A 144,179-nucleotide genomic window follows, 5' to 3' on the forward strand; every position below is an offset into this window, starting at 1 on the left:
TTTCTTTTTTTCCATCTACTGCATCTCTATGCACACCAGAGGTCCACCTAATTTGGGCAAAAAAAAAAAAAAAATTGTCAAGCTCTGGTCAAACCAAAATTATGGAATTCATGCAGCAATGTTTTTTTAATTTTCTTCTTTTTTTTTTGGCTGGTTTTTTTTTTTGTATAGACACGGTGAATACTACTTTTTGTGCGTTACGGACGGGCTGCAAATTATTCAAAATTTCAAAAGTAACTACTCCATAACAAAACATGGGCAATTTGTTTCATTCGACTTCTCATTCACAGGTGAATAACTTGTCACTGCTAGAAAAACTAGCATTTAAAAACAAAATCCACATGTACATGTCTTTTTTGGGGGGTGAACTTCAGAAAAATAGCATGGGGCAACAGGAACTTCAAAATGATCAATGAAAGACCTTACTCACATGATGTGGATTGGCAAGATTTTTTTTTTCTCTTTAGCAGATTTGAATAATCTTCGGAGGCAAAAAACAAAATCTTGTTCAGATCGCAACATCAGGCCGTCAGAAGTTCTTGGAGTTGAATATGTTAGGTCAATCCAGTCAGAAAGCAGTTTGCAGTAGTTGTATTCACTATTAAAGGCATAGTCCATCATTTGTAATTTGTGCATTTTGTAAGTTTGAAGCAATAAAAGTGCTCAAAATCTAAAGAAGGGCACTGAACAACTAACCTGATGAAGTTTCAGCTCAGCTTCAGCTGTATATTCCGAGAAAAACAGCATTCTATGATCTCAATTTCAAATCAAAAGTTGCTGAATCATGTTTTGAATTGGGCCTGAATTTCAGCGTCCGAGACACGTTCTCACTAAGACGATTGCAGCTACGCGATGTCGGGCACCGATCTGACGAATTACAGCAACTGCGCGCGCGTGTGCGTTGTGTCAACGCTTGCGCGTGCTTCGCTGAATAAAAAAACGAAATACTAACGGAAATTTCCAATGGTGCTTCTTAAGACGCACCATTGGAAAGGCCCTCATTTGTTGATTTCTTCAAAATGACAGCTTGCCAGAAAGAATAATTTCACAGGGAGTTTAGTCCCCTTAGTATCTTCCAACCAAGTATGTTTTTCAACAATAATTACGCCAGTCATTTTTTGGAAAGCTGCAAATGATGGACTCTAACTTTAAATGAGATAAACGTTGTCATCCCTTTCATCTGCCATGTTATTATTGACCTCATCTAACTCCCCTGTCATGCCTGTACTCTGTTCCTTGTTCACGTTGAACTCCGTTTCCACAGCCCTCTTCAGCAGCTTCCAGAACTCATCGGTCTGCCCTTGATGACTGATTCCGGTCGGCCACGGGATGAACGAGACGGTATCCAGAAGATTCCGCATGCTGTGGCACAGCTCCTCATTGCGGATGTCACCGAACATCAGCGGGATGATGAAGTTAGTCTGGTTCCGCAGCATCTCGTCCACGGCGCACAAGAACTCGAAGTAGCACCACTCGCTGGCCATGAAGTCCGGGGACAAGACCAGGAGCGTCTTGCGGCAGCTGCCGACGGCAGCCGTGATGTTGTCAACAATTTCTGAAAATGAACACACAAAATTTTTGCTTACATTGTGACCAAACCTCATCAAAATGAGTCTTAGCGCAGTTTCTTTTGTGTGAAGCAAAATTAATTTTTCAAAATCTTAAGGTGAAGGAATGTGGAGGCCCGGTGTGGCACATATGGCCCCCACAAATTCCCATTCCCCCCTCCCCCCAGGTGCATAATACCCCCACAAAAAAAGGAAATTTGCATCGCGGTCATGCTTGGGTGGACTCGATACTCCTTCAACGAAACCAGTGTTTGCTGCCCGTTTCAATAACTTTCAAGAGTGTGAGTGACATGCACAAGAGGGAGTTATACCAACTCAAAAATGGCTGGTCACTAGAATAGCCTATTGAGGAATATCATGTCATGACAGATCAGTGGCCATATTGGACATACACATGTACAGTTGCAGACTAGTAAATAAACTGCCTTACACCCCGGTGATACACCCCGGTGACTTCCAAAATTCTGAGATAAAATACTCACAACTCTCCAAGGTCATATTAAAACTTATTTCATTATCTTTCATTATTCTGTTCAATGTTTGGGGGTTAACCAATGACTTTCGCGAGAAAGATATTGACCATGACAAATACCGTGGAACATGCACATTGGGTATATGCACTGTACGATCGATTGAGCACACTAGACGTCCAAAAATGGCGGATCTTGCACCGTTCACGTGATAATGTCACGTGGATGCAAAGCCTCAATTCCTCTGCGAATCATGAGTGTAAGACTTAATCCAACATGGCTGTCTTTTGTTGGCTTCAGCTTGGGCTTTTGACATTGATATTTTACAGTTAAAGGTATAGTCCATCATTTGTAATTTGTGCATTTTGTTCGTTTGAAGCAACAAAAGTGCTCAAGGTCTAGACAAGGGTGCTTAACAACTAACCTGATGAAGTTTCAGCTCAGCTTTAGCTGTATATTTCGAGAAAAACAACATTCGAGGATCTCGATTTCAAATCAAAAGTTGCTGAATCATGTTTTGAATTGGGCCTGAATTCAGCATCCGAGACACGTTCTCACTGAGCCGATTGCAGCTACGCAATGTCGCGCACCAATCCGACGAATTATAGCAACCGCGCATGCGTGTGCGTCGTGCCAATGCTTGCGCGCGCTTTGCCGAATAACAAAACGAACTATACTAATTTGAATTTCCTACGGTGGGTATACTAATTTGAATTTCCTACGGTGCTTCTTAAGAAGCACCGTTGGAAAGGCCTTCTTTTGTTGATTTCTTCAAAATGACAGCTTGCCAGAACGAATAATTTCACAGGGAGTTTAATCCCCTTACTATCTTTCAACCAAGTATGTTTTTCAACAATAATTACGGCAGTTACTTTTTGGATAGCTGCAAATGATGGACTCTGGCTTTAATAGTCGAAGCCATAGTCAGAAATGCCATAGCTATAGTCAGACTGCTGCCTTACCTCTCCCGGGTAGGAAGTTCTGATAATGCACACAGACATCACAGCCCCATTCCTTGAGCTTGGGTACCAGACAATGGATCACAAACTCTTCCTCGTCTCCACCGCCTTTGTAGGCCACAAAGACGTCATGTGACTTGCCCTCTGTTCAGTGAAGACAATTAAAAGTCAGACAATTTATGATTTTATATAGTAGGGGTTTTGTTATCAAAGTGCACTTCAATAAAGCACATGCAATGAACTAAAAGTATGCATTTTAACTGAATTGAGGTTTGCAGTGTCAACTACTCCCCGCCCCCCTTCTTTTTTGACTCTCTGATGGGCAAATATTATGGTGACATTACTGTCCATCAGCAATTTTCCTGAAAAAAAAAATTAATCTGACAAAATAGTGCAGACCACATTTCACTGACGATTTAGGGACATGCTTTCTTTGTAAATTGAAGGAAATGAAAGGGGCATATATGTACATGTATTTAGGGACATGCTTTCTTTGTAAATTGAAGGAAATGAAAGGGGCATATATGTACATGTAGGAGGGGGATGCTACCCTGTCACTTTACAAACAGTTTTGAAAAAAAGTACAAAATGAATACCTATGGCAATGACTGAAATGGAATTTACTTTTTCCCATTTTCTCGTACCTGTGGATAAAGCAGTATAAATATATGACTTGAATTTGCTCCTTTTTATTTTATTATTTGTTTTTTTTTTACCTTGATTTGATTTCTTTTTGTTCTTAAAGAAGAGGTCCTGTATCTTGCCGCGGTGTCTGTAGATGAGTATGGGCATGACTACCATGAGAATAGCAAGGACTGACAGGGCTGATATCATGATGACCCAGGGAACCTCCACGTCATCATCAGGGTCATCTGTAATGCAGAGAATGGCTATCATTCACTTTTGAATGAGATAACAAACAAACAAATGAAATTGGTCTATGTTTAGCATTTTTGTTTAGTCACGGAATATTTACATGTACTTCATCACAACAGCAAATCAGCTGACACAGGGTAGACTGGTTCCCACCCCCTATTGTGATTTTAAAATGTAGGGACCGGGAGCCAGTCGACTTTTTTTCAGAGAGTTGCAGATGGCCACGATAAAAACATTAAAATGTTTATTAAAGGGAATATACATCATTGGCTTTTGCTGTATTTTTCAGAAATGGACTATTTGAGGGGTTAGTATAATAGATCAAATATTGTTACACTGACATGTTTGAAGTTTTGTGCTCGAAAATGCTGGAAAAACCAAGAAAAACAAAACTGTTCAAGTAGTCTGGTTCCCTGACTCCACTAAATATAAAATGGATCAATTTACAGATGCCGGAAAATTGTAAGGTAAGGGTACCAGTCTAGCTGGCCTGCACCCGTTCATGAACATGTTACCAAAAGCAAACAAAATTTGGACTAAATTAATGGTAAATTTGGAGCAGTAGTTGAAAAATAGTTAGGTTTTTCCAACGGTGGTCGGCCGACCACCGCTGGAAATTTTTACAAAAATACCATTGTCTTAAAAAATGACTTCACACCAGGTGCCATAATTTTACAGGATGCTTTAGACTGTCATTTACCAACATCCTATTAAGGTATTTCGTAAAAACTTGGTAGTTTTATTTTTCGATGTTTGCAAATGTTGTATATTCCCTTTAAAATGAAACATCAATGTGGAGAATTTGTCTCAAGAAAAACAAAAAGAGGACAGCAGTGCATCTTTACAGTCAAGTTGTATATTTTATATTTCCTGCCTGCCACCTTTTGACAATAAACTAGAGAGGGCGCTGTGCATACCAAAGACTTTGATGACTGCTTTGCTGTTGTTGGTGCCATACTCATTTGTCGCAGAGCAGGTGAGGGTGGCCATGTTGTGATCTGGATCTAGAGCTGGTACTCTCACTGACCTAGGACCAAAGCAGCAAAGGTATGAAAAATAGGAGGAATATAAAACCTATCCGAAATTTCTTCTCATCAAATAAACTACGAACAAAACTGACTAGCTGTATAGCTATTAGTGAAATTGAGTGAAGCGGGGTTTGAACCTGCAACCTCTAAAACAAAGCACTGGTTCCAGTGCCATGTCTCTGTTCAAGGGGCGCTAGTTAGATGCCATAAATTTCCAGTATATGCCAAGTATAGCCAGGAATCATGCAAACCAGCAGAAACTGTACCTGTAAGTCTGTTTTTCACCACAGTCTATGTTCCTCATATTTACTAGTATGTAAACTGGATGCCAGATATCCCCCCCCCCCCCAAGAAAAAAAAATCTGAGCCAGACTGGTATTCATGGATCTATCAAACATACATGTAAGTGGAGAATCTTAATAAGTTTAGCTTAGTTTGGTGACCTCATTTTGAGGTCCTTCAACCAAATAAGCTACAAAAATGCTTGAAACACCTCGACTTTAAGAATGAGTGCAATATGTAGTGATAGCTTCTTAATTTGTTCACCAGATAAATAGCAGACAATATTGTGCTTTCGGGGAGTGTACATGTACATGTATTTTACGGGCAAATAGCTGATTAGCTTCTTATGTGATATATTTTTGAAATCACAATGCTGTTTTTAGGCACAACTAAAACTGTCTGGGATCTGATTTCACGTAACTTTACGCAATGGCATACTTAACTCCATTTGCTCCACAATTTACCAGTTTCACAACATTTTACACTGCGAAACATTTCAGTTACCGGTATGACACAATTCACAAAAGTTTGAGAATGCACAAGTCCACGAATTACACAGCAAATTATTGTGTAGTAGTAACTTACACAATCAAATTAGGCGGCGTAAGTTATGGCATAACGACTGAAAATAAATTATTTTCCCTGGCAAATTGTAATCGTAGTGGAACCTGTCATTGCTGAACTCATCAAGATTGCTATAAGACACTCACAGTTTTGTGTTTGTATTGAATGAATTTTCCTTGTTTACCTGTGACAGAATTTGAGTGTTCACGATTCCGAAGTCGGTCAAAATTGTTTTCAAAATGATGGGCGGAGGTGATTCAATGACTGTTTACTGACCGAATAGAAATTAAATACAAACAGCTGCCGTAAATGCTATTATTATCCTCATCCAAGATGATTAAACTATTTAAAATGTTGCGCATCAGCTACGCCAAGTTTCCTGCAATTGATCGTAAGTACATTGCGCAGCTGCCCAACAAATTTGTTGCTTAAATCCTGAGCACGGCGTACGTTACGCACTGTTTCGTGAAAACGCGGCTGCTGGACAAGCGAGAGATTTGAAGTGAAAGTAAACTTACATCCCAGTGGACCGCTGGATGACCTTGCCGTTCTTCTGTTGCAGGGTCCAGTTGTAGCTGGTGACCGGCGGTTTGGCCGGCGCCCAGCATGTGAACAGGGGCTTCTCGTCATGCTGAATGGTCTTCTCACGTGGGGAAACGGACACCTTGGGAACATCTAAGGATGTGCAAATAAAATTAAGACATCATTAAAATAAATATTTTGGCTTAATGAACCCATTGTATGGCAATCTTTGCTGTTATGGTTTCATTGCACTCGCTATGGGCTCCGTGATAGACATGATCATGAGACTTCTTCAAAATGGCGGTGCAGGTTTTGATGTCAATCAAATGATTTTCCACGGCCACGTCTATTCATTTGGCCATTTTTCCCGCACTCTGACTGGCTACACAATGAAATAAGATGATACAGATGTGTACATGACGTCACACAGGTCAACTGCGATTGATTCCCGCCTGGTTGGAACACATACCGTTGTGGCACAGAAATTGAAATGTTTTTAATCTTGCATGTTTGTTTTTTAGCAACAACTGATGCCGATTGTACAATATCACTGCAGTTACACTTAGGTTGCAAAAAATTAAAGACTGATATACATGTTCCCGACGGTCGTAGCTCAGGCGTTGCTTGATCCTGAAAAGTCTAGGTCGCTGACTGATCTGTGTCATTGCAAGGTTCATCTGAGTGCGGCCTAAGAATAGCTAGCTATAGTCAGACTAGTTTTGGCACAAGATGTCAGTGATCAAGAGTGATATTACCAATATTCTGTGGCGCCCATGTATAATTGTTTTTTTACATTCTCTCACTAACGTCTTGGTCATTTTTCGAACAATGGGGGCGTGGCCATTTTATGTAAATTTGGACAAAACGAAGTCATGGCTTCGTGCCCAGTATCACTGCGTCGTGAATGTTTACAACCGTCAGGCAAGCCATCAAACCATTTCTCGTAATGATTGGTTCCCTAGGAAAACGATATGATGCTGAGTCAACATCACCGGACGTACATGTATAAAGCCCGAAGACCTGATATAGAAAGCGCTCGCTGATTGGTCAAAATTTAGAGGTCAAGATGCGGTTGTCTGGCATAATTAATCAGCGAATCTGTTCAAATGTAACAGACCATGGCTTTTGCCTCGGCACTGAGTCTATTTCATAGACTAAGTGCAAGTATAGGCCCGCTGGTCTAATTGTTGTGCTATTAGAGGGCGCACCATGCACCATCTACTATGGATCACTAGCGTCTTGAGCCAAGACTATTGCCAGACCGGTTAAGCCAGCCAGCTAATGAGTGCTTACATGACACATTGAGGATGACATCGGGGCTTGTGACTATCCCTAAGGAGGCCACATCAGAAACACATGATATGGTCTTCCCATCATCCTGCCAGATTGGGGCAAAAATGAGGTCGCTTTCAACATCAAAGGACACACCATTAGGTGAAGTTCTGCAGCACAAATATGGAGATACAAAACAATTGTTTACAGGTAAGGCCAAATAAAAAAAAAAACATGTTTCTCGTCCGTGTTCTTGAAAAAAAGGAGGAAGAGGGTTTTTTTTGTTTTCTTTTTTCAAGATGGCCGCCATTATAAAATTTCCTGCAACCGTTTGTGTTTCCACTGTTCAAAGACACTTTTAAAATGAAAGACAAGTTGAGAAGAGAACTGAACATATTTACAGTGTCATTTAGAGTTGTATTGGTCTACAATGAACAGTTTTAGATGCATTTCCTTTAACCCTGGACTTTTTCGGTGCTTTTTTATTGCATTTTTCAAAAATAAAAAATAATTAAACAAATCCAGGTGGCCTCCAAAAAGGAAGCGGGCGGGGACAAGAAACATGTTTTTTTGTTTTACTTCGCCTAAACAAACTGAGTTTGTGCAAAAAATTCTGATGCAACACCTGAATAAATCCTGGTCATACATTTACACATGTAGGTACCGGCATGGCCCAGTCCATCGCAAAATTTAAAGTTTCGTTCAACAGTAAAAACGGTATAAGTTCCACTGCAAAGTCACATTATTGGAGGTGCATAATGCGGAATTTTCAGGTGTAATACAAAACAATGAATGTTGAATGGAAAGAATAATTATTTTTGTCCAGTGCCAGATGGAACAGTCACCTCTGAAATTCTTCTTACAAGCCCAGGACCTGTTCTGTCAAAAGCAGACGCTTCTGGGCAGAGGTTGAAATTAAGATAGAGCCAAAAAACGCTGTGGGGGTGATTTTTTTTCCATTTTCTAATTTTTGCATATTTGTAATCCTGAGCATGTCTACAATATACTATAAAAGTTTGAAACCCTAAGTTGATATCTAATTATAGTATATTTGATGATTTGTTAAGGTATATCAGTTAAAGAAATGTCTGTTTTGTGACATTCGTGTCCATTTTCTCTGTTTTTTACTTTTCGACCCAATGAACTTCAAAATAGCATAACTCTGCCCAGGAATGACCGGTTTCAAAAATTAAACCACCTATTAAAAGGAAACAGAACATATTTTAACAATATGCAAAAATCTCATTTTTGACCTTATGCCCAGAAAAGTCTGATTTTGACAGAACAGGTCATTAATGAACGCCAATAAACTAGATTACGGTCCCTGCAGCTCATTTGTCTTCAGTTAAAGCAAGCAGTTTTTTACAAGACCTGTGCCAAAATGACTAACACACATGAATTGATGAAGAGCTAGTAGCTAATTTTTGTTCAGAAAACAAGGAAATATTTTGAACAAGACCTGAGTACCACAATGACACCCACAAGAAAATTAAAAATTGAAAAGAAAAACAAAGAAAAAAAAGAAAGAAAAACACTGTGGACGGAAAACATTCAAATCAAGCGAAACTGAAACCTTCTACTTAATAGGAAACAAAAACTGCAATAAAGTAAACATACAAGTCAGTTTATAAAATGAATGTTGGACTTCAAATGAAGTCCATCTCATCTGGCATTCTATCCAGTGAAAAGCTGGCATTTTATCCAGTGAGAAATTAAACTGCGCCAGGAGTGTCACTATGTGACAGACATGGCGCATTGCAAGTCTCCATTATTATTATTATTTCTTTTGCACAAAAGACATCGCAAATTATACTCTCTCACTAATGAAAGTACTCATTTGAACACCTGGATGGAGTGAGACATGAAAGGGTAAAGTGGATTGCCCAGGAGGACAAAATATACTGCAAGCAGCTTAAAGCTATAGTCCATCATTTGCAGCCATCCGAAAAAGTAACTGGCGTATTATTGTTGAAAAACATACTTGGTTGAAAGATAGAAAGTGGACTAAACTCCCTATGAAATTAACCTTTCTGGCAAGCTATCATTTTGAAGTAATCAATGAAAGAAGGCATTTCCAACGGTGCGTCTTAAGACGCACTGTAGGAAAATTTAAATTAGTAGTTCGTTTTGTTATTCGGCGCAGCGCGCGCAAGCATTGGCACGATGCACAGGCGCGCGGTTGCTATAATTCGTCGGATCAGTGCGCGACATCGCGTATAGCTGCAATTCAAAACAATTCAAAACATGATTCAGCAACTTTTGATAACTTGAAATTGAGATCCTAGAATGCTGCTTTTCTCAGAATATACAGCTGAAGCCGAGCTGAAACTTAATCAGGTTTAGTTGTTCAGTATCCTTCATTAGATTTTGAACACTTTTGTTGCTTCAAACGAACAAAATGCACAAATTACAAATGATGGACTATATCTTTAAGTTGAACCCCTGACCCTCTGAACATGATTCACAAACCTAAACAATTACTAAGCCATACTACTTTAAGCTAAATAAACAAAAGCTTTCAATGTTTAATGGAACTGTTACTGATGCCATTCATACCTGGACCGCAGTCTGGCTTTTGCCGTGAAATCCTCATGTCCAACAAGCCATACCAAGCGTGGCTCTGGGTAAGCCTCTCGCACCGCGCACGTTAGGTTGAGCAGCTGACCTTCACGCAAACTCACAACGCTCCCTGATAGATCGGTTCCTGATGTCCAGTCTGCAACAAAAGGCTCTGATCCCGGGCCTGTGAAAATGTACAGAGAGAAGTACGTGTCCATCACAAGTCTGGGCAAGAGAAAACCTGAAGCCATTTCACATGTCCAGTCACAAACTTACCAGTTGATGAACAACAACAAAGGAATATATGTACCAGGTACTTTGGTCACATCATTCATTTGAGTACTTAATTGTGACAAGGATTTGTGATGGACTTGTGGTGGGCTTTACCACTTTAATTTCACAGAGGTATGGTACTTTTTGCAATGGGCCCAATTTCATAGAGCTGCTTAAGCAGTAAATTTGCTTAAGCACGAAAAAAAATTGCTTAGTAAAATTAGGTTACCGGCCAAAACTCCATGTGATGTACATTGCTTGTGACTGGTATTTAGCTGATGTTTACTTAGCATAACAATCGCATGGAGTTTTGGCCGGTAACCTGATTTTATTAAGCAAGACGTTTTTGTGCTTAAGCAAATTTTGTGCTTAAGCAGCTCTATGAAATTGACCCCAGCTGCTTATTTATGACCTCATGCACACTACTGGCAAATTTCTGACAATAAGGAATCTTGGGTAATTGGCATTATAGATACAAGTCATACAATTCATGCATACATGTACATACAGTTTATCGTTATAGCTTGCCTTTACCTTTTTCAAAAGCATTATTTAGCATAAATGATTAGTATGTAGGCTATAAATATAACACCTTGTAAAAGCAATCTCTAAAGCTTTTCAACAATTATGAAATAAACCGTAAATCTCTGTAAAGCTGCCTGAAACGTGCTCAACATGGACTACCGGTACTACTAAAAATAATATTAAAAGTGGCTTCTTATAATAGTGACTTCTCTAAACTTGAAAGAGCAGGAAAAGAAAAAACAGTGATTGGGTGTGACAGCTTTTGAAGCTCATTCTGATTGGTTGAGGAGGAAAGTATACATGTAGCTCTTCCAGTTCCAGGGGGACAGTTGGAAGCTGTAATTGGTATTCAAAAAGGGATTCTCCTTAATTTAACTCTAACAAAAAATTTTTTACTTTGAACTGTGAGCACTGCATCTGCCACAGCGTCGTCATTTCCCCCTTCGTGGCCCACAATGCATCTGTATCTCCCCGCATCCTCAAATCTCACGCTCTCAATGACAATCGAAACAGTCTGGTTCCTCTGCCTGACCACCAGCGACTGGCCTCTAGTCTGGTTCCCCTCTCCATCAGATGGCCACTGGTTAATGGTCTGGTTCCTCACCACCAAGGTCAGGGTACCAGCCTCGGGTTTGGTTCTGCAACGGAACTCCACGCTGTGTCCAAGGAGCACAGATTTGTTGCTAGGTGCTTCCAGGAAAGGATCGGGAATATCTGTGGAAGATTTAAATTATTCTATTACAAAAAAATAATGAGAAATCACTCAGCTACAGTACACCTTGCATGACATGTACCGGTACATACCGGTATATGTACAGGGTGGTTAAAAAAAAAAGGACACCCACATTTGACAGTAATTTTCACCTATTTTAAAAATAATTTTAACTGTCGATTAGTAGCTATTAAAGTACTGGCCTTTAAGCAAATGTGACCCAAAAAAATCGTTGCATTTGCACATTTTGTCGTTGAGCTATGCTAATTTGAACATTTCATGTGCGAAACCTGTTTGTCCACGGAGGTATACATTTCTTTCGCTTGACTGAGCTCAGCTATTGGAGCTTTATTTGAAAGGGCATGGCATTTGATAGTTATGTTACCGGTAGGTCATGTTATGGAGTGCAATGAACTTATTTTTAAGCCGACAGCTCATTGAGTAGATGATCTTAACACTGACATGAATAATTGGACAGCTTCAATAAAAGTTACCAGGGCAAAATATATTTTGGTGGGAAGGTTTTTTAATTTTTATGAACTACGAAAACGTCCAATTTACATAGAATAACCCGTGGACAAGACTGATTTTGGTGACTTGTATTCAAATTATCATAATATCACTATTTTTGCGACTTTTCATGCTTTTACTAAGCTTGTTTCACCATGCATGGTCAAAGGCCTATACCGGTACTTTACTACTATGTGAAAAAATATTTAAAATAAGTGCATTATTAGTAGGTGAAAATTGCTGTCAAAGTGGGTGTCCTTTTTTTTTAACCACCCTGTATGTTATTTCAAACTAATATGCAGTTTGCTGCAAAAAAATTAGTTCATCAACGTTTGTACATTTTCTGCCCCATATACATGTACATGTACTGGTACCTAATTTTTTAAAACCATCTGAACTCGATCTGCACCTGTGCACAGGAGGTATGACAATCATCAATGACTTGTTTGACAGATTTGTAGTGAAGTTGTTAAAGGGAATGTACAACATTTGCTTTTGCTGTAATTTTCAGAAATAAATGGATTTGGAGGATTAGTATGTTCAGATGTTAAAGCAAATATTGTTACATGTACCCTGACTTGTTTTACGTTTTGGGTTCTTGTGTAGTCAGTTCCCTGACCCCACTTAAGATGAAACAAAGCAATTTATAGACGTTGGGGAATTATAAGGTCAGAGAATCAGTCTAGCTGGCTTGTTTGTACATCTTCACAGGTGTGTAATCAATTGCAAAGAAAATGCGGAATGACTAAATATTAAAAATTAGGAGCAGTTTTTGAAAAAAAAATTGGAAATTGATACAAAAATACCACTTTACTTAAAAATGTCAGCACACCAGGAGCCATCATTGTGTGAGATGCTTTAGACTGTCATTCCCTAACAGTCTAGTAAAGAATTTTGTGGTAATTTTATCATTTTTATTTCGATGTTTGCAAATGTTGTATCTTCCCTTTAAGTCAGCATACACTCAAGGATTATATTGCCGAAACTGAAAAGAGAAATATTCCCCACATTACCGGTACAAGAGCAAATTCAGTATGGTTTTGTTTGAAGCAAAATTTACTACGGTAAGTCCCAAGAACAAAAGAGTTGAGCAACACTGTAACTTAAAAACTTCACAGCACAGCATGACTTACTTGTTACAATAACTGTCACATTTTTGCTGTACAACCTGTTGTTGTCCACGACACGGCATGTGTAGACGCCGTTAACTTCTGGGCCTGTGGCTGTGACATTTGTATCCAGATGAAACGGCCTACAAATAAATGAGAAACAAATCGTCATAATTTGGGGATTTCCTTTTTTGGGGGGACAATTTGACAGTAAGCCGAGAACCATCAAAAGTAAGATCTTATACAGTCCAGACGTCGCTGGTTCAAACTCCGCTCAAAACAGCTCCAGTCAATTTCTTTGTTCAACTTTAAAATTATTAACCCTTTTCTTACCATGGGCGACTTTGTTGACCAGAAGTACCCCCCTGCTGATTCCCATGGGTGACTTTAGTCGACCAGGAAACCACACACAGAACACCCTCAACACAGATATATTCACTACTTTTCAGAAAGGCGGCATGTTGATATGTTTGACAAGTCCCTCCCCCCCCCCCATATCATATCGTTTGTTCCCCCCCCCCCCACTTTTTTCGTCCCCGAATAAAATTGTAGCCCATATTTGATTAGATCTGTAGCTCAGAATAGCTGATTCAATGACTCCAAACTCAAAAATGATGTTGAAATGATTATCTTTTGCTAAAAAAAATTGGTAAGAGTGGTAAAAAATTGCCTCAGATCGCACCACAGAGCATCTAGAATTCAATTTTTGGGGGGCCCTTAAGCACCTGAGAGTGAAGCCAAGCGATTTCAATTTGAGGCCAAAGACTAGACTGGAACATGTCCAACCATGGTCCAACTGTTTGAAAAGACTGACCTCTAGTCCAGCAGTCTGGTGGCAATTAGACTGTGGAGAAATGTGTAGAAATAGAGACCAATTTCAGACACAGTTGATTAAAGCAGTGTACATTGGTCTGGTTGTTTTATGTCAGCATGTGCCAGTCTGTTTCTTGCCTTGACCTATTGTACCAGTACATGTATAGCTTTTTGTCTGGTCCAACAGAGCAAGCATTTACCAATTTCCAGGGGATTCCCCAGACTATTACCTATAGCATTAAAGGGACACTGGGTCCTGGAACAGCCCAAAACGCGCTTTGAACGAGATGATGTTAAACTGAAAGAACATTTAAAAGTAGGATATATCATCCACACAACTATCCTTTAAAAAGTGGGTGTTTTTTTGTGCATTATGCGTGCGAAAAAAGGAATTTCAGGGTCCACTTTTGCGACCCCATTGAATTCGAGCTGTTTTATCCCTAAAGGGGCCGGGGGGTGGGGGGCGGAATCCGCCCCCCCCCCCCTCAACATTTTCCGTGATAGCCTATAAAAAAATTTTTTCGCGACCCGAGCTGTAATGACTTTTTAACCTCGAGCTTTGCGCATCTTTAGATACCAAAAACATAAAAATCGGACCACGGGTTGCCGCGTAGCGAAAAATTTTCCGGCGCTACGCACCGTGAAAACTGAATTTTCGCATATACACAGAGCAGAATTGCCATTCGTACGTATGAATAATTAATTAGCCATAATTCTGAAACCCTTTGACCTATAGTCATGAAATTTCTTGGGTATGTTTAGGAAGAGTTGCTCTATGCATGTGCCGAGTTTCAAAATTTTTCGTCACTCGATGGCCGAGATCTTAGGGGGGGCAGAATCCCCCCCCCCCCCCCCAGCTGAGAGATGGTCAAAATATACCGGCCCCTTTAGGGTTAATGCTAGTTGTGATTTCAATCGTAAAGTGTTCGCCTTTTGCGGACGTTTGCGACCATTTTTTTTTTTGCATTAGTAATTGGTCACTGCTGTTCCTGAGACACACAACGTGTATATCGTCACATGTGCATGAGAACGACACAAAAACGTATTCGTACTCAACCGGTTTTTTTTTTTTTCGTCTTTCCCGGGAACGGTAAGACATAAGATTGGTTTCCTTTCAACCAGATGTTTGAAATAGGCTAAGTAATTAATCCTAAACATGACATTTTCAGGGATTTCAGGACCAAGTGCCCCTTTAATTGGTACCGGTACGTGATGACTATTACCTCAATTGGGTGATGAAAGCGGGTATGTACTATAAATGTGTATGTAAACTGTGAAGTATGGAAAGCCAAATGTACCAATTTACAATGTTACCGGAAGGTTTTCTTTCATATTGTTAAGCTGTAAAATGTAATCAATGAATTGTTTGATGTTTACCTGACTATGTGATACCTACCGCTACATGTACCACTGGTACGGTATGTGCAATGAATGTGATGTCCTCAGTTCATAATTATTATAGTCATTCTTATTATTTGCTTTATTAAATCACAAAGTTGGAAGCCTATAATGTGCTGATGAGACCAGCTTCCAATATGTTTCAAATTATACATGAAAGAGAATTTGTTAACAAAGTATATTAAAACCATGGATTAAACATTATGTGATGCCCTCAGTTCATTATGTGACGTCCTCAGATCATTATGTGATGTCCTCAATTCATTACGTGACTCTTCAGTTCATTGTGATACCAGTATGTTGTAAATGTATTATGTTATGTCCTTATTTCCTTAAATTCATCATCACATGTTGAAAATTCCATCAGGGGATGTTCTAAGGTCAGTATTATCTGATGTCCTTAGTTCATTATGTGATATCCTTACAGTAGTTCAATACATATGTGTGATGTCCTCTGTTGACAATGTGATGCCCTCACTTCATTATGTGCCCAGTTCATTGTGATGCTGTAAATGTATTATGTGATGTCTATGGTTCATTAAATTAATTATCACATGTTGACAATCCAGAACGGGATCGATGTCCTAAGTTCATTATGTGATGTCCTCTGTTTACAATGTGATGTCCTCAGTTCATTAAGTGATGTCCTCAGTTCATTGTGATGTTGTAAATGTATTATGTGATATCTTTGGTTCATTAAATTCATTATCACATGTTGACAATCCAGAACGGGATCGATGTCCTAAGTTCATTATGTGATGTCCTCTGTTGATAATGTGATGTCCTCAGTTTATTATGTGATGTCCTCAGTTCATATGTGATGTCCTTAGTTCATTATGTGATGTCCTCATCTAATTGTGATGATGTTATGTTATTATGTGATGGATTGTCGACGTGTGGTTCATTAAATTTATTATCACAATCCATAATGGTATCCCATTATTTGATGTCCTCAGTTTATTAAATGATGTTGTTAATTCATTTTTGGATTTTGAGAATCCATTGTGTGCTGTTGGCAATCCATTTATGTGATATGTCTTCGATTATTGTCAATCATATTGGCCATCTGTCTGTTTGTCAATCAATCCCAAGGTGTAACCAATGGAGTGCAGACTGCAACAGGCTACCGATTTTCAAAGCAAAATTGGGATGCTGCAGAGCAAACTCGGGACGGCAAAAATGGATTATAAATTATGCAAAATTGGGCTTGTAGCTTCCCCGAGTTGTTTTTCTCGGCTAAATTCTCCTGCTCTGCAAAATATTGTGGCCGTCGGCAAACGTGCTTGCAATGATTAGCATCACCTAGGTATTGTCAAATAGCCTCCATGATTATATCAGCTTTTTTCCTTTGGCAGGCAAAAAATATCCGAAGGCTCTGCCGGCAAATTTGCTGGGGCAAAAATTATATTTTGCAATGGGCAAACAAAACCCTGGTTATGCGACTGAATCAGTCAATCATGGTGGCCTCAGCCGAGGTCTTTCTGGGTGGCAGATCTTCCGTGTCGTAATCTCTGATGTGATCGGCCACACCCATATCCCTCCTCAGGGTGTTGACAACACATATATTTGTAATTCATTGACGACAATAAGCCATTTCGGAGTTACAAAAATGTACCACTGTGCATGTGCACATCCCATGACAACGATTAGGGTCGGGGGATAAACAGTTCGCCACACGCATGCAAAGTCATAGCGGGGTACCAACGAAATTAAAGAAAAGTTCTTATTTTGAAGTAGATGCAAAATGTTGATTGTTTTCAACGGCACCATGGTTTACGTTGTTTTGTGTGCTCCAACTTTTGTGCGAACAAAAATTTCCATCTTCTGTTTTTAATACTAGAACAAAATTGCAAAATGTGGATTCGATTACCACGTCCCCCACAGACTTGTGTGCATTTATCTGCTTTGTTTATCTTCCGTTAAATCGTTGAATCTGATGTGCGTACGTGCAGTAGTACATTTTTGTAACTCCGAAATGGCTTATTCACACAGAAAGGCTTTTCGATGTTATTAAATAGCATTCATACATATACATCCACATCACAAAGTGATACAAGCGTACGGGGTAACAAAATGGGGCTGCATTCCACTGGTGGAATGCAAGCACCCTGGGGGACTTGGAAAAATACAAATGGCCACAAAGACTTCTTCCCTGAGCAATTGTACATTTTTGCATGCATGAACAGCTCGGTATTTTTCTTTTTCGGTGGGAACTTTCCTCAATAGGCCATACCAGTGCTGGTACGTGCCAAATAACAGCGTTGAGCTGTACAAGCGATTGTGTGTCCTTGAACACAAATATTGTAGTCCGGGCATAGACTGCAGTTGTACTTGAACTTTCAGGCATTTAGTTAGATGCAATAGTGTTTGGGAAAGTGACATAGGGACAGTCCCAACTATTCTAAATATCCTCAACAATGTTTACCTTGTCACTTTCTTATGCTGAAAAAAATTGGAACATGAATACATTTTGGAAAAAAAAAGGAGTGCTTTGAACAAGAAAAGAGAGAAAACAAAAGTAAAAGTAAATTTAAGTCTATCATGAGCAAATACACATGTTCTATGGCCCTTCCGGCTGGCGTTTATCTTCAGTTTCCTTGCATGAAACGACTGAGAATATCTATTTCCCTCTGGATAGGATGCCGGTCCATCGCAAGTTACTCCCCAGCAACTTGGAGCAACTTGGAGTGAAGTGGCTTGCCAAAGGACACAACATATGGCCAGCAGCTGGATTTGAACCGTGTTACAATCCTCATAAAAGATTGTTCAAATCTAAAATTGTCGGTCAAGTGGAAGCAAAGATCATACAAAGTGCAATTAAAGATGCCTTATTTTGGATGAGTTTTTAAAACGTCCTGCGCATGCCATTTATTTTTCACATCTACGGTAAGTTGCTAAGCTGTTATCTGACAAGTATGTGTTACTATCATTATTTTGTTTGGCTGCATGGTTGGGAAATTTGCCCACAATATCACCACACTTTCCAAGTGTGTTGTTTTTGTCAACAAGGATGTAAAAATTAAATGTTATCCAAACAGTGGAGCGAATGGAATTGGTTTCAATATCATAATTTTCAATTTCAAATGAATGTTATCAAAAAGACTTAGCCTGCAACATGTACCGGTATCGTAGAAAAAGAATTTATGAAACCTTCTTGTACATGTAATGTTGGAGTTATGTACCAAGATATCTAAAGCCTAAAACTCTGTTATTTTGTTCCATCACTGATAGTGATTCTGATACGTGTGAAGTTGAAAAGGGTATTAAATTTTCAACAAAGGGTCATTTGTTTGTTTTTCACATCATAAGCATGTAACCGGCTTATGCATTATTGTTATATCCTTATCCGGCCAAGTCTTTTTTCTATAGACAATTTCCTGAACCCACATCCGGCACAACGCTGCAAAATAAACAACAGACTCTTCTACCAGTTCATGTACTATTTGAGAAATTTGGGTTCCCAGCAATTTATGAGAACAAAATTCACTGAGTTTTCTTGATGTTTCCCTGAGCAATTCCCAAAATTCCATGAGAAATATTTTCGCTTTAACACAAAGACTCTTCTACATGTACCACTATTTGAGAAATTTGGGTTCCCAGCAATTTATGAAAACAAAATTCATTGACTTTTTCTTGATATTTCCCTGAGCAATTCCCAAAATTCCATGAGAAATATTTTCGCTTTAGGTTGTTGGAAAAACAAGAAGTAGTGTACGTAGCACAGCTACATGTAATTGTTATTGTCTGGTGTGTAACATTCACACTGCATAACCACGCAGTCGCGTTTTACTATACTCTCGAGGACAATGCTTTGTCTTTTCCTTTGTCTCCAATAGAGTAAGCACAACGCATGACCGAGGACCGATTTCAACAAAAGATGAACTCTCGAGGACAACAAAGAATCTGTTGTTCTCCCGTTGTCTGTCTGTCCTCGGGGTGTATATAGTTCACGTACATCCATGTACATGTTGTAGGCAGTCATGTCAATAGGACAACTTGGACAAAGCACATGATGGTTGACACGCGCCAAACTGGCCAATTCCTTCCCTTTTGGTTCACTGCCAAATTCGGTGAATTTTCCCTTATTATATCCCCCCCCCCCCCATTCCCCTCGGTTTTTCCAAAGTCCAGACTGACAAATTGGAAACTCATTTTCAAGGTGTTCCCTTGGCTGTAGCGGGAACCCTCTGCACAGACCCTGTGCAGGTTACAGGCCTGAATCTGTCAACACATGTATTAGTAAGATTTGAGGCTTTGCATGGTGGAGATACTAAATAATGAAAGGTTAGCGGAAACACCATGTGCGAATAATTTCTCAACTAAGAGAATGGTTCTGAAAAGAACCAGAGGTACATGTATAAACTCAGTTTACATGTACATGTATACCTCTGGTTCTTTTCAGAACACATGTATTATATCAACACACACTAGCTGCTAAGAAAATATTGTTTAAAAGCAACTTCCGGTATGTAAGACGTTCTGGCAACATAGACGGAATTGGGCACAGGAAGTCCTTGTATTTTGGGCAGGAAACCGCAATAAATTTAATGGGGGTGATTTTGTTTTTGAGTTTCAATTATTGATGTTTGGTACCGGTGATGACTGATGATGTCTCCATATGTACAGTACCGTACATACAGAATAAGGAAATAGTATACAAATTGAGGAATAAAAGTGTTTCTAAGGGGTCAAAAAGTCTAGTATTAAAAGGCCTTTTTTCTAATAGTTTTTACTTTTGGACATGTTGATAAATGCAAACTTTAAACAGCCATAACTTGTCAATGGAATGTCCGATTGAAGTGCAACAAACAATATGAAGGAGAACTTTATTCTCTTTTCTCAAACTCCTCATTTTGACCTCTGCTGAGTTCTGTCTCATTTTGCCCGAACGCCTCAAATATAAAGTTGTGCAAAGTTGGTTACCTTAAGTTTTTTTACTACAAACCAATTCAATTCGAGGGTTTCATTATCGATTTGTCGCAGCCCAAAGGCTGAATTGTAAAGATTTACAATAAAGTACAAATTATTTGAACTACTTCATACAAAAATATGAATCATCATAAATGAATCTAGCTATCAAATAAGAATAAATGAATAAGGTGTCATTTAGCAATATAAGGATAAAGAATACAATGTTTTTTATCTTCCAAGTAAACGATAAAGCAACATTTGTGCTGATGAAATTAGTGTTGTTAATGGGTTCAATTAAAGATACAAATTTTGATTTTATATAACAAACTATCAGCAAATCAGAAATTAATGTGGATGCAAATGTTTTCTGCACTGAGAAACTTTCTTTACGTAACAGCTAAGGGCTGTACTGTCCCAAATATATCCGAATATCCGAATGTGAATATTTGATCATCAATCGAAAATCCGATTAGCTTCTTGCCGGTTTGAATATTCAAAAACCAAAACAAATGTGCATGTTTATTGTAAGATTCCGGTGCATTATTGTCAGGTGCCACCTTTTTTTGTCGACGGTACATTTTTTGGATCAACTGCGATTCACCGTTCCTATCCTTTAAATTTAGCAGGTTTAAGCCCTTGACCATGTTGACATTTAGGCCCTATAAAATGCTTACTGCAAAACACTCTAGAGGACCATGTTGATCGCCGCACACAAAGTTTAACTGGCATGCTCTGCGTCAGCCTTGACTCCATGGGCACTTGCGTATTCCTTCACTAACCCCTGGCTGTGATTAACACGTAAACAACGTAGACCAGCTATTCAGAGCGTACTGCGCGCGCATTTCAAAGATTGCATGCCCTATACATGTAGGGCGTTCACGCGCTACGCACATCACATCACGTACAAACATTATATTTTTTTCAAAACTGCGCGATGCCTGTACGATATGGATTATGGTAGCCTCATTTTTTGCCAAAAAGAACCTGTATCTTCGGTTGTTAAAGGGACGAAAGCGGTACGTACATTTAATACAAATTCTTGCTAAATAACGCAATGTGTAAACCTTATGTTTGAAAGGATTGGTTCTTCAAAAAACCAACTTTGAACATTTCAAACATGGCGTCATGCATTAGATACATCGACTGCAGTCCTAATTTGAATGTGCCACTATTTGACACATTTCAATGAGACAATTCCAGGGGTTAAGATCGCGCAAGGCATGATGGGAAACAACATGGCGCAGCAAGATCATACCCATGGAAACGAGGTTGGCTCTGCATTTCGACCGGCACGGCTCGCAATTGCAGCTGGCAGTTACTTACATCCGAATATTCAATTTAACGCAGTTTCAAGTAATCAAGCATACGCACTTAATTATTCCAAAATAGACAGCCCTAAAACATGTCCATGAAATTTGGCTGAAGGAGTTGGGTATGGCTAAAATTGAATTACTTTTACTATTAGTCCAGTGGATATGTGACAAAATTGTGCACTGGACTATATAGGGAGGGTGAAGAAGAGTCTTTTTTTTCCTTTTTCTGTGACGTGGGAAAAACCAATTTATACAATATCATTTATTTCATGTGGGGATTTTGCTTTATACAAGCCAGGTATTTTTTCCATCATACCAGGATTTTGGACCAGGACTCATAAGCCCACTGTAGCATAATTACCTGTATCTGATTAATAAATTAAAGGCAACTTGCCAAAAAAACTACAGGCGGCCAGTCCACCCCTCTCCGGACAGGCATTTTTAACTTTGTTCCTTTCCTTTCGGATCTACTTTTGGAAAACCACAGGCAAATTCCATGCCACACATGAACATGTACAGCCCCACAATTTAGAATTTCAATGTTCAGCAAAAGGTGGTTTCATTACCGGACATACATGTACTGGGGTGCTGTGGTCCAATGGTTATGGTGTTCGACTCGTGTGCCGTGGTACATGGGTTCGAATCCTGATCGTGGGAACATGGTGCTTGCGCTCCTGAGCAAGGCGCTTTACCATTATTGCTTCGTCCTTCGGATGGGACGTGAAGCCATAGGTCCCGTGTGTTGTGTAATGCACATTAAAGAACCCAGTAACACTTATCGCTAAGAGAAGGGGTTTGCCCCGGTGTTTCTGACAGTGGCTGCTTAATGCACCGCAGCACCTTGTACTACCGGGTGCTACATAATGGTTCTCATATTTCTCATGTACTTCATTTACCTGTCTCTAATAATAGACATAATTTCCAGTGCCTTGAGTACCTAATTGTTGGTAGATACGTGCGCTATATAAGACTTCGGTATTATTATTATTATTGTTAACAAATTGACTCATATGTACGGTATAGTGTTGTTTTATTTAAAAGAGGAATTGTGACAGAAAAAGAATAATTTAAAAGTCTAAATCCGACTAACCTTGGGTGATAAGGCACATCTTCTGTGTGACTTGTTACTTCCAACTTGTGCCTATCCTGATCCCAAAACCACAGTGACGGCACCATCCCGTATGCAGCGCATGTCAGGGTTACAGACTCTCCGTAGCGCACAAATACGGTAGAAGGGCCTTCAAACACCAGCATTGGATCAACTGTGCAGAAGAACAGTGCAAAAGAGTCAAGTGCCAACTTCAAACTGCTGATTGTCGTGACTTAAAAGATATCTTGCAAATGATGAAAAAAAAATTACTTTAAGGACCGTCAATGTATCAATATAACTCGATTATTCGATTTATTTTGATATCGATATCGCTGATAACAATTTCTTAATCATATTGAAATATCGAAGTTTTCAATATTGAAGAACGATATCGAAAATATTGCCACAATAAATATCGCCACAATAAATCTACCATTTGTTGTTTTACTTTTTGTTTAACGTTTGCTGTATAATGAAATAAAACTCGCCGGCAACTCGATGTGCTTGTAACTCAAAATAAAAACATTGCGAAATGCCAAGCGGCGTCGCAAGTGGGTGAGTCTTCAGCACTGAATTAAAAACACCAAGGCTACAATGTAGCAGCATTCCTAACATTAAGTGGAAGATTATTCAAAAGGCTCAAAAGGTAAGGCTTGATCCCAAGGGTAGCCTTACCACAACCTGCAGGGTAGTTCAGAAAAATACCATCACCAGAACTGCAGATTACTCTGTATTTGGTCAGTACCCGTGCCGAAAAATGTTCGAGTTTTATCTCCTTGGTTTTTGCCTGGCCATCCCCTCGGTACAACACCCAAAAAGGATGAAGACCCCCTCTATCAAGGCTTGGCCTAGTGACAGGATGATTGATGACCTTGTGATAACAGCAGCTACAGCTACACTACACTAATAAGAATACAATATAATTACAATACTACATGTGACAATACAAATCCCATGGGAGTTGGCCTGGTTCTGATCTTTGCCTCAGATATATATATTGGGTCAAAGGTTCAACCAGGGTTATAAAGGGGCACTCACGATGCTTTTTAGCTATGTCTCAATAGGGAACTTGTGGACTATGAATTTTTTTGACGTAAACATGATGGAGTAATTAAAAATTCTTATGACAAATGTACTGACAATGTCAGCGTCGCACACCACAGAATTAATGGCTTATGGTAAAAGTATCAATAATGGTAACAGACTGCTTGAATGCCATAGGGACGAGTGTACCGGTAGCTGTCTGACTCATTCCCGGGCTTTAATTTCCAGCATTAAAATATGATTTTCTGCGCAACTGAATATCAATGACGACGACAGGTCTATAGTGAATACCCACCTTTGCTGCAGGATCTTCCCTGTAGTCCTTTTGGGCAGAGGCACTGACCAGTGAAAGGGTGGCACTCTATGCCAGGAGCGCATGAACACCGGTGGTCACAGTCCACACCGTACCTCGCATGAGGACAACCTTTCCCGGATTAAAAAGACAAATGCGAAAAGATTTTACAATCATATTTGGCGAGATGAGTGCATTGCAAATAAAACACTTTGTGAGGCCTTTACCGCTAAAAATTGGTCTAGCAGAAGGGTAATTTCCTTTTGAATACAAACACTTGAATTATTAGAAGAATTAATTATTTTACTGAGGTTCTGTTTCCCAACATCAGATTTTTGTTCCTCCTTGATGGTTCCTAGCCTGAGGTTCTGGTTCCTACACTGATTTTGTGGTTCCCACAGTGAGACTTTGGTGTCTACATTAAGGTTCTTGTTCCAGCACCAAAAGTTTTCGCTCCTTTATCAAGGTTTCTGCTTTCACGTTGAAGTTCTGGTCATAATATACCGGTATCCTGAGGTTCTAGTTTCTACACTGCAATTTTGGTTCCTTATTGTAGGTTGTAGTTTCTTTCGTTAAGGATCTGGTTCACCACGGGTTCTGATTGCTACGTGTACCTTGAGGTTCTGATTCCTACACTTTCATGTTCTTACACAGAGGTTGATATGTACATGTACATGTACTAGCCTCACTGAGGTTCTGGTTCCTTACACCGAATCACTGATTCCTACAATGAGGTTTAGTTTTGATTACAATGAGGGTTTTTTTTTTACAATGAGGTTCTAGCTCCTAAATCACTGGGGTTCTGGTTCCCACACAAATATTCTGGTTCCCACACTCAAGTTCGAGTACAAGCTTTCATCAATGTTTTAGGTTCTGGTATAGAAATTGACATTATGGTTCCTACGGTGACACTTTGGTTTCTAATTGAGGTTCCTGTTGAAACACCAAAGTGTTTGCTCGTCCATTGCCGTTTTGGTTCTAACACATGTAACAATGCAGTTCTAAATCCTGCATGTCCTACACTGAGGTTCTACACATAGTTTCAACATTGTGATTCAGGTTCCTACCTTAACGTTGACTGATGATGGTATTTAGTGTAGGAATGTTTCTAGATGTTTAAGGTTCCTACACCGAGATTGTAGTTACACTAGCCTCACTGAGGTTCTGGTTCCTATACCGAAGCAATGATTCCTTCCTACTTAAGTTTTGATTCCTACCTAAAATGAGTTTGTATTTTTTTACAATGGGTTCTAGTTCCAGTTCAGGGGTTTTGGTTCCCACACCAATATTCTGGTTCCTTATACTAAAATGTTGGTTCTAGCTTTTATTGAAAATTAGATTCTATTTTTTCTACGATGACGTTTTGCCTTCAACACTGAGTACCTAAATCAAGGATCTTTTTCCGACGCTACAATTCTGGTTTTGACACTGAGATTCTGGCGTCTACAGGCAAATGTACCTTTAAGTTCCATTGTTACTTCAGAGCTAACAAGAGGACCAGCAAGTAAACCAGTTTCTTCAGTAAACTTGATTTGGCAGTCCAACCGGAGCCGGCCCTCTGATGCAGCAATGTTATCCACTGTGAAGTTGGTTCTGATATCTGATAATATGCGCGACGGATCATCTGTCCAGGGAAAGATAAATTACAGTAAATCCTTGTATCATCAAACACTCATCACTCAACAAAAGTTTCATCATTTCTTATTAAAAGTGTGCAATGCTGAGATATACAAACAGCCTTATTAGGACTGGATAGCTTTGGACTTTGAGATGCACCTTCAGCGTGATAAGGCCAAAACTATACAAGTACATTTTGTATAACATGGTTTGAGGGTGGATAGTCGATATTAGCCCCCAAGATATTGATAGTTGACTACTGTGCTTTCCGAGGCGAAGCTTCCAATACCGATGGGAGCTAAAATCGACTACCCACCCGAAATAAACCATGTTTTATTTGTTTTAGTATATATTTCATACATTGTACATATTTAGTTGCCAAATCTCGTCCAGCTCACCAGAAGAATATTGCTCATACCCCAACAGAAGAAGAAGTTCAGTTCTTTTGCAAAACAGTAACTCGTAATTGATTCCCAACCACAGTACGGGCTTTTTTCTTTAGTACGGGCAGGCCAGGATTCGAACCTGGGCCACAGTGGTGAGAGACGAGTGCTTTACGCAAAGCCACCCATTTTGTAACCGACAAAATATGGACTAACTAAATTTGGTAATTTGGGGCCAGTATTTGGTAAACAAAAGTCAGTTTTTTCCAATGATGGTCGGCCAACCATCATTAGAAAATTGATACAAAAATTCCAATTTTCTTGGAAAAATTACAACACCAGGTGCCATGATTTCACAGGATGCGTTGGACTATGTATTTTTCAAATACAGTCTATTTCATAATAATTTGGTAGTTTTTTATGTTTGCAAATACTTGAAGCACAAATTTCACACTAATGAAGAAAAAACAAATTAGAGAGGGAGAAACAAATGAAACAATAAAAGAGTGGCATGGACGTGTACATACCCCTGGTATGTCGCCAGGACACCAAGAGGGGACTAGTAAACGGTCGGTGTCTTGAGATGTTGCCATTCATGAAGGTGCACTCAACAAACGAGCCTAGTAACATGTAGACGTCGATTGTGTAGGATACAAAGATTCTCACAGCACCTGCAAAAAGTATACATGTATTCACTTATTAGAGTTACATATTACAAGAGTACTAAGGGAATAAGATGCACTTGGCTGGTTTTAAACAAACATTTCAAACCGGCTGGGAGCCTGCATGGACGTGGATAATGGCCCGAGCAGATCATAAGGCAAGGGTCATTATCCGACCAGGCTCCTATCCAGTTTGAAACGTGCATGTACGGTACCAGCCAAGCACATACCAGTAGGCCTAATTATTCCCACTTTCAAAAAGTCAAAACACGCCAGAAATTCACGTTAGTCAAATGATTTAGTTCAAGTTAGGCCCGGCCCAGACACCACGCTACTGCCATGCCAAACTCAATTAATTTGGCGCTTTTAAACTTCAGCTCGGCGATAGCACGGTGTTTAAAACCATTTGGCTCGGCAAATTGAGTTCGGCATGGCAAACGACCTTTTGGGGCAACAGGGCTGCTGCGCTATCGCCAGCAGGGACACACGCAGGCACACGGCACTGTTCTAAAGGCTGTGCCATTGGCGTGCCGAACTGAATGCAATTCGAAGTTGGGGCAAACATTTTAGGAATGTGCATGCTCACAATAGCCTCTTTTGCTTCCGCATCACCGGGAGCGAAATTGGCACATTAATTAATATTTCTATTCCGCTGTTGCATTCAGCTTCGACTATTAAGTTTGGATTTAGAGCAACTGCAGTGCTGTGTACAAGCTATTACTGCACTTATTTCAAATAAGTTTGGGCTCGGCAGTTGCACAGCGTCTAGATCAGGCTTCATATTTTGTGAAACAACCTTTTTTTGCCACTTGCCATGTCTATGGTATGTGCCTTGCATGCTTAATGCTAAAAATCTCCTTTTTTTGGAGACTGGCGCGCATGCGGCGTGCACTGCACCATTTGGCGTAGAACGCAGCAGTGTAGGAATGAAGTGTTTAAAACCACCCAGTGTTCCTCCAGTAGTTTAAACTGACCCACGAGAAGGGCTCTGGGCCAATAGGAATGGGTAAACTGTCTCAGGTATGAATATTCTGAATGATATTTATTCACTAATGGATTCCACAACTGATTTGCCTTAACCCTTGCAACTGTGGCCTAAATGCATGTAGGCCCATATACGGGTATGTCTTTTCAATGAATATATAATTTAGTGTAAAATTGGTTTACATGATATATATGTATGTCCAGAAATGGGACTCTCAATACTGTGTTCCGAAACTTAAAGATACCCGGTACATGAACTAATTTGAATGCAATTACCGTACAAAAAAACCCAGGCTGGCACCTCAAACAGCCAGTCCAACACCCCTTTAGTACTACATGTACATCAATCAACTGTGTCAAAAGAAGCATCTGGTACACGTATACCTACATGGACACCAGCCCATGGGCTCCGTGCGCCAACAAAGAGGGCGCCCTTTTACCTAGCAACGACGTCCCATGGGTGGGACACATACAACACTGTACATTTCACTGGTTGACTAGCGGACACCATTTCTTGTGTGTGATGCACGCGCGTACACCAGGGAATTTGTACTACATGTATATGTACACGCAGTGGCCACGCTTCGCGGAAAAATATTGCAGTCAGGCAAGATCGTCGTTCGGTCACCCCCAAATGTACTTTCTTTGCCGGTGAGCGGATAGCATTTGGCTTCAAATTGAAATCAATTAGCTTCACTCTCAGGCGCAAAATGTTGAAGAAAAGTCTCCTTTAAAGGGAATATACATCATTTGCTTTTACTGTAATTTTCAGAAATGGATGGAATTGGGGGGTTGGAAATATATATAGCAAATATAGTTACACTGACTTTTTTGAGGTTGTGGGTTCGAAAATGCCATAAAAACCAAGAAAAACAATCATTTTCCTGTAGTCTGGTTCCCTGACTCCATATAAGAAGAAACAGAGCAGTTTACATACATTGGGGAATTGTAAGGTCAGGGAACCAGTCTAGCTGGCTCGTACCCGTTCATAGGTTTGTAATCGATTGCAAACAAGTGCGATGGTCAACTGGGGCCAGTATTTGGAAAAAAGCCAGTTTTTTTTCAACGCTGATCGGCCGATCAGCGTTGGAAATTGATACAAAAATACCACTTTTCTTGAAAATGACAGTATACCAGGTGCCATGATTTTACAGGATGTTTTACACTGTCATTCACTAACAGTCCAGCAAGGTATTTCAAAATGATTTGCTAGTTTTATTTTTTGATGTTTGCAAATGTTGTATTTTCCCTTTAAAACCTCAGTAAGCTTGGCTGGTGAAATACTGATGAGGACCTTGTCTTTAATACATCATGAAAGATTTTGGGGAATTTTGTCAGCTCTGCATGTTTTTCTGCACTCAAGGTCCCCGGTAGTCTGGGACTTGGGTAAGAAAGTGATTAGATCCATGCTTTTAACTCTGTAATTTACACTTGCTTTACAATGTTACCTACAATGTACTTCTACTGAACTCACATGTGCCATTGATCTTGAACTCCACATTCTGTAGCGTTACTTGGACATCACCTGCGTTAGGAAGGTGCACCTCAACATCAAATAATTTGTGGTCCTCCTATTCAAGGAAAAAATAACCTCTATCACAAATTGAGACTTAACCAGAAAGTATAAGGTCACGCGGCGAGCTTCCGGAACCCTCGCGCGGCTCAGCTGCATTGGGTAGCCAATTCTACTGATATGATTGGCAGAATGATCTCTAACTGTAACCGGCCCAAGTAACACTCATGTTTGTCTCTTCAAGTAAAATGAGGAAAAAGCACTTGGACAGAGATGGGTAATTTCGTTTACGACCTTTCACTTCCGGCATTGTCGTTCCTAAATTACGTGTAGGTCTCCTTGTTCGCGCATGTTTGTTTTAATATCTTGTACAAGTTTGCAGGACAACGAGTACATACATGATTTACCTTATTCAGATGATGGGTTCTAGATAAATCTGCCTTGACCAGATCATGGGTGCAGTCCTCTCAACAGTAAAATTTTTTCCTCCAAACACTAATGATTCCTTTAAGACAATTCACGCAATTTGAAAACCCTGAACATGTATGCTAAAAGACTTGGATTTTTTAGAAGTTTGAGATGCAACTTCAGGTTGGCGTAGCGGTAATTTCCTCACCTTCCACCGCTGTGACCCCGGTTCGAATCCCACCTGGGCCAACATGTGGTTTGGGTTTTCAGTCCCTACCTGATTCTGTGTGTTTTCCCCAGAATATTCTTCTGGGGTTTTCCTCCCACCTCTAAAACTGTAAATTCTTCTCATTGTTTCCTCTCTACAGGTTTTGCCAGGCTTGCGAGCTACAGTGATAAGGGTGCTTTTGAGGAATCCTTGGTTTTAGTACCAGAAATAAATAATCATAATATGGCTTATTCAATGACAGGACTGCTTGAAGACTAATCAAGAAAACTGACATTGTAATTTCAAAACAGCCCACTTGTTTTGGGGTTTGTTTTTGGTCTTTGTCTTGTTTACACTTTTAAATTAATTTTCCAATCATGCCAATGCTCCTAAACTGTTCTCCAAAACCATTCGATCACAATTAAAATGTCGTACATGTACACCAATTGGTCATAATCTAAATCAAAACAAAATATTTCACTCAGGAACAGAATGTAAAGATCCTGAATTTAACATGTTCTGAGACAAAAAAGGAACTGGGGACTTACAGTGCTTGAATTTGTTGGAGGTGGGGGCTTGTAACACATCATGTTTTCATCGTCGACGTTTCCATGGCAGGCTTGGCTCATAAACAGGGCGACCACAATCACAGCTAAAGCAAATCCACGTGCAGGTGTGAAGTACTGCTGCATGATGATCCAGCTGCAACAAATGAAAATTAAAAAGATGCGGCTACAAAACAATGTTAACTACAACCAACAAAACGAAAGCAACAACATTGCCAACAAGCACACAAGAGACACCGTCTAGTAAGTTTTAGTAGACTTTACTAGTAAGCCTAGTTAGCTGGTCTAACTTCCAGATCGGCATATGGGGGTCAGCATCGGATGATCGGAAGTACTTGAACAGACCATGGAGATATAATTTTATAAAAGGGATAGCTCCATGAACAGACAGTGCTGATAACCAGATAACGCCTCGGGCTGAAATCTATTAATCTGGAAAACCATAACAAACCTCCAAAAAAAGGGGTTTGCAGCAAGCACTTTCGTCTTGTTTACCGGTATTTTGCTTATGTTAATAATATTTTACTAATCATGATATCATTCAAGTGAAAATGTTTCCGGTCCGTAAAATGTTAAATGGCTTAATGGACACAGAAACAGACGCACAATGCACCGATGATCACGGCGAATGTGGCAGGCACGGACGGCCGCGGGTGCGCGGCAGACTAGACGCGATCACGAGGGTTCGCTCACGGCCGCTCACTCACGGCACATCGACCACGCCAAAACGGCCATACATATACCATGGAGGTATACTGACAACTAGCACATGTACTCGCACAAAAATACTTCCAAAAATACTACCAATGAATGCATACTTACCACGATTAATAGATCCTGACATTAGAGTCTTACTGCAAAATAGCCGTGCGTTTCCATTCGTGTCTGACGGTGAACTGAACTAACTTCGCACACGTACACATGCACTGTACTAGTACAGTACAGTGCAACCAGGAAGTTATAATCTGGAAAACTTTTATCTGGTAACCGGCAGTCATCTGCGTATTCTTAACCTGTGCCAATATCTGTAGGCACCAGCGAAAGAGTCAAACTTTTACTATGAAGCGCCTAGTAGGCCTATTCTATCATGTTTGGAGAAAACGTTTTTCTTCTTTTAAGAAAAAAACGCACACGGTTTCGCTTGTTTCCCAACTCAGACCACTCCACTTAATCTCCAGGCAGTTTCATGATCACGAATTCCCTGAGAAACGCTTCCTATTCCTGATGAAAACAGGAGAAACGGGCTCTCGAGTTGAGATGAATGATTCATTTGTGTATTTCTTTAGTGGCCGCATGGCAGCTGTGCGCAGCCAGCGCTGTGGCTAAAATGTAACAAAACTGAACCAAGCTAATTAGCTGAACCATAGGATGTTCCACTGCGCAAACCACACAAAGTAGCCACTGTGATATAAAAAAGACCTCAGTAATAAACACTATGTTACGGCAGATAGGTGATTGGATTGTGCCTTTGATGATACAAGCATGGAATTTTGCACACAGTCAGAGTATGTCATGAGAATTACATTTGGCTATATAGGCCATCCTAGATTTGTCCTTTGAAAAAATATAGGTAGAATAACCAGCAAAGGCAGCCATATTGAATTTGTTTTTTAAATTGCTTGTTATATTCTACCTTTACTTTTTCAAAGGACAAATCTGCGATGGCCCTATAACCAAATACATACTGACTGTGCCGAATTCCATGCTGTAATTGTATCATCCAAGGTACAATTCCCCCAAATAGTTTCCCAATCTGCCCCACTATAATGAAGTGTATATAATGGTAAATGCTGTAGTAGAGGAAGTCCATGTGAGAAGTCCTAGGATGAAATAATATAGTACATAAGACCATGGGAGAGGAAACCATTAACATCGGAAATGACAATAATCCAAACTCAAAACCACATACACCTATACCATGGACTATAGGAACATATTAAAGGGAAGATACAACATTTGCAAACATCAAAAAACAAAATGATCAAATTATCACGAAATTCTTTACTGGACTGTTGGGGAATGACAGTCTAAAGCATCCCGTAAAAGCATGGCTCCCGGTGTGCTGACATTTTTAAGTAAAGCAGTATTTGCGTATCTATTTCCAATGCTGGTCAGAGAAAACTGGCCTTTTTTCAAAAACTGCTGCTAAATTTTCATATTTAGTTATTTCGCATTTTCTTTGCAATTGATTACACACCTGTGAAGGGGTACAAGCCAGCTAGACCGTTCTCTGACCTAATAATCCCCAACGTCTATAAATTGCCGTTTCATCTTAAGTGGGGAATGGGAACCAGACTTCAAGAAGCATGGTTTTATTGGTCTTTCCAGCATCTATGAACCCAAAACGTGAAACAAGGCAGTGTTACAATATTTGTTATAACATGCTATTCCTCCAAATCCATTTATTTCTGAAAGTTACAGCAAAACAAAATGTTGTACATTTCCTTTAACTATAAGTGATTCAAAACTCAGGCATCCAGCTTGTCTCTTAAAATTTAAAGGGGCCATGAAGTCAATTGTTCTTAGGAACATATTTTTGCAACTTTCTGCTCCTCTTAAATAAAAGAAAAATATTTGACATCCCTTTTGGGTTAATTTTGACAAGTGGACTTCTTCAAGCATTCCAGTTTTCCTTGCAAATGAGACACTGTTCAGTTTAGGGTTTTTTTGTTCAAAGTGTGAACCCAAAAATTTGCTTATCGAAAATATTTTTGAGTACAGTTTGGCTAATTACTGCCATGTACTGACACAACAAATCGCCAAAGAAAAGAAAATTTACGACAGTGAAATATCCGAAATTCTGGCAACTTTAGCTGTAACATTCCAGTTTCTGCCTGAAATGACATCACACTTTTGCTCATGAATATGGAAATTTGCATTAGCATAAAAACCAAAAACGCACACAAATATCTTGAAAATGGCGAAACGAAATTGAAAATAGGGCAAGTAAATGGAAAACAAAGTTGCATTTCCAAGGATTGCATTACAAAAACTACACTGCATAGAAGACTGTCATTAAAGGGTTCCAAAAAATAATTGAAATTTACAATGAAATAAAAAAGAAGAAAAAAAGAAGTTGTTTGCCCCCCCCCCCCTTACTGCTTTGCAATTGACTAACTCAAAGATCACACAGACATTTCTGGTATTTTTTGTGTGTACAATGTATATCACATTTATTGTACATTATCACAAACGTCTGGGCAAAGTACATACAAATCATGTCAGAGGGTGAAATTAAACCAAAAAATGCTTGGACAAAATCAACCAGCTCAATCCATTTTGGTCTATTACAATCCGAGTATAAAATTCCTTCATTCACGCATGCACTTGCAGAACAAAGTTTGACTATAAAGCACACATCTTTTTGTCGGACCTATAATAGATAAATGATCAGATAAGTGTCCAATCGTAATTTCACCCTCTGTCATGGCAGTATTTTGACAACTGAACTGCAGTGCTTTCTTTTAATAATAAAAGCCATATTTTTGTTGGAATACGTGTAGGTGCTAAAAAATAATTATGAGGAAAATATGAATGTGACACTCTAGCCCATTCAAACAAGTTGTGAGTTTCCTCCGAGTTTTTTTAGCTAGCTTAATTTTGTTCTATCTTACTGAAAAGCTTTTACATGTTTTTCCAGTTTCAGAGGGTAGTGTGGCCTAGTGGTTAGGGTTTGTGACTCATGATCAGAGGGTCAGGGGTTCGAATCCAGCTGCTGGTCAAATGTTGTGTCCTTGGGCCAGCCACTTCACCCCCACTTGCCTCTCTCCACCCAGGAGTATAAATGGGTACTGGCATGAGCTGGGGAGTAACCTGCGATGGACTGGCATCCCATCCAGGGGGAGTAGAAATTATTCTTAGTCGTTTCATGCTACTGAAACCGGAGATAAACGCCGGCCTGATGGGCCACATTGGCTCGTGACAGACTTTACTCTCTACTTGAGTTTCAGAAAACTTGTCATCAAATCACCTTTAATACGAATTTCATTGAAAGGGTGGGACACAAAAAGATGCACACTGAATGAAAACAAAAGCAAAACAATTACCTGTCACATAACACATCTAGTAAACATCATAAATCCATGATTTTTTAACTCTTTTAATTAAAGGTAATAATTATTCATATATCGTTCGTACTTGTAAGAGCATTAAATACCAACAAAATGGGGCTTACCCATATTTTTCAAAGGACAAAGTTCTCAAAAAGTCCTCTTCTAACAACTCTTGGGCTTTTCTTGACCATGGGTCTCCAAAATTTGAAAATTCTCCATAAATAATAATTGGTTATAAACGTACTCAGGTGTTAGATTGGGGAAAGTGAAAAGTCCACGAAAAAAATCGGCTTAAGGTTTGAGCATCACCAAGAGCCCCTGATCAATGTACATGTAGGTTATATGGTATATGATTGTATTTAGCAGGGTACCTGAAGAAAACCTGATGGGGATTAGGCCAAAACAAAAAAGGCTTCGGTTTCAGGTGTGGAGCTTTTTTTTGTTCCCCTCCTTTTTTTGTCTTCAAATGTCGGCTGATGTTGCAGATGACGCTTCGATCCCCTTAAAAATCTCAAAAATATCCTTAGGGTGACCTCAGTAAGGCCATAAGGATTGAGAATTCTGCACCCACTTGCGATCTTGACTGACACAAACATTCTTCGGGAAATTTGGATAGTCAAGACAAAAATCTGAGAAAACGGTTACGTCAGACCATATAGTGACATCGACATCGTGCAAGTGCTGCCAGGCTGGTCATTAGTCTGCTCCCTTACATATTGCGCGCTAATTAAAAAATGTTTACAGGTTCTAGATACACTACCATCGCTCCCTCAGTCTGGCTTGAATCCAGACGCACAATTACAAAATTACAACACCATCTGCAAATGGTGCCCACTAAAATTCAGTGCAAAATATACGGGAGTCCAGAGAGGCCACATGAAGCTTATAATCGATCATAACCCCATCTAAAATCATGTTAAAATTGTGCAGCAGGATTCCAGTCAAACCAGTGAGTTTGGTGGTTTTGAGACATCATCTTACATTGAAAAAAAAACCCTTTTTAATATTGCTGACGCGCATGGCTATGGTGATGCGAGTGCAGACCAAAAACCAGAGACTTTTTTGGGCCTTAGGGTAAACAACATGTGACATAATTATGACTAAGAACAATAACACCATCCTCAAGTGTGTGAGCGTTGAATCCAGTGAGACTTTGGTTGCTTTCGTTGGCCCACTTACGAAGCTTTCATTTAATGTTGTGCAGTACCTGAGGGCCTGGTGATAGAAAAACACAATAAAGAAGGTATTTATGATTCACTTTTGTTGGGGTTAGTTTTGAAAATGGAAACTGAAATCAGGCAAAGTGAAGGCTCCATATGACTATGCTGAATAAACATAACCAGAGGTGACACATATTTCATGTTGGGTTTGACCTTTCACTGACATGATTTTTATACACACTTTATACTCGGTACTGCCTGAGGTCTTGCGAAACAATATTCAAGACGGCTCAAGCAGGACTCGAACCCATGACTTCCTATTGATCAGGGGCGTAGCAAGGTCATTTTGATTGGGGGGGGGTTCAAAATTTCTGGAAAAGGGCACTTGCACATCTGTGCTTAAATGTAGACACGTTTTGTTTTTCTCCGACACTTGGGGAGGGGGGGGGGCTGGTACTCATCTGTCAATGGGGGCGCTGTTTAAAACCGACAATTATGCACAATAACAGACAATTTATGGTGTTTTTCAGGGCGATACATTTCAACAAATGGCATCCGTAACGGCCGATGGCACAAAAAGGCACACCTTTTTTTTTTTAACAAAAGGGCACTTGTTCAGGAAAAAAGGGCACTTGTTAACAAAAGAAGGGCACTCTTTCACAAATATTGGGGAGGGGTGGGTAAGTACTGGTGAAAAAAAGAGCAATTTTTCAAGATATTGGGGAGGGGGGGGTTGTTAAATACACCCCCCCCCCCTCCCAGCTTCGCCTATGTTGATGTAATGACTCTGCAGTCTGCATGCTAACTAAAAAGGACTTCCAAAGGAGTGATTTGGATGTTTATCGGCAGCTGCTCACTGTTTCAGAAATACCCATCCAACAAACACTAGGCATTTTCTTAAAGGTCTTTTGCAGTTATCCAAAAAGTATCTGACAACATGTTTTTCGAAAATCTTACTTGGTTTAAATATAGTAAATGTTAATAAACTCCCTGTGAACTTATTCTTTCTGGCAAACTGTCGTTTTGAAGAAAACAACAAAAGAAGGTCATTTCCAAAGATGCGTCAAGTAACACATTTTTTGAAAATTCCGTTAGTAGTTGGTTTGTAATTCGGGAATCCATGAATGGGTGAAGGGCAAGCGTTGACACAATGTACATGCCCACAGGGTTGCTGTTATTCATCAGTTCAGTGCGTGACATCGCGTAGCTGCGATCAGCTGATTGAGAACGTGTCCCGGACGCTGATTTCAAGTGCAGTTCAAAACGTGACTCGCCAACTTTTGAAAGGAAACCGAGATCCCAGAGCATTGTTTTCTTGGTTAGTTGTTAAGTACCCGTCTTTAGATTTTGAGCCATTTTGTTGCTTCAAATGAGAAGAAAAAAAATGCACAAACCAGAAATGATCTACCCTACCTTTAAAGCTATAGTCCATCATTTGTAATTAGTGCATTTTGTTCGTTTGAAGCAACAAAAGTGTTCAAAATCTAATGAAGGATACTGAACAACTAACCTGATGAAGTTTCAGCTAAGCTTCAGCTGTATATTCCGAGAAAAGCAGCATTCTAAGATCTCAATTTCAAATCAAAAGTTACTGAATCATGTTTTGAATAGTTTTGAATTGCAGCTATACGCGGCGTCGCGCACTGATCCGACGAATTATAACAACCGCGCGCTGCGCTGAATAACAAAACGAACTACTAATTTAAATTTTCCTACGGTGCTTCTTAAGAATCACTGTTGGAAATACATTCTTTCGTTGATTACTTCAAAATGACAGCTTCCCAGAAAGAATAATTTCACAGGGAGTTTAGTTCCCTTACTATCTTTCAACCAAGTTTGTTTTTCAACAGTAATTACGCCAGTTACTTTTCGGATGGCTGCAAATGATGGACTATAGCTTTAAAGCAAACTTTGAAGTGTTATGAAGTGTCTAGTAATGCATAGCCTTTAGTCAAGGCGCACGTGCCTACCCGGACGCGTGGCGCCCCAGATTCTGGCACGAAAAAAGACCAGTCGAGTGGAGCTAATCATTATTCAATTTTTTCAAGTAATATGATCCATGCATGTATGCGGATATATATGACCTAATCACCACGAACAAGCCATTTTTGAGGTGATGACACGCACGCGCCCTCGAGCACGCGGGCCACACGCGTTCTAAAAAAACAAGACGTGTGCGCATTCACAACATGTCATGCAATATGCATAAAAATTTGTCTACTAAATCGGTAGACAAATGTAAAGAAAAGCATAAGCGCTCTCCACTAGCTCGTGCTTGTCTTTCTATGTGCTAGTTTTTTACGTGCCAGTATCCTGGGTGCGTCACATGTCCGGATAAGCGCGTGGGACTTGACTAAAGGCTAAGTAATGCAAGGATGGACAGCCATGCTTCCAGTTTGTACAAATGATGATCAAAGAAGGTATGTTATTGTGACTGTTAACTTGTGGAGTGCAACATGGGGTACTTACTTGGCCCATTCCACTTTCAGGATGAGATGATCGTACCCAAACCCTGACACACCACGGATGGCGTTCGCAGCACTATCTTTGCCGTGGAAATTGATGAAGGCGAAACCCTGTAAAAGAGGGGGTAACATTTGTGACCTACTGAGGAAAAATGAGGAATGTCCCCCAAAACCTCTTTTTGAGAAATCGACGCCTGAAGTCGGATATACTAGAAAAATCATGTCAAGATCGATATTGATTGTTTTGTATTTTTGAGTAGCCAAGGTATCCAAGATTCAAGCTATGCATTTTTGTTGCAAAAAAATACCCACAAAAGTGGAAAATCTGAAGAACGTTTTTCACTGCCGTTGGAGGCGCAATGGGTGTCTTTTTTTTTTTCAAAGCCGTTTTTCTCGAAATGAGGTTTGCGAAACTTGGCAGGACACTGCTGACGTTCCTGCGGCACATCTTTGGTATAAATTAATGTAAAAGCTACAGAAATAAATGTGGTATCAGTGGAAAGCAAATGTCGCTGTAATATGATGTAAACAACGTGAAAGGTCAAAGGTGGGGTTTATTCCTCATTATGCTATGGCAGGTCACATTTGTAGACAATTTGGAGATAATGAGTGTAAAATGATTCCTCGCATCGCAATGTTGAATTTTGTACCAATTTCAAGACACCAGACAACTACATGTTTTCAATGTATCAGTCCTGTGTTTTGTAAAGTTCTTTGATGGGAATAGTTCCAGTAAACTATCCTGAGAATGTCTTTATAAAATAAGATAATTGAAATGTCAACTGGCTTTAAAACCTTCAATACCAAAACCTGGAAAACCTTAGGGGGATCTCAATACAAAATAAAAATTTAAAACTAATTTGGAAACAAAAACCTTTTAAAAAATACACTGTAATTTTGAATAGAATTCTTTGTTGTTAGTTTCTGGCTTCCCAGCATTCTCCTAAATCTACCACTTACTGACACAAACAGTATTTACCCAAGCCCTTCATTTTTCATTGTGTGATTTACATATCTTCGCTGCAGTGTAACAAGGTCGTAACTGGATTCTGCAACAAAGTCGTATCTCGCACAAATACGCTCCCTGCCACAAACGTCGTATCTCGACGTCCATTGACATTTTGTGTAAATCCGGGTTATTTTAAAGGGAAAATACAACAGTTGCAAACATCGAAAATTAAAACTACCAAGTTGTTACGAAATACCTTACTAGGATGTTGGTAAATGACAGTCTAAAGCATCATGTAAAATGAGGGCACCTGGTGTGAAGTCATTTTCAATAAAAAAGCTACTTTTGTATGCTTTTCCAACGGTGGTCGGGCGACCACCGTTGGAAAAACCTGACTATTTTTTAACTACTGCTCCAAATTTACCATTTTTTTCAGTCCAAATATTTGTTTGCTATTGGTTCCATGTTCATGAACGGGTGCAGGCCAGATAGACTGGTTCCTTTACCTTACAATTTTCCGGCATTTTTTTTTATCCATTTCATCTTTAGTGGAGTCAGGGAACCAGACTACTTGAACTTTTTTTTTCCATGGTTTTTCCAGCATTTTCGAACACAAAACTTCAAACATGTCAGTGTAACAATATTTGATCTATTATACTAATCCCACAAATAGTTCATTCTGAAAATGACAGCAAAAGCCAATGATGTACATTCCCTTTAAGTGAGATATGACCTTTTGACATTCTAAAACTTGTGTTTCACGTAAATGCTACTTCAGGAGGTACATGTACGACCTTGATGCAATGACGCAACGATATGACAGTGTGTAACACTGTTATGAAAAATATTCAATGAGATTTCATTTTTCCGAGTTGTAGGACAAAAAGTAGGAAAAAGTAGAAACTTCAAGGGAAAAGTAGGAAAAGTACGAATACTTGAAAGCCTGAGTAAGTTTAGCTTGATCAATCAAAGCGATTGTAAGTTGGGAAGGGTTATACCTTTGACCGGCCTGTGTTTTTGTCCATGGCTAGGTAGATGCGTTGAATGGGACCAAACGAGTGGAACAGGTCTTGCAGGTCGGCTTCGCGGGTATCCTCCGAGAGATTGGTCACGCGGATCGTGGTGCCCTGGTCTGTGTCAAGATGAAGAAATGAGCCAGAAAAATAGGTTTGAAGAATGTTGTAAAATGATGAAAGAAAATAAAATTTTGGTTTGGTGCTCAATCAAGTCATCCTGCCAAGCTCAAAGTTTAACCAAACCACTGAATGACATACAAGTCTTTTTTCTTAAATCTATCTCTGATGATGAAATCAAAATGTTCTTATATAAGTACTCATTTGACCACCAACGATTTTAGAGTTAGTTGAAAAAAATAACAATAACACTAGTACACAACGATTTCAGTGTAAGATGAAAATATAACAATAACACTAGTAGTAGCACAGTGTCTTTTTAAGCATCAGTGCTGTGCATTTGTCTAATGATTAAGTGTATGATAATATAATGGTACGCAGATTTTATGAATCCCCAAGAAATTTTGGCTTTTTGCACATCCTTGCCTGTTAACTCAGGATTTTGTGCTGACAAGTAGCACAGACGGTTTGCACTAGCGCTGTACAGAGTGAGTAAAAAAACGAAAGATTTCTTTCAGTACAAGAATCATTCAAATCACTCATGCACTTTTCAAGTTACGGCATTTTACCACCGTTTTAAAGTTCTGTCCACGGATCACTAAAAGGTGAGCGTTCTTTCAGTAAAACTTAAACAATTCACACACATCCTTATGTGATTTGTTTTCGTTTCGCTGAAAGAATACTTTCATGTTGTACCTTTTTGTGATCTGTGGACAGAACTTTAAAACGGTGGTTGTGTTTAAAATTCCGTAACTTGAAATTTACATGAGTGATTTGAATGATTCTTGTACTAAAAGAAAGCTTATGAATTGGGCTTTCGTTTCCTAGATTGCTACATGCAGAACTTCACTAAAACAATGGTCCCGACATTTGGGTTTTGTTTTACTCGCCCTGTATACGGGATGGAGATCATACATGCAGAATTCCACGACTTAACAAAACTAATAAATTTGAGTGCTTGTGGGTCACTTTGGGGTCCTTGTCTGTGGTTACCTCTCTTCGAATCCATGGGAGTGACTTTTCTCTGACCCGATGCATCGCGAGCGCTGGGTGGGACGTATTTGCCTCCTCCAGCTCCGGCTGCCTTCTTAGCAGCATCTGCACCTGTGTAAATCAGGATAAATAATAACTAGTTGACTGATAATATATCAGAGCATGGGCGAGTGGTTAGGGTTTGGGACTCCTGATCAGAGAGCTGGGGGTTCTAATTCAGCTGTTGGTTATTGTCCTTAGGCAAGCCACTTTATCCCAACTTGGCTCTCCTGCCTGATGTATGTAATTAGGTACCAGCATAAGCTGTAGGACTGGCATCACATCCAGGGGGAAAACACAGATTCTAAATCATTCCATTTTAGGGAGTGAACGAGAGCAATATTTAATTCATAAGAAACTTCAACCTATCACCACTGGTAATAAATTGTATTACACTGTGCTTAGTCACTGAAGAATCAATCCAACAATCAGTTTCGGGTGCTACATTGAGTAATAGGCGGGGTGGTTTCAGGTACTAAGGAAGTCTTCTTATCGAGTCCACTTCACAACAAGCTTGACTAAAGCGTCAATCCATATCTTACATGTACATGTAACTCATAGGTGCAATGGTCCAGATTTAGCCCATTCATTGGCACGTAAAAAAAAAATTTCAAGGTTATCGCGGAAAAAGTTGAGGGGGGGGGGACGGATTCCACCCCCATCAACTTTTTCCGCGATAACCTTGAAATCCGATAACCTTGCGCATACCAAAAACATAAAAATGATACCAAAAACATAAATATCGGACCACAGGTTGCCGCACAGCGAAAAGTTTTCCGGCGCTATGCGCCGTGAAAACTGAATTTTCCCGTATACGTCGTGTACACAGAGCAGAATTGCCATTCGTACATATGAATAATTAATTTGCCATAATTCCAAAACCCTTTGACCTATAGTCATGAAATCTCTTGCGTATGTTTATGAAGAGATGCTCTATGCATGTACTGAGTTTCAAAATTTTTCGTCACTCGATGGCCGAGATCTTAGGGGGGGAGGGCAAAATCCCCCCCCCCCCTCGGCTAGTACTATCAGAAAGAACTGCCCAGCTAACAAGTGACGGGGAGTTAGACAGTCAGTCAGTGAATGAATGAAATGGGTGTGAAGAGGACACTGGGCTCACCAAACAATAACATAAAAAGATTCTTTAGCCCTAACCGCCCTGAATCCTTCAAAATCCTCTTTGCCAAAGTGGATGAATTTGGAGGATTGAGGTTACATGGCAAAAGTGCGTTACTGATTTCATAGGATGCACTTTGTCAAGGTCTTGGGCCGGACCTTTTGTTGTTTTTGCTCAGCCATGCATAAATACAGGCCTGGATTATGCTTGAAATCCTCCGTACTGCTCCAGGATGTCTCTGACCAAGCCCCAACACATTGACAGTCACTGCCGCAAGTTTTTGCAGGATTCAGGCAGTGGTTACCCCTCCACGGACCACATTCAAGAAATAATGGAGGAATTTGCAGGATTGAGGCTATATGCTATTTTTCCATGAGGCCAATTGGAGGATTGTGCAGGATTGAGGCTACATCCTAGCAAAAAGGCCTAGGGAGTTAGGGTTAACCCTAAAAGGGCGGATTCCGGCCCCCCCCCCCTCCTTCAACTTTTTCCGCGATAACCTTGAACAAAATTTTTTTCGCACCCCGAGCTGTTTTGACTTTTTAGCCTCGAGCCTTGCGCATCTTTTGATACCAAAAACATAAAAATCGGACCACAGGTTGCTGCGCAGCGAGAAATTTTCCAGCGCCACGCGCCGTGAAAACTGAATTTTCCCGTATACGTCGTGTACACAGAGCAGAATTGCCATTCGTACATGTACATATGAATAATTAATTAGCCCCCCGGCTGAGAGATGGTCAAAATAACCCGGCCCTTTTAGGGTTAATATCACAGAAGTTTTCAAAGCATGAAATCTGATGAAAAGTCAAAGTCTAGCAGGCCGCAATTATTTTTTGCAGCAACCAAGTATAGTCAATGACAATAATGCATATCCAGAGCCATGAATCAGCTTGATCAGGAAAAAAATAAAATCATTTCACCAATCATTAGGACTTGATTAAACACAATTTCAGAAGGAAAACTCAATTCGGGGGGGGGGGGGGGGATGTAAAATTTCTGGGAAATCGAACTCCAAACCTGCGGCATTTTGACCAGTGAACTTAGCTTAATAGCAGGCCACAATTCTACCATGATCTCCAACGGCAATTTAAATATATAACGTTATTTCAACGTTATATCTCATATATAATTCAATCAATCTAGGATATGTTTCACGCATGGGTATTAAGGTAAATAACTGTACTAGCCCTCAGAAGAAAAATTCGACAGCGGGCCATGTATTCTTACTTTCATCTGCCCCCTCTGCTCCATCAGCCCCGCCCCCTTGGAGGAGCTTCTCTTGCAGGGGTTCCAGCGAGTCCTTGTAAGGACACTTGGTGGTCCAGTGGTCGCCTTTGCAGACCCGGCACATGACCAGTCGCTGGCTCTGCAGTTTCTTCAGGGCGTCGTCTTCTTGCTGGTTGGTGCCGTCCTGGGTGTGAGAACGAGAAAGCAAGTCCAAAATCAGAGGCCGAACTTCTACATACTAAGTAAGTCTGGCACGAGCCAATATGGCCCATCAGGCCGGCGTTTATCCACTTCCTTAGCATGAAATGACTGAGAATATTTCTATTCCCCCTGGATGGGATGCTGGTCCTTCGCAGGTTACTCCCAAGCTAATGCCGATACCCATTTACACTCCTGGGTGGAGAGAGGCAAGTGGGGGTGAAGTGCCTTGCCTAAGGACTCAATTATGATCAACAGCTGGATTTGAACCCCTGACCCTCTGAGCATGAGTTACGAAACCAAACAAATACGGCAACACTAAAACATTAAAACACAAAACGTTCGACAACACGCTTAGCTGCCAACATTTCAAAATCCCAATTAGTAATCAACCCGCGCGGTCATTTTCAACTTCTCGTTTTATTACAAGCTTTACCAACATCGAGTACAGGTACATGGTTTACATGTACACATACATGTGCATACCCTTCTTGTTGTGAATAATAATGTACTGTAGGCCAAAAGATAATTTAAAAAAAAAAAAATTAAAAATTAAAAAAAAAAAAAAAAAAAAAAATTAAATTAATTTTGTTTTAATGTCTGTATTTGTTTGATGAAGTCAAATAAATAATAACATCAATAACATGTGCGCATATTTTTTTGGAGATGCATGCTATCGATGTTGAGTTTCGAGTTCGTATCATGGTTTTACACACAATGATCTATGGCCACCGTATGCAATAGAAATATCCCGCCAACATACCTTGCAAACGCATGCTGATTTATCTTTTCTGTCCGTTGTGACAAACTCAAACTCTATTACCAATTATTCCAACCATACTCTTATTAAATTCCATGATTAAAATCTCGAACTGATGGGTCTCATCCCGGCAATAAGTGACCAAATGTGCTCACGATCGTCACTGAAAAGTACTCACATACAGTACACACAACCACACATCCATGAGATGCACACAAATGACACACCATTGAAAAACAGTTTTAGTCTGGTCCTCAAGTACTCCACTGCGCACACTGCATTGATGTCTATCAGGTGCTTGACTGCATTCTTATTAGACTTGTCACCAGTCCATCCATTATCGCGACATTTCGCCAGAAGTTTTCGGTAAAAAACGATACTTTCCTTCTTTTTTTTTTCGTTAGGTAGAAAATTGGAAATTCATAATGTTTTGGTGGCAAATCGTATTTTCGTAATTTAACAAACAATTCGTAATAATTACGAAAAAATCGTACTAGTTGGCAGCTATGAACACGGTGCAAAATGAGGCATGGGCAGAAGTAAATCACAAGTCAAATCATAAGTCCGGTCACAAGTAACAGGGATTAAACATCAGCAAAGGAATGCATCATTCAGTCCAGCAGCTTGTGTTTACACAAGATTTGGTATCTTGTAATTGGCTTGTGACTACTTGTGAGGACTTGTGACGATTGACTTGTGACTACTTGTGAGGACTCGTGAGGACTTGTATTGAGCTTGCGACTACTTGTGAGGACTTGTTGAGGGCTTGTGATGACTTGTGATGGGATAGTGACTACTTGTGAGGACTTGTGATGGACTTGTGACAACTTGTGATGGGCTTGTGACAACTTGTGATGGGCTTGTGACGACTTGTGATGGGCTTGTGACGACTTGTGATGGGCTTGTGACTACTTGTGAAGACTTTTGATGGGCTTGTGAGGACTCGTGGGGACTTGTGATGGGCTTGCGCCTACTTGTGAGGACCTAACCACTTGTGAGGACTTGTGATGGGCTTGTGACTACTTGTGAAGACCTGTGATGGGCTTGTGAGGACTCGTGGGGACTTGTGATGGGCTTGCGCCTACTTGTGAGAACCTGACCACTTGTGAGGACTTTTGATGGGCTTGTGACTACTTGTGAAGACTTGCGATGGGCTTGTGAGGACTCGTGGGACTTGTGATGGGCTTGCGCCTACTTGTGAGGACCTGACCACTTGTGAGGACTTGTGATGGGCTTGTGACTACTTGTGAAGACTTGTGATGGGCTTGTGAGGACTCGTGGGGACTTGTGATGGTCTTGCTCCTACTTGTGAGGACCTGACCACTTGTGAGGACTTTTGATGGGCTTGTGACTACTTGTGAAGACTTGCGATGGGCTTGTGAGGACTCGTGGGGACTTGTGATGGGCTTGCGCCTACTTGTGAGGACCTGACCACTTGTGAGGACTTGTGATGGGCTTGTGACTACTTGTGAAGACTTGCGATGGGCTTGTGAGGACTTGTGATGGGCTTGCGCCTACTTGTGAGGACCTGACCACTTGTGAGGACTAGTGATGGGCTTGTCAGGACTTGTGGGGACTTGTAATGGGCTTTAACTACTTGGGATGGGCTTGTGAGGACTTGTGAGGGCTTGGGAGGACTTGTTGGGACTTGTTTGGACTTGAGATTGTTTCTATTTGTGAGGAACTGTGATGGGCTTGACTACAACACTCCAGGAGAATGCTGAGTGTGGAGTGGATTTTGCAGTGCATCCACAATCTTGTTGAAGGTAAATTTTTGTCAATTTCATCCCCTTCCAAACCACTGGATTTTATTCTGGACTTCATTGTTTGGAAGTTTAAAGGAGACTTACATCCTTGGCAGAGACGAACTGCATGAAGACGTCGTCGGCTATGCCTGTGGTTGTGACGCTTGGACCATCACCGTCTTCTGAAGCCTGGCCAAATTTTGTCCAGGACTGAAAGTGAACAAGAAAAGCAGGAAAAGTTTAGTCAAGACCTTTTTGATTCAGTTAACCCTAACCCTGCCAGAGGCAACACAGTTAAAAGTAAAGTCCGTCACAAAACAATGCGGCCCATCAGGCCGGCGTTTATCTCCAGTTTGAGCAGCATGAAACGACCAAGAATTTTTGTCTATTCCCCCTGGATGGGATACTAGTCCACCACAGGTTACTCTATAGCTAATGCCTGTGCCCATTTTGTCACCGGTTTCAAGAAGGGACGGGCATGTGGATTTTGAAGAAAAACCGTTTTGGAGATAATCGCAACAGAAGTTTCTCCGTCTTTAAAACTGCAAAAACTACTAATTTGCAACAACTTTATGCAATAAGAAAACCATAACGTAATTCTTTGATAGGTAAACTTTAATTTGAACCCATTAATTATGATTAATAGAGTGGCTAATAAGCCAAAATTAATTAGTAAAGATGCCCGTCCCTTCGTGAAATCGAAAATCTCACTGTTCCACATTTACGCCCTTCTTGTTTAATGTGCTTTTCCATAGGGAAGGGCACGCGTGTTCGATTACGCGCGCGCATCTGAGAATGTAACAAAGATGCCCGTCCCTTTGTGAAATCGAAAATCTCCTGTTGACCTACTTTTACGCCTCTCCGTGCAATACGTTTTGTACGTGTTCAAGGGGCAGGCATGTTCGCGTCTCTTCGTGAAATCGCAAAATGCAATTATTGAGATGCCTACCCCTGGCGTCATTAATGTTATTCAGGAATTAATGATGTTTTGCTTACGGAAACATGTCAGAATGCTTGAGTACCATGTTTTAAAGCAAAATAGTAAAAAAAATTCGAAATCGAAAAAATTGTCAATTTTGACATGCCCGTCCCTTCGTGAAACCGGTGACAATTTATGGGTGAGTTCAAGTAGCTTACCCGGATCCACCCGGGTTAGCCCCGTGCCGTTCGATTAGCTCTGACGGCAACAGCAGACTAAGAGTGTCCATAGGGAAGGGATAGCAATTTTCGATTCAATTTGGAGTGGTTTTTTTTTGGGGGGGGGGGGTTAAAAAAATGTCACTCTTTGCAAAAAATCCAATGGTTCACCTTTCTCAATGCTATGGTCTTGGATGTTTTTCTCTTCTCAATCTTGAAGGTTCTCACAACCTGAACGAGAAAAAAATTAAAAGACTTGCAAATTTAATACTTGCTAAACAGACCAGCTGGAGTTTTAACCAATCAGAATCCTCATTAGCCTTCAAAGTTGGCATGTTTACCGGCAGCTGCAGGTTTCAGTTGTGATTCTGCTATCCAACACATTTATCACATTTTCAAAGAACATGAAACATTTAAAGGGCATATACAACATTTGCAAACATCGAAAAATAAAACTACCAAGTTTTTACGAAATACTTTACTAGGATGTTGGTAAATGACGGTATAAAGCATCCTGTAAAATTATGGCACCTGGTGTGAAGTCATTTTCAAGAAAATAGTATTTTTGTATACATTTCCAACGGTGGTCGGCCGACCACCGTTGGAAAAACCTAACTATTTTTCATTTTTACCATTTACCATTTTTTCAGTCCAAATTTAATTTGCTATTGGATGTTCATGAACGGGTGCAGGCAGGCTAGACAGGTTCCCTTACCTTACAATTTTCCGGCATCTATAAATATTGATCTATTTCATCTTAAGTGGAGTCAGGGAACCAGACTGCTTGAACATTTTTGTTTTTCTTGGTTTTTCCGGCATTTTCGAACACAAAACTTCAAACATGTTAGTGTAACAATATTTGATCTATTACACTAATCCCTCAAATAGTTCATTTATGAAAACTACAACAAAAGCCAATGATGTACAATGTACATTCCTTTTAAGGTAAAGGTTTTTGGAACAAGTCTGATGATTCTTATGCATTTCTGGCAACTTTTACCCAGATATGAAATATGCTACTTTCAGATTACAATAATGCATTAAAAACCATAACTCTCTATAAGCATTTTTGCTAGGATGCAACCTCAATCCTGCAAAATCCTCCAACTGCCTCTGTGTAAAAATTTAATTCAGCCTCAAGCCTCCAAAATCATCCGTTATTTCTTGAATGTGTTCCTTGGAGGGGTGACCACTGCCTCAATCTTTCAAAATCCTCCTGCAATCACTGTCAATATGGTTAGGCAGAGCTAGTGACATCCTGGAGCAATGCGGAGGATTTCAAGTATAATCTAGGCCTAAATTTATGCACGGCTGAAGCCAAAAAAAATAATACATGTAGTTCTGCTTCCAGTTACCCTACCTACATGTTCCCTGCTTTGACAGCCCCATCATAAATTTTTGGGGGGCAAAATGAGGGGGAAAAAACTTGAAAACCATCAATTACTACCATTTTACCCTTGACTACACGCAGGCACCTCCATATGATCGTACACACACAAAAATTGCCCCCCCCCCAAAAAAAAATCTCTACCTGCCTACCCTATTTTCAAATGCCATGTAATCGGAAGCAGAACTTTGGGTGTTTTTTTTTTTGGCCTGAGCATAAATAACACAAGCTCCGGCCTAAGATCTTGACACAGTGCATCCTCCAAAAGCAGCCACACATTTTTCCCATATTAGCCTCAATCCTTGGAAATTCTCAACTTATGCAAGAAGGATTTTGGAGGATTTGGGAAGGTTAGGGTTAACCAGAACAGCCAAAACACAAACAACCCTGAAAATTACCAAGGAATTTCTTGCCAGATCTTCTCTCTCTAAACACATTTGTTACATTTCTGCACTTGTTAAAAAGCATACAGCTGAAGCAAATCCTGCATATCTGATGAAGAAATATATTTATTTTCAAGTCAAGTAGTAGGCCCACCTTCAGGAGTTTGCCGTCATCGTTCCTTTTGTAGTCGATGATTTTCTTGATGTTGCCATCGTGGATGACCTCTCCATCTGGAACATGGTGACCTACACGATTCAAGAAAAAAATTCTGCAGTCACTTCGGACAAACTTTCTCCAAATTTCCCATGAAAATTACAGTATCACAAGACATCTAGAGGTAGGGAATTTGAATTTGGCAATGAATGTTTGGCTGGTGGCTGTTTCCTTTTTAAATGTTATTTAAATGTTATTTTCACGGATGTGAAACAGCCGTCGCATCGCAACTCGCGCGCCTGAGCGACAAGATCGATTTGCATAAATGCGACGTCACAGCTTTGGTGTCATCGCTTCTTACATTCAAAATTGCTGCCATCAACAGACAATTTTCGTGGGCACATGAGCTCCAGAAAGATTTCTCAAAAAATTGGATATTAGGACACCTTAGCATCCTTGAGGAGAACAGCTGAGACATCATAGAATACAACCATATGTAAGAAAATCTTCGCCTTTTTTTGACAAACCCCTCAGTTGTGGGGAGAACCTGGCGTGTGGCTAGGATGAAAAGTGAAATTTCCCGTTCAATTCCGAGTGCTCCCCTCGCGATCGTGAACGTGTTAAATTTCCAACTACTGAAAACTTAGCGAGCGCCCTGCATCGATCATGATAATGAGTGGACTGGATCTCATTTGTAAACACAAGTACATTTCGAACGATGATAGGGAGTCAGGAAATAGGGCAGTTTTTTTATCAGCGGAAACCAGTTCAAGCTAGTTCCCGTTCCCAAGGCACAAACAACCCTGAAAATTACCAAGGAATTTCTTGTCAGATCTTCTCTCTTTTCGAACGATGATAGGGAGTCGGGAACTAGGGCAGTTTTTTGTTATCAGCGGAAACCAGTTCAAGCTAGTTCCTGTCTCCCTATCATCATTCGAAATGCACTTGTGTTTACAAACGAGATCCAGTCTACTCATTATCATAATCGATGCATCGCGCTCGGTAACGGAATCCCACTCGGGATAGGGGGACCATTGAATGAACCCTAGCTGGGCAACACCACATTGTTTTTTTCAAACACGAGTCGGAAATTTAACACGTTCACGATCGCGAGGGGAGCTCTCGGAATTGAACGGGAAATTTCACTTTTCATCCGAATCATAAGTAAACTTTAGTACCTCCATCTTATTCATCGATGTCTACTTGTACCTCTGGTAGCGTAGGCCCGCCCCTATCTAGTAATTTGGAGGCCGTTTTTAGGGTGAAATCTGATGTTTTTGTTGGGCAATGTTGGATTTTGGGTCAATGTGAGCATTGTGTCGCTCGGCATATATATGCGGATCGACTTGGACCCTACTAATACGCCAGACCATGTCTGAATGTTAAAAAGGCGATAAGTTGGGTCCAAGTTACTCGGACTAGCGTGTGGCCAGAGGTTCAGCGCAGCAATACCGCAGCCACAGTAGTGGGCCTACCTACACTCCATAGACTGTGCACGCCTTCCTTCACTATGAAGCAGCGCAGGAATGAAGTTGCGGTCGCTTAATCTGGCGACGTCGCTAGATTTAGGGCTGGTCCCGACCTAGACCCGTGAACGTGGCTATATACATAGCCACGCTTCAATCTATAGTAAAAACTCTCTATTGTTATCCGCGGTTACTAAGATGGAGTGACCATTCTAGTCGAATTTCGGCTACATTTGACAGAATATTTGCATACAAAAATGAGTTGTACAGAAAATCCAGCAGAATGTTTTTTTCGGCAGAATTATGAAGATGAAGGAAAATGAAAAAGATTAGAGAAATATGGCACATTTGATTCGAAAAACCTTCATTTATTGAAAGATCCCTGAAACAAATCAGTGCACAATGACAATGGACCAGCAATTATACTGGGTGATTTGGCAGACCTTCAAAGTGGATTTAGCAGAATTTTACATGGTATTACGGTCATCCTGATCCTGCTATGTAAGACAGTTAGTCGGGTACCCACTGGTGGGACTCCTACCGTTTTGCGCATGCGGAACTCGGGGTACCAGAGTTGTCATGCTTGTCTTTGATTTTCTGATCATTTTGAAAACGTTCGTTGTGACAAAGTTGTGCCATACTTTACATCAAATTTCTTGGCAATGACAGATCTAACACTCGCGTGAATTCACAGGAAGCCTAACAAGTTAAGTTCAAGTAAGTGATTTACGTATGGGCAAAATGGTAATCCTTACTTTTAGGACCCCTTTCCTATTATAAGGTTAAAAGACTCACCAAAACAGCTGACTAAATGACACTCAAAAGTGACATTCTGATATTTATTGACACATTTGAACATTTGGCAATGACACCTCTTGAATATCAGCAGGTTTAATTTTGTAGAAAGAGGGCAGGGTTTTGATTTATGAGGGGTTAAAGACGACGATGACAAACAGAAAATAAATTTAAAAAGCAAGATGGCGAACTGCAAAAAAAGGTAGGAAAGTCACATTTTCTTTGAAAGTGCTTTCTAAATTATAACTAACATGAGTTTGTCTGAAGAAAAAAGACTTCTTTAGCCTGCAAAAGTCACTTTGGTACTGGACAGTCATCTGCAAAAGTCAGTTTTGAACAGAACTCGTACAAAATAGAGGTGTCCTAAAAGTAAGGATTACCGGCAAAATTATACATGCATGTTCACGGGTCTAGTCCCGACCTGGCAATAAGGCGTGTTTCACTAGGCATCGTCTCGTTTAGACCCGTGAACGTGGCGTTGTATACAACGCCACGTTCTTGTTTCATTTCGAACCTGGCGAAATCGATCCGACATACATAATTCCGTATGGGTGTTGAGTACTCACCTAGAAATCTAAATTGGCCGTCCGATTGTTTAGGCTGTGTAATTTCGAAGAAATTTGCCCATCAGTAAAGACCCATACGAACGTGTAGAAATTAGATTTTAACCTGACCCTGACAAATAACCCCGGACGCGTCTGAGTCGCTTGGACAGATTGACGGCTGTTTCATGTCGCAACCCCGAAAAAAAAAACCCGCAGACGATTGGCTGCTCGGCTCATCTCGATCTCGTGTACAGTACGTGTGTGCACACACACGCGGGCGCACGTGCGACCGCGTGCAGTGCGGTGAGAGAGGAAAGGACTTGAAACTTGTCTAAAACGATGTCTGTTTTAGCTGCGACAGTAAACAGCCGTCGAATCATACGAAAATAAAACGCAATGCGCATGCGTCAGTTGGGAGAAAATGGCAGCTAGCAGTAGCGGACGGACTTCATGAACCGGGGCCAGAATTTTCCTCAATTTTCGTCAAATGCAAGTTTTGACGTACAAATAGAATTCAAGACAGCTTCATATGTGAGTACTTATTACATGGGCAAAATAACGTCCAGTGTGTGTAACGGAGGGAGTCAGAGGGACACGTTCGCCAGGTTCGAAAATAGACAACAGCGTGGCGTAGTTTACAAGCCACGTTCACGGGTCTACGTCTCGTTAATCACGGGGCAAAAAGAACACGCATTGTTAGACGCGGCAGAATTTTCAATGATTTTGGAATGACCGCATGATGACTTGGAAGTGCCAAAGTTTTCCCATTGACGATGTGTACACAGCAACGCGTGTAAAATTACAAGATGGCGCATATTACAGTGAAACACCTTATTTTAAATTTAATATTTTTTCACGAAAATAGTTAAATTGGTAAATCATATGCCACTCACCCTGTTCGCCAGCCTCGACTTGGTCAGCCCAACTTATCGGCTTATTTCTGTCAATTAAAACGACAAAACCGCATGTAATCAATAGATTTAAAGCTTCTCATAAACATCAAACCTAAATAATGTGGAAAAAGAAGGAAACTTACGTGTCTGCTATCGGCATATTGTAAAGATTTAGCTTCACTTTTCTCGAGCATGTCAAAAGTGCACACACATGCGCTGGCTAGACTGTGACTGAATGACGTCAATTTTTGTGTTCGGGAAAACGCGGGAAGGGGTCAGGAACCGGACTGTACAGGGTCCGATTTATGCCATAATTGATTTTTTTTGGGGGGGGGGGGGCTAGCCCGCTAGCCCACATACCATGCGCATGGCGGGTTGGCGGCAGGGATCTTGGGTCCGGGTGTGGAAATAAAGTAGTTTTAAAAGAAAATCGAAATCCAGACTGTTTTGAATCCCGGGACATTATTTCGTTTTACCGTTTTGGATTTCCTCAAAAACAAAAACAGTAAACGCACCGTTGACCGTTTTTTTGTTTTACAGTATTTTGTAAAACGGTCAAACGGTATTAGGTCACAAAAAACAATGACCTTTTTGTTGTTTTTCTTAATTGTTGAAAGCGATAAACGGTTAGTTGCTTCATTTCAGAGTGTTGTTTTAAAAGAACATGACAATGAAAAACGGTCAATAGTCCTGTCGACCATTTTTTGATTTAGGTTCGGCAATTAAGCAATGCACCTAGGAATGTTAATGCGTCCTCATGGGATCGAGTCATTGCCTGGGACCCTCACATTTCGTTCACACGACATAGTTTTCGAACTGGCTATTGAAGAGCCGCGCCGAACTCCAATTTCCTTCAAATATCTGCAACTTCTTCAAACGTATTACCATCCTGTATCCATTGTAAAAAGAAATGTCCTCCCTTGAAGTTTTCCAGCGCCATTTTTGCTTGCAACTCTTAAGCCCCACCAACTGAATCGCATGATAAGGGGGTCAGGGTCACGCCAGGAATCATCACACCACGCATTATGCCGAGGTAACACTTTTTCATGTAAAGCATGGTCCCCCTCCCATCCCCATTGCCCAGCACCGCAAAATGCACCACGGACTGTTCACTATGACACTGAAACAAAAAAACAGTCTGTATTCAATACTGACCGTTTTGCTGTTTGTCAAAGTTATTTGTGTAAAACTGTAAAACAAAAATCATTGATCGTTATGCTGTAATGAATTTTATTAAACTTATAAAACAGAGAAACCGTATTTATCTTGATACCGTTTAACCGTTTTACAAAACTGTAAAACGACAAAACGGTCAATGGTTTGTTTACTGTTTTTGTTTTGAGGAAATGCAAAACGGTAAAACGAAATAACGGTATGTCCCGGGATTGTTTTTCCACGCGATATGGGAGATACTTACCCAGCTAATAATAACCGGTAAAAACTGAATTCTTTATCTCTATATGTCTATAGTATCCTGTAATTTTCAGGCGACGTTTGCACTACTGTACAGGGTGAGTAAAAAAAACACCGAAACCCCGGAATGTCGGGACCACTATTTTAGTAAAGTTCTGCATGTAGCACTTTCAAAATCTAGGATATGAACGTTCAATTCATAAGCTTTCTTCTAGTACAAAAATCATTCAAATCACTCATGTAATGTTCAAGTTACTGAATTTTAAACACAACCACCGTTTTAAAGTTCTGTCCACGGATCACAAACAAAGTAAGTTTTCTTTGAGCAAAACGAAAACAAATCACAAAGGGATGTGTGTGAATTGTTTTCGTGTTTTGTTGCTGAAAGAATGCACACCCTTTAAAGCAAAAAAGTGTGACACCCGATCGAAATGCTCATTAGGCGCTGCCCTTTCCTATGGCATGTCAAACGTTGCAATATTCAATATTTTGCAATATATATGTTGAATATGTGTTTGTTATCTTTTACATTTATGTGCGATGTTCAATATAAGTGTGCGATGTTTTTCATTATTTGCGCGATGTTTAATATATTTGTGCGATGTTTTACAATATATGTGCGATGTTCAATATATGTGTGCGATGTTTTACATTTATATGCGATTTTCAATTTATATGTGCGATGTTTTTGATGATATATATGTGCAATGTTTTCAATATTATGTTCGATTTTTTGCATTAAATGTGCGATGTTTTTCGATACAATTGTGTGTGTTGTTTTACAATATATTTGCGATATTCTCAAATATGTGAGCAATGTTTTACACATATGTTTGACATTTCGAGCTATTTGTATTCGATGTTTCATCGGTATGTTTGCATTCGATCTTTTGCAATATGCATTTGATGTTTCCCTTTTCATTCGATGTTTCGTTAAGAGTCAAAGTCTGGTTACTAGACCGCGAAAGTCTGACTATTTTGCCTAAAGTCAGTGTATGAGACGTCAGGGGATCGCGTAAAGTGATTAGAGCCAGACCTAAACGGTAAAAACCGGAATTGTGGGTAATTCTTTAAGCATACGCAATGCGTTCATCATTGTTTGGGCAGTACCCCCAGCTGTGCCTGTACTACCCATACATCATCATTATATGCATTGAGGAGTGCATGACACATGGTCTGAGCTCCAAGGCCGATGTGCACCTTTCCCGTTTTTTACCTGATAATTTGTTAGCAAAAGCTGATGTAAAATTGGGCAAAATTAGATGTTTATGAAAAAAAAATCAAATTGTAAGGGGTTTACCTTGCATTTTTTTGTTGTTGCAAAATCGGGAAAAATCAGATGTTTCTGAAAAATTGCAGATTGTATGGGGTTAGATGTTTATGAAACATTTCAAATTGTAAGGGGTGAACATTGCATATTTTAGCAAAATTGGGCAAAATCAGATGTTTCCAAAAAAATTCAGATGTAAGGGATTAACCTTGCTTTTTTAGTGAAATTTTGCAAAGTTAGATGTTACGAAAAATTTCAAATTGAAAGGGGTTAACCTCGCATTTTTTAAAAGCGAAAATAAGGAAAAAATCAAATGTTTCTGGAAAATTGCAGATTGTAAGAGGTTAACCTTGCTTTTTGAATAAGATTGGGAAAAATTAGATGTTCATAAAAAAAATGCAAATTGTAAGGGGTTAACCTTCCTTTTTGTTTTTGCAAAATAGGACACAATCGGATGATTCTGGAAAATTGCAGATTGTTAGGGCTTAACCTTGTATTTCTAGCAAAATTGGGCAAAAAGAAATGTTTATGAAAAAAATTTAATTGTAAGAGGTGTACCTTGTATATTTAGTAAAATTTGGCAAAATCAGATTTGTATGAAAAATCTAAAATGGTAAGGGGTTAACCTTGCTTTTTTAGCAAAATTTGGAGCATATTTTACTAAAATTGGGCAAAATCAGATGCTTCTAAAAAATCCAGATGTAAAGTTTCCGCAAAAACAGCTGTTGAAAAAGAACTTTCTGAGGTCTATCGAGGGGACGATCCTTATTTCAACTCCCGGAGATTCGCTGACAGTCTCTTTTTTTTCTTTTTAAGAAAGTCGAAATAGCTGAAGAGGGAGGTGAGAATCTATATGTGCCCAGATACAAAGAGTAGAAATCTACGCGTCTGCCTTTTGAAAATACACAATTGCGGTGTTCATTGTTGCGTAATGATCCGCCTAGCACACGACTGTTTTGCACATTAGGCTGTGTTATGCAGCTTCCTAACAAACCAAACACACTGGGCTCATTATATCGACTTGTTTTTACCCATTAAGGTAAAGCAAATGGACCCAGTAATCTTCCTGGCGCGCGTTTGCTCACCTATAGAGACAACTGTTCTCAGTTTAAGAAAAATTCTAAGGTAACGAAATGGCCGAGTGGTTACGATTCGTCGTCCACGGTTAGCGGGGTCCCGGGTTCGAATCCCGCTGGTGTCTTTTTGGTTTTTAACGTATGAGTTCAATCATTTACTATAAGAGATTTAATTTCCCGTCGTAAAGTACCAACAGTACCTTAGCTTAATCGGTAAGCACTGCTGCTGGTACTGTCCGCGAGTTCCAGGTTGGCGCCTTCGTACAGGTTCAGGGCATGTGGTCCACTCGGAGGATCAGGGCTTAGGGGCCGCCCTGTTCCTCCCTTAGCTCTTTGCTTTTACATGGTGCCTTGCCTTCCGTGGTTATATGGATGGATAGGGAAGGAAGTGTGTATTGGTCGGGGACGCCGAGACCCCGGAAGAGAACTAAGGGATCGGCTGGGGCATTGTTATGGCTCAGACCGATCCCTGTAAGCTTGACTAGCACATAACTTTTTGATTTTTTTTACCCTCTATCTTTTATACTTTGGTTTAGTTTGATATCTACAGCTGCTCGGCAGGTCTACGGGTAGTATCAAAATTGAAACAAAGGTGTATGTCATAAATCAATGAATATTTCATAATTGACTATAATCAAAACGGAGTTTCGTTTGATCAATTTGACTATCATTATATAATGACGCGATTGCCAATTGACGTAAGTAACGCCATAAATTATACCGGGAAAGAATAAAGATGTACATTGTAATATAAATATTATTTATACATCTTTCAAATAACGTGTCTTTAATTGTGAGCATTCCAAACAATACAGTAATTCGCAATAGTAATATAATGGTATATGATAGCACGATCAATGCGTCTCTATTTAATTTAAAAAAATATAATTTAGGCCCCTATGTGTGAAATATTCTTTGATTGACTATGAGCATTCCATACGAATGAGTTAATTCGCAAAATATAGCAACAACAAAAGAGAAAGGAAAAAGAGAAAATTCCTTTACCCTAAAGACTGGAAAAATAATTTGTTTTAAAAAAGTCAAATGGGACACTTCATGTATTGATTTAACAGTTTGCAAGGGGTTAACCTTACATTTTAGCAAAATTGGGAAAAATCAGATGTTTCTGGAAAATTGCAGCTTGTAATTAGGGGTTAACCTTGCATTTTTAGTAAAAGTTAGATGTTTATGAAACATTTCAAATTGTAAGGGGTGAACCTTGCATTTTTTAGCGAAATTGGGCAAAATCGGATCTTTCTGGAAAATTTCAGATTGTAAGGGGTTAACCTTGCTTTTTTAGTGATATTTGGAAAAATAAGATGTGAATAAAAATGTCAGATTGTAAGGGGTTCACCTTCCACTTTTAGCAAAATTGGGAAAAATCAGATTTTGTATGAAAAATCAAAAATTGTAAGAGGTTAACCTTTGCCCAATTAGGGCAAAATCAGATGTTTCAGGAAAATTGCAGATTGAAAGGGGTTAACCTTGCATTTTAAGCAAAATTGGGCAAAATGAGATTTTTATGAAAAATCTCAAATTGTAAGGGGCGAACCTTGCATTATATTAGCAAAATTGGGCAAAATCAGATGTTTCTGAAAAAAAATTCCGATGTAAGGAATTAACCTTACTTTTTTCTTTAGTGAAATTTGTTAAAAATGAGATGTTTATGAAAAATTTCAAATTGTAAGGGGTTAAGATTGCATTTTTTTTTTTAGCAAAATAGGTCAAAATCAGATGTTTATGGAAAATTTCAAATTGTAAGGGTTAACCTTGCATTTAAGCAAAATTGGGCAAAATCAGGTGTTTATGAAAAATGTCAGATTGTAAGGGGTTCACCTTGCATTTTTAGCAAAATTGGGAAAAATCAGATTTGTATGAAAAATCAAAAATTGTAAGAGGTTAACCTTTGCCCAATTAGGGCTAAATCAGATGTTTCTGGAAAATTGCAGATATAAGATGTTAACCTTGCATTTTAAGCAAAATTGGGCAAAATGAGATTTTTATGAAAAATCTCAAATTGTAAGGGGCGAACCTTGCATTATATTAGCAAAATTGGGCAAAATCAGATTTGTCTGAAAAAAATGTAAGGAATTAACCTTACTTTTTTCTTTAGTGAAATTTGTTAAAAATGAGATGTTTATGAAAAATTTCAAATTGTAAGGGGTTAAGATTACATTTTTTTTTTAGCAAAATAGGTCAAAATCAGATGTTTATGGAAAATTTCAAATTGTAAGGGTTAACCTTGCATTTAAGCAAAATTGGGCAAAATCAGAAGTTTCTGGAAAATTTCAGATGTAAGGGATTATCCTTGCTTTTTTAGTGAAATTTGGCAAAGTTAGATGTTCATGAAAAATCTCAAATTGTAAGGGGTGAACCTTGTATTTTTAGCGAAATTGGGCAAAATCAGATCTTTCTGGAAAATTTCAGATTGTAAGGGGTTAACCTTGCTTTTTTAGTGATATTTGGCAAAATAAGATGTGAATAAAAAATGTCAGATTGTAAGGGGTTCACCTTCCACTTTTAGCAAAATTGGGAAAAATCAGATTTTGTATGAAAAATCAAAAATTGTAAGAGGTTAACCTTTGCCCAATTAGGGCAAAATCAGATGTTTCAGGAAAATTGCAGATTGAAAGGGGTTAACCTGGCATTTTTAGCAAAACTGGGCAATATCAGATTGTTATGAAAAATCTCAAATTGTAAGGGGTTCACCTTGCATTTTTAGCAAAATTGGGCAAAATCAGATGTTTCTGAAAAATTTCAGATGTAAGGGGGTTAACCTTGGTTCTTAGTAAAATTTGGAAAATTTTAATGTGCATTAAAAAGTTCAAATTTTTAGGGGTTAACCTTGCTTTTTTTAGCAAAATACGGCAAAACCAGGTGTTCATAAAAAATTTCAGATTGTAAAGGGTTCACTTTGCATTTTTTGCAAAATTGGGAAAAATCAGATTTGTATGCAAAATCAAAACATTGTAAGGGGTTAACCTTTGCCAAATTAGGGCAAAATCAGATGTTTCTGGAAAATTGCAGATTGAAAGGGGTTAACCTTGCATTTTAAGCAAAATTGGGCAAAATGAGATTTTTATGAATAATCTCAAATTGTAAGGGGTGAACCTTGCATATATTAGCAAAATTGGGCAAAATCAGATGTTTCTGAAAAAAATTCCGATGTAAGGAATTAACCTTACTTTTTTCTTTAGTGAAATTTGTTAAAAATTAGATGTTTATGAAAAATTTCAAATTGTAAGGGGTTAAGATTGCATTGTTTTTAGCAATATAGGGCAAAATCAGATGTTTATGGAAAATTTCAAATTGTAAGGGGTTAACCTTGCATTTTAGCAAAATTGGGCAAAATCAGATGTTTATGGAAAATGTCAGATGTAAGGGATTATCCTTGCTTTTTTAGTGAAATTTGGCAAAGTTAGATGTTTATGAAAAATGTCAAATTGTAAGGGGTTAACCTTGCATTTTTTAAGCGAAATTGGGGAAAAAATCTGATGTTTCTGGAAAATTGCAGACTGTAAGGGGTTAACTTTCTTTTTGAATAGGATTGGGAAAAATTAGATGTTTATGAAAAAATTCACATTGTAAGGGGTTAACCTTGCAATATCCTTTTTAGCAAAATAGGGCACAATCAGATGTTTCTAGAAAATTGCAGATTGTGAGGGTGAACCTTCTATATTTAGCAAAATTTGTCAAAATCAGATTTGTATGAAAAATCTAAAATTGTAAGGGATTAACCTTGCTTTTTTAGCAAAATTTGGTGCATATTTTACTAAAATTGGGCAAAATCAGATGCTTCTGAAAAATTCCAGATGTAAAATTGGCAAAATTAGATGTTTATGAAAAAAATCAAATTGTAAGGGGTTAACCTTGCATTTTTTTAGCAAAATCGGGAAAAATCAGATGTTTCTGGAAAATTGCAGATTGTATGGGGTTAGATGTTTATGAAACATTTCAAATTGTAAGGGGTGAACATTGCATATTTTAGCGAAATTGGGCAAAATCAGATGTTTCCGAAAATTTCAGATGTAAGGGATAAACCTTGCTTTTTTAGTGAAATTTTGCAAAGTTAGATGTAATGACAAATTTCAAATTGAAAGGGGTTATGGCCAAAAAAAAAAGTCTCCGGTTTCTGGTATGCGCGCGCGTCGCCGTAGCCGTGCGCGTCGACAAAATGAAAAAGTTTTTTTTTCAATACAAGATGATGTTTCAAAACCGCCAAACTCACTGGTTTGACTGGAATTCTGCTGCTGCACAATTTTAACGTGTTTTTAGAAGGGGTTATGATCGAGAATAAGATTTATGTGGCCTCTCTGGACTCCCATTATTTGCACTAAGTTTAGTCGGGCACCATTTGCAGTCATCAGCCGACATTTGAAGCCAAAAAAAAAAAAAAAAACAGGTAAAAAAAAATAAAAAGCCGCGTCGCCGCACCACTTTTGGGGCAAGCTCCATACCAGAAACCGGAGACTTTTTTTTTGGGCCTAACCTTACATTTTTTTAAAGCGAAAATGGGGAAAAAATCAAATGTTTCTGGAAAATTGCAGATTGTAAGGGGTTAACCTTGCTTTTTGAATAAGATTGGGAAAAATTAGATGTTCATGAAAAAAATTCAAATTGTAAGGGGTTAACCTTGTAGAATATTTTGACGGTACCGGTATAATATGAGGTCGGATGGGTTTAGGACTATTTACCGGTATGCGCCCATAGGGGGTGTTGGGGAGGGCGCTCTTTGGCACGCCCTCTCCAAAAACATGTTAAATGAATATTCTCTGGGACCATTAAACCAGAAAAGCACTGGTACGCTAGTTTTCAACAACAACAACAACAACAACCGAATGCTAAATTTTGGCAAACCTCGGGATGACCTGGGCTTTAGTGGTCAGAATTTAGAACGATGCTGTACATTGTTTACTAGGCATATGTCTACGCTGTCCTTCACAATATATTATTAAATGTCACATTGCTACTAAAGGCTTCAAATGCTTGTGTATTCGTCCGAATGTGACAAGTTATACTAAGCACAAGCGGCTCACAAACATATTTTTGTATCAAAAATACTTGTGAAAACCTCTTCACCAAATAGGTTACTTTCTGCCTCCAACTAAATCATACAATAATTCGTGCCCATAGGCCATGATTGCAGCGATCGCAAAGCCTCAAATCTCAAATCGGTGTTTTGAAGTTGCTGTCCTCGTGATTAAAACAATTTTTTTTCCTACGTACCTTCACTTTATTTATTTTATAAAACAAAAACTAATTTTTTTCCCTATCTGTTGGACGTTTACATCCTTTCGTAAAAAAGTATTTTTTTTTATCCAACTTGCACGTGCCCGGATCCTCAAAAAACACAAAAAAAACCAAAACCGGACCCTTTGAATTGCGCCCTCAATATTATGTATATATGCGGTATCTTAATGAATTTTAAAAAAATTGTGCCTTTATATGTGTCTGTAACATTTTCGAGCCCCCCCCCCCCCCCCAGTCTGAGAATAAAATTATTTATTAACAATCCATCAGCTGACATGTTCGGGCGCCTCTACCTGGGTCTGGGGGACAGGGTCTCCCACATCCCATTTTAAAGCATGTACTTGCATTTGTATGAATAAAAATGAACCAAGAGTATTTACTTGTACTTGTCAGCTTTTACTGGCTATGAACGCGGGGTTTTGGACAGCGGTGTTTACTTTTTAAAATGTTTCTTATTCCCTCTTCCTTTCCCCTTCCTTCTCCATTGTTCATTTTCTATTTTGCCGAAAGCACCATGATTTAGCCGACAAAACTGACAAGGGGGGGGGGGGGGTCCCCAGCGACACCCGTGCAGTGAAGAACACTGAAACCTGCAGTTGGGCCATAGAATATAGTGGCTCATTTAATCGTAATGAATTTATATTAATCTACAACTACAAGTTCACGTAACGGAGACATAGTAAAGGGCAAGACTGCTTTATCTCAAAATAGGTCCATGGAATGTAATGTGTTAATTGCAATTTGAAATTTTTTCATCTAATTTTGCCCAATTTTAAAAAACAAAGCAAGGTTAATCCATTACATCTGGATTTTTTCAGAAACATCTGATTTTGCCCAATTTTAGTAAAATATGCACCGAATTTTGCTAAAAAAGCGAGGTTAACCCCCTTACAATTTTAGATTTTCATACAAATCTGATTTTGCCAAATTTTGCTAAATATTCAAGGTACACCCCTTACAATTTTAATTTTTTCATAAACATTTCTTTTTGCCCAATTTTGCTAAAAAATTAATGGTTAATCCCTTACAATTTGAAATTTTTCATCAACATTAAAATTTTTCCCAACTTTGCTAAAAAAAAATGCAAGGTAAACCTCTAACAATTTGAATTTTTTCATGAACAACTAATTTTTCCCAATCTTATTCAAAAAGCAATCTGCAATTTTCTAAAAACATTTGATTTTTTTCCCCATTTTCGCTTAAAAAGGCAAGGTTAATCCCTTACATCTGAAATTTTTCAGAAGCATCTTATTTTGCCCAATCCGATTTTCTCCAATTCAGAAACATCTGATTTGCCAAATTTCGCTAAAATATGCAAGGTTCACCCCTAACAATATGAAATATTTCATAAACATCTAACCCCATACAATCTGCAATTTTCCAGAAACATCTGATTTTTCCCGATTTTGCTAAAAATGCAAGGTTAACGCCTTACAATTTGAATTTTTTCATAAACATCTAATTTTGCCCAATTTTACAAAAAAAGCAAGGTTAACCCCTTACAATCTGCAATTTTCCAGAAACATTTGATTTTTTCCCATTTTCGCTTTAAAAAATGCGAGGTTAACCCCTTTCAATTTGAAATTTTTCGTAACATCTAACTTTGCAAAATTTCACTAAAAAAGCAAGGTTAATCCCTTACATCTGAATTTTTTCGGAAACATCTGATTTTGCCTAATTTCGCTAAAATATGCAATGTTCACCCCTTACAATTTGAAATGTTTCATAAACATCTAACCCCATACAATCTTCAATTTTCCAGAAACATCTGATTTTTCCCGATTTTGCTTAAAAAAAAGGGCAAGATTAACCCCTTACAATTTGATTTTTTTCATAAACATCTAAATTTGCCCAATTTTACATCTGGAATTTTTCAGAAGCATCTGATTTTGCCCAATTTTAGTAAAATATGCACCAAATTTAGCTAAAAAAGCAAGGTTAATCCCTTACAATTTTAGATTTTTCATGCAAATCTGATTTTGACAAATTTTGCTAAATATAGAAGGTTCACCCTCACAATCTTCAATTTTCCAGAAACATCTGATTGTGCCCTATTTTGCTAAAAAGGAAAATGCAAGGTTAATCCCTTACAATTTTAGATTTTTCATACGAATCTGATTTTGACACATTTTGCTAAATATAGAAGGTTCACCCTCACAATCTGCAATTTTCCAGTAACATCTGATTGTGCCCTATATTGCTAAAAAGGAAAATGCAAGGTTAACCCCTTACAATGTGAATTTTTTCATAAACATCTAATTTTTGCCAATCTTATTCAAAAAGAAACTTAACCCCTTACAGTCTGCAATTTTCCAGAAACATCAGATTTTTCCCCCAATTTCGCTTAAAAAATGCAAGGTTAACCCCTTATCATTTGAAATTTTTCATAAACATCTAACTTTGCCAAATTTCACTAAAAAAGCAAGGATAATCCCTTACATCTGAAAAAAGTAAGGTTAATTCCTGCCCAATTTTGCTAAAAAAGCAAGGTTAACCCCTTTCAATCTGCAATTTTCCAGAAACATCTGATTTTGCCCTAATTGGGCAAAAATTAACCTCTTACAATTTTTGATTTTTCATACAAATCTAATTTTTCCCAATTTTGCTAAAAATGCAAGATGAACCCCTTACAATCTGACATTTTTCATACACCTGAATTTTGCCCTATTTTGCTAAAAAATGCAAGGTTCACCCCTTTACAATTTGACATTTTTCATAAACATTTAAATTTGCCCAATTTTACTAAAAAAGCAAGGTTAACCCCTTACAATTTGAAATTTTTCATTCACATCTTATTTTGCCAAATATCACTAAAAAAGCAAGGTTAACCCCTTACAATCTGAAATTTTCCAGAAAGATCTGATTTTGCCCAATTTCACTAAAAATACAAGGTTCGCCCCTTACAATTTGAGATTTTTCATATAAATCTGATATTGCCCAGTTATGCTAAAAATGCCAAGTTAACCCCTTGCAATCTTCAATTTACAAGAAACATCTGATTTTTCCCAATTTCGCTTAAAAAAGCAAGGTTAACCCCTATCAATCTGCAATTTTTAAGAAACATCTGATTTTGCCTTAATTTGGCAAGGTTAATCCCTTACAATTTTTGATTTTTCATACAAATCTGATTTTGTCCAATTTTGCTAAAACTGCAAAGTTAACCCCTTACCATCTGAATTTTTCCATAAACACCTGATTTTACCCTATTTTGCTAAAATGCAAGGTTAACCACTGACAATTTGAAATTTTTCATAAACATCTTATTTTGCCAAATTCTACTACAAAAGCAAGGTTAACCCCTTACAATCTGAAATTTTCCAGAAAGATCTGATTTTGCCCAATTTCGCTAAAAAGTGCAAGGTTCACCCCTTACAATTTGAAATGTTTCATAAACATCTAAATTTTACTAAAAATGCAAGGTTAACCCCTTACAAGCTGCAATTTTCCAGAAACATCTGATTTTTCCCAATTTTGCTAAAAATGTAAGGCTAACTCCTTGCAAACTGTTAAATCAATACATGAAGTGTCCCATTTGACTTTTTTAAAACAAATTATTTTTCCAGTTTTTAGGGTAAAGGATTTTTTTCTTTTTCCTTTCTCTTTTGTTGTTGCTATATTGTGCGAATTAACTCATTCGTATGGAATGCTCATAGTCAATCAAAGAATATTTCACACATAGGGGCCTAAATTATATTATTTAAATTTAATAGAGACGCAATGATCGTGCTATCATATACCATTCTATTACTATTGCGAATTACTGTATTGTTTGGAATGCTCACAATTAAAGACACGTTATTTGAAAGATGTATAAATAATATTTATATTACAATGTACATCTTTATTCTTTCCCGGTATAATTTATGGCGTTTCTTACGTCAATTGGCAATCGCGTCATTATATAATGATAGTCAAATTGATCAAACGAAACTCCGTTTTGATTATAGTCAATTATGAAATATTCATTGATTTATGACATACACCTTTGTTTCAATTTTGATACTACCCGTAGACCTGCCGAGCAGCTGTAGATATCAAACTAAACCAAAGTATAAAAGATAGAGGGTAAAAAAAAATCAAAAAGTTATGTGCTAGTCAAGCTTTCAGGGATCGGTCTGAGCCATAACAATGCCCCAGCCGATCCCTTAGTTCTCTTCCGGGGTCTCGGCGTCCCCGACCAATACACACTTCCTTCCCTATCCATCCATATAACCCCGGAGGGCCAGGCACCATGTAAAAGCAAAGAGCTAAGGGAGGAACAGGGCGGCCCCTAAGCCCTGATCCTCCGAGTGGACCACATGCCCTGAACCTGTACGAAGGCGCCAACCTGGAACTCGCGGACAGTCCCAGCAGCAGTGCTTACCGATTAAGCTAAGGTACTGTTGGTACTTTACGACGGGAAATTAAATCTCTTATAGTAAATGATTGAACTAATACGTTAAAAACCAAAAAGACACCAGCGGGATTCGAACCCGGGACCCCGCTAACCGTGGACGACGAATCGTAACCACTCGGCCATTTCGTTACCTTAGAATTTTTCTTAAACTGAGAAAAGTTGTCTTTATAGGTGAGCAAACGCGCCAGGAAGATTACTGGGTCCATTTGCTTTACCTTAATGGGTAAAAACAAGTCGATACAATGAGCCCAGTGTGTTTGGTTTGTTAGGAAGCTGCATAACACAGCCTAATGTGCAAAACAGTCGTGTGCTAGGCGGATCATTACGCAACAATGAACACCGCAATTGTGTATTTTCAAAAGACAGACGCGTAGATTTCTACTCTTTGTATCTGGGCACATATAGATTCTCACCTCCCTCTTCAGCTATTTCGACTTTCTTAAAAAGAAAAATAGAGACTGTCAGCGAATCTCCGGGAGTTGAAATAAGGATCGTCCCCTCGATAGACCTCAGACTCAGTAAAGTTCAACATTGGGCTCTTTTTCAACAGCTGTTTTTGCGGAAACTTTACATCTGGATTTTTTAGAAGCATCTGATTTTGCCCAATTTTAGTAAAATATGCTCCAAATTTTGCTAAAAAAAGGTTAACCCGTTACCATTTTAGATTTTTCATACAAATCTGATTTTGCCAAATTTTACTAAATATACAAGGTACACCTCTTACAATTTAAAAATTTTCATAAACATTTCTTTTTGCCCAATTTTGCTAGAAATACAAGGTTAAGCCCTAACAATCTGCAATTTTCCAGAATCATCTGATTGTGTCCTATTTTGCTAAAAAAAATGCAAGGTTAACCCCTTACAATTTGAATTTTTTTTCATGAACATCTAATTTTTCCCAATCTTATTCAAAAAGCAAGGTTAACCCCTTACAATCTGCAATTTTCTAGAAACATTTGATTTTTTTCCCATTTTCGCTTTAAAAAAATGCGAGGTTAACCCCTGTCAATTTGAAAATTTTCGTAACATCTAACTTTGCAAAATTTCACAAAAAAAGCAAGGTTAATCCCTTACATCTGAAATTTTTCGGAAACATCTGATTTTGCCAAATTTCGCTAAAATATGCAATGTTCACCCCTTACAATTTGAAATGTTTCATAAACATCTAACCCCATACAATCTGCAATTTTCCAGAAACATCTGATTTTCCCCGATTTTGCTAAAAAAAATGCAAGGTAAACCCCTTACAATTTGATTTTTTTTCATTAACCGGACCATTTTTCGGGGGGGGGGGACGTGAATTAAAGGGGCCTAGGTTCGCGTCATCCATCCGCGGTCCGCGCCGTCACCCTGCCTGCGTAAAAGCAAAAGTAAAAATAAAAATGGAAGGGGGGGGGTATACGTGACACCATCTGACAATATATATATATATACAAAAAAGGGACACTCTAAAAAAAAACACCATTTTTTTTAAGAGTGCCCCTTTTTTTACGGGTGCCCTATTTTTCATGACTTTTTGAACGAGTGTATTATTGTCACAAGGGCATTCGTGAAAAGGCACTCGTTACGAAATAATTATTTAATTATTTATTTAATTATTTCTCGCTGGTTTCTGTTCGGAGCAGTAAATTCCAGGCCCCCTGCGCTACTAGCTGTGCACGCGCGCGGGAAAACCCTCAACTGAGGCTAGCTAGGCTTGAATGGTTTTTATTATTAGATGTCTATGGAACGGAATAATAAGGCTGTTTGTTGTGATAACGCCCTCTCTCGTCAAGTGATGGCGTATAATTACGTATCCGAACAACATTACCATACAAACAACGTCTTGACCGTACCGAAGATAAGGTAAGACGAGAAACTCCCAACTTCAGTCATGTCGATCGTGTGTAAGTCATGTAAGTTGTTTTTAAGACCATTTTCTGCTTTGTAACTACCACATTAAGGGTCCAGAGAAAACAACAACGAAGATTATCTGTATTGTCATGATTGTTTATTAACGTAGACTCGTACTTCGTAGTGAGTGGTCGCCAACGCGGCCAAGCTCACTGAGCTTGGGCTGATCAGCTGACATTGGCTGATGACATGGATGAGGCTGTTGTCATGGTTGTGCGCTTTCTTGCAAATCACGCAATCTCATTCTTAAGTTAAGAATGAGCGCTCATTCTTAAGAACGAGCGCACATTCTTAAGAATGAGCACGCAATCTGAAGAATGAGCGCTCATTCTTAAGATTGCGTGGGAATATCACGTGCGCAATTTATGAATTTTGCGCAATCTTAACAAACATTGGCATTGCACGGCATAATTATGTTAATGAAATGTATAGCGGTTAAAGGGGGAAATAATTCATATAACGAGGAAGGAAAATGATCTATGCTTCTATACTCGTATAACTACGATAATTTGAATCAAATTAAACCTGTTATTACGGTAATGCTTTTTTCTGCCCACTATCATGGGAGGTTTTGTAATAACGGAGGAATGGGAACTAGTCTGGGAAGTGCTTTGTTTAGACAAGTAACAAGTCCCTGTATGTATCATATGCATGTCACAGAGAAAACGATGTCCAGAAGCTGCCAAAATTGCTTTTTTTTAACTAAATACAATCCAGCTCTTCGGCATGGTGGGGGTGTGAACAATATCAATTTAAGTGGCAAATAGCAGTAGCGATATGGGATGTCGCAGTATTCATTCTCATTCTTCACATTCTTCATTTTTAGGCCCCCCCCCCCCCCCCCCCCCCCCCCCGCTTTTGTTATCCCCAAAATCAGAATTATTTCCACTACACTATTATTATGTCTCTTATTTTTTCCTGGTCCCCCGAATACGTGTATACATACTTTCATATGCATATGCCCACTCTACTTTTCATCGTTAAATCTTTTCCTAGGTAAGGGACCTTGCGTTGCAACAGTATAATTGTTAAGAATCAGTGAACAAGGATGCAGCTAGACTTGCCAAGCGCAGCTGGTGCTCGGCAGTGACAAGACCGTTATCTTGCGTATTCTTAAGAATGTTCGCTCAATCTGGAAGAGGTTTTTTTTGCGAAGATTGCGCAAGGATCCGGTTGCGCAATCATAAGAATGTGCATCTCACGCAAATCACAAGAAAGCGCACAACAAGCGCAAATCACAAGAAAGCGCACAACAAGCGCAAATCACAAGAAAGCGCACAACAAGCGCAAATCACAAGAAAGCGCACAACAAGCGCAAATCACAAGAAAGCGCACAACAAGGCCATCAGATCAGACTCAGTCAGTCAGCAGCATGGTCGGCTGCATGTGCGAAATAGGTGATCTCGTGCTCAGGACGCGTACCGGACGGGACGCTGTATTTATTTAGCGGAAAATGTACTTCATCACATTCCCCGATCGGAATAGAGATTGCTCACTAACCTTCCCGGGAAAGAATGTTGCAAACTGACGCCACTTTTTTCTAAATATATCTAGGGCCTAAGCGGGCGGGTACGCTAAACATTTTTTTTTTTTTACTGCGCCTAATTAATACAGTCGTTTTCCTAGTTCCGGATTTGTCCTAGTTCCGGATAGCTTAAAATAAAAACCTACCTCTTTTGGATTAGTCTCCAATAATTTTTTTTTGACGATGTTCATTTTGAAAAGGAAAATCCTTGATACACAAAGATTTTTTTTCCGATAAAATGTTTAGAAGAGGAATTTTGGCCAGATTTCCGACTGGCATTTCAACATGTTTGGACGGTTTGTAGAAAAATCGCGGGAGCTGTGAATCGACAAATTTTCTCCTCGGTCCATCACTCGTACTGTATGATTTCGAATATTTTGTTCATACACTACAGTTGTATAAACTCTTCCATTGTCTGCTTGTTGAATCAAAATAAGTTGTAAAGTCTCTAATTTTTTTAAATTCGCCAACGAATGACCGTATGCTTTTGCCTAGTTCCGGATAGCGCGTGCACTTACGACCCAACTATACGCACGTTAATCGATTTTGTGTGACGTATTCTGTGCTGGGTCAAAGATTTTCGGTCCGTGCGTTAAGTTCGGGCTGTTGTTCTGCAGACGAAAGTTTCAAAATCATTTACGTTTTTTTCTCTTAATAAAATTTGCTGGAATTCTCTTGAATGAACTATTTTGGAAAATGAAATAATACTTGATCAGAAACTTTGCTTGATTCGGTTGGTTCTGGCTGAAAAAAAGAAGATTTTCTTGGGTGATTTTGTTTTCGCGTGAAGCAGTTTTAAACGATTCGGTACTGATTGAACCGATCCGGAATTAGGAAAAGTGACATCGGTACTTTTGACGTCATAAAATCAAAATAAAAAGAGCTTAAATATTGAAAATTATTTCCTGTTCTCTCCATCACTCAAGGTAAACTTTTTAATCAATGTCACTTGAATTTGTGGAGTATTGTAGTTTAGCCAAAAGCAGCCTGAATGATGTTAGCTATCCGGAACTAGGAAAACGACTGTAGTACTACTAGTGTGTTTCTTGACAACAATGGGGATATTTTTAGTTTCGTTGCAACAAAATTGGCAATTATTTGTTTTTCTTAATATTGCCCATCATCTGGCCCACATTTTTACATGAAAAAAAAAATTAATTAAAAGAAAAATAAGCAATTTAAATAAACAATAGTGACATTGACATACATGTACCGATAGGGCAATAATAAAATGGCACAAAATTAAGGTCCAGTAAAAGATATAAAATATATACATAAAAAAGTCTAAAATTTTAGGAGAGGAGAAGAGGACGCCCCCCAAAAAAATAATTCATAACTATTATTAGAAATAGAATAGTTGACTCATCCTTATTTAAAAAAAACCCCAACAATTAGGCCTATTATGGAAACCTTTAAATTATAACAACATTACTATTAATGCAAAATAGGTAAGTCAACCAATTTCTGACAGTGTGCTCAGAAACAAATGAGAAAAGGGAAAAATTGACCTTGTTATTAGGCAAAAAAAAAAAGAGTTGTGCTTCTGATTACATGGCGTTTGAAAATAGGGTACATGTAGACCTAAATGTAGGTAGGGAAATGTTTCTTTTTTTCATGTTTTTTTGCATTTTTGTGTGTGCGATAATTCATATGGAGGTGTCTGTGTGTAGTCCAGGGTACTAATTAATAGATGGCTTTTGGAGTTTTTTTCCCTAATTCCCCCCCCCCCCCCCTAATTAGGGTAGGGGCTGTCGAAATACATTGTAGGGTACATGTAGGTATCCGGTAGGGTAAACAGAAGCAGAACTATTGGGTTTTTTTTGCCTTATTACATGTATTAATTATAACGAGGAAAGCATTTTGGATCGTGTTCCCTGCATTTGCCACTCTAAACGGATAACTTTATGGGTGAGCCATGGGAGGTGGATTTCAAAGCAGGTCTTATGCTAATTTTTGCTTTTTAGGCATTCCTGTATTATTCGTGATTGCACTGATAAAAAAAGTACATGTGTAGGCTGATTCACTGGATATGTAGGAAATTACAAGGCCATAGATGAAATGAAGGATAAGGCTCATGTGGACGGATATTTTTGCATCAATACTATAGGCCTATATTCTTGTTATGATTAATCCAGCCCTTTTTCCATTTATATTACTTACAGTTCTGTGTAGAATTGTTATCATTCAACATTCATAAATACCTCAGACAGTTTAGCCATTCCTATTGGTCGAGAGCCCGTCACGTGGCCGGTATTAAACGGACGATAAAGACATGGCTAGCTGGTCTTAAACACTTTTCCAGTGTCACAATAAAATGTGGACTCCTAAAAATCCAGTGCCTCTTATCGTTTCATTGGTTGAACGTTCACAATCCTCACGTAGGCATGCGCAACACTACCAGGGAGTTAGAATTTTATAGTTCTAAATTCAAAACGCAACGCGCCAGGTGCGTTCTGCGCGACATCGCATAGAACATGATACGCGCGCGTCAATCTCCATAAAAGGGTTGTTTTCATCTTACTTGCCAGCTGAACACTCCATTATTTTGCAGGAGGGATGATTCAAAAAGCATAAAGTGAATTTGTTGAACAAAATCGGGATGTTTTGAACGAATTATAAGATTTTTTTTTACCGAAAAGGTATTTATGAATGGGAATAAATATGTACTCCGTCGGTATTTATCACTCTGTTTAATACCACTTAGAGTCTGGGTGCTGATAATTACCCTCGCCTCCGGCTCGGGTAATTATCAGCACCCAGACTCTAAGTGGTATTAAACAGAGTGATAAAAACCTCCGGAGCACACATTTATTCCCTTATTAAAGCAACCTATTTTTATTTATGAAATTAGGATACAACTTGATACAAAGGCCTATTCCTAATATGGACAAAAAATTGACAAATACAAATGTATCTGTCCCTGTTATGAACATGACGTCTTGAAGATGTGTACACCCTATAGTTTAAAAATACCGAGAGGTTTAACCTAAAAGATTGGCAAGTGGCAATCCCTCAATGGATAGGAACAACATTAGAAACAACATTTGGGATAATTCGTGTATTTCATTTACTGCTTCCCAACACTTAAAAATGAAATGTCTGACATGTCCATGTTAAACATACATTGTCAGCCTGGTTATTACTTGGGTCAATTTTGGTCAAGCCCTCCATTGGTTTGTACACAGTATGCCAGGAGGTGAGATACAAACATTTTGACCATTGGTGACCTCTCGCTGTATGAAAAGTGAAATTTACTGTTAATCGGCGAGGGCTCCGTCACGTTTTTTATCACGTACATGTATGTAGGTGATGAACTTGATTACGTTTTAATGTAACGTCCGTAATGTTCAACAAAAACATTGTGTACAATGTACACATGTACATGTATGTATCCAATAACATCAAAGTACCGGTAGGCCTACCTTTTTGCAAAATGCCATTGTGTGTTTGTGTTTTTGTGGAGTGATTACCGTAGCTACCATGACATACATGTAACTTTCTTAAATTCTAGCAAGAAACTTTCAGAGACTTCATCATTGCATACTGAAAATCAAAAATCTATTGTCTTAAATTCCAATGGTCGTTTACACAGCTTATAAATACTTCATTTAGCTAACATTATTAAGTAATTCAGCTAAGTTCTGCATACATACATTGACAATGTCAATGTCATGTTGTTCATTTGTGTTGTGCACACTTGTATGGAAAGAAATGCATACTATACAGGTTACTACTCAGAAGTATTTGTAGCTTTAGGGGTGGTTAGGGTGTAAGGCTCACGCTAGAGCTGTGCCAAACGTATAAATTTGCGTTAACTGCGAGTATTTTATTTTGTTGTTTCAAATTGGTTTTAGCTAAGAATGTATAATGCCTGTAATAATGGAATCCCTGCTTTGTTTTGTTTGCATACTATTGATGCAATAGGAATGCACAAGTTGTAAGAAGTACACGTACATGTATTCTTAAAGGTTAGATCTTACATAAATTGGAAATTACATGTGACACATGCACATGTACATGTATGCATGTACCAATACTATGTCTGTTCATGTACAATGTACATGTAGTTTGTGTGTTTGTGCACGGTTAATTATTAAAGCCCATCTGTCATGTCTGTGCACTAGCAAGGGGAAATATCAATTACTCACAAATTTTCCAGACATGGAGAAAATGTGCCAATTACAGTGTGCACAGTGCAGTGTGTGCAAGGTGAATAAGGTTTCAATTTGACTGTGGGACCACAGTACGCACACTGGCATGACTGGTAATCACACTAATTGGCCAATTCAATGTCAGTCTAGGACACAAACCTGCTGTGTCAACAGAACATACATAGGCCCTACTATGTACATGTACAGTTCATGCATCGATTTGAAGAGTTCTTAGGCCAAAAAAAATAATAAGTCGGTCTCTGGTCAGCGCGTGCGTCGATTTTAATCATGCGCGTCGATCTTTTTTTTCCCAAAATGTTCCGCGGTAGCTCCAACAGCGCCCTCTATTTCCGCACCTCCTCAATTTGTTTTACCAAAGAACACCAAGGAAAGGGAAATTGCACCAAGGAAAGTGATCGAAAGCACCAAGGCAAATTATGGAGGACACCAATGTACATGAGGACACCAATGTACATGAGGACACCAAAAAAGCAAAATAGTACCCCACCTTGTCTGTACAATCCAAGCTTGAAGAAGAAAAAAAAAGCCAAAAAAAAAGAAAAAAAAAGCCGCGTCGCCGCATCAATTCTGGAACTTTGGTCTGACCAGAGACCGAATATATATTTTTTTTGGCCTTGCATCTAGGCCTACCATACATATACGGTACATACATACATGTACTTACATGTACATGTAGCCAAAAAACGGCTAAATGAAACAGCTCCTGTAAAAGTCTACAATAAAGGACTATACAATGTACCGGTACACGTATGCATGTCAAATGTATTGAACCGATACCTGTACAATGTACCGGGGTACAGGCACCGGTATGTATAAACTCATACTAACACTAACGGACAACAAACATGTACATGTATGGTGCTTTTCATGCGATACATGCATGAAATTTTAAAAAAGGCACCCACAACAGCCGATGGCATAAAAAAAGGGCACCACTTCTTTCTAAAAAGGGCACCACTTCTTTTAAAAAAGGGCACTTGTTCAGAAAAAAAAGGAAGGGCACTTCTTAAAAAAAGGGCACTCTTTACAAATTATTAGGGGGGGGGGGTAAGCACTGGTGAAAAAAGGGCATTTGAAAGGAAAAGGGCAGTCGTTATAAAATATTGGGGGAGGGTAAATAATCCCCCCCCCCACCCCCACCCTACATGTACTACATGTGTACCGGTACTGGTATATTTCGAGTCTCTCACAGCACAGCTACCGACAGCAAATCTTACAATATTCTAAAAGAAAAGATAATGAACACAATCCACCACGCTTATTATAGCATCGGTGATATTAAACTATGGATCATGTTATTGTACTTGCATGAAGGATCAATGCATATTTCCATGGCAACGAGATTGGGTGGGTGACTGTTTTAATACCTTTGGAGTCTCTCACAGCACAGCTACCGACAGCAAATCTTACAATATTCTAAAAGAAAAGATAATGAACACAATCCACCACGCTTATTATAGCATCGGTGATATTAAACTATGGATCATGTTATTGTACTTACACGAAGGATCAATGCATATTTCCATGGCAACGAAATTGGGTGGGTGACTGTTTTAATACCTTTGGTAAAATGCAGTGTGAGGTGGAAGTACGTTGTTATCTACATCATACATGTGTTTGTTAAAGGGAATATACATCATTTGCTTTTGCTGTGATTTTCAGAAATGGATGGAATTGGGGGGGGTTGGAAATATATAGCAAATATAGTTACACTGACTTTTTTTTAGGTTTTGGGTTCGAAAATGCTATAAAAACCAAGAAAAACGATCATTTTCCTGTAGTCTGGTTCCCTGACTCCATATAAGAAGAAACAGAGCAGTTTACATACATTGGGGAATTGTAAGGTCAGGGAACCAGTCTAGCTGGCTCGTACCCGTTCATAGGTTTGTAATCGATTGCAAACAAGTGCGATGGTCAATTGGGGCCAGTATTTGAAAAAAAAGCCAGTTTTTTCCAACGCTGATCGGCCGATCAGCGTTGGAAATTGATACAAAAATATCACTTTTCTTGAAAATGACAGTATACCAGGTGCCATGATTTTACAGGATGTTTTACACTGTCATTCACTAACAGTCCAGCAAGGTATTTCAAAATGATTTGGTAGTTTTATTTTTTGATGTTTGCAAATGTTGTATTTTCCCTTTAAAGGGAAGATAGCATGGTCCAGGTTCAATGCCCGCATGGGAGTGCCGCAGAATATTCTTCTCCGGTTTTTATCCCGCGTCTGAAACTGTAATTTTCGTAATTGTGTCCTCTCTACAAGTTTCTACCAAGGTTCATCGTATAGGCTGAATTCCTACATGTGTAAGCGTAGCCAGGAACTACTACGGATTTTGAAGTTGAAATAAGTTTGTGTTTATTCCTTCTGTCATTTTAACAAAAACATGAAATTCTGGTCGTCAAAACAAAGAAAAGCAATTTATGTCATCGTGTTGATTAAACTTTGAGGCCTATGGAAATAAAAAAATCATATAGCTAAGGCCAAAAAAAAAAGTCTCCGGTTTCTGGTATGGAGCTTGTCCAAAAAGTGGTGCGGCGACGCGGCTTTTTTTTTTTTTTTACCTGACTTTTTTGCTTCAAATGTCGACTGATGACTGCAAATGGTGCCCGACTAAACTAAGTGCAAATATATGGGAGTCCAGAGAGGCCACATAAAGCTTATTCTCGATCATAACCCCATCTAGAAACACGTTAGAATTGTGCAGCAGCAGGATTCCAGTCAAACCAGTGAGTTTGGCGGTTTTGAGACATCATCTTTCATTAAAAAAAAACTTTTTCATTTTGCCGACGCGCATGGCTACGGCGACGCGCGCGCATACCAGAAACCGGAGACTTTTTTTTTGGGCCTAATTGGCCAATCCGATAAATGTCAGTTTAATTTAATGTAATGCACAGACATATAAACTCATGGACGGCGAGTTGTGCGCGTAAAACCGTGATTTTAAAAAGTATGGGAAAAACGCTTGACAGCGGGCGTAATCGCGTGACGCGCGTTCATTGCAGATACGCGCTTAGTACTGTACATACCGGTACATTTACATTCCGAACATTACTTTTTGAGTTAAAAAAGGCTGTTTTACTCACAATACGATTGAAAAAAGTTTTGCATGTTATTGTTTTTTAATCTACCTAAATCATATTAATTACGCAAGAGATTTTTTTTTACAATCGAAAAATAACTTCATAGAATTTTTTTAATGGAACAGTTTGGGTGTGTGTAAACTCCCTATACCGAGAGGTGAATTTGCCCATACATGTAGTTTGGATTTTAGTCGGGCGCCGCAAAATCACGGAATGTGCGTGTAGTTTTGAATAGGACCAGGCGGTCTATGCATTTAAAGGCCCTTACCGGTTGTTTTAACTTCACATAAAAAAAAAAATTTGGGAGATTTCAAATGTGAACTCTTCACATTATTAGAGCTGCATGTGGCTTGAATGGAGATTTCTTTACATGAGCCTCAGTAGCCATTCTTTGAAGTCAGTTGTACTTCCATAATGATCGTAAATGTAGGTGTGCATTATGGCATTGTTAATATGACAACAATATCGGCAGACAAGATGAACCAACTTTGGTTTCATAATACATTGTATATTGTTTTGCATTGTTACAACAAAGGAATACATTTGATTTGAGCCAGGTAATTATCTTGTAACGGAAAGTGTAGTGACTTGTAGCCAGTCTAGTGCTAATGTACCTTATTGTATTCTTATGTTATGAATGAAATGTAGTATGCGATTGGTTCTCAAAGGCGCAAAGGGTAGTACAGTGCTTTTTTTTAGTGTACATGTACAATGTATTCCCCTTGTAATCACACATGGACCACAATGTTTTGAAGCCACAGGCGATTTGAAACAGAACTGATAATCTCAACTGTCTGTCACCCAAGTGAAAGATGATGTGCATCGGTGTTCACCATGTTCACAGTACAAATTTCTGCTGTTATTTCGCAGCGTCTGGAGCAATTCATTTTACATGTAGATCCCTCTTGATATAACTTGCAACCAGTTTTTGAGTTGTGGATCTGGGTCACGTTGCCTTTAGCTCAGACTGAAATTACATCAGCGTAAAAAAACAAAACAAATTAGTTCAAGCATAGCATCAACACAACAGATGTTATAATTATAGTATAATTATAGGCCTACTTATACAAATAGTAAACATATAAAACCTTTCACTTTCACTTAATCTCTGAAGCTGAGCACTAATGAAGAATCAGCTCAGTGGATGTTACAATTTTCCAGAAAACACTGCAAATACCATCACCAAGCAGCACAACGTTTTTGATCCCAAAATACGATTTTGTCGATAGCGCTCTTGTTCCAAAAACATGAGTCAATTAATTGATCGTTGGAAATCACCTACATTTCTTGATTTCTTCTGAATGACAGAAAGCCAGACGAAATAATTTTGTCACGTAAGTACCAGTACTTACAAAAATGTACAAATGTATGATCTTTAATCCCAGTATTCTTTTTGATACTAATTAGATTACTTTTGGGATAAATGCAATTGACACTACATGCTAAATGCCCTCATCGTAAGTTAAAGTGCATTCATGGACTGATGGATGTACCACTCATCAGCTAATGGATGTTGATTGTTATTCTTACGGATAATGCATTCCACCACTGCTAAACGGCGACAATGTATGTTGACTCCAAACAAGAGCCGCGCCATTTGATATCTGGGCCGAGTTGTGCCCGGCAATTTAATTACTGTTTAATATTTTTTTTTTTTGACTGTGTGGATAGATAATACGCCTAGGGCAGGTGGCATGTAATGGATAGCACGGCACCAACCGTCACGCAGGGAGGAAGACATTCAAGACACGGGGTTTATAGACGAGGATGTTCAGTAGTTAGGGCACAGCAGCGCGCACCATGCCAGTAGAAGGATGGGCTGGAAGCGGTCACTGTTGAACGCCCACATCAGAATGGTGAGTATACTGGTACTTTACTCCTTTGTGTTACTGAAGTGAGATAATTATCAAACCATCACATTATGCAATGTGCTTTGAACCGTTGCAGGGTAGTGTAATCCTACCTGTACATTGTGTTTGTTACGTTTCATTGGGCCTCTAGATGAGCTGACGTGTACATGTATATTGCACTTCACTTTATAACCAGAGTATAGCTGTGTACGTATTTACAGCTAGGGTGGTGCAAAAAGAAGGAAACCCACTTTTGACAGCAATTTTCACATATTTGTTGAGCATATTTCAAGAATTCAATTTAATGGTAAAATATTGATCTTTAAATGCATATTTTGTCTCTGAAAAGTCTGAGACCTACATTTGGTACCAGTAGTTTAAAAATTGCATAGTGTGCCAAACCTGTTTGTCCATGGACGGCTTTATTCCATCCGCTTGACTGAGCTCGGGAGCTTGATTTGAAGACAAAAACACTACACTAGACTTACAGGTGGACAATGGTGATTTTGGTGACTTTGTAAGTAGGTTAAAATTCTTGTCAAAAGTGGGTTTCCTCGTTTTGAACCACCCTGTATACTTACATGTATGCACAGATGTTGGTACTGTGCATCTTACTTTCACTGGTCAGCTAGCATTTTATGAAAGTGTAAGTGTGTAAAAGTTTTGTGGCTTTAGTAGTTCTAAGAGTTCAGTGAAGTTTATAATGCCGAGGACATGGACGCCAGCTAGGAAAATCTCATGGCCACATAGGACGTGGCAGAGCAGAAACTTCAGTTCATTCACAGTACATGTAAGTATGTTGTGTGTGAATACCGTGTATGTTTAGGATTTACTACTTGTCTTTTGATGTACATGTGTATGAACGTACATGTAGATGTACAATGTACGGCCGGGCGTGGCAAGGGCGTCAATCGCTTCTCAAAAGTGGAGGGGGACAAACATGTACATGCACCTTGATCAGCAGTTATGCGAGCGCAAAGCCGTAACGGCGTGGGGTCCGGGGCCTATTTAAGGGCCCAACTGCCTGGGAAAATTTTGGATTCTAGACGCTCTGTGGTGCGATCTGAGACAATTTTCTTACCACTTTAACCACTTTTTGAGCAATGATTTTTAAACGAGTTTGAAGTCATTGAATCAGTTATTCTTAGCTACATTTTGTATAAATATGTGTACCGGTACATGTAGGTTACAATTTTTATTCAGGGACAATGGGGGGGGGGGGGGGGACAAACGATGTGATATTCCCCCCCCCCCCCCCACTTGAAAAAGTGGGTGGGACTTCCCCGTCCCCCGTTAACGCCCATGCGGCCGGGAATGTGTATGCACACCAGTGCAGGTGGATATTTTTCACAAGTTTTTTTTTGTATTGTAAACAAAGTGACCTGCCAGTGATTATTGAGTACACGTATAGGACTGGTCAGAGTGTTCTTTCTTACACAATGTACCGGTACATGAAAATTTACGTAAGTTACGTAAATGATATCATGAACAGGTTGCCACAGTGGTTCTTTCCTCAACTGCATTGTATTTTCCACCTTTGTGTGCAGGCTCCATTCCTGCCCTGGTCCCTGCCTGATTCCATGGGTTTTTCCCAGAATATTCTTATGGGGTATTCTTCCCTAGTGTCATTTCTTCATTGTCTTCTCTTTACAGGTTTCTTCATGGCATGTCATGCCATGCTTTTTTTCATGCTTGTGAGCAAACATGTACAGTGCCTAGGGTGTTTTGAGTGATCATCAATTGGTTTCATTACCTGAAATAAACCATAATGTACATAAAGTACCGGTACATACATGTATGTAATAATAATTAAATTGGAAAATAATTACATGTACATGTAAGCCCAATACACTACAGAATCTGTTTTGAAGTACATGTATGCAGGGCTATGAAAAAAATTATACTTCAGAATTTGTTTTCCTAAAGATTTCACGTGAGAACCATTGCGTTCTTCAACCTACCGTAATTATTTCTTACATGTACAGTACATTTCTAAACCCTAAGCTTCCCAAATGCTCAAAAATGCTTTTTGCAAAATGGAGAATTTTGCAGGATTGAGGCTTTATGGCAAAAGTGTGTGGCTGATTTCGGAGGATCCACTGTGTCACGGTCTTAGGCCGGTGTTGTTTATACTCATCCATGCATACATTTACAATGTACGGTGTAGACCTAGATTATACTTAAAAATTCCTCCGCACTGCTCCAGGATGTCACTGGCTCTGCCTCAACATATTGACAGTGATTGTCGGAGGATTTTGCAGGATTGAGGCAGTAGTCACCCGTCCAAGGACCACATTAAAAAAAATAACGGATCATTTTGCAGGATTGAGGCTGTATGCTATTTGATTACACAACTGTACATCGTAGCAAAAATGCCTAACTGTAACTTATGTAAGGGCCCAAGGGGTTAGGGTTAATACATGGAAGATGTTAACCCCTGTTTAAAATCCCTGATTTTTTTGTTGGGGAAAAAAATCATATGAAACCCTCTAGCCCGTCTGAGCAATCAAACCATCTTACAAAGGTTTAGTTGCTTAATCCTACATCCTCCGTTGCACCTGCAAATCCACTCTTCCTTTGCCACATTGATTGAACGTCTTGTAATTTTCAGCGCTGGTGTGTTAATCAGGCTCTAGCATGTCTAGTGTACAATACATGTATGCGCAATGGCAGAGTCAAAATGTGCAACTCGTTTGCCTGTGTGATGAAAATCAGCAGAGCTATCGGAGGAAGCACCTGCTGGAGCAGGGAGCGGGGGACAGGTCACTTCTCCAAAGGGGGAGATATGCTGTAAATCTAGCAGTGTGATTTAACATGCAGACACCAAAGAGAAAAGGCCATGGTTCATGTGTAAAAAAGAGCATTACATGTAGAATGAGTTAACTAGAAACACAAAAATAAAATCGCACGCTTTTACCAAAACCAATTTAGGCCAAAAAAAATAATAGTTCTGCTTCCGGTTTCCCTACCTACCCTATTCTGACAGCCCCTACCCTAATTTTTTTTATGGGAAAAATGAGAAAAAAACACCCAAAACCATCAATTTCTACCTTTTTACCATTCACTATACGCAGACACCTCCATATGATCGTACACAAAAAAACATTGGCAAAAAAAAAAATTCCCTACCTACTTACCCTATTTTCAAATGCCATGTAATCGGAACCAGAATTATTATTTTTTTTGCCTTAGTCATTTACCGTTCCATTTCAAAATTTGGTCACCCTCTTTAGTCACCGGGTCGAAGAATATTTGTCATTACAGATCAAATTCTTCTTGGCTGTTGCAGAATGGCAGCATTCAGAGATCAAATTTGTCTTTTATCAATCAATTTAAAACTTGTAAGTCTGGTGTGCTTTAAAAGAAATTTCCTTGTGTCCCCAAGCACAATTTGGCACATTTGCTCGCATGATTTTTCGGAACAAAGCAGAGTACTGAACACAAAGAAGAATTTCCAAAAAAGTAAAGATTACCGGGATAAAACAAAATACAACGTTATTTAAAATCAACAAACAGAAAGAAAATTCTTACAATGAAAAAAAAAACACCCATAAATCCCTGTGTAATTTGCCTAAAATATTGAGTCTAAATTTTAAGAAGATAAAATCAAAATAAATGACAAATTTATGAACAAATAAGGAAAGAAAGAGTTCTGGTTAGAGGCCTACATGTACATGCCTTTGAAAATATATCCCTATGAAGCATGACGAAATTTAACCAAATTATGTTTAAATTGTGTGGCATTACACAAATTTGATTTCTGAACAACATGATTCGGCGTAGACGAGACAAAATTGTATACTCCTGGTTGAAAACGAGTGCTCATTGTTTGAATTTGTTTGGACTAAATTTGAAATTGTCTGACAAAAGATGAAATTAAACATTGGAAGTGCGCTAAATCGATTTTGCTGGACAAATGTATAAGAAACAGTGAATTTGAACGAAAAATGTTTTAAAATAGCGAGGAAAACCTATACTAAGAACTGTGTTTAGCAAATAAACACAATCTTGCTATACATGTACATGTACGTGTCCAATTCCTAAACACAGTAATTTCATACTGTAATGTGTCATGCACATTGTAAATACCGTACTGTCTTTTGTTGTTTTAGAATTTCTATACACTCGAGGACAATGTTTTGTGTTTCCCTTTGTCCTTGTAATATAACACTCTCCCATAGACTAAGCACATACCGGTACATGTAAGTTTGAGGACCGTTGTCAACATGTTCAACAAAAGACCCAACGCTCGTGGACTGAAAGGATCTCTTGTTCTCCCTTTGTGTGTCTTGCCTCGATCATAAAGCCATACAAGAGCAAGGCAACCTTTAGAAAAATACATCACTTTTGAAACATCACTTTGATGATTTGGATAAATTTGTCTCAGTTCAAACATTCCAAAATGAATATTCTCTGATTTGTTTTGCAGGGGCGATACAGCGTGAAGGTGAAGACACTCATCGTGCTATGGATGCTGTGCTTCTTCGGGGCTTGGGTGATGTACTTCAGCTACAACGGCAGCCCCGATATATGCAGGCCAGAGAGCGCCAAGGAATTCATAGTGAGTTACCCTGACTACCGCCGTAGCGAACCTTTGCAATTCTTTTTCAAGCGCTGAGCAGCTGAGGGTTTCAACTATCAGTAGGTGTCATATTCCTGTCATATGAGAAATTCATACAAAGCAAGAAATGAATCAATGATTATAATTTTTTCAGTTGTGACTCTGTGTACATGTACTAGTGTGTACATTTGCGCTGCAGGTAATGAAAGAAGGCTGGCTACTACATTTACCGGTACATGTAGGCCCAGATATGTTGTAGGTTTTGGGGATCGTTTTGGGCAGATGTCATTGCACTGTCCAATGAAGGTTATTCGCATTTTCAGTACACAACACTTTTTTTACAAGAGCTGTAGGATTATTATGATGAGATACAGGCATTCACACATATCTGCAAATTTGTACCAGTACATGTACATATGTACGTACACATCGGCGTAGCCAGCGGGGGGTAAGGGGGGTATGTATCCCCCCCCCCCAAATATTTTGTAAAGGCTGCCCTTTTCTATTCAAATGTCCTTTTTTTTACCAGCGCTTACCCCCCCCCCCCCCCAATATTTTGTAAAGAGTGCCCTTTTTAGTTTAACAAGTGCCCTTTTTTTCTGAACAAGTGCCCTTTTTAAAAGTATGTGGTGGCCTTTTTGGTGCCATCAGCCGTTGCGGGTGCCTTTTTTTGTTAATTTTGCGCATGTATCTCCGTTAGAAGTACCATTTTGTCCGTTAGTGTGCATTATCGTCGGTTTTGAACAGCTCCCCCATCGACAGATGGTACCAGCCCCTCCCCCCCCCCCCCCAACTATTTGATTTTATGGAGGCCAAGTGTCCGGGGAAAAAAACGTGTCTACATTTCAGCATGGATGTGCAAGTGCCCTTTTCAAAGAAAATTTACCCCCCCCCCCCCAATAAAAATGACCGTAATATGCCACTGCAACATGTACATGTTGTTCCACACTAGATCCTCCTACCCTGTCCCCCTCCCTCTCTCAGCCCTACTACACAGATGCCAGTACTAGTGGTTTATGGCAGCAATGGAAAAAGCTGCACTTTTCATAAGATTGAATTTTGCGTCGGGGGGGGGGGGGGGGGGGGGGAATGTAAATCAATATTAGGTTTTCCTTTCACCGACGTATAGTGTGTTACCTCCCGAGTGAAAATTGGAAAAAATCACTCGGGTGGGACTCGAACCCACAACCTCCTGCTTTCTAGTGCAGATGTCTTACCATTCGACCAGCGAGCTTGTGGGATCGGTTGGCTGGTTCGAATCTGATGTACAATGTACATGTAGTGCGGGTACCGCAATTAAACTATTCATAAGATGGAATTTTGCATCGTTTTGCATTGGGGGGGGGGGGGATGTACTTGTAAGCTGCACTTTATTGATTATCCTGTCCATAAAATGAAACATGTACATGTAGGCTAGGAGCTTGTACATGTACACGTACATTGTAAAGTCTTTAAAAAAACAGTCGCCTGGCGACTGATTTTGACTGAAAGGACAACTTTACATAGAGTGAGTGTATGTTTGCATGCATAGGAGGGTTAATTAAACAAATTGCACTTGGAAGTAATTATACCTGCAAAAAAAACAATATTGATATTTATAATTCTTAAAAGACTTGTAGTTTTGTTCTACATACAGACATAGTACATTTGTCAATATCCAATTTAATGATAATTTTCTATCCCAATATGACACTCACTACATCTACAAAAAAAATTGACTCAATGGGTGTCATGAAGACACAGAACTAAATGCAAGTTATTTTACTGAGCAAATTCGACGGTCCAAGAAAGTGCTGCTGACTCACAACTCCGCCGGACCTGCACCGTAAATTATGAAACGTGTAATAAGCGCGTCCAACTCCTCGCCAGATGATGCGCCTTATCGAGGCGTGAAGAATGCAACACCGACCCCCATTAATAATGTATGTGTGTTTCACACTCAATTAGCTTCTCTCGTCACGGACCGGCGTCTCAGCCCTAGGTGTCATCAAGGACTTTACACGTTAAGGGAAAAAAATCCTGAGAATTATCAAGAAAGGTGCCTGTTCCTCACTCCTAGCTTCCCCCTAGTCAAGTTCCATCAGCTGAAACGTGTTGGTTTCTCAAAGTTCTCACTTCTGTGCCTGCTGTAATTGAAAATATCTTCATCTGTAACGTGTATACTTTCACTGGCAGTTTGAAGCAGTATTCAGACCGTGATGTGTTTATTATGACTGGGACATGTGTAGGCACTTTAAGCTTAAATGATGCATGCACTAATGACTACAAAATGAACTCTGAAACACTCACAAGAGCCATTAGGGCATTAATAATTAATTGCTTTGGCCCCGTTTTTTTTCTCAGGCCCTGGTTTTTATTGAAGCTCAGTGCGCATTGCAGATTAGTGCATATTTATGGACTTAAGTGCATCCGTGCACTCTTGCGAAAGAGCTAATGCGGTTTCTTGGTCAAACAGGGGCATGGGAGGGGGCTATCTAAAATTGTACGCCATAATTTATAATTTGAGTGTAAGTGGACGGAGGTGTGCCCATCCTGGCCTTGTTCATTCCCTACGGCATTCACATGCATGCTATTTTATGATGTGTGTTTCTACTTAAGCCATTCCAAATCGTCGCAGCCGAAATTTGTTGTCATGTGCATGAACCCCCACTCTCTGGCTGGCAATTTCAACAAGGCCAGCCCAGCAGTCAAAATAAATAAAGTGACTGTTTTTAACAGTTGAGTGCTCCCTGCCTTCATGAAGCAGAATTGACTGGCTGTGATTGTTATGAAATGTGATATATGTACATGTACTAATGTTGCTTTCCTTTGACTAAGGAGATTGATAAGCCAGTTGTGCCTACACACGTGTTCCAGTCACCTGGTTAAAGGGACACTGCGTCCTGGAGCAGCCCAATTGGGCTACAAAACGCGCTTTGAACAAAGTGATGTTAATCGGAAAGAACATTTATAAGTAGGATATAAACATTCACACAACTATCCTAAAAAAAACTGGGCGATTTTGTGTTATTCCTGTATTATGCGTGCGAGAACGACTTTCGGGGTCCACTTTTGCGACCCCAAAAAGTTGAGCTATTTGGGTGCTAGTTGTGATTTCATCCGTAAAGTTTTCGCCATTTGCAGACGTGCAAGAAAACACATTTTGTGCATTGGCGATTGGTCACTGCTGTTCGCGAGCACAGTGCAGGTATAGACAAACACAATGTGTACTGGTACACTGTACATGTATATCGTACATTAGAGAGGTTTCGCATGCAAACGGATACGTTTGCGACGGATACGTCATCAGTTATGACGTCATACGCCACCCACTTTCCGCTAAACGTGCAGACGACACGCATATCTCGCTCGCTACACGTAAGTAAAAAACGGATACGGATAGCTAAACGTAAGTGTAAGCGTATCCGTTCGCTTGCAAAACCTCCCTATTGACTGAAAACGACAGGCAAAATGCATTCGTACTCCGTCATGTCCGATGTAAACAACTGGTTTATTTTTTGTCTTTTCTCGGGAACGGTAACACATTAGGTTGGTTTCCTTTCAACTAGATGTTTGAAATAGGATAAGTAAACAATCCCAAACATGAAATTTTCGGGGATTTCAGGACCTAGTGCCCCTTTAACTGTTTATTGATGGAACTTGACAGGTCACAGTGCCGACCAGAAATATGATCTGACTGTTGTTGACTAGCATGTGTAAAAGGCATGGCAGGGGAAAAAAATTGAGTTTTTAACTGTCTATGGTTGATCAAACAAAAGGAGGGTTAGGCCAAAAAAATATATATTCGGTCTCTGGTCAGACCAAAGTTACGGAATTGACGTGGGGACCCTTTTTTTTTTTTTTTTTCCCTTCCTTTTTTTCTTTTTCTTCAAGCTTGGATTGTACAGACAAGGTGGGATATTATTTCGCTTTTTTTGGTGTCCTCATGTACATTGGTGTCCTCCATAATTTGCCTTGGTGCTTTCGATCATTTGCCTTGGTGCAATTTCTCATTCCTTGGTGCTCTTTGGTAAAAAAAATTGAGGAGGTGCGGCAATAGAGGCTGTTGGAGCTACTGCGGAACATTTTGGGGAAAAAAAACGATTGATGTGCATGATTAAAATTGATGTGCGCGCTGGTCACCAGAGACCGACTTATTTTTTTTTTTGGCCTTAACTGAATATTTGAATTTTCAGGCATTGCAACTTTTCCTTGGATCCTCTGATTTCCTCATTTTTATCAGGAATTGAAAAATACTGTACAAAGTATTGTGTGGTCTGGAGTTGCCTCAATTCCCGGTTGCATATGCTCAAATATTAAATCACCAAACAAATATCCAAATATAAATTTTTTGTTTTCAATTCAAATATTCAAAAAATGTGAACGGCCTCCAGCAGTGTCAGCAGATGATGAAACACTAAATAATATTTATAAGTTGTGGGATTTTATTGATCTTTTTCAAATGCCACACCTTTGTTGTTGGCCATTATCACACACAATTTGAGTGCTTCCATGGGGAATATGAGCTCAGATTTCTATGTTAAAATCAGTCAAACAAATCAACCACTGCCACCTGTTTATATTATTTGAATGAGCTCTTTGTCAGTTTGTGACAAGCGCAGGTGCACGCAAATCCAGATCGGCAGCCAGTTTAGACTGGCGCATGTTTAACATAATCAGTGAATATCGAAATTTTATATTTGGAAATTTGATCAAGTCCAAGTTTGATTTAATCAAATGCAAAATAATTTGAAATTGCACAGCCCTATAATTTGTTGTCATGGTTATCGTGCATTCATGTGCTTTATCCAAGGACTACCAGTAGGGTAAGAGTAACTGATGTCATTAAATTACTATTTTGCAAAATATTACATGTACGTATAGATGAGACATCACAAAACAAAACTGTGACAACGTGAATGCATGCAGTCGTACTTCATGCACAGTTTTATGCAGACAGCATAAAAGCCCTGTCCCCTCTTAATAATTAAAAAGTATAATTTTGACTCGTAGATACCATGTAAATTCATAGGATTTTTCTCCATCTATAGTATCATGCATGCTTTGCAAGTCTCAGCTGTAATAGGTTCGTAATTATTCAATTATTAAAAATTGTCCCAAGTGGAATTGCATGTGCAACCCTGCTTCTGAATTATAAATTAAAATTTCCTGAGGAGTAATACTACCGTGTACATGTGTGGGTAGGCCTACACCGCGTTATCATGGTTATGGGGAATTTTTTTTATTGTTCTAAAGCAAATTAGGACCAAGTTATGGGGACTTTCTGCTGTCCTCACAACATTTTCGGTCCCCACAAACAGACGAGTGTGTGTCCCCACAACTACGGAACAAGAACATGTGGGCGTGTTTATCTATTCAAACTGTGGATGAAAAGTTCCAGAGAACAAAAGAGAACAATATCGTCCACGATTCCCAGCATACGTCCACGATTAGATTGGTGTACAAAACATACCGGTATGGGAGTCTTCCTAAAAAGTTAGAGTACAAACAAAAGAGGGACAATGGGACGTCCAGTATCGACGGTGTGAACACTTTTGGGTAGGCATTACATTCACTGTGTAGACTTCCGAACAAAAGAGGTCCACATACACCAGGTAGAGGAGACGTTGTGTGGACGTGGGCAAGTCCACACAGTGTTTCCCCATTTCTGGAAAACAGGTTTAGAGGCATTTTTGGGTTAGGTTTAACCGTGGCAAAATGAAGAGAAACACTCAAGGGAATCATAGAAAAAAAATTGGGTTGAAAGTGTTTTCACAGTGAGAGCAAAATGATTTTTTTCACAGGTTTTTCTTAACTACACGAAACCAAGGGAATGTCCACCCTCAAACATTTCTGACAACAAGGCTACATGTTTACCGGCCAAATACCCTACACTTCTGAGCAAGATACCGGTACATGTAGTGTACATATAATTAATAGTTTTGCAGATAAGACAGAGCCATCATCCATTCATTAGAAAAAAATGTACAATATGGTACCGCGGGTACAGTGTCAGCTATTTGTCAGGTGGTAAATGCTCACAAGGAAGTCTCAATAATCAATTAATTATATTCACCTTTTCAATAACCAAGTAATATTCACCTTTTCAGAAGAACTGTAATGACATCATTTTCACCAAGTTCGTCAATCCTTTTGTTTGTTCCAATTTTCTTTTAGAAAGAGTTTCAGTCTGGGCTCGTTTTTGGCTTGTGAAATTGTTTCCTCCTTCCCATCATGCATTTGTGTAACATCATGAACAATTATTGCTGTCTTATGAATTAAACTTCACTCTACCGCAAGTTAATTTGTTTTGGTGTTTTCCTGCCACAGTGTGAGAATTACAACAAAGGTGTGATCGCCGGCTCCATGTGTGAAGAACTATGCCAGCAGACGAAGATAACACTGGACAGTTGTGTTTCCCAGGATGCATTTCACCAGGTACATGTATGACTGGCATGTGAATGCATATTATGGCTGTCTACAAGTGGGGGTGGGGATGGCCTGGTTGTTAGGGTTCTTGACTATGATCAGAGGGTCAGGGGTTCAAATCCAGCTGCTAGCCATATGTTGTGACCTTATGGACAAGCTTATTTAACCCCACTAGCCTCTCTCCACCCAGGGCCAATTTAATGCTGCCATTAACGGTCGATTTTCTGCTAACAGAGCCTACGTCTATTTCGTAGAGACTGAAAATAAGCACAGCTAAAGCATGCTTAACCTGAGTGGAAAAAAGGTGTTTGATTCAGTGACATAATAGAAATCTCCATGCGCACAACCATTAATCAGCAGCTTGATTTTCTGCTGTAGTAAGCACAACTTTTCTGCTAACTGTTAAGCAGTGCTATGACTGGCATTAGCAGGGGAGTAACATGAGATGGACTGGCATCCCATTCAGGGGGAGTAGAAATACCCTCAGTCGTTTCATGCAAAGAAAAACCGGAGTTCAACGCCGGCCTGATGGGCTATATTGGCTGGTGACAGACTTTACACAATGTACCGTACTTACAAAGTTACATGGCTGCGGCCAAGGGCGGATCCAGAACACAATTTTTTGGGGGGTGGGCCAAAAAAAAATTGGGTCCCCAAAATTATGGCGTGGGGTTTGGGGCCCTTAAGTGGGCCCCGAAATGTTTTTGGATTCTACCCCCGGTAAATGCTCTGAGGTGCGATCTGGGGCAATGTCTGACAACTTTAACCACATATTTTGGCGGAAACGATGGTGGTGTATGCTGTGCTTGCCTTTATTGCGACGCCACTTAAAAAAAAAAAAAAAATGGGGTTCAGTTTTTTTTTTGGGGGGGGGGGGCCATGGCCCCCGTTGGCCCCCGTTGCCCCCCCCCCTTGGATCCGCCTTGGCCGGCTGCGGCCTATGGAAGCAGCTGAAGCCGCTACCAATGTGTGCTACTGCTAGCCATAGCTGATAGAGCAACAAAATGTACCTGTTGCTTAAATATATAGTCCATCATTTGTAATTTGTGCATTTTGTTCGTTTGAAGCAACAAAAGTGTTCAAAATCTAAAGAAGGGCACTGAACAACTAACCTGATGAAGTTGCAGCTCAGCTTCAGCTGTATATTCCGAGAAATACAGCATTCTAGGATCTCAGTTTCAAATCAAAAGTTGCTGAATCATGTTTTGAATTGCTTGAATTCAGCGTCCGAGACGCGTTCTCACTGAGCCGATTGCAGCTATACGCGATGTCGCGCACTGATCCGACGAATTATAGCAACCGCGCGCGTGTGCGTCTTGCCAATGCTTGCGCGCGCTTCGCCGAATAGCAAAATGAACTATTAATTTAAATTTTCCTACGGTGCTTCTTAAGACGCACCGTTGGAAAGGCCTTCTTTCGTTGATTACTTCAAAATGACAGCTTGCCAGAAAGAATAATTTCATTTTCACAGGGAGTTTAGTCCCCTTACTATCTTTCAACCAAGTATGTTTTTCAATGATAATTACGCCAGTTACTTTTCGGATGGCTGCAAATGATGGACTATAGCTTTAACCAAAATACATGTACGTACAGGTACCGGTACTTGTACCCGTACAAATGTATATACCGGTATGTACGCACACTGTTTTGTTTCTATATCATTTCTGATGCTACTCCGGCGATTTCAGCACGATCTACCGTACCCCAGGCAAAATCCATGGGGAAGGGCCGAGCGTGTTGGTGTTCATGCATTTTGAGGTGCATGCTAGCACAGATCATTAGCTGTGTGGGTATAAGTTCACGTATGGCAAGGTGTTTGTTGGGGTATATTATACTGCTTGGCTAGTCCCCGCGATCACTGCCTTGGGGCTTGGCCAGCATGATGAAGCAGATCATTTATTCATGCTTCCTGAGTAAAGGTAAAAGCTCCATATGCTTTTACTTCATGGGAATTAAAGCGAGTTTGTGTTCGTCATCGTGAAAAACAAGGACCACACCGGTCATATTTAAAGGTTTCTGAAATTAAGGTATTAGTTGAAGCTGGGAACAGTTCGATTTTTTTTCTGGCCAGCAGTACATACATACATGTATACTGTACAAAATGTACATGTGTGTGGTAGAAAGTATACAGCCTGTCTCCAAAAAAAATGGTACAATCGAAAACGATTTTTTTTTCAATATTAAATCTCAACATGAGTATGTCGTTTTGAGCATCACATTAAAGAAAAAAGACCAGGCTTTCCAATACTTTTTGTTTCATCTCATTTGCTTTTGACAATCCAGAGATAACTCCAGTTTACTGCGGAACACAAAAATGGAGTTTGTTTCTTTTGCCAAGTTGCAATCTTTTGTGAGCTTCAAGACAGCATGGCACAGAACTCGAAACAACTCTGCCCATACATAAAAGTGGCAGAAAATCGATTTTGGTGTATCGCACTAAATTGATTATATCTCTGAATTGACAAAAGCAAATAAGATCAAACAAACACTATTGGAAAGCCCAGTCTTTGTTCTTTAATATTATGCCCAGTAAGAATGACTTATTTTGAAATTTCATATTTAACCAATCTTTTTTTCTGATTGTACCATTTTTTTGGAGACAGGCTGTATGTTTACAAGTTGCGTTGAACGGTTGAGAATATCATTTGTCATTTGTGCATTTGAGTACAAGCGTGCTCAAAATCTAAAGAAGGGTAAGCTTAACAACTAACCCGATGAAGTTGTAGCTCAGTGAATACTGTATGTTCTTGAGAAAACAATATTGTAGGATCTCTATTTCAATTCAAAAGTTGCAGAGCCATGTTTTGAGTTGCGCCCGCAATCAGCGTCCGGGACACATTCTCATTCAGCCGATTGCTAGCTACTCGTTGTCACACTCTGAACCGACGCATTATACATGCGCATGTGTGTCATTTCAATGCTTGCTCGCACCCATTCATTTACTGGAAATAGAATGTTTGTTTTAGCATTGTACCCAACATGCTATGCTGTGCTGTGCATTTACATGTACTACTTCTGTGCTGTTCTGTGAAGAATATTGCTACTGCATGTTGCAGGCATGTTGTCTATTTTCTTTTACATGGCAAAGTCAAAAACTGAAACATTTTTACTGCAACAGCCGAAACTGGGAATTAAATGTTAAGGCCAACAAAAAAAAAGTCTCCGGTTTCTGGTATGGAGCTTCCCCAAAAAGTGGTGCGGCGACGCGGCTTTGTTTTTTTACCTGATTTTTTTGCTTCAAATGTCGGCTGATGACTGCATATGGCGCCCGACTAAACTTAGTGCAAATATATGGGAGTCCAGAGAGGCAACATAAAGCTTATTCTCGACCATAACCCAATCTAAAAACACGTTAAAATTGTGCAGCAGCAGGATTCCAGTCAAACCAGTGAGTTTGGCATTTTGAGACATCATCTTTCATTGAAAAAAAAACTTTATCATTTTGCCGACGCGCATGGTTACGGCGACGCGCGCGCATACCAGAAACCGGAGACTTTTTTTTCTTGGCCTAAGCAAGCTTGCTACTTGCATGACTCAGTGCAGCCGCAGCTGTTCTGGTCTCCAGGAAATCTTGGCTCAGTCCCCAGGAGGGTTACACACTTTTTTTTGTAATCTTGGACAAGTTCCTGCAGTGTACGGTAGTGTACATTTGCACATGTTCATGGATATGTGTCATTAAAATTTGCTGAAAATACCCAGGGGACATAACAGTACTGTACATGAAAACTTCCCCGTCAAAATAGGCTTCAGTTATCGGAAATGGAAAATTGGGAAGGGGATTTGTCACCCTTCATGTAATCAATTTGTCCCAATGCCACTTCCAAACTTTCCTTGGCACTAAGCCATATAGATTTGTTCACCGATATTTTGCACAGGTTTTAGCAACTAGGATTGATAAGTTTCCAATTTCAGATATTACAAATGCAGGGTGAAAAATGTTAACATTGTGATTGTTTAATAACAAATGTCATAGGCAGTGGCCAAGTTCGCGCAAGGACTATAGTTGACCAATGGTTAACTAACGTTTGCCCGAACTCTGTCTAGTCGACGGTGGTTGACTACGCTAGTCGACTACTTGGAACCAGCCTACTGGGGTTGGTTGCTTCGCTGGTAACCAATAGCCGCGCGCATTCATAACGCTAGCAGAGAGCCAGGATCCAGAAGTTTTGCGATGACATTTTGACCAGCGTTTGACTAGAGACGTTCGCACGTTGCTATCAGTGCGCAGGCGTAAGGTACGTCACAAATCAACCACTAGTCGACTAATGGTCCTTGCCCGAACTTGGCCAGTGATTCAGCAAAAATTCTCCCTTCATCGTGTTTCGGAAGCAAACATGAAGTCTTAAAAATGATAACAAAATGTTTTGTTCCTTTGGACTAAAACTTTACATCTAAGCATTAACATTGTAACATTGATGTCTTTGTAACATTGATGTCATTGTGTGGACAAGATTTCGGAAAGGTTTGAATCTGCATTCCTTTGCTTATGTCAGAGGGCAAAAAATGTCACTACATGTAATGGTATTTTGATTGGGTTACTTTTTTTTAAGTTACTGTACAATGTATGTTCAATTCAGCCCTTAACTCTGAGTCATGATAGACCATTTACATGTAATGAATGAATGAAATGAATATAGTAGTTGTCACAACAGATATTTGTACAATGAATCAACAGAAAGGAACACGAGGTGCAACTGCAATCCTATTTAACAAATTGATTGTGGGGGTGCTTTGGTCCAATGGTTATGGTGTTCGACTCGTGTGCCGTGGTACATGGGTTCGAATCCTGATTGTGGGAACATGGTGCTTGTGCTCTTGAGCAAAGCACTTTAAATACCATTATTGCTTTGTCCTTCGGATGGGATGCAAAGCCGTAGGTCCCGTGTGTTGTGTAATGCACGTTAAAGAACCCAGTAACACTTATCGCTAAGAGAAGGGGTTTGCCCCGGTGTTTCTAGTAGTCAGGTAGTGGCTGCAATATGCACCGCAGCACCTTGTAAACCCTTATAAGGTGCTACATAATGTGTCTCATATTTCTCATAAACTTCATTTACCTATCTTTAATAATAGACATAGTATGTAATTTCCAGCCCCTTGAGTACCAAATTGTTGGTACCGGTAGATACGTGTGCTATATAAGACTTCGGTATTAATAATAACTTATTGTCTTAGGGCAAGACTTTTATTTTCATTTAATCCCTTTGTTTTTCTTTTTCTTTTAAAAAAATCTTAGACATACATTGGCACACTAAAGAAACCACCAAAACAAAGGAAGAACATGGATGAGCCCCTTTACATCAAGCAGTCTTTGAATCCTGCGGAGGTCAGCTTCCAGAAGCCTGCCTCTGGTAGCTCCATGGAGGACCTGCGGATCATGATCTCTGCCTACCTCAAGCGACACCTGGGCGACGGCGGTAACATTGACAGTATCCAGTCCAGAATACTCAACTTGGCTGACAGTAACAACGACGGCAAAGTCTCGTTGCCCGAGGCCAGGTCAGTCTGGGCCCTTCTTCAGTCCAAAGAGTTCCTGATCATGATGGTCCTGGGCGACAGCGACTACATTCCACGCCTGCTGGGATTCTGCGGGAACATGTACATCATGGAGGGCATTCGCGCCTTCAGGTTATTCGGCACCGAGTTCCCGCCGCTTCTCGACTTCGTTTTGCCAAATTCAGCCAAAATGTATTTCCAAAGAAAGATTGCCCCGCCTTGGACGGACCGAGCTCACATTGTCGTGGGACTGCTAGAATTTGTCGAAGAGATTATGGAAGGACCCGCGGGGAATCTCTACATGTGCCATGTGAACGAAAGGGGGATCGGGTATACGGCGTACAGCGATGTGAAAATTCTTAGATTGGAGGGTGTTTTGACGGAGCAGGCCGTGAAGACTAGCCTGCAGGATAGAACCTGCTTTGGGGACTGGGACTGCATGCTTGGGGAGAACTGTCGCTCCCCGTGCGACAAGTCGGGCAAATGCTCCGGGGAGATGATTCAGCCCAATCTCCAGCGTGTCTGTCACATGCTGACTGTTTACCTCCTGGACAATGCACCGTCTGATGTCCACCAAGAACTCGAAGATCTACTCGGCAAGTGTAAGCGGTTGGAGTTTGGCAGCAAAAACATGCACATGGACCACTCGCTGGTTCTCAACAACCTCAAGTCGTTGCTGTGGAAGCAGGTATCACATCTCAAGAAATTTTCCAAGACATCAAGGTCTTAGTACAGGTACATGTACATGTACTTCTTGTTGAGCAAACCTTGTTATTTCAACTTTTTGGCCTTTTAGTTGGGGAGACTGGCTACCAGAATACTCGTTAAGAACATCTTGATTTCTTCAAGGTTAAGATCACTGTGCGTGCCCAGTAAGGTTTGCAGTATGGGTAGCTTTCTCAAGACACTGTCTTAAGATACAAAGATTCTGTCAGCATTTTAAGATATAAGATAGGAAAAGTGGGATCTTTATGCTACATGTGTAATGGGGGTAGGGTATCAAAGATCCAGGAATTGTTGGCGAGCTGAAAGAGAGAGACCAGAGACAGGGCGGTTGGAATTGATGGTAGATGGAACAGCACTAATGCATGCTGGACCACATCACCACCCTCATCACTGCACCTTCCTGTCCAGGGGTCACTCCTCATTCAAGAAGGGGGTCTCTCTGGTTATATAAACTATAGTCTCGCAGGCATGGGACTAAACTAAGATACATGTAATACTTCAAAGAGGAAAAAAGAAGAAATTGACGGGGGTTTTTGCATGAGCCCCCCAAAAAAGGGAAAATAAACTGAAGTCCAGAGAAAATGACATTTGATAAAAAGTAAAAATCACTTGTCAAAAAGGGGCACCCTTTTATGTATTCAAAAATATTTATTGCAATTTGAGCCATGAGCCTGGCATTGTAACCTGACATCCTTTTCACATGTTTCAGTACATGAAATGTACAAAGACAAGATAAGTTTGCGGTAGCACCATGTGAATAAATCTCTTTTGTGAGTATGTGTGGTTCTGAAATGAACCGGAGGGACTCAACTTTTCGAACAGTATGCTCTGCCCGTCGTCAGGAGAATGAGGGATTCCAACTGAAATGTACAGTCAGGCCTGGATACCCAATAGGCACAGTAGACACTGTGCCAACCGATAGGGCCTAGGAACAATTTGGGGCCTTTGAAAAATTTGGGGCCTACAAAATTTTTTAGGGCCTACAAAAATACCACAGTGTGCCAACAGGCTTGTAGAGCTACATGTACACGTACCGGTACATGGACCAATTTGGCCTGGCTTGCTGAGTAGTAAGTACCGGTACAGCTTAGAATTAACATTAAAGGGAATGTACAACATTTGCTCTTGCTGCAATTTTTAGTAGTAAATGGATTTGGGGGATTTGAATGTTATAGCAAATGTTAAACTGACTTGCTTTACGTTTTGGGCTTGAAGATGCTGGAAAAACCAAGAAAACATCATGTTCTTCTAGTCTGGTTCCCTGACCCCACTTACGATTAAACGGAGCAGTTTGTCGACTTTGGGGAATTGTAAGGTCAGAGAATGTGTCCGGCAGGATGTTCACAGGTGTGTAATAAATTGCAAAGAAAATGCGGATAAACTAGTTATGAAAAATTAAGAGCAGTTTTTCAAAAAAGCCAGTTTTCTCCAACGCTGGTCAGCCGACCAACATTGGAAATATACCAGTTTTTTTGAAAATGTCAGCACACCAGGAGCCACGATTTTACAAGATGCTTTAGACTGTCATTCCCTAACAATCCAGTAAGATATTTCGTGATAATTTGATCATTTCGTTTTTTTGATGTTTGCAAATGTTGTATCTTCCCTTTAAATTGGTGCTGATGCCTAGAGTGGAGTAGAACGGTAGGGCCTACGGAACACTGGCACCTACCGGTACAAAAAAAATGTAGGTCCTACAGAACACTTAATCCAGCCCTCTGTACATGTGCCAGTACATTGGTTTTGCCTTCTGCTAATGTCATGAATGTAGAGTTTCACTTTCCACTCAATGCTGACTCGGAGCTACCGGTGTTATGAAAACAAGACTCCAGCCTGCTGTGAAATATTTTATGACACTGAAGGTACATGTAATATTATCTGATACATACATGTACAATTTGTACATGTACATTTCCAAGATCCATACATTTCAGCATTCATCAAGATGTTATTCAGTTTTAAACTGGTTTTACCGGTACATGTACATGTACCTGTATTGTACATGTACATAAGCACAGCGTGAAACCTCTATTAAAGATATAGTCCATCATTTGTAATTTGTGCATTTTGTTCGTTTGAAGTAACAAAAGTGTTCAAAATCTAATGAGGGATACTGAACAACTAACCTGATGAAGTTTCAGTTCAGCTTCAGCTGTATATTCCGAGAAAAACAGCATTCTAGGATCTCAATTTCAAATCAAAAGTTGCTGAGTCATGTTATGAATTGTTTTGAATTGCAGCTATACGCGATGTCGTGCACTGATCCGACGAACTATAGCAACTGCGCGCGCCTGTGCGTCGTGCCAATGCTTGCGCAGGCTGAGCCGAATAACAAAACGAACTATTAATTTAAATTTTCCTACGGTGCGTCTTGAGACGCACCGTTGGAAAGGCCTTCTTTCGTTGATTACTTCAAAATGATAGCTTGCCAGGAAGATTAATTTCACAGGGAGTTTAGTCCACTTACTATCTTTCAACCAAGTACGTTTTTCAACAATAATACGCCAGTTACTTTTTCGGATGGCTGCAAATGATGGACTACATGTATAGCTTTAAGTGACCAGTTTAACGAACTTTGTAAAAATTTAGCTGGTTTTGGAGAAAAATCATGTGTGTAATTTTTATTTTTGACAAACTAATTCAATTTGTATAAACAGAATTGTTCTATAGAGTCCGACCTACCGGGTATATGCATTTATTTGCCAACAGATTTGTACATTGGAACATGTGCAAATTTCTAATGACAGCTAATTACTGCTGATTATCGGCATTGTATAGCACTGATTTAATAACAATTTATTTTTCAATCATATTCGTACACGGAAGACAAATTATCTGTACATATTGAAGCTATCAGAATTATATGAAATGTGGGTTACTGATGAAACGCTAAATACCGGTATACTGTACACATGTACAGTAAGTATTTTTAAAATTAGTTGCATGCTGCTTGACCGTTTGCTCAGTGTGTGACATGATAGTGTAGCACCTGTTCTGTAGTCTATTTCTAGTCCAAGTTTAACAACTGTGGCTGATATGATTGGCAAATTCCATGATACAACGTGACGCACACATGGTCATGCATGTACATGTACCAGTACCTTCACTCTGTACATGTACATGTACATGTACATCCATCTACATGTACATGTACCATGTCAGTGTGCACGTAGTCTATATGTATTTTCAACTCATTGATTAAATTATCTCGGTGGTGCGATAGGTCAGAAACCTCTGTTGGCATTTTTTAAGTCGTTCATCTTGTGTTTCCTGTAAAGCAAGATATGTTCACCAGGTGTCGAACTTGTTTGCATTTTAATTGAAAAATAATTCACTGTTCATGTGCGATTACCATTGTGATATTTATCAGGCATGCAACTTTTCCTCGGATCAGCTGATTTCCTCTTTTTTTTGCTTCCCATGTGTGCCATTGAAAATGGAAAAACACTGTACAAAGTCTTGGAAAGATTTGAATTTCCTCTTTTTTTTGTGACTACATGTACTCAGTTGCATGCCTGATTTATTGGTTGTAGTCATCAAACCCTGAGGTCGATGAACAAGCATTTCAGTAAAGGTCGCCTTGATGTTTTCCTGAATGTCAGAGTTATCTTCTTTTTTTGGGTTACTTATTATTTTATTGACAAAACAAGATTGGTAACCCTCCAGTATTCACCTCCATGTGAATTCCGAGATTTGTTCAAATTGTTGTCTTCATAATTGTCTTCAAAAAGTCTTCAATGAACATGCAAATGCGCACAGGTCCATATGACTCAAATTTCCAATTGCTGTAATGATTGTACATGTATTGTGTGTAGTAGATCAGTTTTCAAAAAAAAAAAAATGTTTATGAAGATGCACATGTGTAGTGTACACCAACCATTAGGCCTATATTTTTTTTTAAATTCATGGAATCATGACATTTAACTGACGTATTCAGTAATTGTATGGCGTAAGTTGTAAGTTAAACCGTGCAGTCCTTGTGACTTTGAACATACCAGTACGTACAAATGTACTCTTCATGCAGGTTTGTACATGAACATGTGCACACATACCCTCTTGGAATGAAGTCAATATTTCAAGTAATATGAATTTACATACAATGTACATATGTACATTGTAGTTTGTACATGTGTACATGTACATTGTACATGTTGTACATGTGTATACGTGTACATGTACATTGTACTGTACCGTGTACATAGTATTAAAGACATCCAATGAAATCGTCTTCTATCACAATTCACAGTGCTCGATACAACTCTGTATGCACAATGTATACAATGTATACAATGGCCCAAATGTCTGAAAATAGAACCATTTATCTTGACAACTGTAAAAGCTACATCGTAACTTTTGCAAGCATGCAGTGTACTCGGTGCAACTCTTTCCTTTTATTTTTCTAGTAATACCGAAACTACGGTACATACATGAATGTAACGTATTGTACATATGTACAAGGGATAATCTACATTGTACACGTACCGTACTATAGCAACTCTTCTATTGTGTCTGTAAAGGGGATGGATCCTGAAAGTTCACTTTCACTATCTGTAAATACGTACATAAGTATATTAAGCAAATACAATGTTTGACAAAGCTAAAGTCCAGTTTTCATGAAAGAGAAAGTAAAATGAATGTTAACAATGTACATGTTTCCAAGAAAATTCACCCCCCCCCCAAAAAAAATGTACTGAATAGTTTACATTGAGGATACTCATTTAAGTTATAAAGAATTATAGCATGAAACCTTCAAGGGGAATACATGAATGTTCAACATCCATTTGGATTATTCAGTGAAATAGCCTACAGGATGGTCAAATATCAGTCAGTCAAATATCGATCAATTACCAGACAGATCACAGATCCTGATTGAAGAGTTGAACCTGTAGAATACCAGCATAATAGGTGCAGAAATTGTGCCTTTGATGTTTGGCTATACAGTCAAGTCTCGTTAATAATACAAACTCGTTCGGACCTAGCCAAATTGTTTGTTATATCAGAATTTTGTATTAAGAGGAACATCAGTCCCATTCATTGTGCACATACATGTACATGTACATTTAAGTGCACAATCGGGACTAATTAAGGCTTTATGTTTGTTATAACCAGAATTTTGTATTAACAGAGTTTGTACTAACGAGATTCAACTGTACATGATATAAGGGCCATCGCAGATTTGTCATGTGACCGAATGTTGGTAAAATAACAAGTGACAGCCATTTTCCAAAATGGCTGCCATACCTTGTTTATATTTTACCTATATGTTGTCACACAACAAATATGTGATGGCCCTATAGCCAAATATCTTTCATATAGGACATACTGTGATGACTGTGTGCTAAATGACATGCTTGTAATAAAGGCACCATATTCTCCCAAATATTTCACCTATCTGGCCCACTATTGGTGCCGTTCCAACTGTGCTACACGTACAGTGTATTCTTCATATGGATATGTTCAGTCTTATATTTTTTTTGGTCTCCAATTTGCCTGTCTGTTCGCAACTTAGGGTGCTGTTTAAAATGCAGTAATATGGGCAAGGATGATGTCTAAATTCATGATGCTGCAAAAGATGGACGTGGAAAGTTACATGTGGTAACTTCAAGTCTGAACATTTGAAATGTTTGTGCAATATGCATGGTAAATGTCAATTGAAATTATAGATTCAGAAAAATAATATAGCAGCTTTCATTTTACTAGTGATAATGATATCTTGTTATAAAAATATACTTGTAGGTCATTTTCTTGGTGAATGTGTCCTTTCATACATAACATGTTACATGCACACGTGTATCTGAATGTTCACAGTAATTAGGCAGAAATTTCCCTTGACACTTTTGACAGGTTTTATAAATAGGCCAACCATCTGAAATGCATTCACAAATGTAGATTTCACAAATGTAGAAAACCTTAAAAACGTCTTAACGTCAATTCCTCCTTGTTCCGCCTTAAATCATAAATTGAGATTGTTTCATGTTTCCATGTTAATACTTGTGTTATATCATTCATTCAGACGTTTTCTGATGTTAATTTTTTGCGTGTTTGTGATTTTACAATTGTAGATCTCCTCACTTCCTTCACAGATATGTTATCTTGTGTTTTAAACTTTTATCACAGCAATCTTTCCTCATTCATTTCTGTAGCCGACTTGTTAGTTTATCAGTGCATTTTGGTACATTTGTATTTACTGTTTTGTCACGACCGAGGCTCCAGCTTTAGATCAGGTTTAGTTTTTCTCCCTGGCTTGTAATTTCTGTCTTCAAGCAAAACACGACTGACTATATTTATTACGTAACCCTCCTGCTATCTGAACAGTCATAGACAGTCAAAAAGTCAATCCTCTTCCCCTGCCAATTGACATGCCTTTTTACACAGGCTAGTTGCCAACAGTTAGATCATATTTCAAGTAAGCACTGTGACTAGTCCAACAGACAAAATCAGGCAAGTGGTGGCACAGCTGGCTGATCAATCACCTACAGTCAAAGCATAGTATCAAGTTACATAAACAGTCACAGGCAGTCAGTCCTGCTTTATGTACATGTAGGCTGGGAGCTCTTAACTGTTGAAAACAGTCACTTGATTGATTTTGACTGAAAAGGACAATTGGTACAAAATGTTGTTATTGACACAATTCTCAAGTAGTCAGTATTATTCAAGTTAATGAAATCTCATTTATTACGATTGCAATATTTAGTAGATTTTAAGTTCATATTTTACATGTTTGTATTCAAATTAATTTGAAATATATATATTTTTTGATGGAAAATGATTTTGAAGTGTTGAAATATTGGTTTATTCTAATCAGCGGTCTTGAAATTTAATGTTCACCTTTTATTTTAATGTGTGCTTGTTTGGAAAGATATATAACATGTGTGATAACATTGATTTTAAAAGAAAGTATGTTTAGTTCTTAATTTTTAACCCTAACTCGATCCCTAGGCCTTTTTGCTAGGATGTAGCCTCAATCCTGCAAAATCCTCCAATTGGCCTCATGGAAATATAGCATATAGCCTCAATCCTGCAAATTCCTCCATTATTTCTTGAATATGGTCCGTGGAGGGGTGACCACTGCCTGAATCCTGCAAAATCCTGCGGTAGTGACTGTCAATGTGTTGAGGCTTGGCCAGTGACTTCCTGGAGCAGTACGAAAAATTTTAAGCATAATCCAGGCCTATATTTATGCATGGCTGAGCAAAAACAACACAAGGTCCGGTCCAAGACCTTGACAAAGTGCATCCTACGAAATCAGTAACGCACTTTTGCCATGTAACCTCAATCCTCCAAATTCCTCCACTTTGGCAAAGAGTATTTTGAAGGATTCAGGGCAGTTAAAGTTAGACAACTCGATCCATCCGATAATCCTGCATGATAAAAGCTGTGTTTAAATTGTTTAAATTTTCCGGAGTTATAAATTAAACCTTCCATTTTACACGCAACTAACTTTGGCATATTTGCACAGACACATTCCCTTTGCGTGCAGATAATAGCGAGTTGTACATGCAATTTGTTTTCCTGTATAATTGAATGTCACTTCTTCAGGTTTTTAAGGATATTATGTTTGTAGCTTGAGTAACTCCAGCTGACATGCTCACATTCATTCACATGTATGAATGTGAGCATGTCAGCTGGAGTTACTCAAGCTATTATGTTTGTATGAAAACATTCAGATTGTTTTTGTTATGGATTCTAGTTTTGATTCTCCCATACCTAAAGTAGAAATACGAAATGTTTTATTCATAAGTCCTTCTGTGTGCTATAAATGAAATAATTTAAAATACATCGATTTTGTGCATCGTGTAGTACTTTACATGCAATTCCTCCCCTGCTGAATGGGCTTATTCTTTCTGGCAAATCACAAGTTATAGGGTTGTTGCATGACAGAATTAACTGTCGTGTAATGTGACCCTCCAGCACAAAAACCAGTCGTAAGGCGGTATTGTCTGATGAACAGAGGTAACAATTGTGAAGCGCTTTGAGAATTTTGCTGTAACTTAAAGCGCTATACGAGCACCAAATTATTATTATATCACGTATTGAGAACATTAAACTCTGTCAAATGTTGTCCAATTCTATAATGAGCCCAAAATCCCATTCTTCATAAATTGGTCCTCATGGTGACTGGTTTTGCGCTAGAGGGTCAGTATACACAATAATATACTGCATGTTTCCTTGTACCCACCTTGCTAAGTGGAAGCAAGTATGGTAGAGTATCTTGCCAAGGAACACAAGCCTCACAACCAGTTTAAATGGGAAAGTATTTGCGAAACTACTATGTGTAACTTGAATTTTTGCACCTGGTTCATAAAATAACCGCGCATACAGAATTATGTAATATATTTTTTTTTATCTCCTGGCTCCTGCCTAACCCACACACTTTTAAAAATGGCTGCACACATCTCGACGTCCAGTAGCTGTAATTGTTGGCCTAATTTAATTTTCTGTCACAATTAAAAGGTTGTTCAGGACAATAAACATTGCGGAAGTGGAATAAACACACTTGTATGACTCTGTCTGTAATTATTTCATTCATTACTTTTGTGAAAAAAAGTCGTTTTAATTTTGTACACTTTGATAAAAGTTGCTCTGATAGAAATACATTGCATTGTCAGCGGGCCATGTCGAGGTGGAAAAGTCAGTTTCAGTAGATATTTTTAGCACGGTCATAAAAGTAAATGGGTACTGCTAATTTTGACATTATTCATAATTCGTCAACTATCAGAAATCCTTAAAGGTTCAATTGACGATGTGAGGCAATATTCCATCCCCGATCTTTTGGCAATTTTCCGGCCACCAACTTTATGGATTTCGGGCCCGATTTATATTACCGGACTATAACAAGTAGGCCTATTCATAAATACCGCAGACAGTTCACCCATTCCCATTGGTCGAGAGGCCGTCACGTGGCCGGTCTTAAACGGATGATAAAGAAATGGATGGCTGGTCCTAAACACTTTTTCAGTGTCACATGAAATTTGGACTCCTATGAAATCCAGTGCCTTTTACTGTCTTATTGGTAGAACGTTCACAACCCTCACGTAGGCATGCGCAATACTGCCAGTGAGTCAGCTTTTCATCCGGTTCGTTTGGGTGACGTCAGTTCAGTTTAAACCACGCCCACCTGCCATAGCATAGCATTGGAAGTTTGGAACCAAACTGGAAACGGAAGCTATATAGCTAACGCAGCTTGAGTGGTTATCCAATGTGGTGCGCGCGCGTGACGTTTTACTAACATACCGGATAGTCCTAAATTCACAACGCACACAGCTGCATAATTTTTATGATGTAGATGTTCTTCATACAAAATAAATTATGTTGACGCTGGCCGGGTTGACGCCAGTTGTCGCTTGTTGACGTATTGTACACTATGTCTTAAGTGACTCCACGTCATGCACGTGAATCGAACGAGCGGTTGATGCACGTGAAGTGTCAACGTTGGGTATAAAAACACACACCCGAGTTTAAGCGGACTGTCGCCCCCTGTGCTTCATCAAGTACACCGTGCGATACATAACTGGCAACTTCCTAACACCTCATGCACTTGAGCTTCACTTTTGTGTTGTTGTAATAACCTCAACTGCCTCAGTTTCCTGTCAAGAGCCTGAAGTGTTCATGATTTCGGGACAAAAATGTGCTAGTGCACAGGACCCACAGGTGCATGAGGTGCAGTCAGTTTTTACAATGTATATAGTAGGACCCGACGCAAGCATATTGTATGAGGGTGCCAGCTGTTGGTTTGAAGCATTTTTGATTTTGTATTACTAACGGCGCACGCCATCACTACCGCGGCGCACATCGTGCACCTTTCCGATTTTACCTGTTCACAGGATCAACCCATACTGGTAGTTTCCCCGTCCCCCCAAAACGCTTACCTATACACATCAGCCCAATTGCGTTGTACATGTATATAGGCCTAATGGTCACATGATGACAAAATGGCGGCCGTCAATTTTGAATCATTCTCATTGAATCGGATTCGGTGAAAATCGGATGCGAAATATCAAATAAGTTTTGCTTTCTTCCAGTTGCCCGGTGTACGTACGGTCAGCTCGGTCCGACTTTTCAGTGGACACTCAATACGAAGGCGAACCGGCCGATGGTATCGGCCGGCAAAATCGGAAAGGTGTGCGCTGTATGGGCTTAATGTTCTCCGATATCGCGATATATGGAGATCCAAAAGTCCCCTGTACGGGAGGGAGAGCAACCGGTTGCTTCTTGTTTATGTCCCTGAATGTGAAATGTTCTCCTTTGTAGTATTTGGGGAGTTAGGTATAGATCCAGCTGAGTGACCAAGTTGGATACCCGTCCACATTTCTGAGACTTTGACCAATGAGTTTCCCCCATCAGGCATGTCGACCTGATTAGTGACGATGGAATCTGGCTTTTATGTTCAATAACGGGTGTTTTAGTAGTGGATATTGATCTATCGTCGGGTGCCCGGCAGAAGGGCATATGAGCGTTCTGACGCAAAAATCATTTTCAAGAAAATTGCATTGAAAGGTTCCAATGCTACCCCGCGCGCATTATGACGAAAATGTTTACATTAAAATAGAGGCAGTTTTCTGCATATGCCCTTTTGCTGGGAACATTTTGGTCATTACGCGCTATCGCATAAGGGCATATGCATAAGAAAAATGCAGTTCTTCCAGTGTGATGGAAATTTGTTTAAAAAAGATTAATTACACGTTGGATTAGTTCAAGCGCCTTTGCATAATTTGAAATGAAAAAAAAGAAGGATTGTGTCATGATCAGAAATATTCATTACGTGTCGTGATATTTTTTATAACGACACGTCGTATATCTCCCAGCTATTTAACATCCACACTTTAATGCAGTCCGTGTATTAATCAGTAAATCAACAGTTATATGCACTATTGCTTAAGTTAGTAGTTTTAATATAATTTTATAATTTTGTACACGAGTGTTTACAGTATAACACCATTGATACGAACGTAAAGATGATTTTCACAGCATCCTGGGGAGTAGAAATAAAAAATAATCACCGCAACGGGAAACGGGTTATGATCAGTTTATACAGGGTGGATAACAAAAAACGAAACCGAGATATTATTGCTAATTGGAACAGAAGTAGGGCACATGTGAATCAATGTGAATATTTCTGATTTTATGGAAGGGTCTATTTAGAGACTTGCGCCACTTTTCAATTGTGGTTTTTGTTGTGTTAATTGTCACAGAGTGAAACTATGGTTGCCAATCAAGGCAGGTGGGGAAAAAAACCAGAGATTTCACTATGAAAAGTGGCGCAATTCTCTCAATAGACCCTTTCATAAACTTGGTCACTGCTCAGTCAACCGTGAATGTAAGGACATGATCAGGGCAGTGGCGTAGCCACCGGGGGGCGTGGGGGGCGACCGCCCCCCCCCATAAAACCTTGTCGCCCCCCCCCCCCCCCAGTCGCCCCCCCCCCCCCCCCCCCCACTGAGATTTTGAGTTTCTAAAAAAATTATCATTGATCGACATGACGCCATGGGCCTTTTATGTACTACAACGTATCTTTTGCTTAGAAAATATTGGTTAAAGTGGTCAGAAATTGCCTCAGATATAGCACCACAGAGCATTTAGAATCCAAAATTTTTCGGGGCCCTTAAGCGGGCCCCGAACCCCACGCCTATAGCTCAGAATTCTGGTAGCTGATTCAATGACTCCAACCTCGAAAACAATGTTCACCAAATGTTCTTATGCCTTTAGCTGAGAAAACCTCGAAAATTATGTTTAAATTATTATCTTTTGTGCTAAGATAATTATTGGTTAAAGTGGTAAGAAATTGCCTCAGATCACACCACAGAGCATCGAAAATCCAATTTTTTTTCGGGGCCCTTAAGCGGGCCCCGAACCCCACGCCAATAGCTCAGAATACCGACAGCTGATTCAATGTCTCCAACCTCAAAAACAATGTTCAAATAATTATCTTTTGCCAAGAAAATATTAGTTAAAGCATGAAGGAAAGTCGTAAGAAATTGCTTCAAATCACACCACAGAACATCTAGAATCCAATTTTTTCGGGGCCCTTAAGCGGGCTTCGAACCCCACGCCGTAAGGGCTTCGCGCTTGCATCAGTTATGATCAAGGTATGTCCCCCCCCCCCCCACTTTTGAGAAGCGATTGACGCCCCTGCTTGACGCCCCCCCCATGAAATGTTCCAGCCCCCCCAGCGCCCCCCCCCCCCCCCCCACTGAAAAATTCCTGGCTACGCCACTGGATCAGGGTGTCATTTAAAGAGGAGATTCGACCCTAACAGAGGATATCTCCCTTTGATTCACATGTGCCCTACTTCTGTTCCAAGTAGCAATAATGTCTCGGTTTCATTTTTTTGATCCACCCTGTATATTGTGCAACGCCTTGTAATTATTCGTAACATGTTTGCAGCATTTCGTAAAAAACGTAATGATTACATTACCATGCGTAATTGTACGGTTCGCCACTTTGCACACACCACGCACAAAAGGGTGACGAGTGCCCTGTAGTAATCTGTATACGTTAAAAAAAATAACAACCTGGACAATCACATTGTTTCTTTGTCTTTATTATAATCTTGTTTGATTTCTTTGTTGCATCTGAGACAAATTCAGGCTTTTTAAGTAATTTCCATCCGCGGATCGTTTGGAGATTTTCGGATCGTAACAGCCTTATGAGGTATCCGGTTCGTAAGTGACTGCGTCATATGATTAGGCCTACATGTATAACCCCCATTGGCCAAACACGCCACTTTGCTATTCTCTGTGAGCAGTGGGCGTGGTTTCAGTTGAAATGACGTCACACTTAAGAACCGGATTTTGAATACATGATTACCAAATAAAGCGTGAATAACACCGCAGCTGCGCTTGTCTGCAGAGTGCACTTAATCATGATGATGGTTTCAATCAAGGCCCAATCATTTTTTAGTTGTGTCCCAATCCCGGTGGATTATCTTGTATTAATTGCAAAATAATTACGCACAACGACATGAAAAGCATCTCAACCCACTGAACACTTATTTCAGGTCTTTGGTCTGAGCATCTTCATATCTCACCATCAACGCCTATCACTGACAAAATGATCATGATCAAGTAGTCAACAGAGCATTGTTTTTACTTTGGTAAGACTCTGAGAATTGGAACTTTGGCCTTTTCATTCAACTCCTCGTTCAAGAAGTACTGCAGCCAGCGATATTCCACGAATTCCCACCGTCCTTCCTGGGCGAGTGCTTTGATGGCCGCTTCCATCCTGCTCTCTACCTGCTCGAATACCTTTTCAGTCAATGTGTACATTATGTGCCCACCTGGTTGAAAAACAAGCCCCAAAAACCCAGTCAATAAAATTAACACTGAAACTAGATAAAATGTGTATTGCATCTAGCTTAAATAACAGCTATAATGCTCCTGGAGATTCGCCAAGTAGAGCTGGGACGAATTGTATGACTTCGTTAATTCTCGATCTTTTGCACTGGTTCCGTAAAGTGGTGTATTTGGTAGAATTTTTGTGGGGGTTATGTTTGGGCACAATGATTGTTGCAAGAGCTAAAAATAAATGTTGACATTATAAAGAAACAATATTATATATTACCTGGCTTTGTAATACGAATGAGTTCCGGAAAACATGATTCGTCAACGTGGCCCGGAAGACCGAAGGCGCCAGCCATCAACACGGCATCGTAATGATCTGGAAATAAAGAGACCGAACTTCACAGAAAGCTAACAGACATACTTCAAACTTTCAATGCCTTTTATGAACCAGAAAAGGAGAGTTGGGGGAGACCTAGACTGGTCCATCCACATCCTGTCCATGTTTGGAACATTTTTGCACACTGCGCGCACACGCACCTGATGCGCTGAATACGCGGTTGTAATTTTCCTATGAAGATGACGTCCTTTGAGGGGCGTCTATGATGATGGTACGCAATGTTTTGATCAGGGTACGCAATGAACGTCTCGACATGTAGCATTCAAAATAAAATCCAAGAAATCATCAGGCTTACTGTCTGGAATGTCCAGCCGATGCTCGTCCAGCGTGTCGCAAATGTACTCCATGTGGGACTGGTGTTCCTTGCACTTATCCAGGATATCCTTGGAGGGATCTAAAGCGTCAATGCAGGTGAATCCCAGCTTCTTCAGCTGTTGACAAGAAGACTAATACCAGCATCGCATTCCGTTTCTCTTCATAACACAGAAAATAAAATTTAAAAGGAGGCCCCATCACAGCCCCATTTTGTAATGTGCTGTCATGTGGTCTGATAGATACTGCTTCAATAATATTGCAGTGTAAATTTTAACACCATTGTTTTTATGACCATGCAGCGGTAATCATTTTACAATGGTGCGGTCCTGTACATCATTCAATTGAACACCACTTTTTAGTAATGGATGTGCCATCTTTTCCCCATGAGATGCAGTTTCATTTGACTTTCTTACCTCTTTTCCAACCAGTCCAGTTCCTGCGGCTGCATCCAGAATCCTTGCAGATTTATCATGGATGATCTCAGATGCCATGGCAGCCATATGGACATCACATTGATAGCCTCCTTCTAAACATACCTGCAATATCAACCACAAATAACATTCCCCCGAATCCGAAGGCTGCAAGATAAAACTTCCCATACTTCACAATTCTTTCAAAAATACTCAGATTTCTGACAGTACAGGTACATTATTTTGGCTGCTTAAAATTATGATGATCAACATGTCATCTTTCAATTTTTTTCTCATTTTTTGGTGGGTTGACCATTATTAACCTTTCGAGAAATTCTCATCCAAAGAAGATGTCCCCTATTTTCCCAAAGCAAAAAAGTAGCCATCTTGAAAAATGATCCCTCCAGAACAATGCAAAAATATAGCGCCACTATTGGGCCCAATTGCATCCCAAATGATCAGAATTGGAAGCTCCAAGTCCGGGCCAGAGGTTCATTGCCATATCTCTTCGATTCCCCAATTTTATGGCTCTCAGAACTCTGTAATATTGGGTATAACTTTTATTCATGGGCTCGGCGGGTGTTTTAGGCCTATTTTACAGGCGTGCACTCATACAGACTATACAACCCAGCAGCCATGTCATGATTGTTGAGAGCCAAGGCAAGATGACCTCGGAGCAATAATACTACGAGTACCAATCTACAGGTTTGTATAGCTAGACGATAAATGATCCCCTCTTTGTGGGACTGGGAAGAAGAATTGTAAGCCCAATGAAATGACAGTCAGTCATGAACGACCAGGAAGACATTTTCTCAAGTTAGCCTTATTGTTAATAATAAACTGATATGTTCCAGTTCTGAAGTAGACATATAAACGGAGTGTGGCATGAGGTACGTGCCCCCTCTCCCATCAAGTACCGGCCGATGATACCCCACCTCCTTCCTGACCGTCCATCAGTTCACATTGCCAGACTTCTCTGTTCCTTCACCCGCATCAGGATACCTTTCCATCCCCTGATCTTCACTCACCATCCCCGCCTCCTTATTTTCTCGGCGTCATCCCCTCATCGGAGTTCACCAGTGACTGCTACAATCACGAAGGAAGTCCGTGTTCCATCCTCCATGCTATCGATAAAGTTTGGCCCTCGATCCCCGGCTGTTTCATTGTGTTTTCCTTTCCACCTTCTGTTTCTGTGTCCCATGATCTGAAACACTATGTGCATGTATCATATAAGAAAGGTTCTGAAAGGTCCATCTAAAGATCGAAATAGACCCGCTACTTTTGTTGTATTAACTGACCAAAGCGAGGTCATGTAATCCGAGCCAATAGTCATCAAAACAGATGGGGGTCAAAGGGTTAGGGATGGTTTGCTCTGCACGGGACTCAATCAGCGGAGCCGCTGGAGTTGCTCCGCACAGGAGTCAATGGAGAGGAGACCCCGGGGGTGGCCCCAGAGGAGAACCCAGAAGTGATCCCAGAGGTGATCCCAGCGGGGACCCCAATGGAGAACCCAGAGGAGACACCAGAGTAGACCCCGGAGGTGATCCCAGCGGAGACCCCAGAGGAGAACCCAGAGGAGACCCCAGAGTAGACCCCGGAGGAGACCACAGAGGAGACCAGGAGACCCCAGCGGATACCCCATCGGAGGCGCCGCCTTGTTCGGGGACGGACAAGGGTCCTCGGAGGGGGATGGGTAACTTCGGTGCCGGGCCGCCAGCAGAGGGCGCCAGCACGGACCCATGGTGCAACCGTAGCATTGGGACCTCTGCTGCTGGACCAGGGAAACCCGTTGCCGGAATGCGCCGACTCATTAGTGTGACATTTTGTATAACGTTCTTTTTGTTGCTTTGTGAGTTATAAAGAGAGAGCCTTGTGTAAAGAAAGTGGCAAGAATAAATGGCCTAGAGCCCCGAAACCCTGAAGAATAGTGTCTGTGGTTTCCTTCGTCTGGCGTGTGACAACCCAGGATTCGGTCCGGCGACGTTACAATACACTTAGGAACTTGAAATTTGGTTTGTGGGTTGTTCTTGATAGTGCCTATTGCTTTTGGCGCCGACAGGTCAAAGTTTAAGGTCACTATTGCTAAATCAATACAAATTCTCCATTTTAGTTTAAAGGCCAAGGGCCAAAATCTATATCAGGTCCAGAAGTCGAGGTTTGTCTTAACTTTTTGGTGTCAGCTTGCAATAAGGTCAACTTTACTAACTCGACAGTGCTGAATCTGAATCGGGTTGTTCACATTGGCCCAAATTACATTATGACGACATTTTTTCCTCATTATTTTGCCCATTTTTGGGCAAAAATATATTTTGCCATAACTTCTGTTTTAAGTTCAAATGCTTTCTAATCTGACACAATAGATAAATAGGAAGTCGGCATGAATAATATAAGTTATTATTTAACGTGTCACAGTGACACGGTGCTTAACTTGAAGGTTTTTTTTGTAGAATCGATCCTTTCAAACATGAGCATGATGAGATTTCGACATGGCATTATAAGGATCTATAATAAATTTACGTACCTCTGTCGTCCCTTTACAACACAAATCAATCACAAGTAAATCACAAGTCATCCAGTTTCAAGTAAATAAGTGACACAATATTTTTTTCTCTCCATTTCTTTACCCAGAATACATGTCATTCAGAGCATAAAACTGGGCTTCCGGAACTCCAAATCGAACAGGCATCGCGCAGTCTTGAAAACAAATCTTACGTTACTTGACATGAAGGGGCGCACAGACTCTGAAGTATGCGTGCCAGTGGCGTAGCCACGGGAGTGGGGGGGGGGGGGGGGGGGGGGGGGGGCGTGGGGGGCGCATGAAGCCTTGTCGCCCCCCAGTCGCCCCCCCCCCCCCCACTGAGATTTTGAGTTTCTAAAAAAATTATCATTGATCTACATAACGCCCCCCCCCATGAAATGTTCCAGCCCCCCCCCCCCCCCCCCCCCACTGAAAAATTCCTGTCTACGCCACTTACGCGTGCAGTATTTTCTTTTTTAGCCAGCCACCGTCGCTGTTTACATATTTCCCACGGCCAGGGGTTGATGGAGGAACGCACGTACACGCGCCCATGGAGGCGAGGCTGGTACGCAATGGCAGGGATGCCTCGCGATCGCCCTCATGCGGTATAGTAACATTGGGGAAACAGTCCCCTTTATTTCTTATTTATGCAAACGATATAATGTGCACATTATAAAATATCAATTTGCATACTGTTCCAAACTACTTATAACCGAGAAATTAAGTTGCCACTAAAAAGTTAAGACGACACTGCACGTAACAGGCTTTGGCCCACGGCCTATATAGGGACAGTATCCGTACTAACCTACTTTATAAAATGCCAGCATGCCAGGGGATCGTGCAAGTCTCACTTGCAGCATTTTTTTTTATGTCCAAACCCATGGGCAAAGATCGACTATAGGCCTCCGTACTTTTGGGCATACATGACATCGACAGGCTAGGCGACATGCATGACAGGCTCAGTCTCGCGTGCTATCCTACCTTGTCGTATTTGTCTGCCCACGTGTTGTAAAAGTTGAGCACAGGCTTAATACCACCCCCTTCTGCGGGAGACCCATGGCTATATGCCTCCTTGCGATAACTAGTGAGAGCCTCCACAGGGTTATCAGCACCGTCCTTTTCCGTTGTCGCCATCTGTAACGTTATGCGGCATGCAGCGATCTATACCTAAACGTATCCGAAAAGCATTCACACAACAACATGAGCAAAATTCAACTTGCACCATGTGCACGATGTACGAGTCGAGTGCTCCGCGCATTATTGTTCTTGTCCCCTCTATTGAACGTACGTGGCGCCCCCGCACGCCAGACGCTCATCATCTGCTGTCACTTTTAAGTTCATGGTCATGCCCATGGGCGTCGCCAGGATATTTTTCTAGAGGGGGCAAAACAAATTTTGCCCAAAAAATGCCTGTATTTCTCAACACATTCTCGATTTATCAGTTTTAGAGGGGCAGGGACATTTTGCCCCCCCCCCAACCCATTAAATTTACACCACTATGTCTTCGATCCTCTTTTTCTTTTCTTTTCGCTCTTTTTTCCCCTTCCTTCCTTCCTTTTTTGTTGTTGTTGCTTTTCCGGGGGGGGGACATGTTGGAATTGTGTGAATATACCCAAGGATCAATTAACTCCCTGGTTTTGGGGCTTCCATCAATTTAACATGATTCAGCAACTTTTGATTTGAAATCGAGATCATACTGTTGTTTGTCTCAGAATATACAGCTGAAGCTGAGCTAAAACTTCCTCAGTTTAGTAAGATGTTCAGCGCGCACCCTTCTTCAGATTTTGAACAACGGTTTGTTGCTTTAAACGAACAAAATGCACACACTTAATGAAGGACTATACCTCTATGTTGGGGATGACCATTTATCTCCATTAGAAAGACAATCAGGGTCCACTGTACTGAATCAAGCCCCATTGAAAACAGTGTAAAATCAACAACGTTCCGTAAACCGTGTACAGCCTGCCACAAAACCTAAACCTAGCCCTAACCCAAAGATCCTGTAGCGCCCTAGCCTACGCTGTAGCCCTAATTCGTAAACGGCCACAGCAAGTTGAATTTTGCACACGGCACGTGCGTGTGAATACTTTTCGGATACGTTTTAGTACATCACATAGCTCGTGCGTATTAAAAGCTTTAAAGCTCAACCACGTCACGAAGTGAACCAAAGTCCAAACGTGCGTTAACATGGCGACAACGAAGGACGGCGATAACCCTGTGGAGGCTCTCACCAGTTATCGCAAGGAGGCATATAGCCTTGGGTCTTCCGAAGAAGGTGGCGGTAAGACTGCGCTCAGCTTTTACAACACGTGGGCAGAAAAATATGACAAGGTAAGACAGCACCCGCTGAGCCTGACTCAGTGAGACCGATGTGAATGCATGCAGGTAGCTAGGTCTGAAATAAGTACGGAGGCCTATAGGCGACCTTTGCACACGGGTTTGCAAAACTACTATCAACAAAATCGATCTTTAGCCAGACCATGGCTAGACCTTTTTTTATATACAACGGCAAAATACGCCTGTTATACAATCATGGGATACGGAATCATTGGATACACAAGCACGAATGTGGAAATACAGACGAAACAGGGGAAAATTGTCAATGAATGTCATGAAGGAAGGAAACAGACTTCCTCCGTAGAGTGACAGTGGATGAATTTTGATTAGAGGATGAAGCCGAGAAATTAAGGGGGTGGGGATGATGGGTGAAGACGGGATGAAAAGATCCTGACGCGGCCTGCAGGTGTTGGAACAAAGAAGTCTGGCAATGTGAATTGCATGAAGGCTGGAAGTGGAGCAGCAGGGGCCCATTGGCTCATGGTATTTGATGGGGGAGTGGCACGTGTAAGTTAAAATTTAAGGATGTTTCCCTTATAATGATCAAACTATGTGATCAACCATGGTCCTGCAAATTTAAACTGCAAAGGTTAAAGAAAATATTTTGCATCCCAAGACTCCGTACAACACAGCAACAACATCAACACAGATTCATGCAACTCAGCTTCCGTTCTGACAACTACAGGCAAAGCTTCTTTCCAAGAACTTTGCGGGACTGGGATGCGCTCCCCCAAGACATCATTGAGCTGCACACTGTGGAGCAGTTCAAGGGAGCCATCAGTGCCTAGATCATAATAGGAGCTGACTTTTTTACTTGCACCAACCTTGTATATACAAGAATCAGAGCACCTTGCACAATTAGTGTCCACCATTTGAGACAGCACACCAAAGTCCTCGTTGAAAGTTGCTGAAAAGGCTGTAAACCAGTAGATGCATAGAAGTAGAAGTAGATAATACAGTGTCACCTTTGGTACCCATATTTAATGACGTACTGCGTACAATGTACCCCGTCAGTCCTAAACTTCCGGCCTTCGGGTTCGAGGAATGTTATCAGTGGTTGTAAATGTAATTGCAGGTCAATTTAGAAGGAGGCTATCAAGGTGCTGTCCATATGGCTGCCATGGCATCTGAGATCATCCACGATAAATCCGCAAGGATTCTTGATGCAGCCGCAGGAACGGGACTGGTTGGAAGAGAGGTAAGAAAGTCGGACGAAAGTATCTCATGAGGAAAATATGTCACATCCGTCACAAAAACAGTGGTGTAGGACCACCATTGTGAAATGTTTACCTCTGCACGGTCATCTAAATAATGCACGTTTAAATTTACACAACAATATTGCAGCAGTGTCTATCAGACCACTGAGAACACATCACGAAATTGGGCTCTGATGAGGTCTTGATGATCGTTAGTGAATTTTTTATTTTTGAAAAACCAGTGAGCTTTCAGTGTTTTTTGCGCATTGTTTTTGGCGCATTGTTACTATGCATGTTTCATATCCCGTATGGGCTCCGTGCGCCAATAAGAGGGCGCTTTTTAACACTTTTGAGAGCCCCTTGGACCTTCGCTCGTAGTACCCCCGCCCTGCAAACAGGACGCTGGGATACTCTGATGAATTCACGCTCTGATTGGTTGGTTTTTGCGTGACCAGTGACCTGTGTGTCATCACGGTCATGACTCTGCAAGGTTTGAAACGGCGAAGAAATGTTGACTTATTTTTCCCCATCTTCCAAATGGGGGCGCTCTTCAAAACCGACCATTATTATGCGTCATGTACTACATAATATGGACATTTCACAGCGCATTGCAATGGTTGTTGAGCGGGTTTGCTTTTTGTGGGACTTGTGTCAGAAGAACTCTATAAACATTTATTCAATCATGACAAAACAAAATGTGGTCAAAAAAATTATCGGGGGGGGGGGGCAAGTTCCCCCCCCCTGAAACGTATATGGATTGGAGTAGAGTGCATCATAATTTCCCACTCTTAAAGAGAAGTTTAGAATGCGATGCTGGTATTAGTTTTCTTGTCAACAGCTGAAGAATCTGGGATTCACCTGCATTGACGCTTTAGATCCGTCCAAGGCTCTCCTGGATAAGTGCAAGGAACACCAGTCCCACAAGGAGTATATTTGCGACACGCTGGACGCGCATCGGCTGGACATTCCAGACAGTACGCCTGATGATTTTCTTGAATTTCATGTTGAATGTTACATATTATGAGACGTTCATTGCGTACCATCAAAACATTTATCAATAGACCCCTCTCAAAGGACGTCATCTTCGTAAGAAAATTACAACCGCGTATTCAGCGCATCAGGTCATGCATCAGGTGCGTGTGCGCGCACCACTGATTACCAGCGCCCATTGGATAAACCACACAAGATTTCGGAATGCTTAATAGTCAGATGTTCTACTGGAGATGGGCTCCGTGGAGAACGGGTGATACTTACAGGGGTGATAATAATTGTAAAAGCATTATATGAATGCATGTTATTGTTATTATCAGTATATCTGTTAGCTTTCTGTCTATGATTTCCAGATCATTACGATGCCGTGTTGATGGCTGCCGCCTTCGGTGTTCCGGGCCACGTTGACGAATCATGTTTTCCAGAACTCATTCGTATTACAAAACCAGGTACAAATGTAGTATTATTAGTCAGTTGAGAGCTTACTTTCTAATGTCAACATTTTTAGCTCTTGCCACAATCATTGTGCCCAAACAAATCCCCCGGAAGAAAAAAAGATCTACCAAATACAGTCCACTTTACGGAACCAGTGCAGATCGAGAGTGAACAAAGTCATACAAAAGTCGTCCCAGCTCTATGCATGGCGAATCTCTCATGTCATGTGTATTATACAGCTGGTATTCCAAGCTAGACGCCCAGGCCTGTCGCCAGCACTGAGCATCAAAGGGGTGGGAGGATATAGTATCGACCAGGGGGGTCCAATACATAAAAAAATACAAAATACATATATATGATACATAATATGTATGGCTTTTGCCGTGGTTATACTTCTCGATAGTCCGAAGTACCATTGGTCCAAAGTCCCACTGGTCCGAAGTCCCATTGGTCCGAAGTCCCATTGGTCCGACGAAACATAATACTGTGTAGTTCCACTTGTTCAGGTTGACTAACCCTAACCCTAATCCTATGGGGCGTCGGACCAATGGGACGTCGGACCAATGGGACGTTTATACCAATGGAACGTATGGAGCAATGAGCCGTCGGACCAATGGGACTTCGGACCAATGGGACTTCGGATCAATGGGATGTCGGACCAATGGGACTTCGGACCAATGGGACTTCGGACCAATACTTCGGACCAATGGGACTTCGGACAATAGAGACGTTCCCTTTTGCCGTTGGGGGGGGGGGGCAAAATACCATTGGCGACGGGCCAGTAGACGCCACACACAGTTTATTTAGTTTCAGGGTTAATTTAATTGACTGGGTTTTGGGGGCTTGTTTTTCAACCAGGTGGGCACATAATGTACACATTGACTGAAAAGGTATTCGAGCAGGTAGAGAGCAGGATGGAAGCCGCCATCAAAGCACTCGCCCAGGAAGGACGCTGGGAATTCGTGGAATATCGCTGGCTTCAGTACTACTTGAACGAGGAGTTGAATGAAAAGGCCAAGGTTCCAATTCTCAGAGTCTTACCAAAGTGAAGACAATGCTCTGTTGAATACATGATCATGATCATTTTTGTCAGTGATTGGCGTTAATGTTGGGATATGAAGATGTTCAGACCAAAGATCCGAAATAAGTGTTCAGTGGGTTGAGGTGCTTTTCATATCGTTGTGCGTAATTATGTTGCCGTTAACAAACCGCAGTAATCCACTGAGATACTTTGATTTTCGTTGGAACCCCACTAAAACAAAATGATTGGCCGTGAAGTAAACCATTATTGTGATTTATTGCACTCTACAGACAAGCGCAGCCGCAGCGCTATTCAAACTTTACTTGGTCATCGTTGCATCAAAAATGCGGTTCGTAAGTGTGACGTCATTTCAACCTAAACCACACCCACTGCACACAATGGCATTTTGTGAAAAAAAGATAAAAAAACGAAGATAGGCCTACATGATATTTGCATGCTTTCTCTAAAGAAACCTTTTCTGAGCAAAGCAAAATAGTTGTTTGTTTTTTATTCCAAATCTAGTGCCGAATGAAACAGAGCGAACAACTTTTTAATCCCAACCATTGTGCAAACCAAACTCGCAAGCTGAAGTTTCTTTAGAACTTTAAAGATATTTGTTTTATTTGCATGACACAAACGAATCATTCGTGACTTCTTTTGGAAGATATTAATTCAATGATGAAATAAAATATTAAACAAAAAGAAAACTGAAACTTATATGTTGTAGTCATTTGTTTTAAATTTATTTATTTATTTATTTTTTGTAGGAGAATTTGAACATAATAGTGTGATTTCTTGTTCTCAATTGCGGACCGTTGCAATGAAGGAGAGGCAGAAACTAAGCAAGAGCGTATGTCACCAGGCAATAAATTACATGTTCGATCGTACCCCCGCCCTGCAAACAGGAAGGGGCTAATGAATTTACGCTCTGATTGGATAGATTTTGCGTGACCTTTGACCTGCAAGTCATCACGGCCACGACCCTGCAAGGTTTCCGATCGAGTCACTACTCTTTTATTCCCATTCATAAATGTTTTTTTTTTCGTTGAAAAGCGTAATAATCATGATTCAAATTCACGATGAAGGGTCAACTTGCATTTCATATGACGCTCGAATTAGTCCACATAATTGGTCGGCAATGAAAAAGAAAACACATCCGGTACGGAATGTATGCATTTCTATGAGAAAGTTTTCGGAAAGCATTTGCGCGCTATAGCTAACAGTAACTGCTGCCTACAATGTAATGTCACCCAGAATGCACTTCCTTCACAAGATTCTGTGAATCATCGGCCTTCCCAGCAGCGCCCTGCTTGCAGGGCGGTGGGTGCGAGTGAATATTACATGTAGACGATCATTTGCCGTATACCAATGACGTACGTGCATACGTAAATTACTTTTGATTACTAAAAGAAGTTAACATAAAAAAAATCAAAAGAGGACGCGCTTCACTATCAGCCGCACCTAGCTGTAAATAATTTCAAGTTCGTCAAAATGCAACACCGAACATTTTTCTCGACAATAACTCCAGAAAATGTAATGCGAATCCAACAAAAGTCAACGAAAATGGGAATTCGCAGTGCATGATGGGATATTTAGAAATTTATCAGATTTATTTCACAAGCTAATATACTGGGCGAACTTTATTTTAGATTTGCGAGAGCACGTATAGGGGAGACCATAGACATACAGCGTTTTCGAAACGACTGGCTTTGGCTTCGTCTTCGGCTTAATGACATTTTAGGCCCCGACTTAGGGGACTCCAGCTACATTTTGGTGCATGTTATGCTTCAGGAACATTCAATCGGTTAATATGAAGACACAAGTTGGAATATTTTCGTTTAGTTTGCCTCTCAGTGATTCAGAGGTAGGAGGCGAAGCCGAAGCCGAAGCCGAAGCAAAGGTTGATGTCATTATGCTTAAAGCTCAGTCCATCATTTGTAATTTGTGCATTTTGTTCGTTTGAAGCAACAAAAGAGTTCAAAATCTAATGAAGGATACTGAGCAACTAACCTGATGAAGTTTCGATCAGCTAAGCTTCAGCTGTACATTCCGAGAAAAACAGCATTCTAAGATCTCAATTTCAAATCAAAAGTTACTGAATCATGTTTTGAATTGTTTTGATACATGAATTGCAACTATACGCGACGTAGCGCACTGATCCGACGAATTATAACAACCGCGCGCGCGTGTGCGTCGTTCCAACTTGAAGGCTGAAATAACAAAACGAACTACTAATTTAAATTTTCCTACGGTGCTTCTTAAGAATCACCGTTGGAAATGCCTTCTTTCGTTGATTACTTCAAAATGACACCTTCCCAGAAAGAATAATTTCACAGGGAGTTTAGTTCCCTTACTATCTTTCAACCAAGTTTGTTTTTCAACAATAATTACGCCAGTTACTTTTCGGATGGCTGCAAATTATGGACTACAGCTTTAACACCTTAACACATCGTTAATTGTGAAGAGCGCCACCTGTTGTTTGATTATTTGAAGTCAAGAAATGCGCGGCGTCCTTGCCTATGAATTTTCGTGTATGATTTTTGCTGCCACTTTAGTGCCAGTTTTTACGCGGGCACGCCGCGCCGGCCGAAAAACTTACGAAGTTTTGCTTTCACTAACTAGACCAGCAGACAGTAGATACCTTGGTGCTTGATGTGTAGACTCCTAAAAAGCAGTGTTGCTTGTCCAAGGAGAAGTCAAGGTGACTCAACTCAAGTTGTGCAGGTGCAGTATAGCTCAACTTAGTCCGACTGCGTCTGGCCGTACGGTACTATCGCAAGCTCTGTACTGTAGACAGTGTAGTACGGCCAGACCGCCAATGCTCCCCTACACGCTGAACTCTGATGTAGCGATTTTGCTACCGATTTTGATCGAGATTATCTTTTCATCCAGGACAGAAATTTCCAAAGTTAAGGTTCCTACTTGTAATGGAACTCATACCTTTTCGAAAACAACGTTCTTTTATCCCGAAATCTTCCTCCATCTGGCCAAAAAAGATGACATTCAGTCATCATCGCCCACGAAAATCGTCCCGAAATTTTTTCCCCATGCGATTTCAAAATGGCGGCCGCATTGTAATGTATGCATTATGCGGGCGCGTCTGGGTAAGGTTATGATTATGAATGTTTCTTATTCCTCCATGGTGATACTCAACGATTATTGTTGGGGTTGAAAATCCGTGAAATTCGACCAGTTTAGCACAGACATCAGACAGCAAAATGCCACCAGCTAGAGTCTAACGGAGGAATAAATAATTCCTCCATGGTCTAACATGTCTAACCGTGCATTGTCTATAGATGTTCATACAAACATGTAGGCTGGCATGGTGTGAGAAACAATTTCGTTCAGCTGATTGCGAAAAAGTAGTCACTTGACCGGGGGCGTGATGAACGAAATTTGGTATCGCACTTACGATCCGGACACTCCTCATGAAGCCAGTAGGTGCTTTGAAATGTATTTTAAAAATATAAGCGCCAGTATACATTGATGTAAACATATCCTGAAGAGCGCCCCTTGTATAGTGTGGTGTCCAGTGCCCCCCCCCCCCCCTTTTGAAAAACCACGGCTGGGCAATTTTAGATTGTGGTCATCCCCCCCCCCCCACTTGCTGGCACAGATTCACGCCACTGATGATATCTATTAAGGCCGAAAAAAAAATAGTTCTGCTTCTGATTACATGCCTTTCAACATGTTCAAAAATAGGGTCGGTTGGTCTGAAATGTTTGTTTTTTTGCCAATTTTTTTTATGCAGATTGAATGGGGTATTCAATTATTTGCGAAGTTTTAGCCTGAACTATTTCCATTGCACTACAAAAGCTTTACACAAAATGGCCACAAAAAGTGAATAAAACCTACCTTAATTATTGTCAATGTATTTACGTTCGATAATTCTTAAAAAAATTAATGGAAAATTCAGGTCGTTCGCATCATATGCACAACATTGCGAAGTAGTTATATCGCGAAGCGAATTTGTAAAAATAACGGAGGTTTCTTTTGAAAAAATAGCGAATGTAAGTAAAAAAACAAATAAATAAAAGCATTTTTTGACGCAAAAGGGTTGTTGAGAGGTATTTTGTCAAGACAGAAAAGACAACAGGTTTTTATTTTTATTTAATCAATCTTTTTTTTTTTTTTTTGGAATTGCCAATAAAATTTTCAGGGTTGTAGCATAAAAATAGGGTCGGTCGGGTAACCGGAAGCAGAACTATTATTTTTTTGGCCTTACCAAATTTCCATTCCCTGAAATTTATGAGAACTACATGTATCACTTTCTGTTTAAAAGATTTGTACGTAGGGCCTAAATCACCCTTTTTTTGAAAAACAAATAACTTTCCGCACAACTGAGAGTGCTGTTGCTGTGATGTCATTAATAATAATAATAATAATAATTTGGGAGGCTAATCATCCTTACTCGCAGCTGGAATGCTGAATTGCGAAGGACGCGGCTACAATGTGGTCGGTCCACTGGCACGTAAAGGCGCCTATGGCTGCCGGCCACATCGACCCATATATGACCAAGGAGCACGGCCTGAGATCGAAGTGTTTGATTTTTCCAGAGGGAAGAAAACCAGGAGGGTCCGGAGAAAAACCCTCGTGGCACAGGAGAGAACCAACGCACAACTCTACTCACATGTGATCCGCTGCCAGGATTCGAACCCCGGTCACCTTGGTGAGAGGCGAGCGCTTTACGCACATGCCACCCATGCCACCCATTCTAGGCAGTGAAACACACTTCGTACATTTGTAAATAAACTCAATATATAAACTCAAGCATCCTGTTGATTTCTTGCTCATTTTTTTTCCAGACTGACATCTGAGAAATTAATCTCCAGTGTGCAGATCCACGAGTGATACATGTGCATGTAATTCAGTTGTCGGCAAAGACAAGAGGTAATTATTCATATTTTATTTGCATAAAGGTCATAACCTTGGCTGCTTTGAAAAGGACCAACGACATTGTATACTTTCAATATAAATGCAAGCAATATACAATGTACAGAGGCGTATTAGGCCAAAAAAAAAAAATTCGGTCTCTGGTCAGACCAAAGTTCCGAAATTGACACGGCCACGCGGCTTTTTTTTTTTGGCTTGTTTTTTTTTCTTCTTCAAGCAGTCAAGCTTGGATTGTACAGACAAGGTGGGGTACTACATGTATTTTGCCTTTTTTGGTGTCCTCATGTTCATTGGAGTCCTCCATAATTTGCCTTGGTGCTTTCGATCATTTGCCTTGGTGCAATTTCCCATTCCTTGGTGCTCTTTGGTAAAAAAAATTGAGGAGGTGCGGAAATAGAGGGCGCTGTTGGAGTTACCGCGGAACATTTTGGAAAAAAAAAAGATCGACGCGCATGATTAAAATCGACGCGCGCGCTGACCAGAGACCGACTTATGATTTTTTTCGGTATTTGAAAGAAAAAGCTCTCAGCTTTAAAACATAAAAATCCCTGATCCTTTTTTTAAAGGCAATTGTTTTAGGGTTGCATTATTTTTTTGGTCACCATGTACAGAGGCTGCACCAATATACAGAGGCGAAGAAATTTAATTTTTATTAGGGTGGGGGTACAAATTTTGTGAGACGGGCACTCACACATCTTTGCTGAAATGTACAAAGGTTTTTTTCTTTGGAGTCACTTGGCCTCCATAAAATCAAAAAGTTTTTTTTTTGGGGGGGGGTGGGCTGGTACCATCTTTTATTGGGGGATCTGTTCAAACTGGATGAGTGCACACTATCTGAAAATAGATGTCATGCGAAATTCCAAAAAGGGCACTCGTAAAAGACTGCTAGTACTTAAAAGAAGAGCACTTGACAAAAAAAGGCACTTGTTAAGAAAAGGGCACTTAATTGTTTTAATAAAAACCGGGAACTCTTGACAAATTTGGAGGGGGGGGGGGGGAATAAATGCTGGTGAGAAAAGTGCACTTGAATGGAAAAGGACAGTCTTTACAAAACATTGGGGGGTTAATACAACCCCTTACCCCCTCCCCATCCCCCCGCAACCCCCCATCCCCCCGCAACCCCGCAACCCCGCAACCCCCCATCCCCCAGCCCTCTATCCCACCCCACCCCACGCCTCCCCCCCCCGCTGGCTACACCTGTGATATTTCAAAGTGTAAGGGTTAACACATGTACTTTGCTTTGCCATGCATTGCATGTGTGCAACTGTTCCTGGAAAAGAATGATTTCCTCGTACATTGAATTTCTTTTTCGCATCCCTGTGTCCAGAAAACACTGATTTATGTTGCAGTATGTAGAAAGTGTATGGAAAAATAAGCCGGTTTTATAGCAAATAAAATGCTTGAAGTGTACGTTTAATTTTTGTTCTTTTCAGAAGTATTGGTCATCTGATGCTTCTACCGGGTAGCTGATGGTCCTTTGTGATGCTGTTCTGCTTTTGATGAGTTAATTTACAACGTAAGTATAATGATTGACTTTAGCCTTCTCAGTGGGAAGTTAATATTCAGAGCAAAATGTAAAAATACTGCAAAACCTGTGGTTCAATTTCAGGTAAAGTGGTATAAAATGTTAAAGGGGCCATTGGGAATGCAATGGCATTTTTTAAATGCATTCCTTGAATTTACCTTTGTGTTCCATTTCAGTTTGTTTTTAATCCCTATGCTGCCTTTTCAAGTGCTAGTTGGTGCCCTTTCAGTTTTTACGCTAATGTGAATATTTCAATATTCATCAGCAAAACCGTGATGTCAATTAACGCCAGAAGCGTCAGTTTCACATCAGCTTCAGTATAAAAAGTCACCAGAATTTGAGGGTCTTTTTGTGGTTATTTTAATGCTGTCAGTGGTTTGTTGTTGATTCAGTATGTAGACCCTTATACTCATCAGATGGGATTTGTTTTTTTGTGTCAGGGTGATGTAAATCAAATTTGGTTTTGCCCTTCACCGACCTATAAAAACTGGGTACTTGGTGTGTTAATTCTCAAGTGAAAGTTGGAAAAATCACTCGGATGGGACTCTCTAACCCACAACCTCCTGCTTTCTAGTGCAGATGTCTTACCACTCGACCACCGAGCTAACGGGATAAGTTGGCTGGTTCGGTGGTCGAGTGGTCAGACATCTGCACTACAAAGCAGGATGTCGTGGGTTAGAGTCCCACCCGAGTGATTTTTTCCAACTTTCACTTGAGAGTTAACACACTGAGTATACAGTGTTTATGCGTTGGTGAAGGGCAAAACTAAATTTGATTTAGACCTTTATACTAGACAAAATTTAGGGCAACATGGGTGAAAATAAGCCACAACGCACACTTGAAATGTTCAGCCCCTGAGTGTGCCCTGGGGATGGATGCTCTTGTGCGAAAGGCCATAAGTCAGTTAGACAATGAGAAAACAGAAGGTAAACTCGCCAAGTAAATTTCCTAAAATCCAAAGGGATTTTCCATTCTAGTAAGAAAACACCTCTGTTTACCTACATTTGCATATCAGCGCGCATGCGCACAATCTTCGTTGGAAAGAATAGCGCCCAAGCCACACCTTCAGTGCTCACTGCAGGCGCCATGCCCACAAAGGACCCTGCAACGTAATATTTTTTTAAAGGGAGGGAAGGTTAACAGATGTGAGTGGTTTCTTACGAGAATGGAAAATCCCTTTGGGTTTAAGGAATTCCATTACCGAAAACACCTCACCTCTGTTTACCCACGTTTGCAGAGTAGCACCGAAAGTCTCGGGGGGGGGGGGGGGGGGGTGGTAATTGAAAGTCTAAACTAGGCCTTCATGCAATTCTAGATAACATGAAAAGGTTGTCTAGACATACCCAGGAGCTGCCTATCTATTTCAAAGGAGCTTTGTGGGCTAAGCGGGCTGCTGTTCATGCTATTTCTTGGAGGACACTGCTCATGCGTCCCTCCAATTGCATTACCTCCTTCAGGTAGCATGATGTGAAAGTTAGAAGGATTTTCCAGCAGGCAGCTTTCATAATCTCTGAAAGAAAAACTCCAAGCAGATGAGCCCATGAAGTCGACATGCTGCGTGTCTCATGGGCTGCTGGTTTCGATCTTCGATGTTCGGGAGGGCACTGTATGGCCACCGAGATCCATCGAGCGATCGTGGTCACAGAGGCTTGGTGAGGAGGCTGATTGGTCGTAATAAACAGTTGACTGATGTCTCCTCTCAAGGGCTTGGTGCGAGCAATGTAGTAGTTGAGCGTTCACACAGGGCACCAAAATTTATCCACCATTTATCGTCTGGTACTGACGATAAACTTGGTACAAATATGTCGGGGGTGAAAAACCCACTGATTGGTTCTTAGTGAGAAAATCTACATGTGGAATTAGTCGTATGCCCCCAGGTTCCCAATGGATATGGCCTGGTTCCACTGACAGAGCATGGAGTTCGCTTCTGCGGTGAGCTGAAGCTGCAGCTAGTAAAATACAGATGTAACTGTAAGATGATGAAAGGAAGAACTACTTGGTGGTTCAAACGAAGGTTTGGAGAGAGATATTGGATGGTACCTAAGTCCCATGATGGTATCAGCTTCCTGGTAGGAGGCCAATCATTAAACATACCACCAATCAGGTGAAAAAATAGATGTATTTGCTAAAAGTTGTTGTGCCATCACGGAAACCCTGATGAAGGACACTTATAGCTGATCTGTAGCCCTTAATTGTTGAAATTTGAAGGCCTGAATTGAAAAGGTGAAGAAAGAAATCCCCAATCAAGGTTACAGATGCAGAATGGGGATTGACAGCTCGCTCCTCGCACCATTTGGTGAAGTGGAGAAGTCTACTATCATAAGTTCTTCTGGTAGATCTCCGTCTGCTCTTGACTGCCAAGGGTGTAGCTCTACAAAAGGCAAGCTGATCGGAAGGAGACTTTGAGGACTTTGAGAGCATCCAGGCACAAAGATGGAGAGTGGATGGATCCTGATGTAGAATGTTAGACCTGGGCCGTGACGGAAGGTCTGGCTGGTTGGGAATAAGTATGAGTGGCAAGTGAACAAGGAGATCCAGAAGGCAAGGGAACCATGGCTGTCTTGGCCAAAATGGAGTTATGAGGACTACTCTGGGTAGCTGTGTCTCTATGTTTGTCAGGACCCGTTGTACGAGAGAAATCGGAGGGAAGGCATAAGCATGCATTCCTGCCCAGTCAAAGCTGAGGGCATCTACCATCCACGCCATAGGATGAGTGAGACGGGTGCAAAAAGGTTGGAAGCTGGTTGTTCAAGTGGGATGCAAACAGGTCCACATGTGGTGTTCCAAGTAAGTTGAACAATTTGTCTGACTAAAGGAGGGTGGAGAGACCATTCTGTTGGAGAGACACGACCCCTGGAAAGGGCATCAGCGAGGATGTTCTTCTTTCCGGCCAGATGGGTGGCTTGAAGAGAGATTTGGCGAGGAATGCACCAGCTGAGTAGCTCCCAAGTGGCCAGGCAGAGAGACGGAGGGTGACTTTCCCCTGACAGTTGCTGTATGACACTACCATAGCGTTGTCTAACTTGACCAGATCTAATTTGTTGAGATCTTTGGAGTCAAGGGAAAGTAAAGCCTTGTACATGTACACTGCAAGGGGCTCTAAGTGACTGATGTGAAGTAGACTCTCTTCCATCGACCAAGTATCGGCCCGTGATAGATCGTCTAGGTATGCTCCCCAGCCAAGTGTTGAAGCTTCCGTTGTGAGGATAGCTGCTGGAGAGGGGCGAGGGAACACCACTCCACATTGGAGATTGTTCGGAGCTAGCCAACACAGGAGCTTGTCGATAAGTAACTGAGTTACTAGAACCATCTTTGATAGAGGATCTTTGCAAGGGCGAAAGTGGTACAGAAGTTGGAGCTGTAAGGGACGCATGTGCATCCTGCACCAAGGAACCAAATTGACCAGACTTGCCATGAGGCCCAGTAGGCGGAGCCAAGCTTTGGCTGGGAGAATTGAAGAGGACCTGAAAATCCTGATGCAATCCCAAAGTGTCTGACATCTTTCCCCAGATGGCATCACTCTGCCAGTTGTCATGTCTAGAACTGTGGAGAGGTCGTAAGTTGATGATGGGTCGCAAATCGCCTGACTTCTTCGGTGCAATGAAAAAAGTAGAGGTGACGCAAAGAGTGGACCATGCTGGAAGCAGATGGCATTCTTGTCCCTCAGGGAGATGATTTCCTTCTCCAAAGCAGCCTGCCGTGTAGGATCTGAGGTAACAAGAGTTGATAGTCGCGGAGGTTGCAGAGGAGGGTTGCTGGTGAATTCCAGACGGTACCCTGTAGAGATAGTTTGAAGAACTCAGATATCTGAAGTTACATGAGACCATCTCTGACTGAACTCTGCAAGAACATACTGGTCCGAAAGCAGGAGGGATGAATAATGTGTTGTAGTCAAAGACCCTTGTTACCTCGCGACCCCTGGGACTTGAAGGGCCGCAAATATCTTGGACTAATTTGAGCCCTGGTTGGTAGAAAACGGACCTGTTTGTTCTTGCTGTGTTGACTGGGAACAAAGGTAGACTGGCGTTTGGCTGAACGCTAACGAAGATCCAACTTGTCTCCAGCTTGTAGACATTTGGCTTTGTATAGCATAGTCTCGTCGAATCTGTTGTCAAAAAGATCAATCCCAGCTGGGGGAAGATCTTGCATGCGATCCTTAGAACCAACTAAAGGGAGAAACAACTTGTCTAGGACAAGGGAGCGTCGCAGCAATGAAGTTGAAGTGAGTCCCAAAGCAAATTCCTTGTGGCAAAAACCCAGACAATCATCCAAAAAATGGAACCTTTTGGGTATGTTATTTAATTGGCTCACAAAAGGAAGGGTCTCCATAACATCGGGCAAGGGCATCCGATAACCGGATGGAGAAAGAGGTTTCCTGGCCCCATGCTGGCTGCGATGGCCAGATTCCGACCGTGGGTAATCACGATCATGACGAGAAAAATGATGTTGATCTTTGGAGTCTGAGCGAGACTGCGCATGGGACCGAGAACGGCCCCCTTGAACGCGGGATTGTCCCCTCCCCATCCCGCCGTGGAGTGGTTGGTGTTTTCACCAAAGTGTTGCGGAGAATTACCCTGATAAGGTACGTGATGGTGTGAAAATCCCATCGGAAAAGCCTGTGGAAAAACCCGCTGCTCGTAGGCTGGAACACTATGTGGACACAGTGTGTGTGTATTATGGTCGAATTGATGAGAATTGTTCTGGAAAAAGGACCACGTGTGAGGCTCCGAATGATGGGGAAAATCTCGCCGAGATTCACTCGGAAAAAACTAGTTTGTGAATACAAACTTGTAGTAGGAGTATAGCGGAATGAAGGCGGTGCTGGTGGTGTCCCTAGTCTCTGTTACCTGGCGGGGCTGGTCGGATTTCTTTCACCTTCACAATATTAAAAGCATTAGTAAATTCCTGTCTCACTGTTCTCTCTCAGTGTTAATCCACGCATTTGTGACCAGCCGTTTGGACTACATGTATTGTAACAGTCTATTGTATGGTCTGCCAATGACACAGAGATTACAAAGGGTCCAGAATGCTGCAGCTAGACTAATTATCAATACATACAGGTTCGAACACATAACACCAATATTACGTCAACTGCACTACCGGTAGTTACCTGTTTTATACAGGATCAATTTCAAAATCATTTTATTAACATTCAAAGCCATTCACGGCCTTTCTCCAAGATACTTTACTGCTAGGAAAGTATCCAGATACCATCTTCGTTCAGCAAACAACAGACCCTTTTTGGATTATCCTAGTGGCAAAACTTTACCAGTACTCAGTGACAGGGCCTTTGCAATGGCAGCCCCTAAGCTATGGAATGCTTTACCGTGGCACATATGTAGTGAACATAGACTTGCCTTTTTTAAATGTAAAGTTAAAACCTTTCTTTTAATAATGTAGCATTTTTAAATAATGTATTTTTAATGGGTTTAATGCTTTTCTAGCATCACCGTGCGGGGTAGCTACATGTAGATGCTTAATTAATTCGTAGGTAGGGTTAGAGACGTCTGTCTCCGGGAAAGATCGAGACCTCACCGATGTCAGCAGGGTTAGGCTTAAGTAATTTATTCTTCCTGTTGGCGATACAGACATACATGTCTCTATGTAGGCATCCGTCAATCCCAGGGGATTATGGGGTTCTGCCCTGAATGTCTGGTTGGTGAACAGCGTCTGCTGTTGCTGTATAGTCCAATGTGGGAATGACAGTCCCAGCCACAGTGAGCGCAGAGGAACACTGAGGTGGGTCTGTCTGCTGGTCGCTGTGCCTTTCTATGTTGTCTTTTCTCCTCCGCCTGCCGTATCTCCTCACTCTCGAGCTGCTGGATCCCCTTGTTCACTTTGTGCCTCCATGAGCATCTATCTGCAGCTACTGTCTCCGAGGTCTTGGTATTGATGGCGAGTGCCTTGAGGGCCCGTTTGCAGGTGTCCTTAAAGCGCTACAGGGGTCGTCCAGCATGCCTCTTGCCCGATGCCAGCTCTCCGTAGAGAAGGTCTTTTGGGATGCGACCGTCCTCCATTCGTACGACGTTTCCCAGCCAGCGCAGGCGTCTCTGTTTCAGGAGAGTGAGCATGGAGGAGACTCCTGCTCTCTCAAGCACTGCCCTGTTGGTGATATGGTCTCTCCATGAGATGCCTAAGATGCGCCTCAGGCAGCGGATGTGGAAGGCCCTGAGCCGTCTTTCCTGACGAGAGCGCAGGGTCCATGACTCGCATCCATAAAGGAGCGTACTCACAATGCACGCCATGTAGATCTGGGCCTTGGTATGCTCTGTCAGCTTGCTGTTTGTCCATGGACGCTTTGTAAGCCTGGCCAGTGTTGTAGGCCTACATGTATCCCCATACTGCGGTTTGGGCACTGGCGCGGTGACATGACTTTATATATATTACCCTAATCCTTCTATCTTTCTATTTAAGAAGTTGCATTTATTGTTGATTCTGTAATGGGCTTTTGATCATTTATATGCAAAAGGCGCATAATACATTTTTAATTATTAGTATTATTGTTAAGGGACCTGTGGATGTTTAACGCCAAGCCCCGCCTGCACATGCGAGTCGACCTGTTGTTCCGAAGCGTGCATGTGCTCCTGTAGACTGCCGAATGTATGCAGGATTAGTCGGGAAGTGGCCGTACATGTAACTCTCGTTGGAGAAGTGCTCGTCCCCGGAGAATTTCCAACCTCCGAACCCGGGAGATTGGACCCGGTCGTAGCGGAGGAATTATCACGTTTGGATTGACATGAGGGTGATTTTCCGGTAGAACGGCTTGAGCTAGGAACAGTTTTTGTTTTGGTCTTGGCGGAGTCCGCCATTTTATAAGCACAGCGAGAACGGCTAAAATTGTACCCTTAACACTACCTGTTGCTAAAAACTGCAAGGAGCTATGACGTTACAGGGTCCTTTGTGGGCATGAGGCATGCAGTGGGTACTGAGGCTGTGGGTTGGGCACTATTCTTTTCAGAGAAGGTTGTGCGCATGCGCGCTGATGTGCAAATATACATGTAGGTAATCAGAGGTGAGGTGTTTTTTGTAATGGAATAAAGTGACACTAATAAGTTGGTTTGAAAGGATGCCAGGAAGAAAACAGTCAAGTGTGGAGCAGCAGTCATGATATTGTTACTTTAATATTTTGCATACATGTCTTAAATACAAATAAGTGGGGTTCCTGGATGCAGCCCATGTACAGGGAACAATATAGAAATACATGTATGTCAATTTATGGTGTCTTCTCTTCACAGTTGTTCTTTCCACTGATGTGCAGGAGAATCTACAAGTTGAGCTGTGACTGGTCGCACCTCTCCATCAGTCTCAGATGATGTACCGGTAGCTGTCAGTTACAGCTAGCATATTACCTCAGTATTTGGACAAACTGGTACTCCAGACCCTTCAGTTGCAAAGTGAGTCAGAGAGAAGTCCCCACTTGAGGGTCTGAAGGGTAAACTGTCAGACATCTACCACCAACCAATCCTTTCCCTTTGTTCATGGTACTTGAAACAAGTGATTTGTGGTGTATTTTTATTTTAAAAACAACTTATACTACATGTACTAGTGTGAAATAATCCACTCTTTGCTTCACCTATTTGTATCTAACAGTTTCATCATTAGCTCCACAATGGCCTCCTCAGGAAATACAAACACTCCTGAGTGTTTGATGTGCAAGTCCCCAGTTGAAAACACGGATAACAGTTGGAGGAGGTACAGCTTGAGGCTCTCGGGCCCTTCCCTTGAACAGTTTGAAGGGCAGGATGGATTCCTTTGTTCTTCATGTAAATCAAAGCATCTGCAACAAACTGCCAGTCAAACACAAACTGGTCAAGCGAAAAAGAGACCTAGCTTCTCTTTTTACTCAACACAAAAAGGACGTAAAAAGCCTAAGTATAGTGTACCACATTCTAAAGTGAATACCCAATCCAAGGGATTCTTAAGTAGATGTAAATTGATACAGTATCTCTCAAAGGCAATCAAGGCAAATCAATACGCTCAAGCTATCAAGGCCATTCTTAATCATAGCAAACGTTCGAGGCAAGCATTCTGTACGGTTGCCAGCACAGCTGTCCGACAAGAAATCCGCAGGTGTGCACTTAAAACACTCGAATCAAAACCTGTTACCCCTGGAAATATTGCAACCTTCAAATGGGGCAAAGTTGTTGAGGAGGCTGCTTCTCACATGCCAATTCTTGTAAATGTTCTGAAAGGGGCTCTTCATCGTCACCAGAAGATGATCTCAACACGACCAGCTGTCTGCATGCCTGACCAGCGCCTAGGCTTTATTTTGTCGTTGATTTTGTATTCGCATCGGGCGCGTAAATTCAGTTTCATTCAGAGCTGTGTGTCTGTGAAACTGAAGAGACAAGGGTGTACAAGTACTGTTTTTAAATGTTTGCATGCCCTTGGTGTATGCGTACATTTAAGTAAAGTAACAACATCCTTGGCAATAGATACGGCAGGGACAGACTACACTAAAAGGCAAAAACAGTGGCAGCTCAATCTGAGTCAACAGCTTGAGTCAAGTGCCACAGTTGTGGCAGATAATGAGACCCAAGGAACATCACCGTGTGGTGAAAAGCAAGCAGCTGTTTTGAATGAAACACACTCACTCGTAGCTGACATTGATGATGACGCTGCTTCTGATATGAGTGTATCTGCTGACAACAACTCTGATAGTGATTCTGTTGCAGAATCTGCTTCAGCTGCAGTAAATGCAGATAATTCGCCAAGTACATCGAGCAAACATGATTCAAGCAGTAAGGACACATCACAGGAAAGAAAAGATCAGGCACCTGAAGTAAAGCAAATGCTTCCCGCAATGCATGATTCACGAAGATTTGAATACCTTGACCCAGGGTATATCATAGTGTGCGACAGTGTGTTGATGCAGCTAGCTACACGTAGGTCACTCAATGAGTACAAGTTACAGACCTCAACCTTTGCTGTAAGGAATAGAGTTGGATTTGACCAATCGTCGGATTACACGGTGAAACGTGCAGGAGAAATTCCGTTGTCATGTTTTCTTCCAAAGCCCTCTGACTGGAGAGGTTTGAAGAAGAGAATGTGCCAAATTCTGGAGCACATTTTGAAAGATCATTTGCCATTTTTGAAACAGGTGGAATGTTCTGCCCCTAAGCGGCACCAACACAGTGATGCCTTGAGTAAGAAAAGTGAGATTGCCAGCTTAGGCGTGATAGATGAAAACCCCTACAGCACATCAGGCTCAGTCCGTATGCTTGAGTCACTTCATCAGTTTGTTCCATCGTATGGTGATGAGAACTTGTACCCAATTGTATGCTTTGGGGATGGGCTCTCTGTGGAGAAAATGGTTGATGCCAAACGTGCAAAAGCTAGTGGGGCTTCTGCAGTGGATAGGTTGGAGGGACTAGTGCAGTGTCCGCAAGACTTTCATCGAAGAGGAGTTTTACTCCAAGACACGATGGATAGGTTCTTCAAAGAGGACAGTGCTAAAGAGACGGGAACACTTTTCCAGATAAATGAAGACTTTAATCATTGTTCTGTAAAGCAGAAGGTCTTTGAAAACTTCAGTGATGTCGAAAATCTTCTGAATTTCTGTACACATGCACTCAGCACTGTGCTTGCATTCAAGCTTGCAAAGTTAGATGGAACCACCGATACTCCTGCAGATTTTCCGACCTTAGGAAGAGTTCAGAAAAAGATGTGGCTAACAAAATTCACACAAAAGATGGTAGATTTCATATGGCCAAGATTTCCTACTGACGACAGCCTAGACAAAGTACATAGGCAAAAGAAGACACAGTTTTGTGTTGACAAGAAAGATGACACTTTCGGTGATATTCTTGCTGATATGGTCAAAGACACTAAAAGCTGCAAATGTGGTGAGTCCAGTGATGAAGGAATGATTCGATGTTTAAACAGGAAATGTGGTGCATGGTTTCACTACTCTTGTGCCAATGTTGATGGTCCCGTGGAAGGTGATTGGTGGTGTTCAGCAGAGTGCCAGGCTTCCAAGTCCTTCATATATTGTACATGCCATAGAAGGACAGGGAAGGAAGACAGTATGGTCCAGTGTGAGATGCAAAGTCGTTGTACTGCAAATGAGTGGTATCATGTGGAGTGCATAAGAGGGGCTGAAGATTTACCCGATGAGTGGTATTGTTCTCCTGCATGTAAACGACTCGCATCTTTCAAACCCAAAGGTGATAGGGTCCATGAATATTCCAGAGCCTTGTTATATGAGGGTCTTTGTCATCTAGCCTTCCGTGATGCAGTACGTGAGGGTGATGGACCAGCCATCCTCAGCCACTGGAGGATCAACACCCTGCAGTTTTGGAACAACAAACATCTCAAATATTTCATCTTGGCTCATAACATGCTGGCAGGTGTCAGTGGGTTCTATCCAGCCCGAGTTGCACATGACATGACCTGGAACAGAGTGGCAAATTTAACCGGTCAGGCAGATGGCAATATTGGTCTGGATCTGGTTAACGAAATCCCAACTGATGAGTATTGGAAAATGGTGTCCAGAACAGAAGATGGGTATCCAGAGAAAGAGAGGGAACAGAAAAGCAAACCGAGGGATGAATTTTTACATGAGTTGGAAAGCATCTTCTTGAAATCTCGAACAACTCAAACTGCTCAGGAGCTGCAGCAACTCAAATTTGATCAAGATGTCGACAGTTTCGCTTCTGCATACATGCATGAAGGTCTCTTTGATTATGTGCCAGGTAGACATAACAAGTCCTTCCCATTTTTTAAGCACACTGTTGAGGTGAACTGCCCTGAATTAATGGGACAAAATCTTGTCCGACTCAGTCAGTGTATGGACAGGTGGAGGGGTGTTGCGAAATTTTGAGCGTGCAAGCGTAAATTCAATTCAGTCACCATTGTTAGAGGAAACCGAACTGGAACATAGAAAACGGGTCTTAATATAAAGAGACGTGTGTGTGTGGTCTCATTCAATTATTTTACGTGAATTGTTTGGCAGTTTTAGATGCAGATACTTTATTTTGACTGAAAGTAGACTAAGTACATGTCTTTGTATCTCATTCCATGAAATTTGTTAGGGAGCATATCATTTGTGTGAAAACAATCCTGACAAACAATGGTTATCAGTCCTGTTACTTTTTGGTCTTCAAAATCTAATCATTCCTACAATGCACAGAATGCATCAGTGAGAAGATTTTTTAGTGTTTCACCCGTGGACCCTTATTATGTGCTTTGCATTGATGGATTTGTGGTCTATACTGTGTCGCATGTATTCTGAAAACACTTCAAGTACATTCATTGTGCTGATGTGCATTCTTGTTAAGTCCTGGCACTTACATAGCAGAAATCAAGATATCTCATCAGGACTCCAATGGGTGATGTTGCAAAGCAACAAGAGGTCAATAGTCTGGATGTAGATGACAAGCAAAATGCCACTGTTAATGTAGTCCGACACGAATGTAGCCAAAACCTGGGACAGTTGTACAATGTTGTATGATCTGCAACAAAATCCATATATCGGCCTTACAAAGGGAGTCAAGTTGGCACAGCGTTACTACATCATCTCCAACCTGTTTAAAACTATCCCATCCAAGCTGGTTTTTTTTGTTCTTCTTCAAGCCAGACATTTTTTCCAAGCCAAATTCTGTTGTTCCATTCCAGACTTTCTTTCCAGCTTTGACAGTAAACAAGTCTTTTCAGCTTTTAGGTTGTTAAACTTTCTTTCTAGAATCTTTTCTCGAACTGTGGTTTCTTGTCTTGGCCAGAACGATCAGTAAAAATGTGGTTTTACGTGAAATTTAAACCACGTTTTTTCATGCTGCATTGTTCTGAGCTAGATACGAGCCAGTATTTCCAAGTCTCCAGCTTGACATCTTGGCAGAGTCTCTACTAGGTTCGCTATCCAAGTCATTTCCTGTCGTGGCACACCTTAGTCAACATTTGCGACAGTACTCTGTCCACTGGTTCACTCTGGTGTCTCCTTTGTCTTTGTTCAAACTGATTGTGCCATGCTTTCCCACTTTGGAATGATTTTTCCCTCATGATGCTAATGGGTCGGCGGCAAAAGCAGGATCTTGTGCTCTGATACTGTCTGAACTTGGCATTATATGTCGCCTTTATTGTTCATCACATACCTGCGACTTGATGCATTCCTGAAACTATGATAATACACCATATCATCATCGTAACATCTGAACTCTACTTCTCTCAATTTACTCAAGACAACCCGACTGCATAAACACACACTGGAACTAGTTTTGATACAGTTTTATCAGCTCCCCTACATTACCTATAATATAAGTCCTACAAATGTATACAGATCCAGTATGTACCCCCAAAAAAATTACAAAACAACAAATATGTTATTCATGAAAATTGAAACCATTTGGGCAAACTTATACCAGAATTGTTGAACCAATCTACATGTATACTCCTCAGCTCACCAACCTTTGTTTAACTCATCTTTAGAGAAAAATTGATACCGAGTGTTTGCCAACTTTTTAATACAACTTGGTATATGACAAGATAAACCGATGTTATGTTCAGGCTTCCTTTTGGAAATAAGATTTTTAAAAAGAATCCATCCAGACCAAGTATTATCTTAATAAATAACCTAATACATGTATTTGGTAACATTTTCCAGTTGGTCATTATCCATCGGGTTTTTTGTGTGTATTTGTTGGGAGGGGGTCAGGGCAGCATTTTAATAGGTGGGAATGTCTTATAGGCTGATGTACTCTATGTGTGGCTTTGCTAACTGAAAATCGCTGTGAATCTTTGTCTAGAAACTTAGAATGAAATATGTACATACATGTATTTGGGACTAAAAAGGTGATGAGGCCAGCCTGGAGTTGTTAAGTTGGGGGGGGGGGTGAATATTTTTTTGGGTGTATTTTGTGGGCATTTGGTAAAATAACAGCCTGAAGATCAATTGAACTAAAATAGTATGTTGAAACAAAGAATTATAAGTAGGAAGCAAGTTAATTAATTATTACGTTACATGTACAGTTTTGCATAACAGAAGAATGTTAAGAAATAATGTTTTGAAGTTCAACATTAATGCTTATTTAGCAGGTATGTGTATGTTAATAGTTCACTTGCTTACAAAAATGTGTGCACCGGTACGTAAGCAAAACAGTGATTTGCCAGCATATTTGTTTTTCGTAATTGTTTTTTTTTCAGTTTGGACAAACGAGAAGTTTGAATTTCAACCATATGTTTATGATGAGGATACGTGATGCTAACTCTTGTATCCAAAAGTATTAATACTATTTGGCACAGTTGTATCATGTGCCAGGACATTTGCTTTCTTTTCAGTTTGCACAAAAGAAAACTGTTTGAATTTTAATTTTCTTATGTATAAATGATGCTAACATTGCATCAAAAATGTAAATGCTACATGTGCATTGTATATGACAACATCATGTGCCTTTTTCTATCACATCTATCTGTATCGTTTTGTATACCATGAGTTTTCCACCTAGATTAGTGTCACACATGAGTTGTAAAACTAGGTATGACAGTGGTCCACATGCACTGACACATTCCAAAGAACTAAACTCGTGGAAATTTCTTCCGCATTTTTATGTTGGGATTTTTGGCATTGACATAAAGTTTGTAATTTATCTTGCTTTGTTTTCAATGGCTTTCAAGTAAGAATAAACATATCAGGTTGTAATACAATTTTTGTACCCAAAAGAAAGCTTAAGATTTTGAAATTGCAGAGAATGTTGCATGTATAGATTGTTTTCTCCAAGTAGGCATACAAGAAAAGGGTTGAAGAAAGCAGTAGTTTAAACAATTCAGTTCATGGTGTTACATGTAACTTTGAATAAAAAGAGAAACGTTTGAAATTTAACAATGTTTGAATGTTATGTTTTGTGATGGTAATGATTCCAATAGCAGTGTGTAAATATGCAGTTTAACTAGTTTTCATTGCTGCATCTAGATATACATGTATTCCACCTCACCATTATGACGTCACTCCAGGGATTACGTGAGATACCGGTAGCGCTTACCAGCCAGCAGTCAGGTCATTGTGCGAGCTGGCCAGCTACTTAACGGACGTATGTCTGTTCTCTGTCAGTACAGTCGAGTCTCGTTATAATACAAACTCGTTTGTATGTTATATCAGATTCTCTGTCAGTACAGTCGAGTCTCGTTATAATACAAACTCGTTTGTTTGTTATATCAGAATTTTGTATTAAGAGGAGCATCAGTCCCATTCGTTGTGCACATAAATGCACAGTCGGGACCAAGGCCTTCTTTTGTTATAACCAGAATTTTGCATTAACAGAGTTTAAAGAGGTTGTGGAATGCTTGAAGACATTTCCGTCATTTTTCGGGTATATGTAGCCTAAGGTGTGATGAAATAAAACGACTGTCATGAAATGAGTACAAAAGGTACATTTGAAAGCTGTTTTTCAGGTCCTGTTTCGACCCGAACGTGCAATTTGTGTAAAAGTCGTTGTTGGGGGCAGCAAACAAAACAACGTAATAAACGGGACTCGTTTAGGCCAAAAAAAGTCTCTGGTTTCTGGTATGGTGCTTGCCCAAAAAGTGGTGCGGCGACGCGGCTTTTTTTTTTTTTTTTACCTGATTTTTTTGCTTCAAATGTCGGCTGATGACTTCAAATGGTGCCCGACTAAACTTAGTGCAAATATATGGGAGTCCAGAGAGGCCACATAAAGCTTATTCTCGACCATAACCCAATCTAAAAACACATTAAAATTGTGCAGCAGCAGGATTCCAGTCAAACCAGTGAGTTTGGCGGTTTTGAGACATCATCTTTGATTGAAAAAAACCCTTTTCATTTTGCCGACGCACATGGCAACGGCGACGCGCGCGCATTCCAGAAACCGGAGGCTTTTTTTTGGCCTTATGGAACAAAACTTTGTTTTGATTTAGTCAATTATCAAAAATTCATTGATTTATTGCATAGACCTTTGTTTTGTTTTGAATACATGCACTACCACATGCCTGCCGAGCAGATGTAATCATGAAACTAATTAAACCAAAGTTTAAAAAAAAAAATCAAAAAGTTATGTGCTAACCAAGCATTCAGGGTTCGGTCCTCCGAGTGGACCAAATGCCCTGAACCTGTACGAAGGCGCCAACCTGGAACTCGCGGACAGTACCAGCCGTAGTGCTTACCGATTATTAGCTAAGGTACTGCTGGTATTTTATGACGGGAAATTAAACATCTTAATAATCACTGAATAGAACGCATGTGTTGAAAAGCAAAAAGACACCGACGGGATTCGATCCCGGACTCCGCGATTCGTGGACGACGAATCTTAACCACTCGGCCACCAGGCTTCCTTAGAATTCTCCTCAAAAACAATTTGTCTTATAGGCGGAGAAACCTGGAACATTGCTGTGTGCATCTGTTTTGGCTTCATGGACGAACAGTTTTGAAGAACAAGATTTTGAAGTCAATTGAAGTCGATGTTTCAGGCAGTAATGAGTCAAATGTTTTCATTTGTTTGGAAAATATACGGCAGCCTCGTTAGTAGTAGGCCTATACGTGCGCTACTTTTCGTTACGCAACAATGAACACTTATTACTACAGTATAGGCTATTTTGAATTTTGGCGGGATGGGGAGTTCAGGCCCGTTAGATTTGAATATCCTATCTTATCATGTCTGTAATATTTAGCCTATTTTGTGTGTGTCAGAGCGGGGGGGGGGGGGGTTCCAGCTAGGTGGGGGAGGGGTTGGGATTCGAACTCTCTGTGGATCCGCGTCTGACTTTTACTGTTTGTATTTGGAGAGATACAGATTCTCAACTCCATCACTACTATTTCAAGAAATAACGGACGTTTTGAAAAAAAAGAAACGCGAATTTGTTTTTACAGTTTTGTTTGGTAACACTGTTTACCAGGCCTCTCAGTGCCTGAGTCCGTTCGCTGTTCCCAACAGTCCTTCACCAGGCTGTAATATAATCAAACATTATTTTCCTTAAAAACAAAGTAAACAGTACGTTCTCTGGGCCGGGAAGGGCTAGGCTGATGAGCTTCACAGAATCTTGAAAGAAAGTAGGGATGGCATTGGTAGCTTATCATGCCTTATATAATAAGACATAATTAAAGCTGCTGTTACAGTAGCTTTTTTTAAAGGGTGCAGGCTAGTCTAGTTCCCTGACCCCATTGTCCTTTGGACTTTTATATATTTAGGTGGGGCCGTGAAACAGTTAACAATCTCGGCAAAAATGATTGGGACACTTCCTGAGCCTAGCAACAGTCACCCTAGCCCGACTGCGTCTGGCCGTACAGTACTATCGCAAGCTCTGTAGTACGGCCAGACGCCCGATGCTTCCACAGAGACTGAATTTTGTTGGCCGCCGATGTAGCGATTTTGCTACATCTTTCGATCGCGATTATCTTTTCATCCAGGACACAAATTTCCAAAGTTAAGGTTCGTAGTCGTAGAGCAACTCATACCTTTTCGAAAAAACGTTGTTTGGTCTCAATATTTTTATCCATCTGGCCACAAGACGTATTTCAGTCATCAGATTCCACAAAATATCGTCCCCCAGGCGATCCCCCATGCGATTTAAAAATGGCGGCCGCGCTGTAATGTATGCAATATGCAGGCGCGCCCGCGCAAACTCATGAATATGCATAAACTCTGTGACGTATGACCTCGTGTTTTTGGACGTACGGCCCCGCCGCACGCACGTCCAAAAACACGAGGTCATACGTCACAGACTGTTTATGCATATTTTTCATAAAATTTGGCTAAAATATGAATTTTTTTTAATGATATATCTGTCCCTTAATCGAGTGGGAATGCGTTCCAGTTGACCTTAGGAGTTTTTCCAGGACGTTTAGAACATCTTCGTTTTTTGACAAAAATTGAAAAGGTTAGCCTTACAGTTCATAAAAATTGGCTGAAATATTTTTTGTTATGGTATATCTTTCCCTAAATCGAGTCGGAATGTGTTCGAGGGTTCCTTAACAGTCTTTCCAAAAAGATTGGAGCATTTTGATTTTTGGACCAAAATAGACAAAAATTGCAAGGGGTTAGCCTTACATTTTTCATAAAATTAGGCTAAAATATGAATTTCTTTTTAATGTTTTAATGATATATCTGTCCCTGAATCGAGTTGGAATTTGTTCGAGGGTCCCTTAGGATCGAACGAAACTCCGTTTTAATTATAGTCAATCATGATTCATTGATTCATCACATAGACCTCTGCTTCGTTTTCAAAACTACCGTACATCTGCCGAGCAGATGCAAATATCAAACTAAACCAAAGTATAAAAGAAAGAGGATAAAAAAAAATCAAAAAGTTATGTGCTAGTCAAGCTTTCAGGGATCGGTCTGAGCCATAACAATGCCCCAGCCGATCCCTTAGTTCTCTTCCGGGGTCTCGGCGTCCCCGACCAATACACACTTCCTTCCCTGTCCATCCATATAACCCCGGAGGGCCAGGCACCATGTAAAAGCAAAGAGCTAAGGGAGGAACAGGGCGGCCCCTAAACCTTGATCCTCCGAGTGGACCAAATGCCCTGAACCTGTACGAAGGCGCCAATCTGGAACTCGCGGACAGTACCAGCAGCAGTGCTTACCGGTTAAGCTAAGGTACTGTTGGTAATTTACGACGGGAAATTAAACATCTTAATATAATGACTGAACGAGTGCGATTAAAAGCAAAACGACACCAACGGGATTCGAACCCGTGCCCCACGCGATGCGTGGACGGCGAATCTAACCACTAGGCCATTCGGCTTTCTTAGAGTTTTTCTCAAAAATAATAGGCGGAGAAACGTGGCACATTGGTGGGTCCATTCTGTTTGGGCTCCATGGACGAAAAGAAGTTGACATTTCGGGCAATAATGAGCCCACTGTTTTCATGTCTTTGGAAAATTGTATACGGCAGCCTCGTTAGTCGTAGGCCTACGTGTGTTAAACGTACCCCTCGTTACGCAACAATGGAAACTATTATCATGCAGGCCTTTTTTGAAAAAGACATCAGGCGTGCAGGGACAGATCCAGGAATTGTGGCGGGGGGGGGGGGGAGGGTTCAGGCCCGTTAAAGATATATGTTTATATTCGATTGTTGCGGACAGGTGGACCTTATTATTATTATAACTGTGATAGATGTACATTTTTTGTGTGCTTCAGAACATGGGTGGGGGGTTGGTGGTGGTGGTGGTGGTGGTGGGGGGGGGGGGGGGGTGGGGGGGGGGGGGTTGGTCAAACCTCTCTCAGGGGTTCCGCGCCTGACTTCTACTCTTTGTATTTGGACCAACACAGATTCTCAACTCCCCTACTACATGTACTATTTTAAAACCGTGCGGAGGTCTTTAAAAAGAAAAGGATTTTTTTAACGGATTTGTTTGTCAACACTGTTTATCAGGCCTTTATGCATACTCCGTTCGCTGTTCCAAACAGTCCTTCGTCAGCCTGTTATCAAACATTATTTTCGTAAAAAATAATATGAACTAAAAGTTCTCATCCTTAATTTGAAAAAAAAAACCCAACTATTAAAATGTACACCAGGACATGCACTGCGGGCGCTGTTCATGACACCGATGTGCATAGCTTCGCTCGTACCCCCGCCCTGCAGCTTTGGGCCAATATAATTTCAATATGGCGCCTACCATCGTTTGTTGTCAAATGTTTGCGTTGGCGCTTTACACTCCACGACAGTGTTTGTTTTTTTCAGGGAGGCGGAACCGGGGGGGGGGGGGGGGCAACGTTTCAAAAGGGGTCAGCAGTGACGGTTCCGCAACAAATGCGCTAAAATCTGAATGGGGC

General features: G+C 40.3%; 6 protein-coding genes across 8 annotated transcripts; 3 read left to right on the forward strand and 3 right to left on the reverse strand.

Moving 5' to 3' along the window:
* Positions 1-1,071: 1,071 nt before the first annotated feature.
* Positions 1,072-31,345, reverse strand: LOC119720764. Its single transcript, XM_038190598.1, has 16 exons — positions 31,254-31,345; positions 30,414-30,567; positions 29,211-29,307; positions 26,618-26,761; positions 25,550-25,714; positions 24,094-24,222; positions 22,755-22,926; positions 13,254-13,372; positions 11,295-11,612; positions 10,098-10,284; positions 7,563-7,711; positions 6,266-6,422; positions 4,791-4,900; positions 3,714-3,869; positions 3,001-3,141; positions 1,072-1,555 (listed from the first exon to the last, which is right to left on the reverse strand). Exons 2-16 carry the CDS (start codon positions 30,555-30,557, stop codon positions 1,149-1,151), a joined length of 2,595 nt encoding a protein of 864 aa, XP_038046526.1. The 5' UTR covers positions 30,558-30,567; positions 31,254-31,345; the 3' UTR covers positions 1,072-1,148.
* Positions 31,346-35,548: 4,203 nt separating this feature from the next.
* LOC119720759 (eukaryotic translation initiation factor 3 subunit G-like) lies at positions 35,549-53,283 on the reverse strand. Its single transcript, XM_038190591.1, has 10 exons — positions 53,173-53,283; positions 53,030-53,076; positions 49,331-49,422; positions 47,578-47,637; positions 46,375-46,479; positions 43,567-43,750; positions 41,184-41,294; positions 40,056-40,189; positions 38,113-38,219; positions 35,549-35,698 (listed from the first exon to the last, which is right to left on the reverse strand). The coding sequence occupies exons 1-10, from the start codon at positions 53,187-53,189 to the stop codon at positions 35,674-35,676; spliced, it is 882 nt and encodes a 293-aa protein (XP_038046519.1). The 5' UTR covers positions 53,190-53,283; the 3' UTR covers positions 35,549-35,673.
* A 14,906-nt stretch (positions 53,284-68,189) lies between these two features.
* On the forward strand, positions 68,190-96,912 carry LOC119720732 (divergent protein kinase domain 1A-like). 3 transcript variants are annotated; one of them, XM_038190557.1, is made up of 5 exons: positions 68,190-68,279; positions 78,777-78,961; positions 83,385-83,516; positions 89,826-89,933; positions 95,158-96,912. In XM_038190557.1, exons 2-5 carry the CDS (start codon positions 78,920-78,922, stop codon positions 96,145-96,147), a joined length of 1,272 nt encoding a protein of 423 aa, XP_038046485.1. In that variant the 5' UTR covers positions 68,190-68,279; positions 78,777-78,919; the 3' UTR covers positions 96,148-96,912. The 3 variants fall into 3 exon arrangements, with proteins under 3 accessions (XP_038046485.1, XP_038046483.1, XP_038046484.1); XM_038190555.1 differs by having other exon boundaries at positions 68,220-68,329; XM_038190556.1 differs by having other exon boundaries at positions 68,220-68,320.
* Positions 96,913-108,667: 11,755 nt separating this feature from the next.
* LOC119720043 lies at positions 108,668-114,297 on the reverse strand. The gene is made up of 5 exons (XM_038189553.1): positions 114,045-114,297; positions 110,549-110,671; positions 110,116-110,251; positions 109,704-109,799; positions 108,668-109,419 (listed from the first exon to the last, which is right to left on the reverse strand). The coding sequence occupies exons 1-5, from the start codon at positions 114,195-114,197 to the stop codon at positions 109,229-109,231; spliced, it is 699 nt and encodes a 232-aa protein (XP_038045481.1). The 5' UTR covers positions 114,198-114,297; the 3' UTR covers positions 108,668-109,228.
* Positions 114,298-115,166: 869 nt separating this feature from the next.
* LOC119720044 lies at positions 115,167-119,759 on the forward strand. Its single transcript, XM_038189554.1, has 5 exons — positions 115,167-115,394; positions 116,476-116,598; positions 117,435-117,570; positions 117,940-118,035; positions 118,880-119,759. Exons 1-5 carry the CDS (start codon positions 115,251-115,253, stop codon positions 119,068-119,070), a joined length of 690 nt encoding a protein of 229 aa, XP_038045482.1. The 5' UTR covers positions 115,167-115,250; the 3' UTR covers positions 119,071-119,759.
* Positions 119,760-121,540: 1,781 nt separating this feature from the next.
* Positions 121,541-139,273, forward strand: LOC119720930. The gene is made up of 5 exons (XM_038190796.1): positions 121,541-121,766; positions 123,848-123,932; positions 125,369-125,451; positions 132,696-132,854; positions 133,051-139,273. Exon 5 carries the CDS (start codon positions 133,070-133,072, stop codon positions 136,280-136,282), a length of 3,213 nt encoding a protein of 1,070 aa, XP_038046724.1. The 5' UTR covers positions 121,541-121,766; positions 123,848-123,932; positions 125,369-125,451; positions 132,696-132,854; positions 133,051-133,069; the 3' UTR covers positions 136,283-139,273.
* The last annotated feature ends 4,906 nt before the right edge of the window (positions 139,274-144,179 follow it).

This window comes from Patiria miniata, unplaced genomic scaffold (genome assembly GCF_015706575.1).
Source record: "Patiria miniata isolate m_02_andy unplaced genomic scaffold, ASM1570657v1 HiC_scaffold_9, whole genome shotgun sequence".
In the NCBI taxonomy this organism is placed as follows: Eukaryota; Metazoa; Echinodermata; class Asteroidea; order Valvatida; family Asterinidae; genus Patiria; species Patiria miniata.

What these genes read in the sequence shown, in the direction of transcription:
- LOC119720043 (XM_038189553.1), bottom strand. Translation starts at nt 114,197, where the DNA reads ATGGCGACAACGGAAAAGGACGGTGCTGATAACCCTGTGGAGGCTCTC. An exon ending in GGGCAGACAAATACGACAAG is followed by an intron (nt 110,672 to 114,044) that starts GTAGGATAGCAC and finishes TTGATATTGCAG; the next exon opens with GTATGTTTAGAAGGAGGCTA. An exon ending in CTGGACTGGTTGGAAAAGAG is followed by an intron (nt 110,252 to 110,548) that starts GTAAGAAAGTCA and finishes TCTTGTCAACAG; the next exon opens with CTGAAGAAGCTGGGATTCAC.
- LOC119720044 (XM_038189554.1), top strand. Translation starts at nt 115,251, where the DNA reads ATGGCGACAACGAAGGACGGCGATAACCCTGTGGAGGCTCTCACCAGT. An exon ending in GGGCAGAAAAATATGACAAG is followed by an intron (nt 115,395 to 116,475) that starts GTAAGACAGCAC and finishes ATGTAATTGCAG; the next exon opens with GTCAATTTAGAAGGAGGCTA. An exon ending in TCGGCTGGACATTCCAGACA is followed by an intron (nt 117,571 to 117,939) that starts GTACGCCTGATG and finishes TATGATTTCCAG; the next exon opens with ATCATTACGATGCCGTGTTG.
- LOC119720764 (XM_038190598.1), bottom strand. Translation starts at nt 30,557, where the DNA reads ATGCAGCAGTACTTCACACCTGCACGTGGATTTGCTTTAGCTGTGATT. An exon ending in GGGAAGATCCTGCAGCAAAG is followed by an intron (nt 22,927 to 24,093) that starts GTGGGTATTCAC and finishes TCTTCTGCACAG; the next exon opens with TTGATCCAATGCTGGTGTTT. An exon ending in GATGTGCCTTATCACCCAAG is followed by an intron (nt 13,373 to 22,754) that starts GTTAGTCGGATT and finishes ATTTATTTGTAG; the next exon opens with GCCGTTTCATCTGGATACAA.
- LOC119720930 (XM_038190796.1), top strand. Translation starts at nt 133,070, where the DNA reads ATGGCCTCCTCAGGAAATACAAACACTCCTGAGTGTTTGATGTGCAAG.
- LOC119720759 (XM_038190591.1), bottom strand. An exon ending in ATGACGGCAAACTCCTGAAG is followed by an intron (nt 47,638 to 49,330) that starts GTGGGCCTACTA and finishes TTTCTCGTTCAG; the next exon opens with GTTGTGAGAACCTTCAAGAT. An exon ending in AGCAGAGGGGGCAGATGAAA is followed by an intron (nt 41,295 to 43,566) that starts GTAAGAATACAT and finishes TGATTTACACAG; the next exon opens with GTGCAGATGCTGCTAAGAAG.
- LOC119720732 (XM_038190557.1), top strand. Translation starts at nt 78,920, where the DNA reads ATGGGCTGGAAGCGGTCACTGTTGAACGCCCACATCAGAATG. An exon ending in AGAGCGCCAAGGAATTCATA is followed by an intron (nt 83,517 to 89,825) that starts GTGAGTTACCCT and finishes TTCCTGCCACAG; the next exon opens with TGTGAGAATTACAACAAAGG. An exon ending in CCCAGGATGCATTTCACCAG is followed by an intron (nt 89,934 to 95,157) that starts GTACATGTATGA and finishes AAAAAATCTTAG; the next exon opens with ACATACATTGGCACACTAAA.